The sequence below is a fragment of the Chiroxiphia lanceolata genome, chromosome 17 (assembly GCF_009829145.1).
Source record: "Chiroxiphia lanceolata isolate bChiLan1 chromosome 17, bChiLan1.pri, whole genome shotgun sequence".
In the NCBI taxonomy this organism is placed as follows: Eukaryota; Metazoa; Chordata; class Aves; order Passeriformes; family Pipridae; genus Chiroxiphia; species Chiroxiphia lanceolata.
In genome coordinates, this window is record NC_045653.1 from 7,269,277 (window position 1) to 7,412,280 (window position 143,004).

At 45.0% G+C, this 143,004-nt stretch overlaps 4 protein-coding genes and 1 long non-coding RNA gene across 18 annotated transcripts in view; 3 read left to right on the forward strand and 2 right to left on the reverse strand.

Annotated features, from left to right (window-relative positions):
- The window catches only part of RAE1 (ribonucleic acid export 1), an 8,011-nt gene extending 5,395 nt beyond the window's left edge, over nt 1-2,616 (forward strand). The window contains exon 12 of the mRNA XM_032705102.1: nt 1,284-2,616. Coding sequence (XP_032560993.1) covers nt 1,284-1,370 — 87 coding nt within the window. The 3' untranslated portion in view covers nt 1,371-2,616. The remainder of the gene's footprint in view (nt 1-1,283) is intronic.
- Nucleotides 2,617-15,213: 12,597 nt separating this feature from the next.
- Nucleotides 15,214-29,845, forward strand: RBM38 (RNA binding motif protein 38). The gene is made up of 4 exons (XM_032704959.1): nt 15,214-15,566; nt 16,237-16,360; nt 16,967-17,021; nt 28,545-29,845. Exons 1-4 carry the CDS (start codon nt 15,399-15,401, stop codon nt 28,843-28,845), a joined length of 648 nt encoding a protein of 215 aa, XP_032560850.1. The 5' UTR covers nt 15,214-15,398; the 3' UTR covers nt 28,846-29,845.
- Nucleotides 29,846-29,978: 133 nt separating this feature from the next.
- On the reverse strand, nt 29,979-57,734 carry LOC116795322. Its single transcript, XR_004360021.1, has 3 exons — nt 46,998-57,734; nt 38,379-46,965; nt 29,979-37,058 (listed from the first exon to the last, which is right to left on the reverse strand). It is a non-coding gene; the product is annotated as an uncharacterized LOC116795322 (long non-coding RNA).
- Nucleotides 57,735-57,791: 57 nt separating this feature from the next.
- CTCFL (CCCTC-binding factor like) lies at nt 57,792-102,931 on the reverse strand. 13 transcript variants are annotated; one of them, XR_004360012.1, is made up of 15 exons: nt 98,056-98,531; nt 96,919-97,171; nt 95,141-95,311; nt 94,378-94,511; nt 93,025-93,145; nt 92,022-92,171; nt 91,037-91,197; nt 89,429-89,549; nt 82,284-82,633; nt 80,299-80,409; nt 75,565-75,653; nt 73,065-73,143; nt 63,822-64,019; nt 62,533-62,619; nt 57,792-57,932 (listed from the first exon to the last, which is right to left on the reverse strand). XR_004360012.1 is itself a non-coding variant. In XM_032704955.1 (9 exons), the coding sequence occupies exons 1-9, from the start codon at nt 98,272-98,274 to the stop codon at nt 82,413-82,415; spliced, it is 1,551 nt and encodes a 516-aa protein (XP_032560846.1). In that variant the 5' UTR covers nt 98,275-98,531; the 3' UTR covers nt 80,999-82,412. The 13 variants fall into 13 exon arrangements, 3 of the variants coding, with proteins under 3 accessions (XP_032560846.1, XP_032560848.1, XP_032560849.1); XR_004360014.1 differs by lacking the exons at nt 57,792-57,932; nt 62,533-62,619; nt 63,822-64,019 and adding exons at nt 102,239-102,424; nt 102,830-102,931; XR_004360018.1 differs by lacking the exons at nt 57,792-57,932; nt 62,533-62,619; nt 63,822-64,019; nt 98,056-98,531 and adding exons at nt 102,239-102,424; nt 102,830-102,926.
- Nucleotides 102,932-111,159: 8,228 nt separating this feature from the next.
- On the forward strand, nt 111,160-118,824 carry PCK1 (phosphoenolpyruvate carboxykinase 1). 2 transcript variants are annotated; one of them, XM_032704953.1, is made up of 10 exons: nt 111,160-111,366; nt 111,547-111,822; nt 113,178-113,359; nt 113,978-114,181; nt 114,506-114,693; nt 115,627-115,789; nt 115,916-116,140; nt 116,237-116,368; nt 117,045-117,140; nt 117,742-118,824. In XM_032704953.1, the coding sequence occupies exons 2-10, from the start codon at nt 111,599-111,601 to the stop codon at nt 118,194-118,196; spliced, it is 1,869 nt and encodes a 622-aa protein (XP_032560844.1). In that variant the 5' UTR covers nt 111,160-111,366; nt 111,547-111,598; the 3' UTR covers nt 118,197-118,824. The 2 variants fall into 2 exon arrangements, with proteins under 2 accessions (XP_032560844.1, XP_032560845.1); XM_032704954.1 differs by having other exon boundaries at nt 111,224-111,366; nt 111,611-111,822.
- The last annotated feature ends 24,180 nt before the right edge of the window (nt 118,825-143,004 follow it).

Consider the following 143,004-nt stretch of genomic DNA (forward strand, 5'->3'; position numbering starts at 1 on the left):
TTTAGCTTCAGCTGGACAAGATTGCTAAACGATGCTGTCTTGCAAATGTGGATGAGCAGAATGTAAATTCCATGATTCACAAGTGGCTGTGGTTGCTCACACACATTCTGCCCTGGGCAGTGCCCTGGGGCAGTGTGGCACCCAAACAGGTTCCCACAGATCTCTTTGAAATGCACAGCTCTGCTTCCTGTGCAGGGGAGAAAAAGCTCTGACTGTGGTTATAAACACCCCAGTGTTTGAATGCCACATACTGAATTTTCAATACAACTGAGTTAAGCTTTTTGATGGTGCTTGTTTATGTGTTTCTCTTCCAAACTTAACAATATATATTGAAGAGAATCACAACAAATATGTGGAAAATCAGTACTTCTTAATAGTTTAAGAAGGGAGGGTAGCAAGATTGAAATGTAACTGATTTCCATGGTACTTTGAGGGTAATGTTCCTTGTATTTATGACTGAAATGAATGCAGAAGTCACACAGATTAACTCAATTGCATGCCACAAAAAGCAACATTTTAATTGACTGCATTGTATCTAGTCTTCTGCCCAAAGTAAGATAACTCACCGGTGCCAGGGCAGATGAATTCTTCACTTCTAATGCTTGGGTAGACTGCAGTGGTAGAGATGCACCAGGGTATCTGTAAATCAGTATTAAGTAGTAAAACCAGTAGGTGTTAAGTACTGAACTTCCTTCCCAGAACCATTTCTGTCCATAGCGTTGGTAATTTCCAACTTACATGTTGGACTTCAGTGGCTTTATTAGCGTTTGCTCTCCCTGATTTGGATACTTGGGTCTTGAGCTGGTAATGTGGATGCAAATAGTGTCAATATGCAAAATGACATATTTGCATCTGCAGTTGGGGAAGAGATAATTTTGCAGTTGCCTGTAGAACTTGGGCTTCACTTTGAAAAGGTGTGACCTTGTGTCATTTAAAAGAGAGAAAATATAGAGTGAAGCTGGGTGACCTTTCAAGGTTTAAATAAATCATACTGAGTTTTTGTGCTGCATCTGTAAAGTAGAACTTAGAGATGTGTGGTTATTTTTTTATACTTTTAAAATGGATAAACATCCCTTAAATATTACTTATATGCACAGTTCTTATAATTGCTTGTTATAGTAAGCTCTTTCTAATCCACCAGTGTGGTCCAATATCTGGTCTTAAAGGCTTTCAAATTAAACCTTAATAAACAAAACTAATGGAATATCCATATTCTTACATTTTAAGGTTATGCTGTTATTTCTTGTTTGAAGAGAGTAAATGCAGATTACTTTTCTTTTTAGGGTCATGAATTCTATAATCCACAGAAGAAAAACTACATTTTTCTGCGAAATGCAGCAGAAGAGCTCAAGCCCAGGAATAAGAAGTAGAGTCTGACTTGTGATACTCTACTTGTTGTGTTGTTCCTGCCTCTGCTCTTTTGCCATCTGGGCTCTGTTGCACCATGGTTCAGTTGACTTTGGATCACAAACATTTAGCAGGAACTGTAAAAATTACATTAAATGTAATCTGACTTGCTGGAGAACATTTTTCAAATTAGATACTCTGATGTGTTTAAGAAAGAGAGTCTCGTAATGACATGACTTAACCACTCTCTGTTCCACAGCAATAATGAAATTGCAGCAAAATCAACATCTGGGGTAGATATTCCTGCTTTGAAGTGCAACCCTTTGTATCTATGGATTTATTTTGTTAGTACAACATTAAAATTTGTTAATTATAATAGTTCTGGAGAAGTTGTATAAATACTGTATTTTTTGTAAGTACTTGAAGAATCACCAGTAATTCTTCTCAAAGGAGGCTTGTTTTTTCTTATTAATAATTCAGGGGTTCTTTCATTGCTTTCTGGTTTTTGAAATGGAAGCATTGTCTGCTGTATGCCAGGAAGAAATGCCTTGCAAATTGTTTTCCCTCCTTTTTTCAGATGAGTAGGAAGGTATGTAAGGGGCCAACAGCAGTGACAGAAACTCAAGACAGAAGATGGGCCCAGTGCAAACTTTAGTTTTTTCTAACACTTCAGCAATGGTCACAAACTTTGAGCCACTCATGCTTATTCTAGTTCAGAGGAGAAGTTGCCAGTGGTGCCAAGTGTTAAAATGTTCAGTAGCACAAGCAAACCATTAAAGGTTTTTATTCATGACCAAACCAATGTGTGCAAAATCCTTGTGACCTAAACTGCTTGGAAACTGACACCTTTTAGCATTAATAGTTGGTTGTTCTGCATCTCTCTTAACATGATTTTGTCCTGGAACAGAGTGTTCAGGACTGAAAAAAATAGTCATTTTTGTAGTAACTAGAAAGTAGTGCTGGGGAGCTTCATCCAGATCAAAAATGCTGTGAAACAAAGCAAGTGGGTCTCTTTCTGACTTGAATCTACCACTGTTTACTTTTAACTAGTCAGTTGTATACATGCCAAAGTTTTCTTTTCAGAATTGAATGCTTATTATTCCTGTCTAACTTGTTTATTTGATAATGACTGAATAAAAAGGGGGGGCGCATGTATAGAAATACATGTCATATTGTACAAATTCTCTGTAAAACTGTTATGTTTTATTGCTTATGGTTATGGATTCATGCTGCATTTCAAATAAAATTTTTACTAAATGCTTTTTTATATTCAAAAGTTCTGTTTATAATACCATGGACAGTGTGGTGTGTTCACTTCTAGAAGCAGCTTCTTGTCCTTTTGCTGTAATTCAGAGGCATTTTCTGAAAGTCCACTCCTTTTTCTCCAGCTGGGAATGCATTTTCCAATTGCTGTTTCACTACAAATATGATTCCTGTGGTTTTGGGTGAAGGAGTTGGGAGAACTGGTGTGAAAGGTCTTTTGTTTTGTGAGAATGAATCAAGTTCCTTGGTATTTCAACAGGGATGATCTCTTCTATGTTTTTATTTCTGAAGACAATTTTTTTTTCTTGCTATCTCTACGTATTACATGGGTTTAGATTTCACATTCATGAACTGTTTGTTTTCTTTAAGGTAGGAAAGAGTTCCCAGCACTTGTATCAGTAGCTGGTCATTTCCTCAAACATTTTTTCTGTTTCTGTTGATTTTTTTTTTTCCCTAAGGTTACGATTGTTATGAAGCAATTTTTGGTCGTCAGCACATTTTTCCAGACTTCCCAGTCAAGTGAATGCCACCAAGCAACTGCAGGCTCAAGATTAGGTGGATGTGATCGTGGATGTGCAGAACTCCCACTGGTGTAAACAGGGGAGAATGGAATGTATCGTTGTTTCTTGTTTTAAAGAACCTGGTATTTTTAGTTTAAATACTCAACAGTGTGAATTGAGTGAGAGAAAATAGATTAGTTTAGCAGGTACATTTCTGTGGGAATCCCATGGAGTCGAACCTATGTAAGTGGACACTAAAGCCAGCACTGCTCAGTCTTGTTTTGTAACTTGTTATGTGTTGATATGTTGAGTAGTTATTCTCCTGCTGGACTCAATTTCTTTGTCAGTGAGGCTTCAGAATTATTTAGTCATCACCTGCTGCTTGTTCAGACTGATTTTAGACGGGCATATTTTCCATTATGTTGCCGTGCATATTAGATATGTTCAACTGGGAGGAGAGAGTCAAACTTTGAACTGATTTGTTTTCCATTACCAAAGTTAAGAGAACACATTGGCAATTTACTCCTCCCTGGAATTATTGTGAGGCTGAGTTGTAAAGTACACACAGCTGTGTGCCTTCGAGCATCAAACATAAGTGAGGGCTTATTCACACACTAATAAATGTTAGAGCATTTCTGGAAATGTATTAACTTGCTATTCTGTGGCAGTTACCTGTCAAAAAAACCTGAGTGAAGAATGTAAGATTCCTATTTTCACCAGTTTTTTGAAAGTTTGCTGTCAATGTTGGTGTTTTATTGCACAAAAATAATCTTTGGTATAAAGAGCAATTCCGTTAAGCCTCCCAAAATGGGAATATTTTACAATATTTTTAGATGAGCTTCCACCTGCTACTCTCACGTGTCAGTGGTTTTGCACAGTGGTTTAATGAAGTGTAGTTCAGAAAACTAAGCAATTGCAAAGTTTGTCCGCTAAAGCCTTTCACAAATGAAACCAGACATGTTTGCACAATGGCAGGCAGGCAGAGCGTCTTAATTTACCATCTGTCAGAGGAAATGCAATAGTGAATTGGTGAGTACTCCAGCTTAGCACCTAGGCCAGGAAACAGGTCTGTTTGAGTTGTTTTCCAGAGAGGTATGGATTTGAGATCGAGGTGGGGTTAGGCATATGTGGGACATTTCAATTAAACTATTGCTTAGGCCTGGTTTAATTTAACTGTGAAAAAGTGCTGTTTGCAGATGTGGTGTTTGGACAAATTGTGTCAAACCACTGTCACAAAGTTCACACTGTCTGGCTTTTGAAATGATAGAAACCACTTATTTCTCATTTGCTTTTTCTTCTTTGTTTGTAGAGATGAACCAGGGCAAAGTGAAATGCTGTTATGTTTTTATGTCTCCAGATTGGCTAAGTAAGTGTCATTTGCAGTCTGGGGCGAGGTGAGACTAACTTCTTTCAAAAGTCTTTGATGGAGATTCACTGTGTAAAACATTTCCCTTGGGTTGTTCACCTTTACCAGCCAGGTGAGAATCACCATCTGGTGCTGCAGCACACAATAACGAACGGAACAAATTGGGAACAGAAGCAATTCCCTGCTAACATTCTCTACACCAGCAGTTGCAGAATGCACAAAATGCTCCAGTTCAAAGCCGTTGCTGTAAATCTGCTGCCGTGCCAGGTGATGGCAGTGCTGATGGCTCCCGAGGAAAGCTCTCCCTGCAGCCCCGGTTGCAATGCTTGCCTCCACTGGAGTTCAGCGAGGAGCTGGCAGTGCTGCTGCACGTGTGCTCTAATACAAAGTACAGTTATTTGTCATCTATTTGTTCCCCTTTCCTCACTATCAGGCCCTGAAGGTCCTGTGAACCAAGTCAACCAAACATATTTCTTCTTCCCCTCCCTGCTGGCCTCAAGATTCCTGGGCTCCAGGCCGATTACTCTCTTCCTTGCTGGCCTTGAAGGTCCCAGGCACCCGGCCAGCCCAGGGCTGTTAATGATCCCACCACTGAACAGGGAGGTGTAACAGCACCCAGAGCACTGGCTATAAAGTCATGGAGTTAGAAATCCTAAGTGGAGAATTCGGACTGGTGCTGAACAGTGAGACCCATGACCACCTTGTGGCCACAGTTGCCTCCTCCATCCTCTGCTTCCTCGGGATTGAATGAGTGACTTATTCTATTACATGATTTCCAAGTCTGTATTATGATTGTTGTATTGATACAGCAAACCATGTACTAAGATCCTCCAGCCTGCAGAGGGTCCTGGTGATAAGAAATTATAATTTGTGTTATAAATTGTACTAAATTGATTCTTCTTGTGGAAATCCTGTGACATACTAATCATAAGTTCTATGCTATACTAATCATAATATGGTCTTTAAGAAAGCTTTAACTGTAACTACAATTTAGTGCTGTCTTCACTCTGAAGATCCCTAAAATCCTGTCTGTCCCCTTACTGTCAGGTATAACAGGCTTAACTTAAAAGACAGAAACCACCAGTAGTATTGCGTTGACAGAATGTTGTCTTTGCAACCTCAGGCTGTGAATTGGAGTTGGTAGAATTGTGTATTTCATCCTGTAGCTCACGTTCAAACAGCTTTTGTAATTCCAGGTGTGCTTAGGTTTATACCCAGGCAGTGCAGGGCCCATCCTCCTGCTCTCAGCAACAGCACAGCCATTTCATGGGTGGAAACTGCTGCTGCTCTTCCCTTGCAAGGTCAGAATAAACGGAGCAGCATCAGCTGGCTGGCTGGGATGGTTCCAGCAGGTAGATGCTGGGACTGCTGTTGTGCAGAGTGTTCTGTGTACACATGGAGTAGCCTGTGTTCCCAAGAAACAAGCCCACGAGAATCCAGCTGCTGGAGTGGCACATTGGGTTATCAACTACAAGAATTACGAGTTGAGAGTGGCAGTGACTCGTCTGCACAACCTCAGGTAGGTCCCACTTGACAGAGGTGGGCACAGGTCAGGCTGGTACCTGTGCCAGTTTGATCTCACTCCTTCCTCAAATGCAAAACAAACTTTCATGTGTTTGTACCATTTACCTGAAATGGGGGGGGGGGATGCATCACTAAAAGTAATTCACACTGTTTAGGACTTGGTTGTAAGGTAATATGAGACTGAGGCAGCATCACAAAGGGGACCAAGTGCCTTGGGAACACTTGGGCATTGACGAGCAGTTCCAAATGTTTGTGTTGCATCAGCTCTGCAAATGCTTTTTGTTGCAGCGCATAAAAGATACAATACCTGTCAACATTAGCTTTGTAAAGAGAGACCGTTTTCTTCTGTTGACTAATTATCCAGTGAATATATTCAGTTTGAAGAGACACTTCAATAATTTAGCAGGCATGTGCCGGGTAATATAGGAGCTTTTGTCTTACTTGTGGCATAGATCTTCAACCCTGTGTAACTCAATCTCTGGCTTTATGTATTCAAGGAAGTGTTTGGTATAGCTCCTGTATCAAGTGCCACCGAAAAGCAGGCCTAGATAAAAGATTAAGGTAATACTCTCAACTGTGCATAGGGAAGGTTTACCCTTTACTGCCCAGTGTATCTTTTGCAGGCAATAATTGCTTTCTACGTGTGAGGTGTGGATATCCTGAGATGCAACAATGGGTTTGTTGTAGCAACAGAAAAATGCTGGAAACTGCATGTTAAATACCCCAGTCAGCTAAGTCTCTAATTCTTGATGGTGTATCAACAAATGCTTTGTAGTTTGATACAGAATGCTTTGTGTCATTAATGTTTCTTAAATGCAGATTATTGATTTGCTGGACCAGATAAGGGGAGCGAGGTTCAGTTCCTCTGAATGCTATGAAGCAAAACTCCAGTGATTTTCTTTAACTCCTCCCGAGGTACTTACAGTTATGCCAGAAAGGTTCAAATGTCCTTTTCTGACCCACTGTCAGCTGGTTCAATCACCTTCCTCTGGCAGCCTTCAATAAAAGGAGATATATTTTGTTTAGAATAAGCCATGATTACTGTACTCAGTAAAGTGCACAGATAATTCAGTAGCTCAAACTGTCCTCAAACGACTAAAACTAGAATTCAAATACAATCTTTACAATCTTTTTTTCTTTGGAAGGACAGCTGTCTGCCATGCTCCTGCTGTAACACAGGGTGGGATTTATATGGACTCAGGTATCACTTATTGACAGGTAATTGCCTTCTGCAGATACCTGACTCTTTTCCTTGGAGGTCTCCCTTTCCTATGTAATGTTCATTCTTGGTCTGTTGCAGACACTAGCTGGTTGTTTAAGCATTAATGTTTAATTATGGAACAGTATCTATATAATTATAAAGAACAAATTTTACATCTGTTGAGTGTTGTCAGACTTCGAACATGAGCATGTTGCATTTCAGAAACACATTCACTGGACTGAAACAGCTTTTCACAAAACCACAGAAAGATGGGAGATGTGTATTTAAAGAGAACAGCTTAGCAAAACCTTTTTCATTGAACTCTTCTCCTATAGAGCTTTTGTTCAGCCATAGGCTGCGTGATGCAGTTGGATTGGAGTCATTCTATAGTGCTGACCTGTGTCTTTCTCCATGGCTGAGGTCATCCAGTTCATCATCTGAGCACTTTTCTTTGGTGGTCCTGCCAACAGCAGTAGGGAGACGAGAGAGATGATTGAACTCTCCAAACGATTCTGAACTGGCTTGGCCCAGGGAAATGTTCACCCCTAGTAACCTACTTTCTCTTAGTAGGCCTCCTTACCTTCATGGGTAGTTCTGTCATGATTACCCTTCTGATAAGGAAACAGAAGAATTGTTTTTTCTTCTTGTAGGCTGGTGAAAATGTCCTTTGAGGTAGGACTGACCTTGGCACCCTGAGGCTGGCAAAAGGAAAATCATGCTCTAAGAAGCAGAATGGATTCCTGGTTTAGTACTGATCCATACGCTTCATTCACGAGCTTGACTTGACCTCAAAAATGCAGATCAAGTGATCTGTCAGCCTTTGTGTCCTTCTGAGAATGCATGTAATACATGCCTTCTTTATTGTCTTACCCTGTTCTCTAACTAAAAGCATGATGTGGTTAGGAACTGGTCCGTGTGATTTGCAGGAAATGGGCTGCCTTTGTTTCACTTGTCATGTTCAGCTGATGTTATTGTCCTGTGGCAATGTTGGGGACATCGTGTTGCTGGCAACTGCCTGTTGAGCTGTTGATGCTTTTCCTCATCAGCACTGACTGTGATGCTCCAGTCGATGGGATGTGGGTGTTGGACTGTCGGGAACTTGATGGCATTGCCCAAGTAAGCTTTGACCTTTGCAGTCTGTGATTGTGCTGCACTTCTGTGGCACCATCTTTTTGTGAAAGGCCCATTTTGGGCTTTTTGAGATCATGCAGAAGCTGGAATCATTCAGATTTCAGTCCAGGGAACTGTGGTTTTCTTTTTGAATACCTTTCCAGGCTGCATGGATACACCTTCTGTATCCAGTGCTGATATGTTGGTTTGTTGTCCTGACATTTCAATTGTGTTCATATCCTGTTCAGAGCCACTGATTCAGCAACGAATCTTTGCTGCCTTGTGTTTGAATAGAGTAGACATGGTAACTAGAGGGCTCTAAGAGTTTCTAACGAAACCTTTAAAGAAGGTAAATTACATACAATGCCAGTATTTGTGTGTGTGTGTGTGTGTATGGTATTCTGCACTTGCCCAGGTTCACTGTGGGCATTAAATACCTCCTAAAAGTATCACAACTGGAGGGATGATATCAGAGTCTGTATTAGTAAGGTCTAAAATACAGCAACCTGGAGAAAAGGACCATCAGGTCAAGAAGTGATCCATGGGTGAGACCTGGGTGTGGTCACCTGTGTGAAACTGGATAAAAAGGGCCTGGCTGAGGTCTGACCCAATGCTATCGATGTGTTCCAGCTCTGGAGTCACTTTTCTTTCACTGTTGAGAATGTCTGTTATGTCCACACAACTGTGTTGTACATCCCAGAGCTGAGATATCTTGTTTAATGTTCTTCTGTGTCCTATTCCCTGTCTGGAGTGTGTGGACAGTTCTTGCTCAGTTTGTACCACCAGTGTCACGTGCACTCCCATGAAAAGGTCATGGGATGTGGCCCTGGCAGCTCTGGCACAGATTGTTAGAAGCCTTCTGGCATTTTCTTTTTTTAAATCAGAAAATACCACTTAGTTTTATCATAACATCTCCACAAATATTTGGCAAAAAAAAATGTAATTATTAATGCTGTTTCAAAAGGCCTGAACTGAGCTTCCTTCCTTTAAAGAACATTAAATGATTTCTTGCTCATTTTCAAATGTAGTTTTATGTTTTTCAAAATGCTAACTAAAGTATGAAGTTACAACTGATATTTCCCAATGTACAATATAAAATTGAAATAGCAAAAATATTTGTTTAACTATTTTGAGATGTAAGTTTTGCAGTTTGACTCAAATGGAATGTTTTTTTCTAAAAAAAACCTTTTTAAGGGAGGAAAACCCTTTTGATAATTAAATCCCAGCCTAAGAGAGATGGGACAATATTTCCATTACAGACAGATTTTCTGTGCAGGAATTCAGGAAGGGAACAGTATCTTTATTGGGGGTTGTGTTTAGCAGGTGGTAATAAATGGCTTTATCTCTTTATCTTTCTCTCCCTTCTCCCCATGCTCTGTCTTTCAGATATGGGGATACCTGAGCCTGTTCCTGAAGAGACTCTTCCTCCATGGCATCACCAAAGGCAAACTTGAAAAAATGGGAAGTATTTTGGCCTCCATATTTAATGTCCTTCTATCACCTAATGTGTCATAGCAGGAAAATGTTTGCTGTATCTCTCTTTATCTTGCAGCTTCTGTTGCCCACTGCTTACTGTCAATGGAGGAGTCGTGGTAGAAAATCTGGATAGAAACTTCTGCCCCAGAAACCAACATGAGTTGTTTGCTTTGTCCTGGTACTTTTCTGTTTCTAACCTTTTATCATCCCTTTCCTACCTTCTACTAGGTAAAGAAGAAACTGAGATCAGCTAGTGAAGGGTTTCCTGGATTTGTTACATAATTTAGTTGCAATGTGAAGATCTGCACTTTTCATTAGTTATTCATTAATAGGCCGAAGAGCGTCGTCCCTGTGGTTGCAGGAAAGGCAAGGGTTACCACTGCTCTAGGCCAAGACATTACAATACTGATGATGACAAAACTATTTGGCATAGATGCCAACAATGCCAGAAAACAAGCCACCATCCTAATCAAGGGCAGTATTTTCATTGCTCAGAAAGCCAGCCCAGCTCCCTGCTGTCAGACTGTGACAATCCCCAGCTGGCAGCCCCGGCCAGCTCGGCTGCGTCCCCGGTGCAGTGTCATTCCAGCTCCCCAGAGGGCTTTGCCAAGGCTGGGTAGAGTCTGTACACACACAGCTCCCAGGACTTATATCTGGATAAACAGCACACCATAGATCATGGAGGAGAAATTCCCCAAGAGCAGAGTAACGAGTACCAATAAATGCAGGTTTGACCACTCAAGGTGGGGGCATCGTGGGTTCAACCACTGCGCCCCTGAAGCACCTTCCTTGCTGATCTGGTCTTCCTGGTCCCAGACAGGTGGTTCATTCTTCCCCTCTGACATGCACGACCTGCACATGTGGAAGGAAAAGCGCTCAGCTACTGTGCTGCAGCTGAGCCTCTCCAAGGAACTCATAGGAAATAGTAATGGTGTCAAGGAAAAATGCACAAGCTCTAGTTGGCAGCTGCAGGTGTATGAGCAATGTGATGGCACAGCCTCTTAGTTTCCTTGGCAATATTATGTCTTTACTTTAATCTAGACTTATATCCAAGGCTTGTAGTGCAGCTCTGCCTTTCTGTGGCAAGATCCTCCAAGCAGTCATGAGCTCTGCAATTTCTTCCCTGAGCCTCTTAGTTTTCAGGAATCTTGTAGCTGTTACCATGATTCAGTTTGTGCTTTGTCATGGCACAGACACACAACTTTAATTTTGCCAAGGGATATCAAGTGGGAGGGCAGGAAGGTTTGGAGAAGTATAACTGGACTTCTAATGGCATTTCCTTTTGCCACAATTTTTAAAATATGCTTGTGGTCCAGCAGAGTCGAGGCAGGTGTCCCTTTTGTTGTTCTCACAGTCCCAGAGTTATCAATGTCCATATCCATATGGCATCTTATTATGTTCTTTTAATGCAGGTTACTTGCACATTAAACCAGATCATTCTGTGCCCACTAGAGCTGGTGGTCTGATTGTGTGTAACTAGTTTAGCCAGCAAAAGGAAACAGAGTTCACTCAGTTCTGAAATATTTCAGAAGAGGAAATAGTCCTATTAGAAAATTCCTACAGAAGCAAAAGCCTATTCAAAAAGCAATCCTGATTGGGAACATCCTCTACTCAACTGTTTAGTTAGAAGTAGCCCAAAGAAGGATAATTTTTCAATTCCTGTTGTGGCAGCAGCTCTGGGTTAAGCAATGGTTACGGTGTGTTCAGGGCACCAAAGCAGAAAATCTGAGACCACGGGCCCAGATGCAGAACTTCCTGCTATAACCTAAACCAAATGCCACTGAATGCAGCTTCCCTCAAGATCTCCCAGCACTGCTCCTGTTCACAGCCTAGCTGGTGGCCAGCATCCAGAGTGAGCATTAGTAAAACTAACAAAGCAAACAGTTCCCACAGTAGATCCCTCTCTCTCCAGCTAACTTATTTAACTGTGGAGCTTCGAAGGGGGATGTTTCTTCTGCTGTTGTTGCAACAAGCAGTAAGTGGGTATCCATGGCAAAACTGAAGGGTACTGCCCTACAGCAATGAAGTCTTGGCTAAGCAACTGCAGAGACTGAAAAAGGTCAGAGCTCCACTGTAGCTACATTTTAAAAATAAAGCCCATCAGTCTCCTAAGAAATGAGGGAAGTTCTTCAATGGCTTTCTGATCAGACCTGGGATGTCTCAACCCAACTCTCCCAAAGACATCAGGGAAAGAAAGGGAAATGCTCAGACAAGTATACAAGGAGAGCACCACAGAGCTTCACTACCAAGGGAGGGACAAGAACAGAAAGGACTTTGGGGCTTTGCAGAGGACAAGAAACAGGGAACATTCCCCCTGCTACTCTTTCCCCATCTCTGTCCTGCTCTTGTGCTTTTGAAGGTATAACTTCCTGATGCAATTTGTTTTTACTTCCTTCCTTCAGGCAGGGACTATTTCTACATGGTTTTGTGCCTGGATAGTCTTGCAGTGCCACCTTCTCACTTTCAGTGGAATCCAGGACACTTGGTTTGTTGATCTGTAGCTGCTCCATTCCAATCTCTTGGTTAATGCTGCTGAAGTCCACCAGAAGGAGCCTTTGTGTATCAGTTTTGCATAAGCCTCAAGGAACATATTTACATGCAAGTAAAACCCCAGTGAGTTCTCTTAACTGTGTTAAATTATCATAAAATTAATCTTCCCAATCTGAATGAGAATAGGATGCTCTGGATTTGCAATACAAATCCTATACCTTAAGAATATGGATGGTTGTATACCTGCTGCTAAAGATGACTTTTCTCCCAGCCTCCTCATTGATTGACCAGTATAGTTTTACTTCTTAATAAATACAAAGGACTAAATGTCCCCCCACAATAGCACATATCAGATACATGTTCCCCTTCTTGCTTGCAGTTGGCTCTTGCATTTATGCTAAGCCTTGTCCAGTATTCCTCAAGGCAGATTCACACTTTGAGATATGCCTGTCTCTGAAGGAACTGTCTTTGACCAGAGAAACTCGAAACATTCTCTTCTCAGGTACTCCTATTACTGTAGTAAAAGCAGGAGAAAGGTGTCATCAAACTGGCTCAGCCAAGCTCCTGCAGATTTGATCTGATGGCTGGATTTAATCTGTTGGTGCTCCGGGGAGCATGATGGCTTGTCACAAGAATGTGTGTGTGTGGGAAATATAAAAAAATTAATTTACTCACATAAAGTTATCCCTACTCACTTTCTCTTCTCTTTCCCACTGTGTTTGTGGTAACAGCTCATCAGACCCTGTGTTTGCAATAGCTGTACCATGAGACAGGAGATTTCATTTCCTGTCCTGCTTTCCAGGGTGTGGCAGAACTAAGGCAGCCTCCCCCAGCCACACCAGTGGGACCAGGGGGGTTGTGGTGCTCACCGAGTGCAGGTTTAGCCCTAACTTCTTTCTTGTTCTGTTCTGCCTGTAAGAGAACTCCTTTTCCTGCCTCTAGGGAAGAAGAGGAGCTGGGATCCCTCCTTTGAGAGACGTGGGGCTTATGTTTTCCTCCCTGACCAGTGAAAGCATCAAGAACTGAGATACTGCTGGTTGCTTTTGAGAACTCTGCAAGCCTTGCCCTGCAGAGGAGCCGGAGTCTGTTTGGATGATTTGAATCTTTGCCATCATTTGGAGCAGAATGAAGCTCTGTAAAAGGACAGTGACTGAGTGCCAACTGGGTTGTCATTAGCTCGGGCGGCCCAGGAAGCAGCTGATGTGCAGTTTGCGGTGGAAGTCATGCAGACAGAAGGGGTATGACTCAGTGGTGGAGAGGCCCCAGCCTCTGGCTGGAGTCCGACCCCAAAGGTGTATTCCAGGTTTGCTGTTGGGATGGATCAGGGACAGCTGCGCATAATCCATCACTGCATGAAACACAAAAGCTCCACAGATTTCCATGGGACTGTCCGTTTGCAGAAGGCTGTTAATGTCACAGTGATGTTGGGTGCTGCTGGCCCAGCTCCATCTTTTTTCCCACAGTAATCAGTGGAAATGTGTCCTAGTCTTGAAGTCTGGTGCTTTAGTCCTGAAAAGCTTAATGGCTTTCCTTGGCTTTTTGTTTTCCCCCTCTCTTTTATGAAGCATAGGGTGCTTAGAACTATGGAAGCAATGCAAGAAAAATATTAATGAATAACTACAGAGTGCAGACATTAATGCATTCCTTTCTCTTGAAATAACTGGCTTTTCTCTGTGGGGTCCATAAAAGAAAAACGTCTGCAGAGTTTGAACCCGCTGTATAGAAGCCAAAGTAGATGGTGATTTAGAACTTCACTGGCTTTTTTTGCTAACATGTTACCTCTGCATTTATCATGTGGCAAAAAAATCTCTTTCTCTGTAAAATGATAAACCTAAGGCACAGGGGCAGTTCTTGAGGTTCTGGGAGATGGAAACCATGAATGAACAAGGACTTCTGGGACCCTCTCTCACACCCCAGACTCCAACTGATGTTGGAGGAAATAAAGCATTGCAAGCACTTCACCATCAATGTGTTCTCCAGCGATGGATTCTGAGGTACAAAGTAGCTTTTCAAGTTTTGTTTTCCTGCAGTTATGGATAGAGCGGTACAGGGAGTGAATATGGCGCTGTGCTACAGTAACCATACCCCAAGGTTTGAATCACAGGTCAGGGCTGAAACCTACAGGTCAGGTCAAAGGTAGTGGCACTTCACAGTCTTATATTTCACAGTAGGAGCTGCCTGTCCTTTGAGGGACCAAAATGCAAAACAGGGACAGTGGCGGAGAATCCCTCTGCTGAACACCAACGGGAATGGTGCATCCCTGTCCGCAGAGGCAGGTTGCACAGGTGGATGCTAAAGTGTCCAGAGGAGAAGCAGGAGGCTTAAGAACCTTAAGAAAGATACTTCTGGAGCCCTGTTCGGTGCCCGAACCTCCCCGGTGATTCGATTCAACACCAGCCCTTCCTCCTGCCTTGGCTTCGAGCACGCCGGTGCCACCAAGGCTGCCAGCTGCCGGGTGGCTTTGTCCCCGCGCCCGAACCTGCCGGGGTGAGATCGTTGTGCAATAAGCGCGGGCCGGGGGTGCCGAGCGCCCGCTCTCGGGGCGGTTCCTTTGGCGGGCTCCCCCCGGAGCGCTCCCCTCGCCCGGAGGGGGCCGGGTCTGCTCCCGGGGGGAGCCGCCGGGACTTGTAGTCAGCGCCGGGCACGGGCAGCGGGGCGGCCGCCGGGGCCCCCCCCTCGGTGCGCCCGGGGGTGCTCAGGGCACAGCGGGGCCCGCGGGGGCTGCGGCCGCTCGGCGCGGGGCTCGGCGGGCGCGGCGCGGGGCAGTGCCCGGGGGCAGCGGCGGGGCCGTGAGGGGCCGGGGACCGTGAGGGGCCGGGGCGCTCCCTGCGCGGCGGGGCCGGACTACGCGCCCCGAGCGCCCCTGCGCGGCGGGGGCGGGGCGGGGCGGCGCGGCCCTACAAAGGCGGCGGCGGCGGCGGGGCGGCCGCTACTCACCGGCACCGGCGGGGCGGGCGCGGGGCCGCGCTCCGGCTGCAGGCGCGGCCATGAGGCGGCTGTAGGAGGGCCCCCGGGACCCGCCGCCGCTGCGCTGCCTTCGGCCGCCGCGGGGGGCTCGGCGGGGCGCGGCTCCTGCTCTGGGGGGGTGGATGCCGGCCGGGGCCGGCCGCGCCCGGGCACCATGCACACCGTGCAGAAGGACACCACCTTCACCAAGATCTTCGTCGGGGGGCTGCCCTACCACACCACCGACTCCTCCCTCAGGAAGTACTTCGAGGTCTTCGGGGACATCGAGGAGGCGGTGGTGATCACCGACCGGCAGACGGGCAAATCCCGAGGATACGGCTTCGTAAGTGCCGCTCCCCGGCGGGCCGGGCGGGGCTGCCCCCGCTGTGCCCCGTGCCCGGGGAAGGGGGCTGGCAGCGGAGCCCCGCGCTGGGAACCCCCCTGTGCCGGCGCTGCGGAGCCGCCGCCCGTCCCGTCGCTGCTGCGGAGCGCCCGCTGCTCCCGGGTTGTGCCCGGTGCGGACGGGAACGGGGGGCTCGGCCGGGACGAAGGCCGGGCTGGGGGCTCGGGAGGGAGCCCCTCGTGATGGCCGAGGCCGTGCCGTTCGTTTCAGCACCTCCTCCCCCCGTCCCGCCGCCGTATGTCCGTGCGGGGCTCAGCGCGGCGCTGGGATGCCCCCGGTCCCCGCATCCCTCCCGCAGCTCCCCTGAACTCCTCTTCTCCGGGGCGTTTGGGGAGAGCTCCACCAGCTCCTTAAAAAAGGCACGGAGAGGAGGTGGAACGGCAGGGGAGAACAGCTGGCACCAGCCCAGCGGGGGAACTGGGCGAGGGGGGAGCCCACTTTTTCCATCGGGTCCCAGCAGCCCCTTCCCATCTTGCCATGCAAGCGAGGCTGCTCGGAGGGAGTTTAACTCCTGATTCAAAATAGAACAATAAATAAACTCCACTTAGTGCCTGTTGCTGGAGTGTTTACAAAGCACTGTTGCTACAAACAAGGCTGTGCTTGATTCCAGGTGACCATGGCAGACAGAGCTGCTGCAGAAAGAGCATGCAAAGACCCAAACCCCATCATTGACGGCAGGAAAGCAAATGTGAACCTGGCGTATTTGGGAGCAAAACCAAGGAGTATTCAAACTGGTGAGGCATCCAGGAGGGACCATCTCTATTAGAATAACTTGTAAGACGAGGAAACAAGTTCCTCAGGCTGGATTCATCTGATCTGGTGCACGCTTATCTATCCCTCATAGTTCCGATTGTTGGCTGAGGACACAGCGTAGTCCAGTTACCTCCCTTCTGTATCTTCTTACTTGTACCTGTTGTACTGGTGTTACACACCGAAGTTCATAGAACCGAGTTGAAGCTGTTTTCTTCCATGGCTGATCTGTTTGCCTGTTATTCTCTTCGTTAAATGGGAATTAACTCTAAGACCCATTTCATCATTCCACCCTTTGGTTTAATGAGCACGGTACCCAGTGTGTAAAATAAGGCTTTTTACCCCATTGTCTGTTCCATAACAGCGCGTTCACACTGGTCTTTCATCTGAATTCCCATCTGCTCCTCGTGCATATGACATACGCATGTTAAATTTAACTTGCTTCTAAATGGGGCTCTGAATTTGCTCACATGCATAGCAGATAAAATGCATATACATGTGGTGTAATTATGCCTGCAAGTTACGAATTGAATGGTACAATGGGTGCCATTCATTAATATTTCTTTTCTTCTGAACCTTTTTTTTTTTAGGTTTTACCATAGGTGTGCAGCAGCTACATCCAGCCTTCATTCAGAGACCCTTTGGGTAAGTGGAAATGTTTCTTAACAGTCTGTTTGAAATCAAATTCACGAATCAACTTCCTCATTGTTTAAAATGTGTGAAAAAAGCCTTGGCCGTCAAGAGTGGACAGTTTCAACAGCTGTTGTTAATGTTCGGAGTACTTTATTTCTGGTGGAGATTTCAGAAGTTTTGTGCATTTGTCAGCTTTAATGTAATTCCCAAAGATCCTTCTTTATCCTCAGTAAATCGTAGTCATAATAAACCCAGTGCACTGCTCTCTGCTTTGCCAACTGTAAGAATTCACAAGAATTCAAATAAATGGAAAATAGTTTCTCTATTATAGTACTTAAGGTGTCAAAACAATTAAGCAAATTCTGTTCTCATGTTTCTCAAATAAGATTTTCTGCTTCCTCTGTGCTGTTTCCCACGTAATAACGCTTAGGATACAGTTTTATCCTAGAAAACAAATTGCATTGGAAACAAAGTCTGTTACTTAATGAAAGTAACATTAGGTCAAAAATTGATTTTGGACAGATGTTATACAAGGCTTGAATAGTCTGCAAAAGTGGGCTTTTGTCTGCTGTTTTCAATAGCTTATACCATCCCTACTCGGTTAGAAAAGTCCTCTTTTTATACATCTAATAGGATCTGGCAGCTGCTCGGCAAAAGACAAGTGTGCTTCACGAGAACAATAGTGACTGTCATACTGCCTTCATTTAACTGTTTAATGATTGATGCAGCTCTTTTTTTACACCATTTCAGAAAGTGAATATTGATAGGGGGGTTTTTATTATTATTTTCTAAGAGCATTAAGGAAGTAGGTGCATTTTTTAAAGCTTCTGAGCACTGCTCTGTTGTGGGTTTTTTGTGCCTCTAATATAAATAGATGGGATTTTGGCCTCTGTCAACTGGGATACTTCATCCCTTCCCTGCTCTCTGCTCATTTTTTTTGGGGGGGGTGGTGGTGTTTTGTTTTTTGTTTTCAAGAAAAAGAATCTAACAATAAAACAGAAACTTCCACTCCTCTGCCCTTATGGCTAAAGTTGCCGACTGCCTGGATCATCTCATTCCGATGAGTTTATGGATATAAGAGGACGTGTTGCCACAATAGTGCACACCCAGTGTACGTGTGTTGTGTGTGGTTCAAACATGCCGGTTTTCGTAAGCGGTTGCAGCTCTGTTGGAAAGACTCGAAGAACATCTGTCACGAAATGAAGAGTCTCCTTTTTTTTTTTTTTTTTTTTTGGTGCAAGAACCACAGTAATCTGCATAGACAAGATGCTGCTTTTTAGCAGCTCTCCTTGCATGGGAGGTAAAATAGCTTTCGTAGCCCCCAGCGCAGGCAGCAGCGGTACCTTTGGGGATGTGAACTCGGAGGTTTTCCACATTGCACAGGGGTGCAGGAGAGAAGTTGACAATAAAAGCAGCCTGTGGTGAGTTCTGCCATGCATGCAAATAGAGCAGAGCAAAATGGTGAAGCCCATTAAGCTCCTGGTGTTGGCAGGAGCACCTTGCAGATTATCTGCAGTTCTGTGGGTGCTGTTCCTACCCCACAGCCGCAGCTCTGGAAAACACAGGTTTTTTCTGAATAATTTGCTTTTGGTTTCACATACAGAGGAGTGTGGGATCGACTGATTACGTGCTCTTGGTGATCTAGACAGTTCCTGTTCCGGTTCTTAGGCATTGGCTTCATCATTAAACCAGCAGAGCTGCAGTTAGCACATACAGCACTATAAATTATTTATCAGTTGCCAAGAGACAGGAACCAGGAGAATGGAGGGTTGTAGGCAGGGGATTATATATCATTATTTGCAAGCATCAGTAAACAAGAATTTTGTTGCATTCGGTCACTGCTGCAGCAGAATCACTGGAAATGTGGGTTTGGCAAAATGTGGAGCCATTTACCTGAGCACCACAACTGGGGCTGCTCTGTGGCTTCTGTCAGGTGCTCAGTCAAGCAACAAAGATTGGCTGCCAGTTCCCTCTTTGTTTCATCAGTAGACCTACAGAATTAAGAGCCTGCCAGCCTCCACTCTAACGTTCCCTTGAAGCCACAATTTCCTTGGCCCTCTGTGGAATGTGAGGATAGATGAGGAGTTTATTGGGGTCTGTCTTTGGAAGCTTCACGGAATTGCTGTTGTCTGTTTGCTCTGCTCTGTCTGTTTGCTCTCCCGACCTGTCCCAAACAAAGTGGCTCATCTGCTTTGCCCGTGGTGTGGGATGTTGCCTGGTTCTCCCTCCTGCACTTCCTGTCTCTGCAAAGTGTTTGTGCCCAGGGGTTGGCATATGGTTTCCAAAGGATGATTGTTATGGGGCACAGGGTACTAGGTGTGTGAGCTGGACTTGGCAAGGCAGAAATGAATGAACAACCGTTAACTTCTGGGCAGTTAACTGAGAACCAGGCAGCCAGTCACGTTCAACCATCAAACCACAGAATGCAGGTTTTGGTGAAACCTGAAATGAATGGAAACTATGAAAATTACCCAAACATCAGTGAGGATTATTTATAAACTGAAGGCTTCCCTCCCCAGCCCCAGGCACCCAAATGCAGCTGTAAATATTGCCTGGGCTATGCGGAACAGAAAGAGAAACCATGAGGAGCCTCTCTCATTCCTCCTGCTGTCCTGGCAGGGGAGGCACTCACATGGCAGACAGCACGGAGTCGGTAGTAAATCCTGTTTTGAGAAGGAGTTTTTGGCTTGTTGTAATCGGAGATCTTAACAGTAATGCAAGGCAAAGGATGCGTCTGTGTCAGGGTGACTTGGAGATCTGGCTCCTGAGTTTAGGGAAGCAGCATTAGGCCCGGGGCTCAGCCTGAGGCTTACAGACTGCTCTTTGCTTGGAGGCACCTGGCAGTGCCACAGTGTGTCCCTGCAGCTACCACGCTTAACGTGATCAGGTGATGTGGCAGAGCTGCTTTGTGCTCACCTCTTAGTCCCCCTCCTCTGGGACTCTGATGCTGGAGACAGGTTTGACTGTGCAGGGAATGGGGATTCCCTGGTTCTCTGCTTTGCAGCCATGCTTGCTGCTCTGGACACAGGCAGCATATGGTAGATGCATTCCTGTGGCTGTGCCTCAGCAAAGGAGCTATCTGTGTGGGAGATCTACCAGTGACTGAGTAAGTGACTGAGCTCTTGGAAACATAAAGCTGTCTCTTGTAGCAGGATCCAGCTCTTTCCATATCGGCACATGGGATGTCATTACTCCAGAGACCCCATCCTTGTGTAATTGCTTGTTGTGGTGACCCCCTGCCTCTGGCCCACATTTGGTCTCAGGCAGCATCACAAAGAGTTAAATTGCTTTGAGTTTAAAATTTCATGCATTGGTGCTGCTGAAGTTAGGAAGTGAAGAAAGTCCCTCTTTGTGTCAGCCCACCCTCCTTTGCAGCTGTTTATCCTTAAAATTTCTCTATTGGGTTAAAAATAAAAGGAAGCAAACTTTCATCTTTTCTGTGGTTATGCTTGTGAAGCAGCACACACTGGCTGTGCTCTGCTCAGCCTCTGTCAGCTGGCATCCCCCTGCTCCCACTTCCTACTGCTCACTTATCCAGAGCTGGGTGGCTGCAGGATCCCATCCCAAACCCATCCCGCTCTGCCGGCCACAGGTGGCTCCTGGGGATGGAGCACCTGGCACCTGATGTTATCCTGTGCCAGTAACATGAAAGTTTTGGGGGGATTTCCTAAAAAACTGCTCAAATCCAGTTTCCAAACGGCTTCAGCTGCTAGTGCTTGGGCATGGTGGCTGCTTTTCAGACCAAATGCTTGCCAGGTAGAAAGAGATCCTTTATTTATTTATTTATTTAGTGAGTTTTAAGCATAGGCACATATTTATAAGCAGATCAGATGGCTATGTGAATTAGCTTGGATGTCTGCTTCAAGGTGGCAAGTGCTGGTGTCAGACCCAAGGGCTTGGTGTACCGTTTGTTTTGGGTTTAGGTGCACTTTGCTCATGTCCTGCTTGTAGAACAATACAAAAGGAAAGCTTGGTCTGATACACTTGGCTGTGTAAATGGTGTGCCAGGCTCAGGACAGTAGTAGACCTGTTGCAAGAGACAGACTCCGGGTGAAGGCTCTGAGCCATTCCTGTGCAGTCAGAGTGCAGGTGTGTGATGGAGAGGCTGAGCTGGCTCTAATTTTGTCTTTATGGCACACAGCTCAGGTTGTGCCATCTTCTCTGTGTGATTCCACTGCCTTCAGTGGATCTGCTTGTCATCCTCCCCAGCACAAGAGCAGCCTCCTTAGCAGCAGCGACCCGAGTCCTTTCCCCTTGGTGCAGGAGCTGGGGAGTGGCAGATCCAAAATTCTCCTCTGCTGTGCTGGCTGGTGCCAGTATTCCCAAGATGGCAGATTGATGGACGCATCTGAATTTTCAGAGCAGTCCAGTTTGTACTTGAGCTCGTCTTTCCTCTGTGCAGCTGTTGGCATACTGGTCCCTAACTCATAGTATTAAGCACATGCCCAGTAATTCGAATATGAATGCAGCCCTGGGCATCCTGCCTCCGAGCTGAGGGCACCAGCCAGGGAACCAGACAGTTGTTGTGCTGATAATTTGGTAGCAAGGACACCGGGTCACTTCTAAATATGACTTACGTGAAGAACTTGTTCCCCACAGATGGGAGCAAGCTACATACCAGAGCTAAATATACTGTATGATCACAAAAGATGAAAAGTCATGGACCTCAGAGTTAAAACTGAGTCTCCTGTTTCTCAGTTTCCAAGTGCTGTAAACAGGATTGTGCTGTCCCCTGCAGTTTCCCTGTCACCAGCTTTGAGCATTTCAGCTCTCCCGTGTCAGAGCTGAGCTGCTGCTGGCTCTGCTCTGGCCAAGGTGGCAGAGGCTGGGAAAGCCATGCTGGATCCAGGCTCACACATCCCCCTGTGATTCCAGCTTGCAGGAAGGTGTGGAGGGAGACATCTTACACGTCCTAGGTCAGCAAAGGCACAAACGGCAGCAGAGGTCACAAACTCTTAAAATGGAATTTCTTTCTTGACTGAGAAATTACTTAATTACTTGTTTTATCAGTGTAGGCCTTCTTTTATCAAAAATAGATATCTCATTGCTTCTTCCATAGCTGAAGCATTCTACTTCAAAATACTTCATCTCTTCAAGAAAGGGTTTTTGATAAATCAAATGTGCGGATGGTTTTAATTAAAGGTCAGTGGAAGGGATCATGTGTGTAAAGAAAGAAAGTCTGTTGAAAATGGAAGCAATTGAAAGTAGTCACTGTAGTGTGTATTATGCCAAAACTTGTCAGGTACTTCAGAAGACTGCAGAAATATTTCTGCCATTGATTTTCTCTAAACTGCAGAAGAAAACTGGAGAGAGATCAGTTAAAGGCAGAATTGCTGGGGCTTCCTGGGTTAATCTGTCAGAGCCTCTGTTTTTCCCTAGAATCCCACCAGGTTCCTCACACCAATGCTGAAGGACTCAGGCTCCTGTCGTGCACTGGTGTGAAACAGTCTCTGTTTCTTCTGTTGGTTCATTTCTGGTTTGGCTGTGCTGATAACTCCAAAGGGGAGGGCTTTTTCCTTCTCTGGATAGCTGACTAGTTGCGGATAAACTTCCTTGTGGCTTTTTCCTTGGTGCCAGATGGCTCTTGTTTCGGGCAGATGTTATCTCCTGCTACCTGAGTGTTTTTCAGCCTGCTTCTCCAAAACTATTTTTGGTCTGGCCCAGCATGCCTTTGTTTGGGATTATGGTTCTTTTTTTTTCCTTTTTCCTTTGGGTGTGGGGGAAGCAAGATGCAGAGGATAAAGCTGAAAATTGTTGAGCCTAGCTATAACTCGTGGTGGAGCTCAGCATGTTGATCTCAGACTCTTGGTTGAGCTGAGAAAAAGGATTAGATCTTTGTGAGGTGTACTCCCATCTTTGGTCTGCAGCCTCTTTTTTATTTCTTTTGTTCTTTTTTCCCCACTGATTGTAGTCTAGGACGGTCTGTTGTGACATGTTATTCCTTGGTGATTGCCACTGTTGTGGTGATGTCTAATCCCAGCAGGGAAGTAGGAAATACAGTCATGTACCTCTTTGCACAAGCTGCTGTGTAAGTTTTCTCAGAGGGCCAGAGAAGGATGAGTAGAAGACAGACAGGCAAATTAGTTACAAGATGAGCAGAAATTGTGTTGATTGGTTTGCTATTCTGTGTTTGTGTCGTATTGCAGCAGGTGAGGATAAATACCATGGAGCTTCAGAGTTTATCCTTGTCTGACTTTGAGCTGGCTGGGTTAGCTGGCTGATGAGGCAGAACCCTTGACATTTCAGTGCATCAGCTTTAGTATGGGCATTCCAGGATTTGGAGGTTTGTCAGTGGTTGAAGCCCAGCCTCTGTCAGTGAATGGTGAGGGAAGGTGAAGTGGTCAGGACACAACAAATGACCTGGTTTGCACCAAAGTATTGGTAGATAAACTCTGTGATCTCCTGCTGGAGCCAGAGTCCTTGTTGGCAGCCAGGGCCCCCCACCCTGGCCATGCTCCAGCCTGAGGCCCTTCCTCATCATGTCTGGATTGAGAACAGGATCTGAATTTCTCACATTTCTGCAGCCCGTCACTGTGGCTGAAGCCCACGTGATACCTATTGCCAAGCCTGCCTCGGCTCCACACAGGTTTACTTGAGGTGAGTGCTTGCTGGCTTGGGAGTGTCCTTGAGGAAGGATTTCTTGGAGTGTGAATTACCTCAGGATGTGTGCCTGCATCACCAGCTCCGAGGTGGTGTCGTGGCACTGCTAATGTGTGGGGTGTGCTTCCTGGAGCAGCTTTTAAACTCATGAACCACTTCAAAACATATCTTCTGATCTGTCATCCAGGCTGTGGTTGGAGGTGTAACATCACCAGGGTAGCTTTCACATTGCTGTTGTGGACAGCTGTGGCTGTGCAGTACCACCAGCACCGCCTGCCATCACGTGCTGTGGCAGTGTGGGTGTCCCTGTAGCAGCTAATGGGTCAACTCTAATGGAAATGGAGGCCAAATTCCTGGGGTCAAATGCCAGAATTTGTGCCTTCACTGGCAGACACAAAGGGCTCTGTTTCTTTTATTCTTCAAGGAATAAAAGGCTGGTCGTGGCGGTGGCATTTGTGTCCTGATCTCTGTGAGGCTGCCAAGAGCCCCGTGCCCCTCCTTGTTTCCCAAGTGTTTTTGTGATGCCGTGTCCCTCCTGACAGAGGGCTGCAGCTGTCTCCCACCTCTCCAGAAGTGACAAAACCAGCTCCCAACAGGGCTGGCAGGGATCAAGGGGGTCAGGAACTCCTGCTTGTTGCTCTCCCAAACTCATGCAGCTTGCAGAAGCTGCTCATGGCTCATGCGTAGGAAGTCCTGCATGATGGGAGAGAGCTGACAAAGTGCAGCCGAAGCACATTTTAGGTGTAAATGTGATATAAAATAATCAAATATATGAAGTGACTCTGAGATGAGAGCGGCTGACAAGGGCTCGTTCCTCTTCCTTGTCATTTGGGATGAGGTGTGGAGCACATGGCCATCTGACTTGTCACTTCTTCCTGGCTGCCCACCCCTGCAGAGCCACCCCTGCTCTGCAGCTCATCCTGGCAGCCCTGCAGCTGTGTGGGGAGGAGAACTGGGTGACAGCAGGTTTCAGAAAGCTGATTTTTTTCAGCAGGCGGTGCCTCCCCAGAGCCAAGGGCGCTGGCACCGCAAACCTCACCTGATGCGTTGGGACATCTCCACGCAGGACTGCACCAAAACAGGCTCCTTTTGTTCTGTCCTCCATATTTTGCACAGCAAAAGCAGAATGGAGCCTGCGTCCCCTCTGCCAATGGCTCTGGGACCGTCTCATTTGTTCTGTCTCACCCCTGGCTGCCGGGGCGGCGTGGTGTGGTGCCACCGAGTTCGGAGCGTGGGCTGGTGTGGTGACCACGATGGCCCTCCTGAGTCCTTCCTGTGCCTCTAGGCTTAGGTTTGACCGTGCTCGTTGTGTTGGGTGGCCTTTGCCCATGATTAATTGTCATGCCTTAAGCATCTCGTGCCTCTGCTGTTCACGGGATGACTTTGACGTGTGGTGGCCATGGCTGATCACTTGGTTGATGTTTTATAATCACACCCTGTGTGTTTTTTGATGAAGTTCTCTTCTGGCTGGCAGGGCCCATCGTGGGGGATGGAGGAAAACTGCAGGGAGGGAGGGAAAGGCATCTTAAAACACAGATGTGACTCATCCTGTAGAAATTCAGAGACAAGTTTGCTGATTTCTAGAAAGAGAACTCCAAAACAGCTTGCTGCTTTTTTTTTTTTTCTTCTTATTCCTGAAAGATCAGCTTCAGAAATAATGAAAGGGGGGGGAAATATTTTAAGATTTTCTGTGGATGCTAAATGTAGCCAGCAGAGAACTTCACTGTATTGCACTGGTTTGTTTTGTTTGTAGCTGCAAGTCATCAAAGTGACCTTACCTTGGGTTGTGTGTTTTGTTTTGATCGATGAGTTGCCATCTGTCCACCTAATTCAGAAGTCAAAACTGCATAATATCTTGATTGAAGTTCCTAGCTAAATTATTAAAATTCCACAGACCAAAAGAACCTTCCCTTTTACATTTACATTCTCTTTAGAAGCAGATTCTGGAGCTGCTGAGTGTGATTTTCTAGTGCAGTAAGCTATTGTGTGTGATGTGTACTTGTGTATGCATTGGACTGGGATGTATTTCTGGAAACAGGGTATATGAGTACTTACTGTCTTCCAAACTAATGGTGCTTTTCATTCCAAGTAGCACTGGAGAGCTGGAATTTTTCCTTGCTGAGGGGGGAGAAAGCAGTGCAGGATGTTGTGGATTTGCTGTCTGTGAGCCCATCGTGGAGCTCCGTGCAGGAAAGCAAAGCCAACATGTGGAGTTTCTCAGGGACAAGCTGGGAATGTCCACTCACCCACATCCCCCACATGGGATGTGCCAGCTCTGAAGAGCAGTTGGGTGGCAGCAAGGGACATCAAGGGGTTACCTGTGGAGCTGCTCAAACAGGACGATGCTCAGGCTGGATTGCTCCATGTCTCTCAGACTGTCTTCCTGGTTATTTGGCAGGGGCAGGCTGAATGCCTCTGAGCAGGAAAAGTGCAGGCCCCTCCTCTGCTCCTGCTGGTGGGTGGGTTTTAATGAGTCCTGAGGGTTGTGTATTGGTTTTTTGTTACATTTGTGAAGTGGTTTTAACTTTATCAAGCCCTGGAGTACCAGGAAGCCTGGTAGTGGGACATGATGTGAAGGGAGAGGCAACAGGCAGCCAGAGGATCCATCACCAGTCTGGGATGCAGGCTGTTGTCTGAGCTGCTGATCTGCAAGGGGATAGAGCAGGAGAACAGCATTGCACCTCTGCCTTATTTAAAACAAAATGAAAGAGAACAATTCCCCAGAGATGAGGCAGGAGGAACCTCTGGGTGGGACTAACCCTGCTCCTCAGAAGAGGTGGCTGCTGCTGCCTCATGTGAGTGTGTGACATTAAGTGCCCTTGGGCTGAACTGGTGCATAAGCTCCAGCTCTGACTCAGCTGTGCCAGCCTCAGTTTAGATCAGAGCTGAACAAAAACGGATTCAATGAATTTCTGCTGCCTCATCTCATTCTTGTTACCCACAGGGTGATACTGGGTATGGTGCCTTCGTGGACTGAAGGGCTGTGAGGTCCCTCTCTCTGTGCCAGGGATGGCTCTGGCCTTGGGAGATGGTCTTGCACTTAATGAGCCAAAGGTTGAGGTGCTTCTTGCCATTCTCCATCCTCCCTGGTGCCCTTGTCTAATCGAAGGACCCTTATTTCAGGGGCAGTGTTGCTGTGTGGGGAGAGAACAGTCATTCTCTTGTCATGCAAATGGACTCAAGAAAAAACAAACTGCTTATGGCAGTGGGAAAATGAGAGAAAACTCGGTTCAGATGAGCACTTGTTTGTGAGAAGCCTTTCTCCTGCCTGAGGAGCAGGTTAAACCATCAGGTGCTGGTTGTAAAGCAAATGGGAACAGCCCTGCAAGTGCTGGATAGGAGGGACCAGCCCCAGGTGGATCCCAGCACGTTGGAGGTGGTGGCCAAGACTTAGGATGCTTGGGTGGAACGAAGGTGGTCATGTACAGCCCTGTACCTTCTGAAGAGCCCGTGGGAGGCTTTTAAAAGTGGTTGTGTTTGAAAATGTGCTGTCATACACATCCACACAAAAATCCCCAAAATATCTGAATCTGCATAAGCTCTCTGCAGAGTTTTGCTTGGGGTTCTTTTTTTGTTTACCAAAACGAGTTGGGTTTGGGGGCAGAGTGGCACGAGCTCTCCAGAGGATGGCTTTGGTTTGTGCTGTGGCCTTACGTGGCCAAAGGGACCTTCTCTGCAGGGTGCCCTTTTTGGTGCTTGTGGCTCTGATCTCCCACAGTGGGCCTGTGCCAATAGCTGGTGACAGTCCTCACCCCCCATTTCTTAAACAAGCCCCAGATGTGTCACTCTACACACAGCAGAGCTCTGCTGCAGTGGGCTATGTGGGCAGGGACTGCTCGCACTCTGTAGTCCATGTACAATTCCCCATTTTTGTCTGGTCCATGGCAGTTTGTGTGGATGGACTTAAACCTTCAGGTTTGTGCAGTTTTTGCTCTTGTTTGAGGCCTGACTTGATGTGAGCCCTTTGGAAAAAACAACCCTTTGATTTTGCTGGGTTTTTTTTTCTTTTCCTCCTCATTAGCAGTTTCTAGTACATTAGTGGGCACTCCTGCATTTATCATCTCCAGGATCTTTCCGCCTATGGACTTTAATTGACTGTGGTGTTCTTAAGTCCCTCTCAGCAGCAGCATGGCTGCCTCAGGGCAGGGGCAAAGTGGCTGGGAGAAGCAGTGCTTTAGGACCTGCATGGAAAGGGCAGCAGAGATGTGTCAGCTCATGAGCACAGGAGTGTCACTGCTGGGCCAGGGGCTGCTGGAACGGACACTGCTGGGGAGTGTTGCTGAGGGGAAGAAAACCAGCATTAATATCTCATGTTTTACAACAAACACCCTGTAGCATTGCCCTAAACATCCAGTGTTATGGAAACATGGGCGTAACTGATAACAGCTCCCAAGCTGGAGGGCCCGGGGCTGTGCCAGGGGACGGTGGTCATCCCTCGTGGGACAAGTGGAGAGAAATGGGGTGTCCCTCATGCTGGGAGGTGTCCCACAGGGGCTGTGGGTCCTCACAACCCTACACCCAGGTTGGGGTGGTGGGACTTGGAGAATATGGGAGGCAGCAAGGCTGGCAGGGACAGGCAAGGGTGTGTGAGGGCCAGGTAGATGCAGCAAGCCAGTTGAGCAGGGGCTGTGTCATGGTCATCCAGGAAGGTTATTTTGGGAACCAGCAGCCTGGATAATAGGAGATACAAGCCATGGGGACCAGGGTGTGTGTATTTGTTGCAGTCCATGCTTCACGTTGCACTACTTCCACCCTTGGGGTCTAGGAGTGTTTTGCTTTTCATCCCCCACCCCGAGCAGCACCCCTCGCTCGAGGGCAGCACTGCTGGGCAGCACCGTTTCTGTGGCTGATACACGTGAATTTGGGGGGGAGGAGGGGACGTGCAGGCTGAAGGGAGCCCAGCCCCTCTCTGACTCTGTCCCTTTGCCTCCACAGACTCACGCCTCACTATGTTTACCCCCAAGCTATCATCCAGCCCAGCGTGGTGATCCCTACCCCTGTGCAGTCCATCACGTCTCCCTACATCGACTACACGGCCGCCAGCCAAGCCTATTCCCAGTACACCACAGCTGCCTACGACCAGTACCCCTACGCTGCCTCCCCCGCTGCCGGGTTTGTGGGATATGGCTACACGGGCACAGTGCAGCCCCCCATCACCGCCAGCAACCCCGCAGCACCCGCCACGGCCTTCGTGCAGTACCAGCCCCAGCAGCTGCAGCCTGACCGCATGCAGTGAGGGCCCTGCCTGCGCCTCCTAGGACAATCGTACCCCGTGGAAGGATACGACTAGGACAACAAAAGCAGCAACAACAACAACAACAAAAAAAAACAATAAAAGAAACAAAACCAACAAAAAAAATCACCCCGTCCCTTTATCCCCCTTATGTAGGTGCATATCGATACCTAAGCTATTTATAGTGTTGAGGGCGAACCCAAACCCTTTGCAGTCTGACTGTGCTTATGAAAATGGACTTCTGGTAAGTTTTTTTTTCTTCTTTTTTTTTTTTTTTTTTTCCTTCAATCTGGACAGATACTGTCTCGAAGATGTTCTAAAAGTGACTGAAATGTTTCACAGGAAAACTACAGATTCTTGCACACATCGCGGTCTGCTTCCATCACCTGTGGTCTTCTTTCCACCCCCCTCTTCCCCGTCAGCCCTTCCTTCCTCATCAAACCTGCAATCCTCTTATTTACTGGTGAGGTACAGAGGTACTTGGAGAACATGGAAAAAAAAGCAATCTTATTTTTTGGTTGTACAAAAACTTTGTAATACTCAGAGATGCCTTACAGAAAAAAAAAAGCAAAAGAAAAACTATTTTTTAATATTTATTGCGATTTTATTCGCATGAGCTGTGAATTGCAGACAGAAGAATAGTAGTAAGTATCTGCCTTGTTTAATTCTCATTTTACTAAATTATTGTATGTAGGTAAAAGTTCTTAAGTAATTGCTGAATCACTTCAACATGCAAAAGGGAATATTGGCTTGAAGGAGAGCAGAATATTCCTTTAGTCAACGCACTGTACTATTTTCTTATCGTAATTGTTACTCTGTTAAGATTATCTCAAATTTAGGTATATTTTTAAATGCAAAAAACCAACCAAGAATACTGAACATTTTGTCTACTTTGGTAGATCTTTTGTTACAATGCTGCAACCTATGGAGACATTTACAGTATTTATGTAAAAGAGATTTGGGGCTGTTGGCCAGCGAGTTTTAGAAGAGTGGAGCAAAAGAGAAGAAGGTGTTATGTCACTGAACAAATGGGTAAATGTAACCTTTTTATGCCTGTAATCCAACAGCCAAATAAAGGAAGAGAACAGGCGATGTAAGTTAAGTGCATTTCTACAAAGACAGCAATAAACTATTTTAACTTTTAAAATTACTCAGTGCTCTATGGTACCATGTTTGCTTGGCCGAAGTGCATTAGGGAGTACTTCCCAACGGACCTGATCTGGCTACACTAGGCCTTCACCATGAGTGTGCTGGCGTAGGCCAGGAGTGTGTGTCCTGGGGCAGAAGCCCCTGCTGGCATCCTGACAGGCACTGCCTGGGTGCCACTGTCCCTGCAGCGTGTGCCATGTGCCCTTACTTGCTCTGCCTGTCCCAAGTCACCTCAGGGTTTTTGAGCTCACAGAGCTGTGGGTCCCCAGTGCTGGTATGGGGCACTTTCTCACTCTGTGCAGAGCAGAGGGGGGGAAGTGCTGCTGTCCTGGTGCAGCTCCAGTGGAAGCAGGGACAGCTGGGATCAGATCCCACCCCATAATCCTCAGGACACCACCTTCCTAATTGTTCAGTCTAAGAGTTGTTTTCCAAAGCTGAATTTATCCAAAAGTGAGTGGTCTGCCAAAGCCTTGTTAAGGATGGGTTGCTGAAGGCCTCTCTGATGCTGAGGCAGGTGCAGCAGCAGTGAGACTGGCAGGGTGCTCACATCCCTGAGCCTGCTTTGCCTTAGTAAGGTGGCTGCATTGGACTTTCCCCAACCAACTTGGTTTTCAGATTTTGACAATTACAAAACCTCAAGAATCAGTTTTTAGAAGTAAATAAAATTATTCTATTTGATCGCGCCAGTTATCTGGTTCCTGTCTGTGAAGGTCATGGCAGGACTGGTGCCAGGAAGTGTCATGTCTTTGGCACCAGCATATGCTGCTGTTGAAGGTAATGGTGCCTAAAGCCATCCTAGGGGAAGAGGGTGCCATAGGATGAAAGCAGAGGCAGTTCAGCATTGTTTTTGATCAACCACCCTGGTGAAGTGGAAGGCACACGGTGGGCATGTCTAATGTCATCAGTGGGCCTCAGAGTAAACAGCCCATCTGGATGAATGGAAACAGCTCCTTCCTCCCTTGCTTGTATTGCGTGAGAATGCAGATCCTGATGGGGCTCTGTCCATCCTGCCCGGGGTTTTACTTACAACCATGTGGGTGACATTTATTTCCTTTTTAAGTAATTACTTTCTGGATTTGCTGTGGGGCTGCCAAAGAAGTAAGAGCCGAGCGCCGCATCCAGCGCGGTGCTGGCGGGGAGCTCAGCCTGGCCCGAGACCTGCCTTTGAAGTGCTATTGGGGCTGGAGATTATTCAGCAATTCTTCTTCCTCCCTGTCATAAATCTTTCTGAGGAAGAGGGATGGGAGGATTTTGGAGCTGGATGGAGGTGCTGGGAGCCACTGACGAGCACTTGGCCCCAGCTCAGCAGCGTTGGGGTGCCCGTCCTCAGGCAGTGGTGCCTGGCACTGCTGAACATCACCTTTTGCCTTCACTGGGGACCCACATCTCCCCCAGTCAATAGGGACACACCAAAGCTGCTGAAAATCAATTTGCTGTTGAAAAAACCCATGTTTTTCATATTGAAAAAACCCATGTGCAGTGCAGTCTGAAGTGCAAAGAGTGATGATTTTCCATTTAGCTGTCTAATTTCCTGAACGGTGGCCAAACTGCCAGGAAGCGAGGGCGCAGGCGGCGCTACCAGCACCCAGCCTGCCACTGCCGAATGCCATTCCTGGATCCCGCTCACTTTTTGCTCCGGGCTCATTTCGAGAAACGGCCACATCAAAACAACAGCCCAACCTGCCGCCTTCCTGGGTGCGAGAACCCGACTGCGAAAGTGCGGCCGGGCAGAATAATGAGCTCCGCCGGGGGGGAGAGGGGCTGTGGTGGCAGGTGGTGAGGGAAGGCTGTGGCCCCTAAAAAGGAGCCCAAGCACTTCCTTGTCCTGATGCTAGACTGGGAAAGTGGGAAGAGCTCAAAGGGTCACTGTGCTGACAGTTAGCTGAGTTAAATGCAGCGTATGAGCAGTGGGGTGTGGATGGGAGGTGGTGGCTGCCTGGCTCCTGACTGGTAAAGGTAGCACAAGGCGAGTGCTTAAATCACTTTGAAAATGCTTAAAGGTGTAATTTTTTTCTTTTTTTTTTGTGCATTGCTTGATGGAGCATCCTCTTTCACCTGCACCATGTGCCTGCCTTATGTTGTCCTGGCATGAAAGAAGTTCACCCCAGGCACCTCAGCTCTGCTGCAGCCAGGCAGAAGCCAAGGGATGGCACGAGCTGGGGAGTCACAGTGCTTGTTTTAAGAGCTTTGGTGCAGCAATGTGCAGCCACGGGGATGTGGGGAGGAGTGGCGAGGGCTGGGTGGTTTCGGCAGGGCACCCCCAGCAGCACCATCTGCTTGGCACAGGTTCTGGGAGTGGGACTGGCCTTGTGGGGCCAGACCTTGTCCTGGGCACATCCCCATGGCCATGCTGGTGGCTGACACAGCCTGGGCCACCTCCTGCCAGCTGTGCCCACATGCCCAGTCATTTGCATGACAAATTCAAATATTTTGTATAGGAAACGATCACACCAGAGCTGTCAGGGTGAGCTTTGGCTTTCATGGGCTAAAGGATGTGCAGCCCCTCTGCTGTCATGAGGAAATATCACCATAAATACTGGGGCTGGGGTCCTGGTCACCATCTGGACCAGCCCAGCCACAGTCCAGCATCATCTCCCAGCATCCCCTCCCTTCCCACCCCACAGCAGCGAGCTGAGAGACAGCCCTGTATACCCAGGCTGCCTGAGGAGCTTTGGCTGGTGCCAGACCCTCCCCATCTGCCCACTGTGGGAAGGGGATGGCTGGGGTGAGATTTCTGCCCTTCCCAGGCACTCCCTCTCCCTGGGGTGTCCCCTGTCACAGAGGCACAGCCGAGGGCTCTGCTGCCAGCAGCTGCCTGAACCTGCTCGTGATAAGGAGCAAGGGGTTACCCAGCACTACCCCCGCTGCCCCATGTTATCTGGTGACACCTGGGGAGCCCCAAGGGCTCCCATCAAGTTCTAGAGCTTCAAAGTGGCACCCCCAACCAGTGGCCATCCCCGAGAGGGAGCACTGGGGGCACTGCAGGGCACAATGGGCACTGCCAGCCCCCATGGCCGAACTCCCACAGCCCCAGTACCAAACCTTTACAGCTGAGAGGAAAAGGCTGAGCACAGGATTTATTTGCATAGTAACTGGGCTGCTGTTGGCACTTGCCCTTTAAAATAGAGTTCATAGCAAAATGTTTTTACCCCCTCACATACAGGGAATGCTAACAGCATCCCTTTCTTTTTTTTCTCTCTCTTCTGGCTGAAACTTGTTTTTCCCTCCTTTGTGCCTCTCTGAATCCTGCCAGCATAGAGATTCCCTTGTTCAGAGAGTAAAAAAAGAAGGGGGGGGGGGGGGGGAGAAAAATAGAAAAAGAAAAACTTAAGCCTGGGATTAAAAACCATCACTAAAATAGTTTGAATAACAAAGTCAACTGACTCGCCGGGAGCCCGGTGAATGCCTGTCACGTATCTCCCGGGCAGGGTCATGTGTTTCACTAGATAGTTCCTGGAAAAGCTTCTGCTCAGCCCGATAGACCTGCGGCTGCTGATACAGCTGTGCCCGTGCCGGCCCCTCTCCTGGAGGGCTGCGGGAAACTTCCTGAAGGGGGAGGATAAATTGGGGGAATACAGAAATCCCCCTTGGGTACCAGAGGCATTGGGCCTTCTTGTGACCCGAATAACAAACAGCTGTAAATGGTGATTGAGGCTTCTCCAGCATCAGCTGTCCCAGCACCCACACTCCTGGGCAGAGCCCCCTCCACTCTTACTGATGTCTTTAGCAAGGGAATTTATGCTGGGTTGTTGGGGGTTTTCTTACCTCCACAAATTTTTGCTTAGTTTTAGCTGCACAAATAATCAAAAAGTGGGACCTCGCATGAGGTAAAAGCAGAGGGTTTGTAAATTCCCCCCGGCAAAGCCCCCTCAGCCTTGTCAGACACATTGTGTGGGACCACGCAAGCAGGAGTGTGTTACTGGGGGGATTTGTACCTAAAACCAGAACCAAATAACTGTTGTTTTATCCCTTTGCTGACACCAGCACCACAAACCTGGAAACACAGAGGTGTGACAGGGCACAGCAACAGGGACGATGGCTCAGATAAGGGCACGTGGTGTGCGAGGGCAATTAAAGACTCAGATTTATTATCTGTGTCTGTGCTCAGGAGGCTGATAGTGGTGATGAAGCTGTTGGAGATGGAAAGGTTAGTGATGGAAAGGTTAGAGATGGAGACACAGAGGTGGAGAAGTCAGAGATTGTTGTCAGGAATTGAATCAATGAGACCCCAAAATCCCAGGAGCCACATAAAGCTGGAGGCCGTGGCCTTTTGTAAATCAGCCAGGAATATGTCTTGGTTTGAAAATAGCACTGAGCATCTTATTACATGTTTAACACTCAAAAGATCTTTTAAAATCAGACTCAGCTCACTTGAGTGGCTCCTGTTCAATCTCTACCTCTGGATAAACACAGGGGAGGTCAGCGACAGCCGTTTGCGGTCTCTGGTAGCATCAGCTGCTGTGTTTGCATGAGCTGCTGACATGTGAGCCCGTTAAACAAAGCTTGAGCCGTGCAAAATGAAAGTGAAATGAAATAAATAGATCGTACCATTAGTTTTCCATCAGCTGGCTTTAAAATTAGCAGGTTTTAGACAAAAACACAGTAGAACAAGCCCTCAGGGGAAGAAAAACCATCCAAAACCCACATCCTACCTTATTTTCAACAATGTACACTAGTCTATATTTCATGCCACTTTAGTAAGGTAAACCAATTTGGTTTCCTTTTTCAAGTGAATTTTATGTGTACAAAAACATTTATATTACATACATTATAAATCTGATTAGAAACATGTATCTATGAACAAACAGATTTTTTTTATCAATAGCCATGTGCATTCATATATATGTGTGTGTGAAAGAATACATATGAATGCCTTATTTCAACTGATATTTTAACTTTTATTTCACAAATCCTGGCTGCTGAAGATGCCAGGTGAATTGCAGATTGGCAGATAATTTAAAATGAGGAGCATAACATAACAGCAATGCAACAAAATTTAATGGCTGGTAGCACGAGCTCGCCTGGGGCAAAACCACGTCGTGGACTGAGCTCAGTTTCAGAGGGCTGGGAAAAACAGTAAAAAGATCCTGTAGTGATGTGAGAGCCATGGCTGGAGATGGGCACTCACAGTCCAGGGCATCCCCCATCCTCTTGCCCACTGCTGCCATACACGCTCAGGCACTTTGCCTGTGGGTGTCTGTCTGTCTGTCTGTCTGTCTGTCTTTCTGCATTCCCATATGTTCTCTTCAATCAGCCAACCATGGGCACTTCAGCCTCAGTCTGCTCAGTCCAGAACACAGATATTTTGGGCATCTGCAATCTGGATGAAAGCACCAGGCCTGCCAGCAGCTCTGTATGGGCTTGAATGGAAAAAAATATTAAAAATATCCCATCGAGTTGGGTAAAAGGCTGCTAGGGCACTGCCAGCACCTGCCCCGGCCCCTGTCCCGTGGGCAGGGAGCAGCCCCAGTCCCAGCACTGCTCTGCAGTTGCCAGCCGAGACAGAGCCTGCAGGAAGGAGAATAAATTGAATCCAAATGTTTATACCATTGGCACTGTCTGGGTCATGTGCCTAGTGAAGCTGAAGAGTGCAGGAATATTTTCTTGTAGCTGTCGAATACACTGCTAGAAATGGTTGCTGTGCAGAACATCCCAGTGTGGTGCTGCAGGAGGCTGGGGCTGAGACCTGCTCAGCCCGATGGATGGATGGATGGAGGGATGGAGGGATGGAGGGATGGAGGAATGGGTACACACAGGAGTTGGGCCCATGTTCAGAGATTGGGCCAAGAGCTCTGTGCACAGGCAGTGGGTTTGGGGACAGTTGTGGGGTCTCTGTGCAACTGAGGCACTGCAGATTGTGGGAACAGTGAGGGCCTTGGATTTCCCCTCTCCTCCTATGCACACACGTGCACATGCACACACACAGAGTTAACTCTTTCCATCCTCATCAGACATGCTGAGCTCTGTATGTGCAAGGCCCTGAGCTCCAGCACAGCCCCAGCTCCCATGGGTGTCTGCAGCATGTCCTGGATGCTGTAGGTCAGTGTGCTGAGATGCTTTAAAAAACCCTCACCCCAACCCACCAAGCACAGCCCGAGCCTGTGCCTGCTTAGAGGTCCCAGCATGGTGGTTACAACAGGCTTACTCATTTCTCCAGTGAATAAGACTGAAAGGGGAGCCCCATGGGTGCGGGGCCGGGGGCTGATAAGGAGCAGCTCCCTAATCTCCAGCCCCAGCAGCCCAGAGGACGAGGGTGATAACTCACACGAACCCTCAGCTCGCAGCAGTGGGGGTGCTGCTGTCGGTTTGAGTGTTTGCAGAGTTACACCTCCTCACCTCAGGAGGGCTTGTCTGCGGTGTTCCATCCCAGACCAGCACTCCCTCGCCCTCCCCTGGGAGCCAGTGGGAGCTGGTGGTGGTGGCAATCCCAGGGCACACACCCAGGGCCACTTGCTTGCCTGTGCACGTGATCCCCCATGTTCCTGGGACACAACCATGGGGAAAAGAGACTACAGGAGGCAGCAGCATCATCATCTGATCAATCACCCTGTTTAGAAAGATCCAAAGTTTAGAAATTGGAGGCAGGGAAGGTTCTCAGCTGCCCCATGGTCTGGGTGACACCAGGAAGCCAGGAGCACAGTGAAGTCTAGCACTCCCTTGATTCAGACCTGGGCTGGGATTTTGGCTCAGACACCTGGTTTTTATCTTGGGGAGCCACTGAACGGGCTGTCTGGGTCAGGCCTGTGGCTGTTCCTGCCCATCTCCCATGGCACAGATGGGTGCTGTGCTGGCAGCACCCAGTGCTGCTTCACCACCAGCCCCACATCACTGCCCCAGCTCACAGGGACCAGCCCCACTGTCCCCTCACGGGTCCCCATGTGCCAAACTGCACATGATAAGCTCTGCTCCAAAGCACATTTTTGTCAGAGGGTAGCAAGATAAAAATCTTAAAATAGCTCACCATGACATTCGTCAGGGTCTGTGCCACCGCATTTCCCACATGCCGCCGTCCTCTGTCCTCCCTCCCCAGCTTCAGCCGTGAACATTCCTGGGGGAAGGCTGAGTTCCTGAAATACAAAGCAGGACACGTGCAGAGCTGCTCCTGTCCCGGAGCATCAAGGTCCCTGGGCAACATGGCACTGCGCATGACATGGCACTGAGCATGACATGGCACTGCCAGCACTGTGGGGAAGACTCTGCCTCTGCTTTTGGGGTGCCCACAGTCCCACACGCCCCCTCTGCCGGGCCCCCCATCCCCATCGTTGGCTCGCTGCAGGGAGCACCAAGCCTGCTCAGTCTCTCCGAGCCTTTGGCTCCAACCAAACACCACTTGGCCAAGTCCCCAGCAAGGGAACAAAAGCAGAGAGCCCCAGAGACGGGCCAGGGAGCTGGGGGAGGGCACAGCTCCCTGCACAGCTCCTCTCCAACACTGGAAACCAATGGGGAATAAACATGAACCACCCCCTCACTGCCTTTGCCATTCCCCGCTCCCAGTGCTGCCCAGGGGAAGACTGGGGGAGCTGGTGCCAGCACCTTCTCCTGGAAAGGCCTATTTCAGCTCCAGCTCCTTGCAGGGTGAACCCACTTTTTTAACCCCTCTGGTGCCAACTGGCCAGTGCTATGCCCTGGCCATAGTCCCTGGGCTCTCACAGTGCTGCCAAGCAAGTGGCACACAAAGCTTTAGCCTTTCCCAGTTCTTAGGCACATGCTCCAACTCTCCCTCATTTTGTGTTTAGTTTTGGGCAGCCAATATCACGTCATATTTAAAGGCACAGTTTCAATTCATATCTATCTCGATTTTTTTTTTTTAATGAAAAACAAGATTAAAAATAGTCATCAGAAAAAACAAACGTTCTAATGCCCACACAATTTTTTCCAACAAATGCAAAAATGCCCATGAGAGCAACTGCTTTTAAGTGTTGAAGAATTGCAGTGGAGACTTTGCAGCACAGACACTGCACTAAGGAAATGAAGCATTTTATACAGAGAGGAAAACATGGCCCAGGTGCTGCCACACCATAAACCCCAGCTCCTTCCTGCACCCAGCTCACACCTGGCTGGTGGCAGGTGGCCCTGTTGGGATTACTGGGAAAGTCCTGCTGGCATCACCCGGCCATGCCAAGGAAAATCATGCCATTTGCTCTGCCCTGCAGTCACCACAGAGACACAGTTCCCACCTGCACTTGGGAGATGGTCGTGACTCTCCCCAGTTCAGTGTCACCTTCAGTCTTCGTTGGTCACCGTTCAGGTCCAAGCATGGGCTGTCATGGCACACCAGGCTCATTTTTTTATTCATGATACTAATCTTTTTTCATTTATGAGTAGTAAAAGCAGCTCAGCTCACTCCAATTAACTCATGGCCCTTGAATAAGTATTTTTGCTCCCACCTTGTGGTACAGATGATGGTGGGGGCTTTGTCCAGCCTGCCAAAGGCACATGCTGCCTCCTCTGCCATGCCTCACAGGCTCCCACGGGATGAGTGTCAGCAAGGCAGGATGGTGGCATGAGACGAGGAACTGGCCAGCACAGCAGCTCATCCCCTGCCACAAAAGGTACACATGTGAGTCCAGGGCCTCAGGGAATGGCCAAGTGCCTCTGGTTCCCCTGTGTGTCACAGGAGAGAGCCAGGCTGAGGACAGGTGAGTCCTGAGCTCTCAGGGATGTCACCTGCACCCAGGGACCCTGGGGTGCAAGCTGGCCTGAGCTGAGGAGCCAGCAGAGCCCACATTGACTTGAACTCAACTCTGCGGGCTGAATGGGGCTTTTGGGGGGTTGTTTGGGCTTGTGGAGGGTTTTCCCCAGCCTCTGTGGCCTCGCTGACCTCCCTCAGCAGCACCAGCAAAGCCCGAGGGACCCACATGTTTTGGGGCAGGAGCAGTGCAGCTCAGCAGCTCCCTGACGTGTTTGGGATGGGACTGTGGGGAAGCTCCGTGCAGGAATCAGTGGAGTTGACCCTGCGTGACTTTTGCTGTGTGGAAAAATCCAGGTTTCCCTGTCAGCAGCTGGGTCATGCCAGCACCAGCAGCTGCCCAGCGAGGCAGCCAGGCAGCCCTGTAGGAAGGGGCTTTGTGCCGCACCCCCATTTCACCACAGGGCTGCAGAACCAGCAGGAATCTCTCCAGCACAGGGCAATGGCTTGTCTGAACCCCACACCTTTTCTAAAAGCTGATTCACCCCAGCTTAACCAGCCCCCTGCATGCCAGAGCTCTGCTGCCCGCTGGGCTTTCTCATGGTGTGGGGGCACAGGGATGCTGAGGTCAGAGGAGAGCTTGGCTCAGTGGAAAACCACTCTGGAGAGACACAACCTGCCTGGAAAACAAGTTTTTGCTGCAGCTCCCTGTGGGCAGAGCACAGGCAGTGCTGCTGCCTCGCACAGCCTGTGCTGCAGGAGTACACGGCACAGGTTTAGCCACACTCCCCACGGGAATGGCAGCGTGTGGCATCACCACCCATGTGGGAAAGGCTCAGCTTTGTCCCCTCTGCACCCCTCAATTCTATATAAATGCTGACAGGATTTTCTGAGCAGTGTGAAATGCACATCTGCTCATGCAAAGCCGTGGCCAGTGCTGTGGTCGGGAGCGGGCGGCCGGGGAGCCCAGTGCCAGACAGCCCAGGAACCTCGCACGGGTGCCTTCTCTGCAAGAACCAGGCTGCCAGCCTGAACTTTTGGCCTGAAAGTGCTTCTTACTTCCAAAATAGCCACTCTTGCTCCCCTCCTTGCCCAGAGAGCCAGGGTTGAGCCTCAGCCCTCAGCCTCAGGTAGGCAGCGGGGGGAGCTGTGGGTCACCCAGGGAGAGCCCCCCAGCCCCTGCAGCATCCTGTGCTCGGCAAGCTCACAGAGATAAGGCTGGAGGATGATCAGTTCATGCTGTCATCAAGACGAAATAAAGCCCGGCTGCTTCCAATACCGTTTTTTTCCTTAATTGCTCTGTTTCCATGTGCCTGTGTACACCCTGCTCTTGCCAGGAAAGCCAAGTACTGATCATTGTCAGATGGTTCACACAGAGGTTTCTGTTTTGTTTTGTTTTTGCAAGGATCCAAGATGATGGGGGAGGGAGAGAACTTTTGTCCTCTGCTTAAAATAATTCAAGAGCTTTCCACTGTATACAACCAGGCTCAAGTAGACATTTGCATAACAAATTAGCTTCTCCCCAGTTTCAGCCCTGGGTGACCCCTGCTGCTCTTGCAGGAGGTGGCTCCATCTCCACCTTCATCTTCATGGTTTGCCTCTTGGGAAGGCAGGGCATAAGTTGTAAGTTTTTTGCACTTTTGTCAGTCAAGACTCTGTAAACAGCCTCTGGAACATTTCAGCAGTAAAACATTTGCTTGGTGACCAACAAATAATTCCAGGCATCTTTTATTTTGCTGTAAAAATGCCACAAAGCAGCTGACTAGTGGAGGTTTCCCTCCAAGCTAAAGCCCATTGACAGCAGGACCAAACACCAACTTTTCTGTTATCAGCAGAAATGGCCTCTCTGTGCTGGGTGTTCTCCACACAGCGATGCACAAGCACAAGCCTGAGAGCCTGCTGAGGTGCAGAAAAACCAAGCAAGGCCCCTGGAAGTTTCGCAGCATTTTTGTTTTGCCCCTGAGACAGATTAACACCTTGCTAGTTCAGATGCATAAATTATTCCAGTAGTTCTGCTGTTGCTATTCAAACAGATTTCCTTGCAGAGTGTTCCAGAGAGCACCTGTGGTCGTGGCTGAGGTCATGATTTCCAGCCCAACAAGCAGATAAAACTGCTGAGAGAGCCCGTGGCCAGAGCTGCTTTGTACAGAACCACATTGCCTCAGCCCCTCAGCCCCTCTGCTGAGAAACTGGAGGAATTTTCCAGTTCCCATTTTCCTTCTGGGAGGGAGAAAGTGGGAGAGTAAAGCTTACGTACCTTCTTGTGGCTCTACAAGGCATCAGGAGGGTTTTCATGAGAAACTGAGTGGAAGCAAATGCTATCAGAGTCCAAACAGCCCATCAATTATATCAGAATATCATACTGGGGAGAAGGGGAGCCCCAGCAATCTTGCAATAGCCTTTTTAGACAATGACTGAAAAAATGTTGCAGTTACTCATTTTGAAATGAGTTTCTGTATGGGTTAGATTTTTTTTGCATGACATCACTTTGTGGGTACACAATTAAAAAATAAATCCACAATCAGTCAGAAACCATCATCCCTCTACCCCTGCACTTCTTTTAGAGTAAAGTCTGAAATCTGGCTTTTTATATAATTGGAATTATAGAGCAAGACTCCAGAAGCCTTTGTAACATTAAACATCCACCCTTTGCACAAGGTCCTTGTCCCTTCTGGCAGGCCCTGATATCACTGAGTCCCTTCAGCCTCCACAGGTCCAGGTGGGAAGGTACAAATCCCTCCTCCTGACTGTGCATCCCAGTGGGGGAGACACTGCTCACAACCCCCCAGTCCCCCAGGGCAGGGCTGAGGGCTGAGTCTGGCTGGCAGCAGGAATATGGCTCTGCCTGGAGACCAGCCAGTAAATGCTTAATATAAGGTTTGAGATTCAACCAACCTGAGCTGCTTATTTTCCCAACAGCAAGCTCAAAGTATCACAAAGTACCACAGGGAGGTGCCGGGTAAAATCCAGGAGAAATTCTCCTGAGTAATTTTTCTTGCCTCTGTGGAACTGAGACTTTTTTTGGTGGACCCCAGCAGGCTAGACCCACATGTACCTCTCCTCCATGTGTTCCAGGACTGTTTATCCTCACCTAAAAGAAGTAGAGCCCCAGGCAGGGGGCTCCTGCAATCCATGGTGACTTGGCAGCGCCAGTCTTGGCCCCGAGAACAGGTTTGAATCACAGCTTTTTTGGCCCAGATTTACAGCAAACACCCTGTGTTCTCAGGCTCCCCTCACCCACCTGCTGCCTGATGGCTTTTTCAAACATCAGCCTGAGATGCTGTTCCCTCCACTTGTATCACCTGACCACAAAACCATCCTCCTTTACATGCAACCCCTCCCCTCAATCTCAGCAGCACCTCCACTGGGCACTGGCAAGAGACACCAAAGTGCTTCTTAATGCCCGGGCTGGCAGCCTGCACGCTCCAAGAAGGGCAGGACAGGCCCCCCCAGGCTCACTGTGGCTCACAGTCCAACCTGCCTGGCTGCTTTGGGTTTCATTCAACTTGATCAAAGCCTCAGAGACACCATATGGCCCCCAGGGATGTCCCAGGGGTTTAGTTTGCAGCACCAGAGTTATGGCTGGCAGAGGCAGGGGAGCAGCTCCCCCTGTGCTGTTCCTGAGTGTCCAGGGGTCAAAAATAACTCTGATGGCAACCGGGGTGTCCCCAGCACACATCACTGCCCAAAGTGTGGGGATACGTGGGAGGAAAATACCCAAGAGGATGCTGTGACAATGAGCGGTCACTCGGAGGCCTTGGGAATTGCTCTGGAGCCAAGTAAAACCAAGCACCAAAAAAACTGAGAAGGGCAGCAGGACCGAATTGTCCCCCTGCCTGTTCCCATGCTGGATGGCACAAACAGAAATCCTCAGGGCTGCAAAATGTTCCTTGAAACAGCCTGGAGGGCAGAGAGGAGGGTGGTGCTCTGCAGACCCCCCTGGGAGATGAGCCTGGCACTCGGATCCTCCTGTCCCCAGGGCAGGCACCGGGCAAGGGCTCCAGCAGAGCTTCTGGGAGCCACACCTGGCTTCCCCCAGCACTACCTCACTTCTGTGGTCTATTGAAATAATGGCTCCTGAAGGATGCCAGCTCAGGGTGATTGATCTCCCTTGCCAGCCAGCCGTCCCCTCAGTGGTGTTAGGGAAGGACTCCCATTCAGACATCCCCAGGATACCAAGCTCTGTGTGTGCCACCAGCAAAGCCCAACGCTGTAACAGCAGCTACAGTCATCTGGTGGTGACTTACAGGCAACACCCATAAAGTCCTCACTATACAGGGTGTTCACAGGCAGCCTTTTTCTACAGCACATGAATTAGGACCCTCTGAGCCATTTTCAAAAATAACTGAAGACCCTAAATGTCCCTTGGAAAATGCATTCCTGTTCCTCACAGTGCTGCCCCAGGGCCTGCTGTGTCCTGGTGCAATGGGGCAGAGAAGCTCTGCCTGGGTTTTTGGAGCACCCTGTAGGTTGTAGTTGGAGGGGCAGGTGGGGATGACACTGGTGTCTGCTAGGAAGAGACCATTCCAGAAGCTGCCTTCACTGCCTGCTCTGCTGCTGCATGGGCCCCAGGGATGGAGAGGCCAGTGTAACTCTGCCCTCAAGCTAAAAGAGCCTACAGCTTCCTTCTCTCTACCTCTCATCCCTCCCTGCCTTTCTTCTCCCAGGTGTTTTGACAAGCTCATTTCCAAGAACTGGTCTCATCCTGGCTTAACCGGGTGCAAACATCACCAGGCTTCTTGTCTTGGGGCATCACCTCGAAACAGAGAGCTGAGAACTGGGAAAACTGAGGCAAGTGCAGCCACCAGGAAAACCCTGCAGGCTATTTTCATATTCTTTGGGAAGGACAGAAGGGACCACTGTGCCCAGGACCTTTGGTTTGACCTGATACATTCCATGTGCAGCTCCTTGTCCTCATCAGTGCCCCATCCATGATTTTCAGTGCCATCAGGTGACAAATCCCACAGCACCAGTGCAGGCTCACCACAGGTACCAGTAGCCGTTTAAACGGTCACCAGCTAAAAAGAGAAAAAAAATCAGCAACAAAAGACCCACAAATAGTTGACTCTGTTCCCAGGCAAATAAAAAGAACGGTTTTGGATCATCACTGCTGTCCCTTTGTTTACCGAATGCAGTAACAAAAAAAGGCAAGGAAAGAAAAAAAATATTCCCTGATAGCGACAATTAATTGTGGGCAAAAGCAGGCTGGGACATGCCCGAGGGAAGGAGAGTCAGGCTCCACTCGTATCTGCTGGTGATGGGAAATAAATGTGCCCAAAAGCACTTAAAAAAAAATAAATTGAAAAGACCAGCCCTGATTGCAGCAGTTAGAAGTGATATATTCTTGGCATGGAAACAAAAAGCAAATTCATAGCAGGTTTGGAGCTGATCTTACTGGCTTACATGGGATTTTATACTAAGGTAATTCTATTGTTGGCTGGAGCTACCTGATTTATGCCTGAATAAGGTCCTGATCCTGCAAACATTTACTTATGTACTTTAGTTTTACCTTTGCTCCGAGACACCCTATTAATTTCCCTGCAGTGAGGACAGTGCCTGTCTGCAGAGCTGGGGCCTTTGCAAGAGGAAAATCTGTGTTGTAATGCTTGAAATGAAGAGGAAATCTTGCAGCAAGACATGAACTCCCACAGACACTGCCAGCCCCAGGCATGGACACCCAGGAGCTGAGCAATTGCCTCTGCAGCCCCCCTAACCCACAAGGTTCGGGAGGCAGTGGGGGAACACCCTTAGTACAAACCTGCAACTTCATCGAGCTCTCAGCGAGTCTCTGCAACAAGTCGCACAGAAGGCAGTGCTGTAACACTGAGTTCATTCTGATGCCACCCTCTCCCTCGGGCAGACCCTTCAAACGGGCTGCTAAACATAGCAGAAACCATTTGGACTGGTTGTTTCCACACAAGAGAGTGGTATTTATTGTTTAAAACACCATGTTTGCCCTGTACCCTCCCTATCAGGCAAGGTAAAAGAGAGGGATTCATCCATCAAACACTGTCCTTTGACAATGAAACTGCAGGGTTTGCTTCAAAGTGAGTAGGAGAATAAAAACCTATCTGGGCTGAGAGGAGGAGGACCAGAAGGGAGAAGCCCCGTGCTTACCACAGGAGTGGGGCAGACAGCAGCTTCAGCCCCCCAGTCAGAGAGATGTCCGGCAGAGCTGCTGCTCATGTGCCCATCACATGCTGCTAAAACCAGGCAAATGAAATAAAAAGGGGCTCTGAGTCCTGGAGCAGCTGCTTTCCTCAATGCTGCTGCCAAGCCTCCCCGAGAGCACGGCTATTCCTCGGCGCGGCGGCGAATTAATTTGCTTTACAATGGAGCCGCGGGCTCGGCGGGCAGTTGGGTGTCTGCCGCGGCGGGCACAGCGCTGCACAGCCCGGGGGGAGCGTGGGGAGCCAGGAGAACCACCTGGAGCCAGCCCTGAGGGTGCTCGAGGAGGCTGGAGGGGGTCCCAGAGCAAAGCCCCTTCGGCACGCCAGTCCCAGCCCAGCGATCTCCACCCAGCAAAGCTCAGATGCTGCTTGTGGACCACAGGGTGGGATCTCCCCCCTCCAGACACACCTGGCAAAGGGTGCCAGCAGCAGATACGAGCTGCCAAGCCTTTCATCCCAGTGTCTCTGCGAGTTAACAATAGTGGAGAAGAGCTGTGATGAAGGGCACTGTCTGCACCTCAGGGCCAGACCCGTGCCAGCCTGGGTCAATTAGCGGTTCCTTTGGCTGCTCTAACACAAGTCTGCTGGCTGTGGCCAAGGCTGGGAGCATGGGGCAGTAGTGGGTGCAGCCCCTGCCTTCAGTCCACATACCCCAGTGCTGGCAGGCACTCTGGGGCACTGGGGCTTCTGTAGAGTGAGCTCCAGGACACTGCACAGGGGGAAAAACGTCTGGGCAGCCCCATTGTGTGGTCACAGCAGTGAGGCTGCAGGATGGGGCTGGAGAACACTCCCAAGGGCATCAGTGCACTTCCAGAGCAGCTCCTCTGAAATGGGCTTTGCTTATGCTGTAGCCTGGAGGACTGAATATTGCCTCCCTAGAAAGATTTAAATATACTTAAAATTAGAAGGAGGAAGTGTTAGCAAAAATTTCATACTTTTGGAAGGCAGCCGGTTCGTTAGCATTACTTTAATGAGGCTCTAACCTCACTGTAATGCTTTTATTAATGCTTGTTGCTTGCTGAGTGCCAACGGCTTGGCTCCTCTCCGACAGCCCGGCTGGTCCACAAAGAGAGTGGTTTAGGGGTCCTTTGAAGCAAAACGTGAGCGCATTTACAGCACAGCCAGGACAAACGACAGTTGGTGAGATGAGACAGCCCAAAATTCACCAGATGGTGCCCAGAGCAGGCGATGCAGCGAGAGAGCGAGAGCAGGGTGGGCAGGAGGGGACACAGGAGGGAACAAGCGAAGGGAGAAGACAAAATGTTCGTTATGCCACCGGCCCCACTGACACCATTCCCGTCGGCTGCAGTGGGGTCAGGGTGAGGGCCAGGACAATGAGCAATGACAGGGCATCAAAGCCTCATGTGCTGGAGATTTGGTGACAAGGGAAGACAGGGGGAGCTGCAGGATCCAGGAGGTAGGTCCCAGTAGCTGAGCACTCAGCCTGCTCCCCCCTCTCTACTCCTGCAGATACCTTGTGTGCTTTAAGATCACAGCTGCGTCCAGCCCAGAGCTCACCAGAGACCCTCTTTGGCCAACTGTGAGTCCTTAATCCAAGCAACTTTCAAACACTCATGGCATCCATACCCTAAAAGCCCCAGTGTGACTGTGGAGGGATAACCTGTGCCTTTGAGGTGCCCCCCGCACCACTGTGGAGCTGGTCTGCCTCAGGGAAACCCAGGAGAGGATGGAGTCACTCCTCCAGTCCCTGTGCCCTGCACATGCCCTTGTCCATGCCCCTGTTGGGGACTTTGACCCCCTCAGCCCTGCTCAGCCATTGGAGCCCACCTGCTTGCGGGGTGATGCCCAGACACGCTGGGCACACCTTTCAGATGTGGTTGGGGACAGAAGGACAAGGATTACCCCAGCAGCTGCTGGGACACACTCCCCCACACCTCCTGGGAGGCGAGGTGAGCATACGCCGTATGTTTCTCCTCCTGTTCCTAGAAACACTCTGAATAGAGGGATTAAAAATTACCCACTGCAGCCTGAAACAACAGAGCCAGGGTGCTGGCTGATATTCCAGCACAGCGGAGAACAGGTGGGCTGCTGCTTCCATGATGAGCAGGAATGGGAACAGCTTGTTGGAGAGCCTCACTGTGACTGCCCGTGGGGCCACCCCTCCCAGAGCCACTGCTCAGCCAGAGCCGAGGCATCAAAGGCACTCCCTGCCACCTCCCTGCTCCAGGCTGGCAGCTCCCTGCCACCTCCCTGCTCCAGGCTGGCCAAGAGCCAACGCTGTTTCCCAGCAGCACATCCCAGCCTGCGGCGCGGCACATCCCCATCCACGCGCTCACAGGTGGGTCTGGCCCAGGCTGAGCCAAGGTTTTTCCTGCACACACGAGGTGGGCAAAGCAGCAAAGAGCTGGACTGATGCTGCCTCAGCACGGGCTCACTGGAAAACCCTCCTCACTGCTCAGAGGTGCCTCTGCACCCTGGAACGTGCTGAGAGGGACCCCCTGCCAGTCCTGGAATCACAGCACAGAGCCAAGTCCAACCAGGAGATGGGTCTGGTGTCTCACCGCTGTCCAAGGATGATTTCAGAGACAAACAGCGAATCCTCAGCAAAGTTCAGTGCCACATCATAATCTTGGCTCTTCCTTCAACTGAAATAGACTTGTCCTTTTAGTCAACAAAAAGAGGGAAGATAATCCAGAGAAAAGAGGAGGAAGCCAGTAAGTTGCCAGGGCACAGAGTGATGGGCTGGGATCAGCTGGGTAAAAATAGGGCAGAGCAGGAATGACCAGGGAGAAAAGCTCCTGTTCTCAATATATTCTGCCTAAATGGCAAGGCAAAACCATCAAATTAAAAAGTGACTGAACAAGAAAATTTACAAGATATTTTTTTCTCCATGTAACCTGACAGATTCGAAGCCAAACATGGAAATTTCTCAGGGTGCTGATGTGCATTTTTCATATTAAAGTGTCTCTCAAAACTGGCCTGGTTCTTGTGAAGAAAAAAAAACAGAGAGAGAAAAGGAAGAGGATATTTTCAAGTAAAACTAGGTTTGGGTGCAGACATTTTTAAAGTGACTGCTATAGGCAATTGGGAAATTAGTAAAATAAAAATGTTTAGTCAAATATTTTTGGCCAAAATGTGTGGGGGGGTTTGTTGGTTTTTCTTTTGTTGTTTTTTTTTATTATTTTTTTTAATAAGACTTTGATCCAATGATCTAAATTCATTAGAATTCAGAATAAAGCAGAATCTAGGAACGAAAAGGAACCACAAAACAAAATAGGGCAAAACGGAATGGCAAATGCTGTGCAATTTTCATCTGGAATTTACAGCAGCGTCTAAAGCTCAGTCACACCAGACAGTAAATGCTTGTTCCAAGCACAATAAAATAATCCCAGAATAAATCTTTTTAGTTTCTGCTGGCCCCATCCAAAGCTTTCCCACACTGACAGTGAGACCTTGCAGGTCTGCTGGGGCCCAGGCGTCACTTTGCACACGTGAGCAGTGTCATCCTGGGGCACTGGGGCTGCCAGCCCAAAACACCACATTCTGGTTCCTGTGGTAAAATACGAGAAACTTGATATTTTAAATGGATTTTGTCCAGTTCATAAAGCAGAATCGTGCTGTCCTAGTCCAAAACAGAAAAATATGTTAAAAACTGAGCACAGCTGTAAACAAGATGCACGTTGGCAGGGATCATCACCCTGGCAAGGGATAATTGTTCTCAAGTTCAATCAAGGTAGAAGGTGGGGATTTGGAAGCATTGCATCCATGGCACACTTCCCTGCTTTGTCACATCACACTAAACACCCGATAAAAGCTCCCTTTGAAGAGGAGCCAAGTCTGTCCTTGCTTGGCTACAGAGATACTGCACTGGCTTTGCTGAGCCACCTTCCAGTTGTGCAGAGCATTTGTAAGAGCTAGAAAAAGGGTAGGAGTGAACAAAAATGTTGCAGTTCAAAGAACAGTACAAAAGACAGAGCAGTAATTAATTATTGGGGTTTGCCTCTATTTTTTTGCCAGCAATGGGATAAACAGACCGTTGGTAAAATGTATTATTAAGGGGCCTGCCTACTCTACAGATTTGAATATGTGTCTTTAAATATCCAAATATCACTTGCTATCTCCAAAATCACTAGATTGGTAAGAAAATCAAGAGATTAAAAAAGAAATAGTAGTAACAAAGAGTTTTCTTTTGTGTCTTTCGTTCTGAGGTGTTAGTCTGCCAAGCTAATTTCAATAGAAACTCAGTTAAAAGAAAATAAAAAGGGAAGGTGAGACTTTCCCATGATTATACCAGAAGTTCAGTTTCCCAGGAAAGCGAATCTGTAATGTGATGAGATCACTTCCAGCTGATGAATCCGAAGTCTGTTTTTAGAAGGCTAAAAACAACAACAAAAAAAATAAGATTAAGAAAAAAAGCAGCACCCAAAAGCAGATCACTTGCACATTGGGTATTTGGGCCCAGCCAGAGCATGTGAAGTATGTGCCATCTCCCCTGCTTTCCAGTTAGGGCAAAGTGATATTGGTCTTCCTTAGAGAATTCATACTTGGGCAGAGATGTGAGTGGTGACTGATCTGCTGCCTCTGCCACACAAGGAGCTGCCCAATTTTCTCCTTGTGACAACCCTTCAATTTGTCCTCTGATGTGACCCACACCCCAGCCAAGAGCAGGACTGGCTGGAGGGCAGTCCCACTCCAGGGCTTTCCTCCTGGCAGGCACGGAGGAGTCACTGTCCATCACTCACCAGCCGGGGCACAGGGAAGGCAGGAGCTCACCCCTTTCTGCCTCTCACATTAGCACGGGCTGATGGAGATATCATCTTCCTCCTGCCTCTGCCAGCAGCCCCACCCCAGAGCCCAGTGCTGCACAAACAGCCTCTGCCCACCAGCTCCCTTTCAGCCCGTGCCCAGTTCCTCCAAGCAGGTGTTGTTTGCTCTCACATCACAGCCCTTGTTTGGAGAGGAGGTGACCACAAAAGCTCAGCGTCGTTGCTATTGATTCTCAGCCCTGGTTTTGTTGCAACGATCAAGTGAGTGGCAGCAGGTTGGTCCTTCGACTTATTTTCTGCTGGATGGGGACATCAAATATTTGCTTTCCAAAATATTTGCAGCAGCTCCACTACAATTAACAACATCAACTGAAATGTTCAAAAAGGGTAGGGGAGTGCTCCTGTGCCTTTGCTCTCCCCTGAGCTTTGCTAAGATGATCCAGAAACTCTTGGGCTTCATTGCTTTGCCATGGAGTGCATCTCATGGGCAACACATATGATGGGCTTCCCTTTGGTTTCACTGGAAGATGCCTGCAGGACTGGATCAGAGACTCCTGTTTCCTATTCCATACCTTTGCAGCTCTTAGGGAACAGCTTTCACTAACATGATGCAGAGCAGTTAATGGACTCACTAAACCAACACTATTGCAGCAGAACAACTTAGGCCTTGCATTTCAGGAACAAAACTGCCTGAGGTTATGTGCTAATTACAGACTACTCCTATCATTCTAGTTTACACTGCAGGACACCATCCAAACCACCAACCAGAGGAAGACTGTCTTATCTTCGATGTGAGGAAGCTCCAGCTGTGATTGAGCATGGATGTTGCATTCAAGGTGAATTTAGGTAAGGGCTCCACTTTAAATGGGGAAGCCTGAGCCAAGACCTCCTCTGTATGAGCTACACAGTCTGTTCAGTAGCTGGCATCAGTAGCAGAGTCACCGAGTGAGGTGTCTCCATCCGAGACCTCCAGAAGTGCACTGAATCCCAGATAAGTTTTCCCTCCTTCAAAACACTCACATAATGGCCATATTTCAAGAGCATTGGAATTTTGGAGGCAAAACTCTCCATTGCTGAGATGCGTAAAGGCCTTTTTGCTCTGAGGGACTCACAGTGTCTCCAGACGTGGCAGAGGCAGTGGGAGAGGGGTTTTCTTCCAGGCAGGAATCATTGCTCACTGCTGCAATAGATATTCAAAGCCACAAATCAGCATAAGCTTTGCAAAAGGGAGACACCTACACAAACCACGGGATTGCTTGGGACTGAGTGCTGCATCCATAAACCTGCTACTGAAATGTCATTTACCCACAGGGGGAAACATGAGATGGCAGAGAATGGGTCCACCCAACCAGGCAAGTCTGAGATAGAGACTCTGGTGAGTGGGTGCAAGCCATGGCAGTCTCCTCCCCAGCTCTCACTCCTCTTCATCCCCTCTTCTGGATGACTGACAACAGGCAATCATTTAGGAGGGGATTTTAACTCAGTGCAATCGATCACTGAGAGGATCAGACCCACAGAGCTTGCAGGGTGTGACTCAGTGCTAAGTGCCTTTTATTCTGCAATCTTCTAGGCAGAGACTATGCTTTTGGCTTCATGTAGTCTGCAGTTTCTCTCTTTTCCTTCTTCGTTTTTTTTTTTTTTTTTGCCCCTTGTAAAGACTTTGCTATGTCAGAATCTGTCAAACAACTCCTTGTGCCATGTTTTCACAAGAATCCTACTTGCTGGCCACTGCCAAGCTCCCTTTTAAACAATACTCAGTGAAGCATTGCACTGCCTGTGCTCTGCTCTCTCATGCCATATTTAGACAAAAGCCAGGGAATTCCCTGCCCTCCATGAGGGCTTGAATGAGCGCGTTCTTCTCCCACCTCAACTAAAAATCTATGTGCTCTCATCAGCCAGGCCTTCTACCCAGCTTTATTTTTAATTTATTTCACACTTTGATTATCTACCTAAAAGTCAGAAGGGGGGGGGGAAGGAAAATGTAAAGAAAAAAATTAAACAAGTAAATGTGACCAAAGACACATTCTTAGTCCCACTTGGTGCATTCCCAAAGAGGCCAAAACCCAGCAGCAGTGGAAACAAAACACCCAAGCCCCACACTGACACACGTGGTAACAAAACACCCAAACCCCACACCACCCACCACCCGACTGCACAGCTGACAACAGCTGGATCATGGCCACAGGTGGCCTTTGATGCTTTGGCCCAGGGTAGGCAAACAGCAAAGCTACAGCTGATATTGATGCAGATTTGACAAGGGGGGGTTCTGGCAATGCAGGAGGACCCAGAGCCACCTGAGTCACTGGGGCATCAGATTCCCGTGGAGCAAAGGAAACCCCCCCATCAGCAGGACACAGGGCAGGGTGTGCAGAGCCAGAGCAGGGAGCTCTGTGATTGCTGCACACACAGCCCTGCACGTTCCCATTCACACTGGCAAAAGCTGGAGTGTGAGGGCTCTTTCCTGACGCTGCAGAAGTCAATGGGGCTGCAGATCCTTCTGGAGCGGCTATTGAAATGCCACATTCCAGAGCACTGTGCTAATCGCTTTCAGCCAGCCCTCCAGCATCACTCCACTCACTGATGTTTAAATTCTTTGCCATACTTTTGTCCGCAGCCCATGGGCCCCCCAGATTTTCTGACATGTGGCTCTTCTGCTCACTGCCAAGTCTGCTGGGAGAGGATGTCAGCCTCACAGGACCAAAACAGATGCTGTCCATGCACTAAGTCTGTTGGAAAAGCTTCAGATAAAGGCTCGTCTGCCCTCCTACCCTGCTCCACAACACTAAAAAATATTCATTATATCTGCCCCACGAACCTACCTCGGAGAAAATTTGAATCCTGAAATTGAGAGTCAGAGCATTGTTGAGTAGAGTGCACATGGCCTGAAACATGGGATGAAATACTCTGAAAAACAAGGTAGAATTTGCACTACATTTTTGTTTTCATATATATACATACATATAAAATCTACCACAGCTATCTCAAATATATCCATAATGCTGGTAGTGATGATGGTGACCTTACTGCAGACTGGATGCAGACAGGCACCTTTTAACTGCTGTCATTTAATTCAGTTCAGTGTGCCTTGAGCTGACATCATAACTGAGGCATCACTCAAGCCTTGACTAGCCCAGTGCTCCTGGTGTTATTGCTGCTGCTGGGAGCATTCTGGGGACAGTGAGAGAGGAAAGAAATGATATGGACAGAGCTATAGTGTTATGAAATGCACCCTTAGGATCATACGTTCAAAAGCACTCAGTTCCCATTTAGGAACCTAAATGAAGTTGGCAGGATTTCAGAAGTGCTCAGCATCCATCAGCTCCTACTGAGAACATGCTGAGCTCTTCTTAAAATTGTCAGAGAAAAACAATTCAAAGATAAGAGCCAGCTTGTGGCTTACAACTAACATCATTTTATGGGTCTTCTGAGGAGTTTGGCAAGAGCAAGAATAGCTGCTTTCACAGATATTGTATATGAATCCACAACTCGAAGCATGGGGTCAGCTCTATAAGCAGTCACCTCACTGGCTGCCTCTTGCAAGAGCTCTGAACCCCAAGGAGAATTTTCCACTTTGTGTCAGAATGATTCCTTCATAGCTCTTAATAAGTGGGAGTTTGCACCTGATCATGCCAGGAGCAACGACATCAGCGGAGATGAGAAGGACCAGTTTGAGTACCTAACAGCTCAGAACATAACCCACAGTGCTGCAGGCAGGACAACTGTGAAAACATCTGGAGAAGTGTACTAATTTAGTCTTAACTTGTATTAGTTTTTGACATTTAATTAGTAGCAGAACTAAATGTCAGTTGGTACCTTTTGTCTTTGAACGCCCAAGAGCTCTTTGCTCTGAGTGAGAAAGATGCTTTCTCCCAGGGGTGACACAAACAGTTTGCCTCACATAGTCATGGCTGGGCCAACACCATGGGAACCTTCAACAGACTGGAAGATCTGTCAAATCTCTCCAAACACTTCCAGAGGCATCAATCCAGCAAAGAACTTAATCACTGCAGCAGTATCACTTGCCCTCCTGGAACCACTGATCTATTTAAAAGAGAGGCTGTGAATTCAAATCCTGCTCACAGCTCCTCCAGCCCTTGAACCAGCTGAACCTTGGGACCAAACAAAAAAAAAAACCCAAAGGACAGCAGGTTGTGTCAGGCTTCAGCTCACCCAGGGATACATTACGATTCTTGAAGGGGGCTAAGAACAAATTCTTCTTATCAAGATCCTCTTTTTCACAGTGTCCTTCATCTTACATTGAGATTCCAGAAGTTATCTTCCAGGTAGGAGTAGCTTGCTTATCCTTACTTTCCAGGTATTTCAAGGGTTACAATGCCTGTCTGCCCCTTAGCTTGTTATGTTGCTGGATCTAATTCCACAGAAAAACTCCAGAGATTCTTCTGGGAACAGCAGGAGCCGAAGGATCTGATGAATCTTGCTACAAATAGGTCCCTTGACTCACCTTGGTCTGGGAGGTGGGGCTGTAATTCAATCTGCTTTCCTAGATGAGGGTGCTACACCTCAGTCAGAGCTGCCATAGGACACTACCACTCACAGGATTAGGACAATACAACTTTTTTTTTTTTCTCTTTTAGCTTAGGAGAAGTTTTGTGTTTTTTCAGGTCAAAATCCCATCTACTGAAGGTGGAGGCAAATGTATTGATTCCAGAGAAGCCCCTGCTCCTAGCCCAGCTCAAAGACTTCGAAGAGAGATTAAACATTGTGCAATCAAGCACTGCCAGACTTTACAAACTCTGGCCATGTTGATTTGCTTCCTGACATCTCGACATGAAGGCAGAACAACAGAAAAAAGCATAGCACTATTTTCCATTCTGACTAAAACAAGTAGTCCAAAATATGCATAAATTTAATTTGTCACTCCTCAAACATAACGATTCATTATGATTCATTACTCCTAAGTATTCGAGCTCATTTTCTACAGCTAATTAACCTTGTAGGCAACACTTCACTCAACAGAGGATCACTTTATTCCCACAGGGAAGGCTGCACTCTCTGCTGCCTTCTACAGAACATGCTTGCCAAGGTTTGGTCAAGGGGCCCTGCTGCCCTTTCTCTCCTGAATTTGCTGAACAGGGACAGCCTGAGAAGACTCATTTAGAAAGAAATGGAGAATTCTCCCTGTCAGTGAGCAGCATGTGCCCAACCCAAACACAGTCTCTTTGGGAGCCAGTTGACCATTACTGCAGCCACTGGAGGTTAACAAATACTCATCCTCTGCACAGCTGAGCTTTGCTCAACTAGGCAGGAGAGAGGAGGGTGAGAAGGAAGATAAAGACATTAACACCCCTGGAGCAGTGAGAGGAATGGTGAATAGTGCAGCTCCCTGGGATGATGCCCTGTCCTAGGGAAGCCAGTGGCTCGCACAATTGTGCGGAGTTTGGACAAGACCTTTAAGTCTTTCTCTTGGTCCCTTTTATCCCCCGCTCAGATTTAAACATCCTCTCAACTTCTCATGTATATTTAGACCAAAGAAAAACACCATTAAAATGCCAAGGAGGCTTTCATGACAATAGTTTTGTTATATTAAACCAGCTCCAATTCTAAACTCTGCTTCTGTGAAATTACTCATTGGACAGAACACTTTAATCCTGAATTACTAATTAAGTGCTGCTGTCACTGTCAGATGATTGCTGTTTTCACAGGTCAACCACAGCAGGAAGGGGAATTTTAACAAAACATTGCCTGACCCCAGGGATTTACAGGCAGCTGCTTCTGCATTAGGCACCATGGTATAAAGTCACACATTCTTCATTATAGAAGTCTTCATAAAGTACCAGTGACAAGACCTGAGCACTGCTGCTGCTTTTGAAACACTAAATGCCATTTCACTGCTCCCATGGATGTAGGACAGCGCAGCCCGAGCGTCACCCAGTGAAACCCAAGAGCTGTGTCCATTTTTAGAACCAGCCTGCCTGAAGATATGTTGCATTATCTGGGCAACACGTAAGGGAACAAGATGAACTGCAGCTCCCCCAGCCACTTATTTACCTCCTGTTTAAACAGAGCCTCTGCAGCCGCTCCGCTCCCCTCCCGTGCACCCACTTACTCGGCACCTCGTGCAGGGCTGCCACTCTATTTTTAAAGGCCTGCTGCTGGCTTTCATCTGAAGCTGCCTGATTTATTTTTTTTTTTAGCTCCTGTACTCTTTAAACCTATTTAAAACATGTTGGTAGATAAAAGTAGTGAGGGGACATATAGCAAATGCATCATGGTTAGCATTGCAAGAGGAGATTAAGGCAAGAGATACAACCCAAACAGAATAAAAAAACATCTTAAACTCAATGATTAGGGCCAAACAGCAGCTGTCCTTGCTAAGAGAAGCATCTCCCATGTACTCAAAGGGGGGTTATTTGAAGACTTTAGGGTTTGTTCTGGCAGCAAACATGCTGGGGTGCTCACAGTGAGGAGGAACAGCGACTGACAGCTGTGAGGAGTCCTGTTAGTGCATGTGGTCCCTGCAAGGCATTTTGAAATTGTCCAGGGTTTGCCAGGGGGTTAAAGGCTCTGCTGGTTCCAGTTCTGAGCCAACACGAGCAGCAGTGCAGTCAGTGGACTTCCACAGTCACACAGGTGGAGGAAATACTGGTAGGGGAGTGTCCAGCACTGTTCTCTGTGCAGGAAGGTGGAAGGGTGCCAGAAACACATGGCATGAAAATCCACTGTCCCCCCCCCATAGCTGCAGTTGTGCCCAAACCAGGATGCACTTAACACCCTTGAACAAGGAGACTGGCTTCAACCTTGAGCCTAAAACCCCCAGCAACTCTCAGCAGTAGCTAGAATGACACTGTTGGGGCCATGAACACTGACAAGCCACTAGATGTAAATAGGGATGATGGTTGACTACACTGATACATTACCAACAACATTGAAAACCACTTCCAAAACTTCACATTTTCGTAGCTTGGAGATTTTTTACCCCATGCCTTTGATCTCCAGTTTTCTTGGCTAATATTCAGATGCCAGGCTCTGTCACCACTCTAGAGCTGCCCTGAGCACCCTGCGGATGCTCCTGAAATTCCTGACACACACACCTGCCTCTGCTGCACTGTGCAGGCTGAGCTCAGCTCCATTTCACATTCAGGACATCTCTGAGAACTGGTTGAAATGAGGACTCAGTAACGCTTCCATCAGATGCTGATGGGCCTTTTTGTGCCAGGAAAATGGATGTGTGCAACAACAGCAAAAGTGCCTGGAAGTATCCCAAAGCCTGAGTGAAATGGGGGAATGTTGAGTGGCATCAAACAAAAGGAGAAGTGATTTAATCTCCACAGATGGGGAGAGGGGAGCAGTGTCAGGAAAAGCAGGAGAATGAGATTAGCTGGGCAATAAAACAAAAATGAGCAAGAGGTGGAGCGAACTGTGCTGAGATAAGAGGAGGTGGATTACAGGGCTGGCAGATGGAAGGGGAGTAGGCAGCCAAACAGTGAACAAAAAACAGGTAATAAATCTGGAAAAATTGTCATCAACAATGTTAAATACCATTTCCAACCCATTTTCTCCAAGGAGGTAAGTGGTTATGGCAGGGGGATGTACAATGTACAGTGAAACCCTGTGCCATCCCCTCAGGGTGCAGTGACCCTACCCTGTGACCTTCAACCCTGGCCACTGCAAATGGCCACCAAGGTGTGTTTGGTTGGACTCTAAACTCTTGCAAGACAGCCAGAATGCTTTCTGACACATGGATAAAGCACTCCTTTAATACAAGAGGTGAAAGAAATTGCTTCTTTCTGGAGGGTCTGACCATCCATTTGACTCAGGCTAATTCAGGAAAGCGACACATCGTCTGCTTTGCTGCTAAGAGGAGCATTTCCTCAAGCCTTGCTGGAGCACATTAGGCTGGGTATCTCAGTTCCGGATGATAAGGCAGCTTTTATCAAGAAACCCTCATTAATGCAGTTCAACTGGCAATAGGTGATTGATAACAAGCAGACATTTGACCGCTATTTAAGTCATTAAGCCCTTGACCACCGAGTTTTTGAGGATAATCTCTAGAATATCTTTGGCTGTGTCATTTTAGAAAAGCCATGCTGCAGCTTTCCAAATCTGTCATTCCCCCATGAATCCCTCAACCTTCCCATCACCACAGGTGGATCAGTGCCTGCTGGCAATATCTATCTCAGTTCTCCCTATCTCAGGAGGATACTTGAAATCATTTATTTGTCACTGTACTTTGAGTCTGGGAGAGAAACAATATTATCTGGGTACTTAAGAAAAAAAAAAAAGGAAAATTAATGGACAAAGATAAGTAATTACCTTGTGAGTCTCAGACTTCTTTCGGGTAGGGACAGCTTTTTGCTCTGCACTGGTGCCGTGCCTGGTCCAGCAGGGTTTGTGTCACAGTGCTATTGCAAGGCAAAGGAACAGCAGTGATGGCTTATATGTCATTGCAAACATCTATGTGGAATAATAAATACCTGGTTTGAGTTCACAAATTCCCACCCAAATGTGGGGCACGGTCAGATTAACCCCATTGCTGCTGAGCTGGGTTACGTCTGCCCCTTCCTGATTCCCAAAATGGATACCTCCTTTAACTCTGCCCCTCAAGCTTATTTAATGTCTCTATAACCTTCAGCACAACCAGGACAGGAGATAAGCAGCACAGGGGTGTAGTTTGGGGAGAGGGATGGGATCAAGGGGAAGGCAGGGAAAGCCTTGGTCAGGAGATCATCCAAGAGCCTTCTTGAAAATCCCTGTTCATTCTAACTATCAGGAATAACAAGCATTTCTACCATGCTAAAATGAGTGCATTTAAGAGTGTTTGCTTTCCTAGGAAAGCACTGTGATTAGGCAGTTCTTGGATAGACTGTGGGAGTTAAGTGCAGGAAATTCAATACTCTGTTATATACCAGAGGTCAGGCTAAGGGTCCCTTCAGATCTCAACCATGAATTTAGCAAACTATTACCAAAAAAGCCCCTCCAAAACCCCCTCCAGTCTTCCATTCAGCTTCTAGAAAACTCTTAAACAACAAGATCTCATTGTTGAAAATTAGCAAAGAGGCCAAAACCATCCGGACTCTACATCTGGCTCCAGTTTTTATGGCACTCATGCTCCCTGCCCAGCCCCAGGCAGCCAGGGAGGCTCTGGAAACAGCATTCCCTGAAGACACCCAGAGCTGTAGCCAAAGGGCCCAGGGATCCCTACTCCACAGGCACTTGCTCCTCATCTGACCTCAGAAGCTGCTGTATTTCACACACTGTTCCTCCCTCACCCAAGCTGGGAGGTGGGACAGCTCATCCTGCTGGAAACTATAACTGAAAACATTGTATAAACACAAACCCTTTTGCTGGGAGGGGAGGAGCAGTCCCCATCCAGCACAGAGAAAAGGGGCTTGAATGAATGTTCGGGCTGAAAGTGGCCCAGGAGGGCAGCCTGGGACAGCAGCTCCAGAGGGGAGGTTTTATGGGAGGACATCAGCACACAGCACCAGGCACAGAGTGCCCAGTGCTCTCTGAGCTGCCCAAATCCAGCCCATGAGGCTGCATAAGCTGTAGCTGAAATCAGTTGTGTCAGGTCCTAGCACCAGGTGTTAGGAGGAGGTGATTTCCACCGCGGGATTAGCAGCACGATATACAGCACATACTCACTGCAAAACTATGATCATATCAAAGCTCCATCTGTACTCAGGCTGGGGCTCGGAGCTATTAATGACTGCTGGGGGAGAGCTAACAATTTTTTCTTACTACCACTTAAATAAGCTTCCTATACCTTGAAAACTAATCATTCTTTTTTCTTTAATGATGTGTATATACATACCATTTTTTTAATATTGATAATATATACCCATGTAGGGAGAGGGACAGTTGCACAGATTTTAACAAAGAGAATATTTAAAGTTCTGTGTTTATACTTTTCTCTAGAGGAGCTCAACTGTTCTCTGCTTGGATGCAAAGACACATACTTGCACTCTAGGTATTTTTGGTCAGAAGGAAAAGATAAATAGATAGTGTATTTCAAATGTCACACTTTCAGCTGGCCTTATCTAACTTTGGTCAAGAATTTAAAGCTTTGCACTGGACGCTAGCACATTTTAAGCTTGAGCTGTAACTCTCTTCTCCTGACAAGAATTTGCTGCTAACCGAGCCTATCTATGACATGGGAACCAACAGGCTGAAGCTGAAACCAAGGCTGTCAAACTCACTTCACTTATTAGTTATGAAATGGGAAAAACCAGTAATCTGTGGTGTCACATGGAAACATGAGTGCAGCGGTGACACAGCCCTTCATACGGTGTGAGCACTAAAACCAGAGTATAGATTATTTGGAAAGTAATAAACATCAATCTCATGATTCTATTCTGGGCTGGTTCTATGACAAAAAAGGCAACCCCCCCCCCCAACCTAAACCATCAAAACAAAAGCTGACAGCCCAAGGCAGTTTGCAGTCCTGTCCCACCAACCATCCTAGGAGGGCATCCATGCCCAGGACACACATGACTCCCCTGAGCCTCCCACCCCCAAGGTCAGCACAGATGCTCGGAATGGCTCTTTCTAATCTTCAGCACATCAAACCTTATTAGTTGATTTTATTAAATCTCTCTCCAAACATCTCTGAAGTAACACTTGGTGTTGCTGTATCCCAAAATAGCCGCTCAGTATGAGCTTTTGGCAGCCAGCACAGAGGCTGGATGAGACCCTGGAGAGTCGGATTAAGAAGGAAACTCACAGCCTAACCTGTTTGTCCTTGTGACTGGCACAGCCTCTTTCCAGCCCCAAACTGCCCCCAGACCTCTTTTACCTTAGGAACTCTTCAAGCATCCCTGCTCCTCTGGCTGCCTTGAGCTCCAAACTTGGCACAGGACAAAATCCTGCTCAAAAATAACTCCAGTCGTAGAAGATCTGCACTGGCACCCAAACTGTACAGCTGCAGGAACCCTCCACCACTGTGCAGCCCTCATGACTCTTGCTGTTCAACAGGCCTTATTTCTGCTGTCTGAGAGGTGAGATATCCATGAGACATAGGCCCCCTGCCACTGTTAATTATTAAAAGCATTTATCACTGAATCTATAGCGATGGGCGGGTGGCAAATCTTTCGCGAGCCGTAAAATTTCCATGCAAGAACTTCTCAGGGGAAAGAGCTGGAGGAAATCATTTTAAATGTATATGAATTTTAAATGTAATATGAATTCTTATCAGTGCCTGTTTTGACACAGTTTTAACCTCTGACTACAGAGGTTTACAATTTAAAAGACATCTGGTAACTGACGATTTTGCAAGGTAGACAATTTAAAAGACATCTGGCAAAGGATGATTTTTCAAAGCTAGATGTCCATTGCATACATTCAAATGAGCTTGAAAAAAAGCACAGGCACATCTGGTGTCATGAATCAGAGCTCAGAAAAATCCACATTCTCTGTTGCAATGTTGCTGGTTCTGGTGAAGTTGCAGGTGAGTGAAAGCAGCACAGACCTTACCCGGTGGCTGGAGGGACCAGATAGGCAGGTGCCCTCATGGGCTCAGCGATCTGGAGCTGGACTGAGAGAACTTTTGCCAGTTCTTCAGCTGCATTCCAGGCTTATGATGCCTCCTGCCTTCCCAAGGGACACCCTCTATTTCTTAATTCCATGCCAATTCTTTTGGGGTGTGCAGTGGCCACTGGGTTGGTAAACCTGTAGCCACTGTATTGCTCACTGCTGAGAAGACCAACAGCAACAGCAACAGGCCCAGGATATCCAAAACACCCTCTCTGCCTGCACTGTGTTAGTGGTTCTGCAGAACAGAGTACAGAGGGAACCACGGTGCTTTCAGTTACCATTTAATTTCAGCTGGATATGAGCAATGTGGTAACACAAATGAGTGGCTGTTCATCCACCAGCACAGCCCCCAAGCTTCTGTGTAGCCTCCCTCCAGGTCTAGGGGTCTTTCTGCTGCTTCCCATCAGATCTATAAGCAATGGTGGTCCTGTGATACAGCAGGTCTGTGGCTTGGTCCTCAACCCATCCTTCCTCCTTTCCTTATCCCAAATATCACCTTTCCTCACCCATCCCTAGAATTATTTACATCTTTTCCATAGAAGAAAAATGATCAGATTCAGCCCTGAGTCAAAAGATCCTCATTTGGTCCTGGATGTGTTGAGAGCATGGGTCACACACCAGAGCTGGAGGACAGAAAATCCTGGCTGTGTAAGTACCAGGGAATTCTGCCAAAAAGACCAGGGATTTTTTTCTGTAGTTGGCCCTTGGAGAATGCTTTCTTTGACATGCACACACAAAAAAGTATATAGAAAAAATCCTGTCTTGCAAGCTTATGAAAGCATGGCCATGTGCCACGGAGGCTAATGGGCTCCCCACTAATGCCCCCCATCATACAACTCAAATGCCTGGAACATACTCTAAGAAGTCCTCAGCCCCTCTTGTCTTTTTTTTAAATTTATTTTGGTTTGTTTTAAATAAAGTCATTAGACCCTTGAAAAAGCAGCCATTACAAACTATGGAAGGAGTCTTCCAAAGTGCTGAGCAGCCCCTCACAAAACCAGAAGGAGAGTTTTCCACAGAAAGTTTTCCATGTTATCCTTGCCACTGAGAGGGCAAAACTCTGCCTTTGATGGTGTGGGAAAAAGGTCCAGTCTCAACTGAGCAAGGTATGAGTTCCCTCTTCCCTCCCATCCCTCCCTATTCACCAGGGTCTATTCTTCTTCTGTTGCATTTGATGTGAATTCTCTGGCTCCAGCAAGGGGAGGCTCAGCCCACAGTTTCCCAGCTGTCACTGTTCTCCAGGGTTCTTGCTATTTGGAGATTTTCCTGCAGCCAGGCTGGCTTAATTCCAACAACTAGGAATGAGCTTCCCAAGACATCCCCCCCCCCTTATCGCTCACTGCCTTAAACAAGCTTGACCTTTTGATTGATTTGAACTTTGGACAGCATTAAAACACTTGTTCTAGCAGATGAGGCCAGTCCCTCAGCTTTCTGCTGTGTGTAATGGGGCAGTTAATGCTACAGCAGTTTTAAATCATGGCACATTCCCAACTGTGAGGACAGAGAAAGAAACAAAGCTCACCAGAGGTTGTCCCCTGACATCAGGCTGGGCCAGGCTTGTGTTTCACAGCTTCAGCTTTCAACTCCTGCCTCATGATTACTTCTTCTACTGCAGATTGCAAAGAAAAAGAAAGCTTTCAAATACTCTAGAAAAAGTTCTTATCCCTTGATCTTCCTCTCCTCTCTATCATCCCCTCCTGATTTCCTGAAGCCATCCACGCAAAATCCCTGGAAACGCCTCCTGCAAAGCATGGTTGTGTCACTGGTGACCTTGAGCAGAGGCTTCTAATAACCAACAATGACAAACAAAAGGAGTAAGAAAACATTTCTATGGCATTTAAAATAGACTTGGAAGGAAAGATATTTTGCCTAAACAAATAAATATTCCTCAAGCTGCCACAGGCCAGAATTTGTAACATCACGCTATATGTCAGACTTGGAAAATAAAAAAGCCCAACTGGAAATGGATTACAAAGAGCAAGTTGAAAGAAATGCAAAAACCAACCACACGGGGAAAACCACATTGGAGTGAACCCAAATCTTTTCATCATTCTAGAAGTATTTTATGTTAACGTGAAGAGGAATTTATTCTTTTATTCATGCAGGATTTTTTTCTCTGCCATCTATTCAGGACCCAATACAGACAAATAAAAGCACTGTCAGTGACTTCATTGCTCTCAGTTTTATATAAAGGGGTTGGACACACACTAATGGGCATTTCTTGGAGCCCTGTGACAAACGGGAGTAATGATGGGCCACTTTTTTTCCTGCTTGTAGAAGAATGCTCATGAGTTTAAAAGATCTAATAATGTTTGCTTATTTACAGTTACAGTTCTAAAAACTACAAAAGGAAATCTTAGTTGTAGTAGTGAAATTTACAGATAAACCTCAGCACTGAGAAACAGTTTTTCTTCAGTGGTTTGTGCTCACAAGCCTCCCCCATGTTGATCATTGTGACATTGCTGTGAGAGGTCATGGCTGTGAATGTGAACTGATCTCTCAGATTGTCAGGACATATCCAAAGGGAAAGACCCTGGATTTGACCACTTCTAAGGATGGTGTGACCACCACCTAAATAGATGGGCTCATCCATCATCCTCTGTCAAGTAAAACTCTTTTCCTGGTCTATAGATTGATCTTTAGATGCGATGAATTCCAGTTAAGGTGCATGGAAATTTGGAATAAGTTCATCATAGCACACCACTGTGGCTAATTTCCTAATTATTAATTTCCTGTATTGCCCCAAAGGCCTGCAACTGCCATACTCCTTTGCTTCCTGCCAACCTTAGTAAAGAATCCAGCGTTACTTACCCAAAACATGTCATTTCTTCAGGGAAATAGGACTAAACCCCAAGTCTGAGGGGTCTGATGGTCAGGATGCACCAGTGGTCATCTGGAGCAGAGCCAGTGATGCTGTGCCCCTCCAGCCAGGGCTGGGCCACAGCACTGTGCTCTCTGCACCCAGTATCCCAAAGTACTCGCAGGAAGGACACAGCCCTGCAACACTGACTGCATGGGAATACAAAGGGAGGGAGAACAAGAACATTGCTTTTCAGACCTCATCATTTAACACTGACACACAGAAAATCCCCCAGACCCTTGCAGGACCCAGCAGAGAGAGAAGAAAACAAATAACATTTTCTTAATTTAATTTTAAAAATAAGCACACAAATATGAGTGCCCATAAATTTTACATAGCAACATTCCGTCCTTTGGATCTCCCCAATCCACTCCCATTTGGAAAGTTAAACAAAGCTAGTTATCTTGTAAAATATTAATTAAAGTAAGCATTGTATTGGGTCCCATGAATCATTTTGTGTTCAATATTTGCAGTGTCACCATGGTGAGGAGCTGCACCTAGTGACAGTGCATTACTTATAAAGACTAGTGAGCTCAGCTATTGCTACTGGCTTCCCAAACTATAAACCTGTCATCTGGACTATGACAGCTCAGAGATCATAAAATGAGGCTTCAAAGTCAGTCTATCTATAAAATGCACATTGACTGAGATCAAATTGAAGATGGGGCCTTTCACAGAAACCTGAGGCAATAACCTAATGGGATATAATATGAAGTGTGAAAGCTTTAGTGGTTACAAGAGCAAAAAAAGGAAAGTAATTTGAAAGCTCACTAACATGCCCTCTAACAGATTCTGTACAGCCCAGTTTCAAGGCATATCTCTAAATCACTGGGAAAAGTTTCTTCTTGGAAAGGGCTTTGCAGCACGCGCTCCTACACTCCCAGAGATCCGGTGGCCACTCACAAATATTCAAAGCAGTGTCTCATGTCTGGCAAATATGGAACTGGTTTTATTTTTAGCAAGTTTGGATCCAAGGACTGTCTTTGTGTGAGTGAGTACTGGGAGCTGATCCATTGACACCCAGCCTCTGCCACCTGGTAGCCAAAGTGTTTTGTACAAAGTGCCTCACATGGCCGCTCGGACACTCGTCTGAGTATTTCTATATTAAATCAGTCACAGAAAGAACAATTTAAAACTGTTGAGCAAAACATCTGGACCAGACACTGCTAAGGCTGTTGTTTTATCAGGCTGCCTCTCCAGGGCTGGTGTTGGGAGGAGGTTTTTGGTACCCTCCCATGCTCCATCTGGGCTGCAGTAATGAGACCGAGCCATTCCCTGGCACGAAGCATCTGACCAAACAAACCACACAGCAAAGCAAACCTAGGTCCCTCCTCCTCCCCTGCTCTCAGCCCACTGATTATCTCAGATCATCAGTGTTTTGGATGACCGAATAAACAGGATTATCCTCTCCCAGTGCCTGTTAAGTCAAAACTGTATGGCGATCCTATTAGTGGATCGCAATGGTGTGAGGATATCCAAGCAGGAGATTAGCTTTTGCTTGCTCTGTGGAGCTGAAAACAGCACCGGGAAATTTTTAATCTCCATGAAGGGGACACTAGAGCTCACAGAAAGAAAAATCAAATTCATCTTTATTATCCTTCCCAATCAGCTGCCTAGCTCAAAAAAAAAATAAAAAAAATTAAAAAAATTATCCCGATGGACAAAGTCATAACCTTCTTTCACTGATATGGCACCGGATTTGGGATGCCAATGAAAAACATCTTACATGCATAGCCTTTTTTCCCAAACTGATCCCAGAATGCTTTACAAGCACTGCATGCAAATGGCACGTGGGATTAGCAGCACTTTACAGTGGTCTGCCTCTGTTCCCAGTGAGGTTAACGGGAACAGAAGTGGGGCTTGCCGTTGAGTAAAATGTGAACCAGGCTGGAACACGGCCAGGACACTGAGATCAAGGCTCACATTCATTTGGAAGCTGCTGCCACAATGGCCCTATTGATCAGGACTTTGGGTTTACGTCTTGTCCAAAACAATGTACCAAGCTACAATAGGACATGAAATGATGCCATTTAAAACCTGTTGGTAATTCACCACTATTTATTTTTCAAGCACTCAAAGATAAAAATATTGAAAGAATGAGCAACGGGGGAAACTCCCATATCTGAATCAAAATCTTCTTACATAAACTATCTAGATTTTAACACAGGGCAGCATGCAAGAAAAGCCAGCCAGCTCCCAACCCTCTCAATACACGCATGCAGAAAAATAAATTCCTTCAAAAGAAGCTTTGAAGAGCATAATTAGGCATGAAAGTAACCATATATTAAATTATACATCTAGTAAAAAAGAGTCATTAGCCCAACAAATGGGCTGTTAATGATTTCAGGTTTGCCTAAGGCCACAAGCTAACAAACTAGTGATGCTGCTGTTGAAAGCTGCAGCCTGGTGCCACAGTGCTTGGTCATGGATAAGGGACTGCAGAAAAATGAAAATCAATGGAAAAAAAATCACAATATTTTGGACATAGAAACTATCAAAGCTTCAGATGGATGAAAGCTCTGCTCTCAGGCACCGTGAACTCCATCCCTTATCCAGACTCATTTCCACTGTGTGCTGGGATTGCAAAACATGGGACTTCCCACTTCCAAGGAGAACCAAACAGAGCAGCCAGAACAGCCCCTTCCTAGGCAAGAAAAACTCTCCATGATGTGTTCTGGCAAAGACCACGCCCAGGGGAGCCACATGAGGAGTGTCTCCCTGTCTATTTGAAAGTCACTGCCAGTCCCTGCTCAGGACACCTCCCTGCCGTTCCTGACCTTGGGAGCTGCTACCTCTCTCCTCTGAGGCCACACTTCGGTGATCCTGGCAGCCATTTATATGGAAAGTAATCCCATAAAAGTGTGCTTGACAGCTTCCTTCACACATTTCTTAGCAACTGGTAATAAAAGGAAAAAAACAACGGGCCATTTGGTCAGCCAGCTCTCTCCAAAACACTCATACTTACTTTCCGCCTCACAGTTTGAAGAGCTGAGGATGTGGGAACCAAAACTTGCACAAAATAGTCCATTCCAAGGCTAGAAACAGCAGAAGTAGAGAGGAGGGTGCCCACCCACTGTTGTCAGGATGACAGGAGCGCTTATATATGAAATGAAAACACAAGCATGTGCACAAACCTCACCTCCACACTAGAAAAGGGACGTTTGTCAATGCAATGTAATACAAATAAAACACTTCTTCACTGACACACAGTGCACTGGGCCCAAAGAACTAGATAAATGAAACATTTTTCAAAGGATGTAATTACTCAGTAGTTTGAAGCAGAGAAAAGAAAAATTAAGGAAAAATTGTTCATCTCTCAGCCAGCATTTTCGCCAGCAAGCTCAAAGCCCTTCAATCCGGCTTTATCACAGGCAAGGGACAATGCCAGAGCTCCCAAAACTTTGCAAGAAGAAATGCCCATCCATGTACATATTGCAATTCACAGAATAGTCCAAACTTGGAAAGAGACCCTGGAGACTGAGCCAGAATTCTGCTGGGTGCAGAATCCCCACCACACATCGTTTCTGGGGTGGCCAGGGATGCTCCAAGAGCCCAGCACGGCATTGCCAGGGCTGCCCAACAGCCACCCTGGGAGGGCTCAGCTGCTCCTCCCCTCGGTGCTGAGTTATCTGCCTCTCTCCCCTCTGACTTCTCCTCACCACTTGCATCCTGTGGTGAAATGTGAAAGTGTGGAAACTGCATTTCTCCAGAGGGGCCCCGAGCTGTGTTTTGCCATTTGCTGCCCGGAGAGTTGCTAATGGTTTGATCTGACACAAAGTTCTCACTCTTAAAGTAAATAGTATAAACACAGCACCCTCCAGGAAGGCCTAAAAGCAAAATGAGAGATTTGTTTGATTTAAGGAAGCCTTTCCTCAAATATTTTTTAATGCTTTTTAATAGTTAGATGACTTTTTTTTTTTTACATAAAAAGACAAAGTATTTTCCTTCTTAAGTGTAATTAAGGTCTAAGATTTATATCTCCACATAAGAAAAAAAAAAAAAAGAATTGGATCCTGTTTCAGTAGAGACCCTGGCAAAAACTCCCACTGGCTGTAGCTACCAACAGAACAAGGCCTGTGTACAAACTTCAGATGTCAGTTTTTCTGGAAACTATTTACCAAATACTGTAAAGAGTTCACAAATATTTTCTTAATTTCTACTTTCCTTACAGTAATATTTGCAGCACAACTTCAGACATGTTGTTGAACGTTTTTTTTGAAATCTACATTACCCTGGCATATAAGTTACATGCATGGTTCCTAACTTTTCATATAAATGCTCTATTTTTTCATATCATTATTACAAAAAGCACATAGCTTGATTGCAGCAGCAGTTACATAGACTTCAGATTAAATATAGCAGTCATTGACTTACCCTGAGATTCAGACACTTCTGAAAATAAGCTTTTTGGCACCCACTAAGGAACACACTGAACATCTCCTTTAGTTACAAGCCCTCAAAATAAAAAAGACTCACAAAGTTCTTACATGTATCTCTAAGAATTTGATCTGAGATCTTATTTAACACTCCTTATAAATATTCAGGGCTGGTCCAGCTCTTGCTGAAGTCAGAATCAGTGCAATCAGTGGGGGCATCTCAGTGCACAACTGGACAAGAAAGATAATTAAATATAAGAATTTAATTATTCCTTTTAACAGCCCCACCTGTCCTTGTGGGCTTGTACAAGAGAGGTCATTTACAGAGCACCTACACGAGATCCTGAATGCCAAAACTTCTGCAGCACACAGCCCTGCCCTTCAGCCACAGTTCTTAATATTTAAAATGACCTTTCCAAATCTGTTTTGTTTTTAATATATTAAAAAAATCTTTCCCACTGAAGTGGGCAGATTTTCCAGTGAACTCCACCACTTAACCCAGCAGCATTTTACTATTTCGAGATTAGAGCATGAGTTTCAAAATTTGTCCTGAACAACAAATATCTGCATGAAGTTATGATGACGTTGTACTGAGCCTAAGAGTCATCCTGGAATAGCAAACAATCCAAGCAACAATATTTGGCTCTGGACAGAAGTTTTCCCAGGAGTTCAGGAGTAATTGCCTCTCGTCCACTAAGGTTACAAGTAATTCTGTCTGGGCTCCTGTGTGTGGCTCCTGAGGCCCACATGCTGTGTAATCTGTCAAAACTGAATATTCTGTCATGAATAGCTTGTATTATACCTTTTCTAATACTTTTTAGTTCCAAAGATGACCTTCTGAAGGGGGCTAATCCTAAAACAGTTTTACCTTCTGTGCAAATGCAAATAGACTTTGTGAGGTCTCCAGCATTTACCCTCACAAGGAACTACAAGAGATTTCCATTATCTTTTATCAAAACCATTTTGGTTTGCTATTAAAAAAAAAGTCCAGCAGGAGTGTTTTATTACCACAGCTGACCACAAGATGGAAATCCTTTTCCATAAGATGCCTCCTGATTAGGAAAAATACTAATTTAAAAAAAACCCCACAAACGAGTCTTTTTCCAGGAAAGTGTTCTCAAGGAAGCAAAACAGGTTTCTCATCACATCAACAACCTGTTTGGAAGGCTTCATCAAGCCTTTTGCTGAGAAGGTTTCCCTTTACCAAGAAGGGCAGTTTCACTCAGAAGTCATTCTGATGGAAATCCCTTGCTGGCTCTAGTCCTTGTGCCAGCAGCTCAGATACACCAAGCACAGAAAGGCACCATCGACATGTGTTCATTGTTAAATTTGGAAACGTGAAGGATAAAGTAAACTCTTTCCTCATACCATTACAGGTTATTTTTAGAGTTTAAAAGCCCTCTGAGGAACAGTTCCAGCCACCTAAAGCCTGGGATGGCAGGACTCAGGGAGCTACGCTGTACCCGGCACAACCAAAACCACTGGTCTGGGATCTAAATGCTAAATGTCATTTATTTTTCTTATTGCTTACTTACAAAAATGTGCAGAGACTTGCACTGGGATGCCACTGGGCTTAAACAGAGCCAAAAGGCCATTCCTGTCCCCAGGGGCAGGGTTAATGAAGAGGGTGGTGGGTCCTTTTCCCACCTCCAAAGCACCGTGGCATCTCCTGCAGCTCCGGAGCAGGGGGCTGGGGGTGCTGCTGCAGGACTCTCACTCAGTGCTGCATCCAGCCAACTTGCTTTTGAACAAACTACTGCTATGAAAGAGATAAAAGAATAGCTTCCATGTTTTCCATTATCTGATCATGTTTTCCACTCTAAATCTAACGGAGACAGCAAGCAGGGAGCTACGCTTGGGAGGCAGACAACACATTTGCATCTGTTTTGCTGATTACAGTAGTTGCACATTTTACTTTAAACATCAATGGGTTGCAACTGCTATTCAAATGATATGGAAATTGCTACTTTATACTGAAACGTCCCTTAAGCAACAAAAGAAAGGATTAGCACAGGGCTTTTTTTCTTTTCTCTTCTTCTTTTCATTTTAATAAAACACAGTGGCAGTGGAAAACTCTTTGATGGTTCATGAACAACACCTGTATCTTTTAATATTTTATTCATACTAAGCTAGAGAATATTTGAATCCTTTTGTGTAACTATTATGACAACAATTTCTAACAAATATCCTTCTTTATCTGAGACACTGAATTAACTTCATTTTCACAACTCTTCTTCCCCAAACAAATACAGACACACACAAGATATATGAATAATTGTTCAAGGTAATTAAGGTACCATTACCAATTTATGATTATTTTCAGATTTAGATGAAGGTAAGAAAATGCCTTAATGGAGTCTGTCTTGTTTCCACATACCCAAAACCAATTTCTTATATGGTCATCCTCCCTCAAGATTGAATCCTACCCATTTCTAGCAGGATATAGGAGAGTCAGTGCAAATGAGAATCAGACCACAGTCAAATCACGATGGGAATTTTTCCCAATGAAGCTCTCATAAGTAGAATCACTTGCATTTCAACAGTTTGTAGGATTGATCTTTCAATCCCTGCTCAGCTCTGCACTTTTTATGCAATCCTAAAACAGCAACCTTTTAGGGAATTTTAATGGTAAACTTCATTCTGGGCAGAAGAAGTAAGGGATATATAAAGACACCTTATTAGCCTCCCCAAGATCAATTTCTTTTACAGAAGACCAATTAACAACACTTTTCACATTTGGGATGTTACTGCAAGTTACTGATATGGCAGAGAAACGTGAGCAAATGGGTCTCACTGACCTCTGACATAACTTACAGGGACCTCCAAAGGAAGAGTTGCAAGAGGACCCTCATCCTTGTCCACTGACTGCTGTCACAGAATCTTCATCATGACCATTTTGCACTTTAATCTGAACTCTGTCTCAGGAGAGCTAAAGAGAAACAGCAGAGAAAAGTAAAAGGATGTTACCAACAAAATATTTTTAAAAATAATCCCATGCAGACACGTTGACAGCATTAATTTGTAAAACAGTCTGTCTAAAAAAACTGACTCACAGTGTTTCTATTCTGATGTCAAAGCTTTGAGGCTTCAGGGTGCTGAGAGGTGGGAAATTATCAAGTTTTGACCAAATCAGATACATTCTTAGTCTCGGAATTACTTAATTATTTTAAAACTAAAGCACTGAGCTCAGTCTGTGGGGTTTTGTGTTCCTTAAGTATCTAGAACAGACCCGGTGAGAAACTTCCAATTCTCCATAGGCAGGTTCAGAAGAGACATGTGAGCAAACACAGCAACTCCTTTCTTTCAATAACAATTTTCAGCACATCACCCACGACAGACAGCAATGCCCCATCTAGAACTGCATCATGCAGGGCACAAATCCTGCTCTTACCCACGTGCCCCTGCAATCCCACTACCTTCAGTACTTTTTTTCTCTCACAAGTGTAAAAAGGACAACATTACTTTCAAACATTTACCCTGCGTTGATCACACTAAAACCACCACAACAGGGCCAGCTACAATATATTCACACAGGAGCTCCGATAACCACACTTGCACTTTTGGTTTTGTTAGTCCCACATGAATATTTATGCACTCTTCCATGATAAGTCCCCGGCTTTGCACGGGGCACAGGTTGTCAGCAGCTGAAAGCCATTAGCATCTGACAGCTGCTAAAAAAGCTTGTTGGAAACAAATAGGTGGTGCCGGGCATTGTGGAGCCGGCAGGTGATCACGGCACAATTACAAACTGCAGCTTCTTTGGCAGCTGCACGGACAAGGAGGGCCCTTCGTGCACTGCTCAGACCTGCCTGGCAGAGGGGAGATTTAATTATCATCGCTACATAATGGGCAGTTTGTGGGAGACAGAGACCTGATAGGAACAGATAGTGGGCAAACACAGGGCACAGCTCGCAGCCGACGAGGTAATTACAGTCCAAATAAGAGTGTAGGCGCTGGCTGGGAGCAGCAGATGTTGCTGTCCATCAGCATCTCCACACACAACATATGTTCGAATGGTACTTGAAAACAAGGCAGCAGAACGTTATTTGCAGAGCTACAGGATGCTTGAGGTGGGGTGGGGTGTATGTGTGATCAGGGAGGAAAATTGGGTTCTCACAAGGAAAATCCAGGGAATCAGGTAGAAGACATCCAGCACACAGGGCAGGGACTGCATGGAGGGACCAGGGAGGAAGATATTCCTTAGCCTTCAACCCACCAACACCCTCCCCTCCAAAACCTGCTTCGTGGAGTTGATTCTCAGGGAGGGAGAGTGGAGGATGAGCCAATAAATTGTAACTGTGCTCAGAGGAAGAGAAACGAAAGCTGTGCCCCGGGCAGTCAGAGCCCATGATTTTCTACCTCAAGTGGGCAGCCATGGGAAGGTGGACAAAGTTCTCCTCACATTTAACCCCTCAGGTGGAACAGTTTGCACACACGGCAGGTAAAAGATGCTGCTCAGTTTTTGTTCCAGTCACGGCATCTTGCTTTCTCAAAAACAAAATAAAGGCATGTGTTGGGGTGGTCAAATGCAACAGAAGAGAGGTACAGTGCAAGACTGCCTTTCTGAGATGCTGGAAATGCTTGTCTTCCTACCCCACTAATGAACACAATTATTCCACTGAAGGCTATTTCGTAAGTTCTTTTTTAAAAAAAATTATGTAAAAGCAGGAAATGTCAACATGTGCACATTACTTTTTTTCAAACCATTTTCTTGGCAACTACTCGATCTGTTCTACCTCATTCTTTCTTCCAAAAGAGAATTAATGCTCATCTTCACAAACTTTACATTTAAAGAAGTTCTGAAATGGCTTTACCTACACAGCATCACCTTCCAGACTTGTGACGCTGTTGCTTTCACCACACTTCATTCTTCCAGCATTCTTTTTTGCTTCTAAACCTGTGTTAATAATTAGCATTGTAAACAAATTTATGCACCAGTTTTCAAAAAAAAAAAAAAAAGGCCACAGTCAATAGCAACATAAATTTGGGTTGTAAATTGCCACGCAACACTGTCACATAAACAATGATGTACCTGTACAGCTTCAGTGCTTTTGATGCACAGCCAGATTCAGATCTTTTCAACATTTTCTTCTTAAAGATAAATTACAGAACAAACCGAGTGAGCTCGAGTGAGGTGGCCTTGATGGGAATGGTGTCCAGGTGTCAGGGTTTCTTTGTTTGATGTCCCTACAGCCTTTCAGATATTGCAGCCTTTCCTCTGGAGACATATAAAGCCTCAGAGGGTTTTTTCATAAAAGCATCATTCCTGGATGATGTCCACCTGAAGAGAGAATCATGTCTTTTGATTTTGAAGGGATAGCAGAAAAGATGACTCTGTGTGAATGTTACATGTTGGGAGCTACTTTTCAGTTTTACTCAATCTGGCCTTGCTCTCCCAGCAGATTTTTTCCCATGTTCTGTGTACATTATTGCTATTATAATCACAATCATGGTGAATGTTTGTGCAAATGATTAGCTCTGAATCTTCTCGGTGCTTTATACGTCTCTCTTACTATTTTTAATTTTGCTTGTATTTTTGGAAATGGCGAGCATGAAAACATGCCCACTTCCCTGGAAGCAGATGCACAATATGGCTCTAATTCACAAACCTCAAAGCTAATAAGAACAGCAAACATTTATTGCTCGAATCACCAGTGAAGAACTGACCCCGGTTATCCAGTCCCAGGGCTCACAAAATGCTCATCGCTGCATGTTTGTGCAATGTATTTTTAAAGCCTACACTGTCTAAAATATGCACAATTAATATTAACAAAGACCTGTCGTTCTCAGTGCGAGTGGCTGGAACAAGTGCTGCCTTCTGTCTGATGTGCAATGACCTTTTGAAGTATTTTTAGGCACTGTCCTATAAGCAATGCGTCTTGCACAAATTACTTCTGCCCAGATATAAAGCAACAGTAACCATGAGAAGGAGAGAGTAACATGGAGTGAATCTGAGTTTTCTAAAATTGGGAGAAAAAGAAAAGTACCAGGTTTTATGAGAGGATTTATAAACTGAATAATTTTCTCTCTTATTTAATCCTGACAAACAGGATCATGGGCCATGGATAAGAACATTTATAATGGACTGAGGTGTTGTGTGATTCTTCCATTTTTGAGTAAAGGAAGAAGACTGCAGCAATCACTTCCTTGTAAGAAACAGAATTAATAGAATCCACTATGTATTTAATTAAGAAGTGTTTGTGTCTTCAGGGAGGACAAAGATTAATTTAGGTAACTACTAAAAATTTTCAACCTTCATAACTTTAAGCTAAAAATTAAATTTAGAAGAAACCTGTGTGGAGAAATAGCACTCTGTGTTTGAAGTCACTGCCTCTGAGCCACAGGAGAAGTCAGACTGCACAATATTCTGTGGTATATAAGCGGCCCACATAGTTATATATCAATATATATCAAAAATGAAACAGTCTAGGAAATTTCATGCAGGATTAGGACAAGATCAGCGAAATAAATAAAATAGAAAAATACAAAATCAGACATTTTCACACCTCAAAATTTTTGTCCAAGTTGGAAAGGGAATGCAGAGTGAGATTCAGGAAGCCTAGCAACTACTAAACATGTGCAAAATGCACATCCAAAACACCTTCTGCAATCTATTTCTGTGAAAAAGTGCACAGAAAATATTGAGCTACCAACTGGTGCTATTCATGGGCGGGAGGAGAAGCCACCAAACACACCAACCTTCTTCCAGCAGTGACCAACAGCAAATCTGGAGAGAGGAGCATTTCAGGTGAGGTAAACACAACATGAATCTACCTGGAACACCTGCTCTGTGCTCTGATCAGCACTGCTGGCACTTCCTGAGCCCACTACTAACATTTACAGCAGGGCAATGGCAGTAATCCTTAAAAATTAAATTTCAGGCAGCAGGAAGGTACAGTACAGGCATTACATACACACATATGTAACTACATCTATAGAGTGCACAGAAAGTGTATTCAGAGACTGTGAATGTTCAGTGTTCATTACATGAAAAACAAACCAAAACAACCCCCCCCTGCACCTCTCTGACCATGCAAACACCACAATATGTTTCAAAAATGGGGTCTTGTTTTTAATCCATAGGTTTTTCAAGTACGAGCTGGGGAAGAAAACACCATCAGGTGCATTTTATCCACTAACAAAAGCAAATGGTTTTGTCTGTGTGGTCGCCCCACAGATAAAAATCTAATGGCTGTGTTCAGCCATTCTGTAGCAAATGAAGAGCTACTGGGAAGGCTTTTATCAGCAGATCATATGAGAAACCCAACCAGTGTCAAAATTTAGAGCAGAGAAACAAGATTAAGGGTCTTGCTCCTACCTGCTTACAGTTAGAAAAGTCAAGTATCAGAGAGTAATCCTCATCCAAAAGAAGAAACACATTCTAAGTTGTTTTTTTTGTCAAGATTTCTGAAAAAAAAAAAAAAAGAAAAAAAAAAAAGATGGTGTGGGAAATAAAACTCAATCTAGAATTACTCCTGATGCAGGAAAAAACCCAGGGTGTGACTGCATAAAGGATCACCCACTTTAGGTGACACTGCCAGCCAATTTCCTTCCCTGTTACATCACCACTAGGTTCCTTATTAAGCTCATGTCTTTAAAATTCACCCACAAAGGCCCCATGGCATCAAAATAGCTTGGTTTACTAACATCAAACTATGAGGAAATTAAAAAAAATAAAATTTCCCATTAAATCAGATTAAAAGGTGTAATCTGTAGAAGTTTTTCATTTAAGACTTGGATAATAAATTCTTCTGGTGTAATGGTGCCACCAGCAGATAATAGTTAGAACTGGTTTTAGTTGTAAAACCTAGACAGGAGTACAAATATCTCTGTATAGGTTATTTAAGCTTCCAAGAATGAATCCTTTAACTTCAATATTTTGATAAGAATATGAAGCTAAAAATTGGTTCTAAATGTGAATTATTGGTAGATAAAATTTCGGATTCCTAATGCTCTGTGTAAGTTTCTTATGTGTTCCTCCATGATTTATAAAGACAGGGAAGTGTTTGGGACAGCGTGGGGGTTTTCCCACAGTAGGAACCGGTGATTTTTCATGCCTGAGCAACTGACAAACACTGGAACAGGAACAACAACATTAAACTCTGATAACTGAATTACTGGAACTCTTCAGTTTTGTCTATGGGAACACTGATCTGATAAACACTGAATATCTCAGTGGAGCAACTCCTTTTGTCCATGGAGATCCAGGACTCTTGCTCCTTCTGTTGCAGAGGGAGAACTGAGAGCACATATTTCTCCAGCCACTGCAGTGCTGACATTCCCAATGTTACTGTCACCTTTCTACCTATAGCACCTTCTTTACATTGGTCATTCTCATTCATATTTACTTAGCAGGTTTAGGAATTTGGAATATAGTTACAGTGGGAAGAAGTCCTTGCCATGCAGGTATGGATTTCCTTTCAGAAAAAGAACTGGGAGTGAGATCACAGTGGCAGCAGTGTCACTGAACTAAACTCAACTGCCCTGAGAAGAGTCACTCCAGACTGAAACACAAATAGAGTAACACGAGAATCAGACCAGCTCTCAGCAAGATCATTTAACACAAGTCTTCCATCGGCTGATTTACAGATATGGAATACAAGAATATTTGTAGGAAACACACATATTCTGCAATTCTTTACAGCCACAGCCTCTCCCTGTGTTGCTCTCAAGTTTAATGGAGCTAATCTGGAGTGCTCCCGGCAGCCCTGCAGGGCCCCCAGCACTCAAACCCACAGCTGAAAGTCACTGTCCCCCGTTGTGCATTCACACTATTGCACCTGCATATTTTATTTCACACACAAAAGGTCAAAAGCTTGCCAGCAGGCTGCCTGCCTTCTCAGACACACAATGCGTGCAGAAAAATAACTCCAAGGAGCTGCTTGCTGTAATTTCCTGCAATTTAAGACTATTTATTTTTAAAACTTTTGCTGCCAACCTCCCCATCTGACTGTCACACTCTTGCTGAATTTTACCATCAGAACATAGTAATTTATTAGAGATCAAATCCAACCGGTTATTTGACTGTCTTGGTTTTAAATACTACTCAGCCTTTTTAGGCTTTTTAGCTCTGGATCCTTCGGGCTCTCTATAATTAATGTTCCTTTAGCAGAGGCAGTGAGGGGACTGGTTGTGCACAGTTAACCCTTTGCTGAGACCAACACAAAACCACAGCAAGGGGCTGTGTTGGCAAAGAGGTCGCCACGAAGGTTCCGCTGAATTCATTCTACTTTTTTTGCACTTGGAAATTAATCTTTCATACAAGTGGGCTGAGTATAGCCACCACCTACCCACATGATTAGAAACTGGTCTGTGCCTGCCAATGTTAATTAACAGAGGGGGGGGGATCACACCCACACATATGGCATTTTGGGAAAGACTGGAACTCCCATAAAGCTTTTGTGGCAGCTGAAGGGATTTGAGATGGGAGAAGGGGAATGATCAAGGATAAGGCTGAATATTTGCAGTGTCAGGTATGTATATGGGGGCTGTAATGGTAGCACAGAAGGAAACACATGCATGAGAACCAGGGATAAGCCAGCATGGAGTATTTGAGAAAGACAGTGTGCTGGTAGGTGATCATTTCACCTGAGAGAGCACCAGAAGAGAAGAATAAGGATGCCCAGCATTAGGCACACTGATTTTCCCCCCAAATTTGACCCAAAAAAATGAAGCTTTACTGATACTAAGAAAGTGATGCATTAGGGTCTGAATCTACTTCACTAGGGAGCTGCTCTGTGGGAAAGGACCAGGCTGTCCTGGTGGCCAACAAGCTCAATATGAGTGACCAGTGAGCTGCTGTGGCAGAGAGACAACAGGATGCTGGGCGGCATCAAGAGGAGCATCACCAGCAGAGATAAAGAACTTATTATCCCACTCGATTCAGCACTTGTCAGACCTCACCTGGAACACTGTTCAGTAGTTTTGGTCCCTGCTATACAAAAAAAATGTGGAAAGGCTGAAGAGGGGCCAGAGAAGGGCCACAAAGATGATCAAAGAACTGGGAAGTTGCCATGTGAGGAAAGGCTGAAAGCACTGGGTTTGCTCAGCCTTGAGAAAAGAAGGTGTAGGGAGACCTCCTCGCCACGTTCCACTATTTAAGGGGTAGCTACAGAGAAGATGGAAACTCCCTTTTTACAAGGAGTCACATGGAAAAGACAAGTGGTAATGGGTACAAATTACTGCTGGGGAGATTCTGCTTGGACACAAGAGGGAAATTTTTCACAATGAGGACAATTAGCCGTTGGAACAATCTCCCAGGGATGGATTCCCCAAAGTTGGACATGTTTAAAATTCAGCTGGACAGGGTGCTGGGCCATCTTGTCAAGACTGTGCTTTTGTCTAGGAAGGTTGGACCAGATGATCCTTGAGGACCTTTCCAACCCGGTATTCTATGGCTCTATGAAAAATATTTATGAGAAAATATTGAATTTATTCCTACACTGAAAGATGATCTCCTGTGCTCTTTAGGTCAATATTATCATAGCCCAGAGAAGGTCAAATAGCAGATATTTGGCAAGAAGTAAAAACCATTGCACAGTAAAAGTAAGCCAATAATGAACATATTTTCCTTTAAATTTTAACATCTTGTTATCGTACTTTTTTTCTCCAGCAACGTGACCTATGCCATGAATAGCAAAAAAATATAACCTAGCATAGGAAAACAACAATATTAATCAAGGTCAACTCTCAGATATATATTGTTGCTAGTGAGTATTCCATAGTTAGGAGGGCTGAATTTGACCTCAGAACATTCCAATGATCCGCTGCAAAACAAAATCACAGAAAAATTACTATATCTGATATTTATTTATTAAAAATTCTAACTGCAATTGGAATTCTGAAGAGGCTGCCCTAAGAAAGCTTCGTCCTTTCTGGGTGAACTATTTAAGGCAGTATCCTTGACTGAACTTCCAGCATTTTAGCTAATTTGACCATGTTTGTCTTCCACTCAAAGCACTCCCAGCAAAAATAGCTGCCAGAGCTCCTGTGCAGCAGTTGTCTCAAGAACTCTGTTTTTTGCAGTTCTCTTATGCTGTATTTTAAGCAGATCTTTTCCCAAGTCTCTTATCAAATAGCTTTTAGTAGTGACAGATATGTTTGGTGTAAGCCTGTTAGTTTCCCACGAGCAGGAGCTTTTGGAGAGACTTTCAAGAGCATATTTGAATTAAAGAAACTAAATTAATCATAAATAAATATCAAGACCTATGGTGGGCACGAATAAGTGACAAAAGGCATAAATAAGACAACCATAATATCAGACCGTTATTGAACAAATACAAAAAAGGTACAATTCTATTCTGAACTAGATGTTTGTTATTTCAAAGGAATTTCAACCAAAGTAATCAGGGAATCATTCCATTTTACAGATTGCATGCATATTCTACTGTACTAAATGGAGTCTGAAACCTACAAACAATTTGTACTCATCTAATTATAAATGTACTAATCTATGTTGGCACAATTTTTCTTATGACTATGTTACTACCTACTTATTTCTTAGCAGTAAAGACAAGTTTATATTAATACTTGCATGAGAGTTATGTGATGTAAATCACTATGTCTGATACCACAGCCTTTATCAGCGTGGAAAGTCTCAGCAATTTCACTGAATATAAAAGAAACTTGACTGAATAAACTGTAACAGGAGAGCAAAGTTTTATTATTATAGTATCTACACTGGTGTGTACTTTAGGGATGGGGACTTGTCTTCCCTATCACACTTGCTTGGAGTTGGTACAGAAAAATCCAGGAAGGAGGAAATAACAGCAGATTGAAAAAGACCAAAGTAGTTTCCAGAAAATGTTATTCTCCCCTTGCCTTTGTCTAAATGTTGGTATAAAGGAACATGCCCCAACATGCAAACCAGCCCCAGAGAGTATCGGAGAGGAACAAGCCTTTGTTTAGAGCAACACCAGGTTACCCTGCACTTCTTCATTCTGTCAGCTTCTGGTAACCATAGAAAACTGATACAGGACACACAGAGCCTGAATGGTGAATGAAAATGTCTGTTAACAAACAGGATCATGTGTAATGCTGGCTGCTCACTCACCTCCTCACTAATGGCTGGGGAATCACAATCCTTTATGGAGTTTTGACAGAAAACGAACACTGTAACTTCTTTCAAAAACAAATATTTTGCTTCCAATCCCTTGGACCTCTACTAAAAAAAAAAAAAAAAAAAAAGGAAGAAAAATTCCCCTATGGGCAAAGAAACAGTCTGTTAAAATAGGAAGTGTTCTGTGGTATAGACAACATTCAAACACAGTTGTTTGAGGTAAAAAACCACAACATAATCTTTATATTTGAGTTAGTTCCTGCCATTCCCACTCCCTACTGAGCACAGCCTCTGTTTGATGTTTCTGATTCTTTATATAATTAAACTCTAAGAGCCAAGGGCTGTCTGATTGATAATGGTGTTACTTATTTTCCCAGTTTTCAATCAGCAATGCAACCACAAAGCTTTTGGATTTTAGTTCTGCTCAGTAAGAAGCATGAGGTTGGCTTGGTTTCGTAACATTACAAAGAAACATGAAATGATGTCATTATTTTTGTACCTTTTGTAAGGCATGAATATAAGCTTGGAACAGAAAGTTTATCTACACTGCAAAGAACAGGCTGCTTTCAATGATCAATACTGTTTACAATTTCTTTCTAAACGCACAGTCATAAAAAATTGAGTCATATTCAAAAGAAAAGGACATTCTTAACAGCTAAGCATCATGGTAAATGTAAATAAATATACTTATGTGCCCAGTTTGTGCTGATTCCCAGGCTAGATGAGTGTCCCAGGGAGCGTGGGCTAGAAGGGAACAAATTTCATCACTTCCTCACTTCCTTGCTAATGGTCTCTATATCATGCAGCACAAGGACTTACGTAAATTACTTCTTAATTAAGCAAGAGTACACATGTATTTAGGGAAGATATATTTCCTCAAGTCGGAGCACTTAAAAAACAACAAAAAAAATCAGTTTCTAAAAATAAGGATTTGATCGTGAATGTCATTATCGCAAAATCTTAGAGGGAATTTTTCTGGTTTTGTAAACAGCCACAGAACAGCCTGAGTTCTGAAAATTAAAAATTGATCAATGATTTCAGTGGACATCACACGAAACAGCTTTGCCTACACCCATTAAATAGCGGGTAGTTGCTTTCACAGCCAGTGCACTCACAGGCTGGAGCACACAAGGTTTTGTTCACCTGGAAACACCACTGGGTACCACAGCACCACCCAACCCTGCACAGACCGAGCCACTGATGCTTCTGAAAGTTATATTTACACTTTATCGCATTTTGAGACGGATAAATAACCTCAAACTCCTTATGTTTTTTAGGAAATCCAAATGGTTTCACCTTCCTCTCATCTACAAGTTTAAGAAATTAGGGCCCCAATATCTGAAATTGCTACCTAGCTGTTATAAGGCTCTTAATTTTGAGTTTTACATCAGAATAGTCGAGTTTTAATTTAACAGCAAGTACTGATAATCCGAGAAATTTTACATCCTTTCATTGCTTCTGATTCCCCACTATGAATTCTCATCCTAATATTTTAGCATTGCTGATTTCTGGGCCTTGTGAAGGGGTGGAATAAAGAGCTAATTTTGTGGCAGGCCTGCTGCTTGTGTCTGTTACTGTTCACTCTCCATCAGAAAAGCTTTTTGTATTAAGTTGTAAAGAAGTCACTGGACAAACATAAAAAAATGAATCAATCACTGTAAGAAAAAGATTCACTTTCAAGTTAAATATTATGAATTATGTATATTCATTCATTCATGCTGCTTATTGATATTTGTTGTGAAGTAACAACAGCTTGTGTATTCATCAAAGGATTTAACACTAAATGGCAATTTTATGTTTAAATCACAATTACTCCTCTGTTTCAGAATGGGGCTATTTCCTATTCATCTGCCAACAGGAGAAAACATGGCTGGATTAAGAAAAAAAAAAATCAAGAGAACTTTCTTCATTTATATCTCATGAAAGAACTTTCCTGATTTAAAGCACAGGATGAAGTTCACTTCCAAGTATATATTTACCAACAGAGTCACTGCCTGATGCTTTGTGACGGGAGCTGCATCCTCAGGGTGCAATTACAGCAATTATCTGGATGGATCTTCTCATCAGTGACCTTTGACTCATCTCCTACAAACTGTCAGTCTTCATCATCAAATGGGGAAAGCAGAGTATTGTTTCGACTCAATCAGCTGCTCCTGAGAAGGAGAAACCCCCACATTAGGGCAGCCTGGCTGCCCACAGTGACCTCCTGCAGCCAGGCTGCATCTGCCAGGCGAGGGGAGCCCGGCAGGAACAGCAGGTCCCTCCTGGGCTGTTCTCCTGGCAGGATGGAGCCAGCAGCACCTCCACACGCTCCTGCATTCCTGGGGCACTGCAAGAGAAGCAGAAATAAATCTTTTTCGGATTCAAAGTGCTGGGTATTCTCCTCTTCTCTTCTTTGTTGGTTTTGTGTCAGCTTTTGGAAGTTTGCCCCAAAACCCTCTGTCTCACTTCGCATTCAGCTGGAATGAAGTCACTGAACCAACTGAATTGACTATAAAATTACACCTATGCAAAGATGGAGCAAAGTCTTACCTTAACACTATTATGACATTCATTATCACACAATTTTTACTGAAGTAAAACTCCTGCATAAGTTTTGTCAGAGGGCATGGCCAGGAGGGTACAGCCCATGTGAAATTAAACTATTTAAATTCACAATCAGTAATGCTAAATGATGAAGGGATAAATGACTCAGTTCAAACAGTAAGACATTTAAAATGGAATTGGAAAATACCAACTATAAACAGTTTTATAACTTTCACTTTGCAGTGAAACAACTGATGACTGACTGTAACAGAAAAACGAAATATCACTTTTGCCTTAAAGGGAGAAGAGCTTAATTCTCTCAGCATACAGTTCTTCCAGAAAAAGGATGGCAGTTCCAAGGCTTAATTTTAATGACCATTAGCTGCTACCTACCATTTAATTAGTTGATAATAAAAGCAAGGCTCTTTCTTATCAAAGCAATCAACAATGTCACTCCTTTGCATTCCTCCCATCAGCTGCAAATGTTGTTATATGGACAGGGCAGGGATAAAACCAACAACAGACAATCTGGGAAAAAACCTCCAAAGTGAAAAATAAACAAAATCATTTACAGAGGTAACTCAGTCAATTACCAAAGGAGAAAGAAACTAAATTCTTCATTGTCAAGTGTCAATTCAAAGTGAAAACAGATTGAACCAAAACTGTCCAAAAATGCTTTACCATTTTGAAACACTCACACCCCCCAATGCCAGACAGAGCCCAGCTGTTTCTGTGACTAACATCAAACAATAGCTGGGCTGTTTAAAAGCTCAGCAACAGGGAAAGATGTTTGCCTGAAGACATACTGTATTAATGTAAATTGCTTTCAAATGCACGTTCAGTTTCTTAAACAAAACAAAAAGTAGATATAAAACTGTGCGAGTGGAAGTTACTGTTAGAGCCATATATAACCCTGTCAGCCATAATTCAGTCATCCATTGGGGACCACATGGAGGGAGCTTGCATTCAGGGGGAAGGACAGCAAAAAGGGCCTCTTTTTCTGTAAAAGGAAAGTGATATTCATTTTACTCTTCCTACTTCAGAAAGGTCTTAAGACTATGGAGCCTGTGTCTCCTCTATGAACCTTCCAATTGCCATCAGACAAACCCCTCTGCATTTCCTCCTTATGGGGTGCTCTACACTCATGCCCATGGCTGTTAGTCATCCTGCCAGAGTGCCTTCATATCATCTTAAGCACTGACCTTTAAGAAATTATAAATGTTATTTCAGCTTTAATATTCTGATTCTAGTGTCTCTGGAAGTGATTAACAGCACTGGCTTTATGTCTTCAGGTCCTTGCCTATTTGCTCACCACCTTCTGCTAATGTAACTTAATCATTACACGCTGCAACACCCCAGGTTTCTATTTCTAGTTCAGTGAAATTAAACTAGTAATAAGCAGCAGCATACTGTATCATCAGCAGGCTTCATTGCTCCTGAAGGCAAAAGGATTAAATCAGAGATTAATTTTGTTCTGTGTATCATCTTTCTCATCTGTACAATGGGGACAACACAGCTATAGTTGAGAGAAAGTGAGGCTTCCTCACAACAACAATTACATTCCCATCTGTTAATTTTTTGTCAGTTATCTTTGCAGTATAGTTGTGAGATTGTTAAATAACCAAATTTGTGTAGCTAACAAAAAAGTGATCATGGCAAAGATCTTCAGTAGATGTGCCGACAGACAGCAGACATGTTTGCCTAATCCAGACTTGGTAATCAGCAAAAAGATTTGAAAGACAGGAAAAAGATTATTTTGGATACAAAGGAGAGGATGGCAGGAACGCTACGATGACAGTTCAAGAACATTTCTTGGAACATTCACAAAAATGGAAATCAGCTGGAAATCCACCATTTCCTCATCTACTCTACCAGAATAATGCTTAGATGATGAGTAAAGACCATCTCATGGTAAAATCTTACATCACAGCATGAAAGGACCCAGTGTTGTGGTGATGCTGACTGTGCACTGTTCCCACACTGTTGTGTCAACACTTCACTTGGAGAACACATAAAAGAATTCTACTGGGTTTGACAAGTGCACCCTTTTTATCAAAGGGCCAGATCACTCCTCATGGCCTGCGTGCACACTTCACCTCACCTTAAAGGACTTCTAAAATTTGTCTAACAAATCTGTTGCTTGTTAAAGGCCATAAAACCTCTTTAGGTAAGGATTTCTTAGATAAGCAGTTGAAATTATCAATAAACAATAACTTTACTGATACATTAAAATCTTTTATCAGTACCAGAAAATATATTAGCATGCCCCTAATGTATATTAATTGCATGTTAACTGCACCTGCCTTGCACTGGTGGTACACACCTGCCAAGTCAGCCAAGTAAAGGAAAGCTGAAGGCAAACACAGCAAAGGCACGTGCAGGGATGAAGGAGTGTCACAGCCAATGGACGTGGAGGGACTGGCCATCCAGCTGAGCCTGTGCCAGCCCCAGTGGGGACAAATTCCCATGCCAGGAGCAACAAGGCAGCCCCATCCCACCCCAGCCAGGATTCACAGAATATGCTGACTTGGAAGGGACCCACAAGGATCATCGAGTCCAACCCTTAACCCTGCACAGGCCCATCCCCAAGAGTCACACCCCGTGCCTGAGAGTGTCACCCAAACCCTCCTTGAGCTCTGTCAGCCTTGGTGCTGTGCCCACTGCCCTGGGGAGCCTGGTCAGTGCCCGACCACCCTCTGGGGGAAGAACCCTTTCCCGATATCCAACCTAAACCTCCCCTGACACACGTCCAGGCCATTCCCTGGGTCCTGTCCCTGGTCCCTACAGAGCAGAGCTCAGTCTTGCCCTTCCTCTGCCCCTCTTGAAGAAGTTGTAACTGCAGTGAGGTCTCCTCTCAGTCTCCTCCAGCTGAACACACCAAGTGCCCTCAGCTGCTCCTCACACGGCTTCCCCATCTCCATTTCTCTCCTTTGGATGCTCTCTAACAGCTCCAGCAGAACCCAGGTGTGTACATCCCACCCTCTTTCCCGGCAGGGACGACCACACTTTGTAGTGACACTAGGACTCGTTAGCAACAAAGAGCTCTTTTTATATCGCCTTGCCACGCACGGAGTGGCCCCGGACCGTGACGGAGTGACCGAGGCAGCGATTCCCGGCCCGGCCGTGACCCCCCACTGCCCCCTGCGGGCACCGCCGGGAAGGGCCGCTCCCCAAATCCTGCCCGCAGGAACATCCACGGCCTCGGCTCCTCTTCCCCACCTCCTCGGGGGACAGTTTCACCTCGCAGGGGAAACCTGGAAAGCAAGCTTCCTCTTCTTTCCCATATAACTCAATTATCTGAGAACGCTGTTAGAGAATACTATAGAATACTTCAGTCTTATCTGTTTCATGACATGAATAATTCCGGTATATTTAGCAACTCCTCCAAAATTACTAAATTAAAATATTTAAAAAATTGGAATCTGTTCAGAATATGTATTACTTTAAAAGATATTAATACATGCATACTGGTCTAAATATATAATTAAATCTTTGTAAGACACCAATCTGAATAATGACAAAAATATTTGTATTTGCATAGTTATGCAAATACTTAATCATGAAGAACAATCACTGCTGTTATAAAGCATGAGACCACTAGGAATGAACTCCTGAAGAGGTCAAACCATTCCTTCTTGATTCCCAAAAGGATGCATTTCCAGCTTCTAACTGAAAAAATAATTTTGCAAGTTCAGATATAAATACATCTTTTATTACTACATTCATATTCCACTTCATGTAGTCTGATTCTTATATGTCGGTACAGAATGTGCCAGCTTTGTTATTAACAACTATTAAATGAATAATATATATTCATAAAATTCATCAAGTAATTTAAACAACTCTGCTGCTTAGATTTTATAACATCAATGGAAACAGCACAACAAGAATAAAGTGAACAATATTATTTAATCAATTATCATGGACAAAAGTATTCTTAAGTCCTGTTAAGAACAAATGAGCTTACTAAAACTTTACCATTGTGAAAACAGAAACAAATCAATAAATATGTATCGTTATAACTCAAATAACTGTAATGGAAAAACAAAGCCAGTGACAAATTTTGATGAATTCAAGCACTCTGACTTCTCAGTGTTTGCCAAAACACTACAAAACTGAACGAGGTTTCTGTCACCTAAATGGTAATTCCTGTCCATGTATTTTTTCACAGAAATGCTTTTTCACAAAATTGTGTTTTAGCATCATGAATTCTATTAGAAACTAAAGTGTCTGCAGAAAGGAGGTTTAGTAAATGTTCCTTGCATTAAAAAATCACTGCCTTTCATGTGCTCACCCCAGCAAAGCACAAACCATCTGAAGTTCATGCAGCTCCCAGTGCTATAGAGCTACTGAGGCAGAACTTTGCCTCAGATCAATCTGCAATTCTGTGAGTGAGGCTGGAGAAAAATGAAATGCAAGGTGAAACAAACCTATCCATTTCTTAATAAATTACTCTGAAAATAGCTATATTTTTTCTCATTCTGTTATCACATTTATGTAATAAACCAGGCAAAGGTTCCCTATAATTTTCACACTTTGGCAGTGGTATTTAGGCTACACAGCAGAAATTGCAGCAAGAAGAAATATGAGCACAGAGAGGCTTCAACAGCTTTCAACCAGCACCTTTTCTAACTTCCTAACTGGAGGTAGTTCCACACTTTGAAATGGTCAGTTACAACCACTGAGAACAAGCAAGATCAGTCTGTTTGTGAGTTATTTGTCCATCATGTTGAGAATCCATTTCACAAATTGCTTCTGTTTTGTCTTCTCTCAGAGCTGCTGTTTCCATCCCATCTAAAACAGGAACAATCTCACTGGCACAATGTTCATTTTTCACAGTAGAGACATCTTGGAATGATTTCAGGGCAACTTTGAGAAAAAAAAAATTTAAATATTGTGATGATTAACCTGAAAGACAAGTAAATCTTTCAATAAATTTAACAAATATGCAGTTTAATTTAGTGGAGAAAATACTGCCAATATATACTAACATCTTTTACACTTTATTTGGGGAATGAATCTATCTTAGGTTAAATATTACATTACAAGCCACATTACTGAGTATGGTCTCATCAGAGGAAAACTAAGCATTATTTAACTGGAAATTTAATTATCATATGCATCCTTTTTCTTTTTTATTATTAAGAGCAAATCATTGACAACACCAGTCTCACAAGTTGTCTTTTGTAAAGCCACACATAGGATCCCACAGGCCCCTTCAAGTTGTGCAGGAAGTGGACACTGATATATAAAAACTTGCAAACATCAACTTTGGGGAAAAACCTTCTGAAACAGCACAGAAATTTCTAATATTTGTGTGAGTCAATTTATGAACTGAGTATTTGCATGAAAAACATCTAAAAATACATTATCATAGCTCTAGAAAAATCAAGCTTTCAGATGAAGATATTTGCAAGATACTAAAAAGAAGCTGTTCCCATGTAGGAAAACATTAATAACAGCAAAATCTAATTACTGCAAAAACATAAACACTGCAGCTGTAACACTTTTCTCTAACCATACCATTACAGCCTCACCAGTGAAAACAGAAGTGTCAATGCTAATGTAAACTCAGCTGCTGATATATATTCATCAGATTCAGAAAAGCTCCAACATTTCTTCTCCTCACTATGTCAGATTTTCTCTCAGTGTCACTGGCCACGAATCAGTGCAGATACAACCTGATATATGAAAAGGTAAGGTTTTGGGACACCTAGGCTAAAGATGTATCTGCATTCTTGTCTCTTACTCCACAAAAATCACCTGAGGAATCCTATCAAGGAGACTATTATGGCTTTCAAACACCATCTGGGAAGCACAGGGGCAAATGACGGGATATTCTGCTCAGGCAAAGCTACTTTTTGGCCATGGTGGCCCTGAAGGTGACCTTGGAAACACACAACCAGCTCTCACCCTGCAACAGTGCAGAGACTGAAGTGACAGAATAAACACTCAGTGCTCCAGAGCTACCCACAAAGAGCAGCACTGAGTAATTATGGGTGATTTTCTGACTGCACAGACGAGCTTCATAAATGGGCCTGCTCATTTTTGTAGTGTAAGAGAGGCCATTTAAATCAGAAACATTTTATTATTATTTGATCACTACCTCATCCAAGTATGACAAAAAGGTGGTGAACAATTTCTTTACTAAGATGTACTGGACCTTTTGTGGTTAACAGGCAATCTGAGCCCTGAAAGTAAAAAGTTTTTAATCCGGTCTGTATTAAAGCAGTGCATTATAAATCATGAGCTCTCAAGAAATCTCACTAGGGCTCAGCTCAAGGATGGGTCTCATTCTCCTTTATAAAGGCAAAGGGAAATTGCAAAAGGGAAAAGAAAACCATATATGTAAGCACTGCTAAGGAGGGAGTTTAGGAACTCGTTTGAAGCAGGGGAACAGCCCAGAATGGGCACCTGAGCAATGATCCAATACAGATGACGAGAATTTCTGACACACAAAAAACCCTATTCTGAAGTATTCTTCCACTGTTAACTTCACTATGAAACAGTAATTAAACAGCAGGGAAGACTCACTGCCTTAGCCTTTTAGTCTGGAATCTAATTTACATGATTAAATTCTAACTTACTTGCTGATTACCTTCTGACTTAACACGCTTGGGGTTCTCATGGATTTTATTTTTCTCCTTGCTTCTTTTTCTGGGTGCAGCAGTTTCTGCCCTCCCCAATCCACAATTTTCAGCATGCTTACGCATATTTTTCTGTCAGCATAATGAAGAATAAATATATGAATCAGATATTAATCTATGTAAGCAACTTAACACACACAAAACAAATACGGCTCTGACAGACAAATTTTGGAATGCTAAGTGGAAGACTGACTTAGTTAACAACATTCATAAAACTCCTGAAGATTTTCCAGAACATGTATTAAAATTCTACTTTAAAGGAATGTTGCCATTTGGTGGGTATAAAATAAAATTTATCATTTTCTGGTTCCTGGATAAGCAATAAAGTTTTACATATAAAATCTGTATGTGGGAAAAAGGTTACACTTACTTTAAAGTGTGCACAGTTAACTCAAAATGAGAACTATGTTCTCATTGCATATGGTTTTGAAGTGGGCAGGGACACCTTCCACTAGCCCAGGTTGCTCCAAGCCCTGTCCAACCTGGCCTTGAACACTTCCAGGGATGGGGCAGCCACAGCTTCTCTGGGCAGCCTGTGCCAGGGCCTCACTACCCTCACAGTAAAGATTTTATTTTCTAATATCCAATCTAAATCTACTCCCTGTCAGTTTAAGGCCATTCCCCCTTGTCCTGTCACTACATGCTCTTGTAAATAGTCCCTTGTGCCAACACAATCTGCAATACTTTCTAAAGTAACAACTCCACTGAGATCCCTTAAAGGAAGTATCTTACCCTGCCCTTATCTATCTTTGCCCTTACCACATTTAGGGCATTCATAAACTGTAGGCTTAACACTACAGTCCTGATGCTTCCAAAAGGGAAGAGTGAGAAGCTGCTTCCATCAACAGCTTGTGCTGCAGCACGAGCAAGTGAAGGGCTTCTCACCAGTATGGGTTTGTTTATGTGCAATTCAGCACAAAAATATCCGTAACATTACTACCCAGCTCTGTGACACATGTACAAACAACTCTCACAGGCACCAGAAAAGTGTTAGAGTGTTGCACAGACTCCTTATTTATCCTCCACTGTGAGCAGATGCTGAAGAACACACTGGGAATACTGCTCCCCTGTGGAGAAGGTCAGAGGTTTTCCTCCTAACTTTATTAAGGATTGCTGAGAAAATAACCAGACCAGAGTAATGATACATTCCAACATATCAAGGCCAAAGCTATCCTAAATATCCTAAATGTACTCTTTAAAATACAACTTTCAGTTCAGACTGAATTCATTCTGTGTCACTGCTGAAAATCACATTTCAGGCTCAAATACTGTATTTTGTTCTTATCAGGACATCACTGAAAGTGATTGCTCTTACTTGATACTTCTAAGCAGTTCACGTACAAAAGATTTATCAAGAATACTTTTCTTGATAAGAAGATTTCATTTTCACTGTTTATTTGTGAGCAATTTATCCTGGAAATAAATATAACCACACTATTTTAGTCAGACCGCAGGCACAAAAGCTTTTATTCTCTTCAGGTGAATGTAACCCCAAAGCCAACCCCACCTTGCCAAACCACCAAGTGAGTAAGCAGTATTTTCTCAGGGCATTTAAATACCTGATTACACGTGTAGCTGCACTGAGCACATCTGAATCCTTTTCCTCCTCTGTGAGTCTTCTTGTGCTGAAGAAAAGCGTAGCGTTCGTGAAAAACTGCCTCACAGGCACTGCACTTCATGGCCTCCTCCACGTAGGAGTGAAGATTTCGCAAGTGGACACCTGAACAGTTATCCAAAACAACTCAGTTTAACAGCAGGCTTTTGATTTCCCCAATTTTGACTGAAAGGTGGACTGTTTACATCCCTGAGTAACGCAAACACGAAAGAACCTTCAGTGCTCTCTCCAGTTAAAACAGCCAAATCAGTTTAAGACAACTAAAGTTGCAGCAAGGTGGTGTAACTTTCCACAGAAATCAATCCTGCTGATTTCAATGAAAATTGCTTAACAAACCACTTTTAAAAATTCCAGTAACCCCCTGCATTAGTCTGTACTCAACAATTCATTGAAAAATGTTACCCAAAGTAGTATTTACAATATCAAAGTGAACACTGCAAAAATACATGAAGAAACTGTATATATGTAAATAATAATTCCACTTCTACCTTCAAATATTTACCATATTTCGGTTGGATCTTTATTTGAAAACTTAAATAGATTCTAAAGGCATTTTGTATGTCTAACTATTTCTTTAATATAACCTTTTCATATATTTCTGGAAACTTAAAATTTTATATGGGTTTTGTAGTTACTGGTCAGCTCTGCTGCCTCAAACATTTCTTACTGAAAGACAGAAGGTCACAGTGCCACAGGTATTGAGCAAAAGAAAAAGCTGAATCTTTGCTACTTTGCATTTTAAACAAATTAAAACATCAACCACAAGGTGTCACCACATCTCCTCGCAGGAGGAACTTACCTGTAAAACACAAATACATTTTCCACAGAAATATTTTGTGATCGCGTGAAGTCAAATACAACATATTTGGTGAAATTTTACCTTTACTTATCTCTACGTTTCATTTTCAGTTTTTTCCCTTTAAACTCACCCAAATCACTTTTTCGGGAAATAAGGGTACTGCAGTGTGGACACTGGTGTTTTGGGACATTTTCTCCGTGCTTCTGTAACATATGGATTTTCATGGTACCGCTCTGAGTGAATCTGGCCCGGCAAACACAACATTCATAGCGTTTTTCTCCTATTAAAAAGATATCAAAATAACATGTGCTTAGAAGGTCTAGTCATTTGATACAAGTGCAAATTCCCACAGACCTCAACATGTTCTAATAGCAACAGTCTCCAGACCAACCAAAAGTTACTATTAGTTGACAATGCACAAATGGCTAAATAAGTTTCCAGAAGTTTAGGTAACCAATTACAACATTAAATTTGGACTTCCAGAATCTACAAGTCAAAAATTGTCTCAAGATATGAACCAATGAAGGAAAAGTGGGGATATTGGGAAGATTTGATTCAAACCACACTGTCACACTCTGAAACAAACTAAAACATCAACTATAACACACATTATATATCATAACTGAGCTAAGTTAAACCCTGAAATACAGGATAGGTACCAACTGCCTTCTCAGAAGACTTGCACATTACAGAGCTGTGACTGGAACACACTGCTTTCAATGTTTAAGCAATTGAATCCTTTTGACCAAATTAGTCGCTACCAGTCTGGGGCCACAGAAATGTCCATGTTTTGAACAGGCATTTAAAAATCTCCCATCAGATGCACTCCATATAAAATCAAATAATTGAGAAATAAAAGTGACAACTTGATCCACAGAAAACAACAGTACATAAAGGAAATATTTTTCTAATATAAAAGCAGTTCAGGAAGAGCAGCAAGACTAACTAATAGCACTGTACAGCTAGATCTCCAATAGCCAAATCCAGAAATTTAAAGAGAACATGTTTTTCACAAGTTTTTACTCAAAATCACAAATTAAAAAAGGACTAATTTAGAGTCTGAAATTAGATCATTCTAACCCTATGAATGCTAAGGGCCTAAGGCCATAGACTTGATCATTGCAGAGTCCTACCTGTATGAGTTAACATGTGCCTTTTCAGTTTGTAGGCATCTTTGCTGGCATAACTGCAAAGGTCACAGGGATAGGGACGCTCTCCTGTGTGGGAACGAATGTGTCGTCTCATTTTGCTGGCCTAACATAAAAATCAGAGATTTGCTAAAGCAACACCTACATTAGAGACATAATCGATTAAAATATAAGCAATTTTACATAATACACCCATTGCAATTTAAAATATTGCATTAATCCCAAAATTAGCACTCTCACATCCATATTCCTCCCCTCCCCGTTTTTCCTGCACAATCAGCTTGCTGTGGTTTTAGGCAACACTTTACTCTTTTCCCAGATGGTCTTATTTCCATGTTTAGTGTCCACATTAGAAGAAATTTTATAGTAAGAACAGAAAAGCTAGCATTTTATAAAGAGGATACCTACTACTCTCACACTACTTGGACACACCAAACATGAAATTCTTTGAAAATACTCAGGAAAATAAATGAAAGACCAAACTCATTAACCAAAGTCTATTCACCTTCAAGTCCCAGTGCTGCAAAGTTTATTTCATTCTACTTTGTTCTACTGTTCTGATCTGTTCTACATAAATATCGTAGGTATGCAAATGGGAGTTACCAAATGTTCAATTCCTCCATTTATAAACATATTTAAGGAATTCACTGACAGATCCATTCAAATCTACAACACTATTCAAATACAATTAAATGACTGCCAACCTTTGCTATACAAAAGTCAAACAATTTGCATGGCAGTACTAAAGAGCTCCTTCCACTTTCCTCATTCAGGTAAAGCTCACAGGAATGAGAGCTCTGGAAGAGCAATGAGTGCTGAATAGTTCCTTATTGAAACAAGGGAAAGAATAGAATAATTTAAAATAAACTGTCAGGGTTTTTAAAGATGCAAGCTATCCAAAATCTATTTAATAAGGTAAGGTGCATGGAATAAAGTTAAGGCTTGCTTACACCTTCAGATCTGGACACAGCACATAAAAAATTCAGATGGTGAATATCCACTAAACTGTGACAGTGATTCAATCAGAGGTGACTGTGATTCAATCACAGGTGCATTTCTGAAAGCCTGTTTTTAACAAGTGAACCCCTAAGCAGACTTTCTGTTTTTTATTTCTTGATTAAGAAAATTTCAGTTCTGAAAAGAAAACCAAACATCATCAAGTATATAAACATAACACATGACCTTTATTCTAGACATCAGCTAGTATTGCCCCACAGTCTATACAATGAAGTGTAAAGGAAGAGGACCAAATTCACACAAACACATTGTCTGGCAGCAGTTTCAGCATAATAAAAATGTTCTCAAACTAGTTCTAAAAAGCTAAGTGATTGTACTTACTTCTACACTGGAGTATTCACATATTGTGCACTTGAAAGGTTTTTCTAAGGTGTGTTTGTACCGCCTGTGTCGTGAAAGCTCACCCCTGGTCACAAATGCTGTATCACAGTCACTGCATTTATAGGGTTTGGTCCCTGCAAGAACACACCATTAGAATTTTATTTAACACTAATATTCACAATTTTTTAATAGAACCTTTCCTGATCTGATTTTTTATATACAATAAATCATAGAATAGTTTGGGTTGGAAGGAACCTCAAAGACCATCTTGTACCAAATCCCCTCCACTAGATCAGGTTGCTCAATGCCCCACCCAACCTGACTTTGAACATTTCCAGGGTTGGGGCATCCACAGGTTCTCTGAACAATGTGCTCCAGTGCCTCACCCTTCTCACAGTAAAGAATTTCTTCAATATATATGTACAATATAAGTTTATAATAAACACAATTTATCACTTTGCTTCATATGTTTATACAGCAAAATGAAAACATCACAGAACATTCTACTATGCATATAGGAATCAGGCACAACTGAAGTCATACTCACTTGCCAAAAATTTTTAGAATGGTATTTAATAAAATAAACAAACACGTACACAGAGAGTTACTAACAACAGACAATGTCTTTTCAGCATGGAACACCAAACAAAATCAGAGAAACTTCTGAGTACAAAACGATCACAGCTCTAAGGCAAAGTCATTTGCCTGTTAATTCAGTTTTGCAGACAGAGTGTAAAATGAAGTATTTTCAAGCATTAGACACCTGTATGTGTGTTCACATGGTTGTGCAGGAGAGTTGCTGTACGAAAAGCCTTCGGGCAGAGGTGACACAAGTAACGTTTCTCATCAGAATGGGTTTTCAAGTGACGCTTCAGATTTGACAGTCTGGCTGAGGTGAAGGAACAGAAACAACAGCTGAAACCTTCTTTTTCTCCTGTTGGAACAGAGACACATTTAGACTGTACAAGCCATAAAATAATGACTTTACATTTTCAAAAAACAGCACCAATTTCAGAGTCCCTCTACTTTAGGTAAAAATACTTCGTATTTCTATATCAAAGGACTTTGTTAAGACTTGAGTGATTTGCCCTAAAAATAGTGCTATATGTTAGTGATACAGTTTAGAATCTAATCTCAGGAAACCTAACTCCTAACCTAGCTCTCACCTCCAAGACAGGATGAGACTTCTTCTCTCAATATCATCATTAAGACATGGTTCATCAAGGCACTTACAACCTGTGCAACACACTTCTTGAGGACAACTGTGTAATTAGTACTAAGGAAGCTTATTCAAAGATTTGGAAATGGCAGCTTAAGCTATTCTCAGCTTTCTGGTAGTCCTGAATCTGTAAAGTGTATATAAAAAAATCATGATGTAAAAGCCTCTTTAGAATTACTAGTTGAATTTGAGGGGGGGGGGGGGGAAGAATCAATTGCTTGAAGAAGTCATAGAATAAAGTTCATGGCACAACAGAAATTAATTTCTTTTGAGAGTAACAAGTTAAGATTAAATGTGCAACACTTTCAGTTACGAAGAAGATCTGAAACTGTGAAATGGCAAATACGTCATATTTGAGGAGTCTTTCCAGAACAGTTGTCTCAGCTCCCAAGTGCACTCTCTGTAATGTTTTTCATGCTGAGACCAAAATGCATTTTAGACAATGCTTTATACCACACAGAGATGTGCAGATGACACTTCAGTAACAGCAAACAAAACCACTTTATTGTCACTTATTCACTGTGGATTCATGCCCACACAAAAGAACATTGTTAGCTTTGTTAAAGCTGCTCAAATGTGCTTCCTATAAGGGCCGTAAATAAAACATGGGACATTAACAATTTGTACAATTTCCATAAACAACCTCAGCCAAGATACCTTAACATCCAGATGCTACAACACACACGTTTACAGACTCAACATCACTGATGTCATCCAACTTTTCCAGCACACACACACAGTTTCTAGGGAAACAGATGCTTATCTTTTCCCTTCCAAGTCAGTCCTTAACTTCTGCAATGTACTTTCACATTTCTAAAATCTTAAATCAGCCATTTTCTGTCACTTTTATTTAGGTCCTGGGAAAGGCTTTGCTGACAGGTATTGTTTGATACTTGCCGACCACCCTCTGCCAGCAACGTGGAACAATTCTAAGCTCATCCATAAACCCTCAAAAAAGCTCATTTTCAAGCTGAATGAATTAAGAGACTAAATAAATTACTAGGTTTATTCAAAGGCATTTATACAATATTAACTTTGAAATCTCCCTGGAGGTTTCACATACCACATACTGTTCAAAAGACCATTAATTTCTAAATGCCATCCAAAATGTCCCCCTGACATCAGCCTGAACAAGATCTTCTAACGCTTAAGGCTGAAAGGTATTTTTTTTCTTCTTCCAAGTTTCCACAGAATGTTAAGACTAAACCTAACCTAAATTCAACAATTACCACTGTATTTAATATAAAATTTCAGCCTCGCTTCAAAATCTCACCCAACATACATGATCTAAAAATGAACTACAAACATTGTTAACGTTTTACCTTTTTTCTGATGTGGTGCACAAGCCTGAAATTTTAGGTTCTTGGAATCTTTTACAACCGATTGTTCTGATGCAGTTGCATATTCCTGCTCTTTACTTTCATTACACAACTCTGACAAATTTTCACTGGCTTTGCAGCTTTGGTTCTTTTTTTCCCCAACTGTGGAAAAAGGTTTCTTTCCTTCCCCCTCTTCAGATGGGCTCTGCTGCTGGCTGTTATTTTCAAAGGCAATGGCATCCTTATCTCTGTCAATCTAATTTAAAAAAGAAAATGTTTTACAACTTTCTCAATCAACGACAGTCACTAGTGGCAAATCAACTGAGCAGTCAACAAAAGACAAGCTACTAATTCATCTTGATTTTCAGGCTTAAATGTGATGGACAAAACTGCAACAAAAAATTTGCATTTAGCATACAAGAGCTTAACTGGGAAGTGAAAAATTACTAAAATTGAGCCCTACGTCTTCAAAATTTTATGTAAAATTTCAGAGTGTCATGTAAAGATTACACTACTGAGAACACAAACCCCTGTATCTTAATTTTTCAAAAAGATTTTAAATTTCACTTCAGTACATTTACCTTTTAAAAGAAAACAAGAAGTATGCTCTCAGTTTTTTGACTTCTGCAGCCTAATTGTAATGCTTTCTTTGTCATAAGGCAATTACAGGGTTGTGATATGTCTTGCATTAGCTAAATTAAATATGACCTACCTCAGAACTTATCTAGTGCTGCATGAATTTTAAAAGAATAAAAATAATATTTTATTATAAAACCAACAGTTGGAACAGAATAAATAGCAGTGTTTGCATGTCCTTTTAATAAAATTAATTTCAAACGAAACCATATTACACACCCAGCTTTAACAACTACACTGCAGTATTGAACTAACTGAATTATAGAGAAGGGAAACTGTGTAATGCTACTTAAGAGATCGAGGCTGTCAAACCAAATAGTACCAAACTGGTGCACTGAATTAAAAACTTGTCTGAATTTCAACAAGTTAGTTATCTAGTCTAAAGTTTTAGTTTGTCTTTTAAAAAATGGGATGAGATTATAAAAAGCTGTACAAAGGACTGGATACTTAGAACCGGATCGGCGTGATAGTAGGAGCTAATAGGTAACATATCTTCACTTGTACCTCCATCCGGAGCATATCTACTGGTTTCTCAGTTGCCTTGCTTTCTGAACTCTTTTCTTGCCCTTCTTCTTGCAGAACATGAACCTGTGCCAGCTCTAGGTCATAGAACACGCAGATCCCTTCCCGCAGGGTGAGAGCCATGCCCTGGGACACGCTGTGCACCACGGCCTGTCCCTGCGCCTGCCCCGGCAGCACCACTGCCCCGGCCAGCGCTGCCATGGGCAGGGGCCTGCCGGGCTCCCTCCTCCTCCTCCTCCTCTGCCCTCACACGCTCCGTGAGCAGGGCCCGTGTTTTTCACTCTCCCCCTCCTGAGGAGACAGGCACCGCTCTGGGGGACCGGAGCCCCCGCCCGCACTCGGGTCACTGCCACCGCTGCGCTCCTTCGCTCGGCTTTGCCCGGCCCCACCACGCTCTTCTGTGCTGCCGTCCGTGGTTTCCCCGCAGCCCTTAAGGCCTCGCACGGTGCTGAGCGAACCTGTTCGAAAGGCGACGTTAAACACGAGGCCAAACCGCGGGCGTTCGGGACAAGCCGCCGCCCTGCCCCGCACAGCAGCCCCCGCACGCTGCCCGCCCCGCTCCCCGCTTCTCGCAGCCTCCAGCCGGCTCTCGCCCCTCAGCCTCTGCCGTTCCTCGTCCGGAGGAGAGGAGCTCCCCTGCCACAAGGCACCTCACGGCCGCGGGCGGTCCCCCCTCCCACCCTCCGCCCTCCACAGCGGAGAAGGGGCTCAGCGGCCCGTTGAGCACCTCGGCGTGGCGGCCCTGCCCTCCCTGCGCCGCTCCCTCCGCTGCAGGAGGAAGCCCACCCGTGGGCAGCTGCTCCTGTTGGAGACAGCTGGTTCTCACCTCTAATTCTTCAGGAGGCACAAAGCCCTAAAGTGGGTGAACCGGCAGAGCTTTGCCCGTCTGTGCATGAGGTGCCCAGTGCTCAGCAAAGAGCCCATCCCCTCATAGTGAGAGCACAGCAGGGCCTGTAGGAGCAGCTGCCATTTTGCCACCCTCGAGCTCTAAATGAAGATCTCTCCGTCTTAATTGCAGGCCCTTAACCTCCTGCTCCCACTTGGCTGGAGACCACGGGGCTGAGCTCAGCTGGTTTCCCCACTTGCAAAATCTCTGGAGTACTTCCCATGTTTCCCTGACGGAAACCCTTCAGCCGGGTGCCGTGGAGCTGAGTGGTGCTGAAGGGCTGCCTGACGCTGCTGCGGCGGCAGCTCCCACCCGGGAGCTGAAGTGTTGTACAAAACTGACTCAAGTGGGCTTGCAGAGCCAGTGGAGCGATATATAAGCATCATTACACTGTACTTTAGGCCAGGATTGGGTATTCAATGAGAGCAAGTTCAAAAGAGTTCTCCAAAGGCGTTGTAAAAATGTCTTTGAGGTAAACTTGTGCGATTTGAGAGACTTAACATTGAATCTTGCGTACCCTTCTAGACTAGTGATTTCCAACCATCAAGTGTTTTATAAGGCCCACTTACTATGAATACTCTATTACAGTGCAAAGGACAGATTTGGAGCTTTACCTCTAAATATTAGCTCAGTGTGTTGCAGGTACACACATTGTAGTACATTACAAAGGGACTGCAGCCCAGTGTGGTCCAGATCCTGTTAAACTGAATTACTGAACACTAGTCAAAGCCCACTGATGGCATTTCTTGCCTGTGGAAGTAACACAGTAAAACTGGCATTTGTGAAATATCCATAGAACAAAAGCAACATACCCCACTGGCCTTTCAAGCTGTACCCTCAGATGAGGTGGGGTCATGCCCAAAGCCATTATATTTTGTGTTTCTGAGCACAGTTAACACCACTAGGTACCCAGGAACCACCCATTCCCTTTTCCATGGAATTTTTCAGGGTTATTATTGCTATTTCTGTGTGGTGGGTGCCTGGGATAGCAGGGCTATATAGCACCATTGGAAAAGCCGGTGAGTCTGATTCCCACAAAGGATGTAGCTGTGAAAAGTACTTTAGTGGGCCCACTGTAATTAGTTGTAAGAATGAAAAATTAAACTCTTCACATCTTGAAAAAGCATGATTTTAGATCATTAGACCTTATCCTCAGAGAGAGCAACTGAAAATCCCATAAATATCCTTGACAACTACTACTCCTATCCACTGCAGAATCTTAAATGCAAAAATAATATCAAATTTTTTACATTTAACATCCGCAAGTTAGTCATAACTATTCTGCTACTTGTAGTCAACAAAATTCCAAAGCAATTATTTGAGGTTGAATATGTGTTGCAGCAATGTAGGGCTGATATTTTAGTTAGACACCACATTATTCATCATCCACAAATCTCTGGGCTCTCAGAACTAAAGAACACGATGCAGAGTAAATAATATATTCTCATAATTATGCCGCCAGTAACTGTGGCCAGAGACTTTACTTCTTACACATTTCTGAATCTTTTCAAGTTGCTACATATATTGTGCAATTATTATAGTTGAAGGGTACTGTAGGAAAAAAGTTGTTATAATAATACACCCCTCTTCAGGTCATTTTAATGAGGTTTTCTGCACTTCAACAGTCATCAGCTTCCAAGAGCTGTCCTGCCTTGCACTTCTGCATTATTAATACCAGCACCATCCGTGCAGCTACACTAAAGGTCTGTCATTATTTCCATTATTAACTGATATTTTCAGGGGTTTATAACTCAAACACAGAATAGCCCTTCAGTTCATTTTTTTTTTTAATTTAAAGGAATCACTTGGATCAGCAAGCTGCAAATTCAACCAGTTTTTGATTAGGTTTTGACACACTAGAGGTTAACAGCTCCATAATGGCCATTATGGCCTGTTGTGTGTACAGTCTCCAGTTACCACTGCTGCTGCATTGTCTATCTCTAGCTGCAATCAAGCTTCTACCCACTCCTCTGGGAGTCTGGTTCTTTCTAACACATCAACAGTCTGCCTGAAAAATCTATCATGAAAAGAATAGAGAGCCATTTTATTTTTAAAGTCATAATTATGCTTTGGGGGGTAAACATTCAGTATGAATTATTGTTTGTTAGGAGTAGTTTATAAGGAATATAAGGAATTTAATGTAGGCACATTTTCTTGTGCTAAAGTAATGTTACATAAAGGAACAAAATTCAGCCACAAAATTGCAGATAAATTGCTGATAAGAATCTACCAGTGCATGAAAATGAATACATGGACAACTGAAATCCTCAATCAGCAGAGTAAATTCTACCCTTGACTGCACTAAGGAAACACAGCGAACTTTGTTCTGATCTGTGGTTTTCTACCCAAGTATAAACAGTGTAGCTGATTTTTGAAAAGAGTAAAATATTGGGTTATCTGTTCAAATTGTCAGTCTTAAATCTGAATAACCCCTTTTATAATGTTTAGGATGTTTAATGCTTGTTAGGCGGAGCTTTTTTAAATGCTCCATTAGCATGTACGTGAAGCATATTTGACCTTGAAGGTAGTTCTAAGTTCCCTTTCCTTGCTGTATTTTAGAAAATCACTTTGGATGACTGCAGAGGCTGTTTAATAAGCCTCTACCGTGATGCTTTGCACCTCTATCACAGGTTCTAAATTGCAGTGCTCTGATGCCAATGGAAGGATTGCCATCAATTTAACTGGGTTTGGAATTAGGCCCAGAATAGATAACTACGATAAGAAATGACGGTGTGATTTATTTACACATTCTTGACCTGTCCACAAAATGCAGAGTAAATCAAGACTGCTGTAGTGCATTTGGAAGAGAAAAGGAAAAAAATAAAAAGGAAAAAAAAGAGGGAGACCAAAGCAAAAAAAAACCCTGAAACAAATAGGCCCCAGTTTAACCTCCAATGCTCATAATTGTTTCATTTGTGATACTCTGTCTTGTGGTTGAGAACTCCATTCCTCTGCAGAACATGACTCCTGTTAGTCTATGAGAAAACCCAGTCTTTGTTGTGACTTATTTTGACAGCTTTAATATCATTTTCCACCTGGCATCTGGAAAGTTTTCCATTTTCACTTTCCTCCAATGTCTCACTTTTGTTTCCAAGTCTGTGTCGCGTTCGCACCGCACCTGTCAGAGTGGTGGCTGTGCCTTAACACCGCTCTGCAAACACACACGCCTTTGCTTTGCTCTTGCACCAGGGACAATCGCTACCTTCATCACCTGTTTTGCAGTGAGATATTGCCCCTCTTAATAATGACAGCAGGAGATAACCTCTTTCACACCCTCACCTGTTTCAGGGAAAGCGAGTTTACTTTTATCATCTTCTAATTCATCTGGCTCCTTTAAACACTGTTCAGTTCTCGAAGCTGTAGTCATGAAATGGTTGAAATATTTTCTGGTGCTGTTGTCAACTTGTGCCTTCAGTGTCCCACTTTCACAGAGATGAAGCATTTCTTCAGAGACCACCAAATATCCTAATTAAAAAAAAACAACACAGCGTTTCAACTAATGAGTGAGATTAAAAAAAGAAAGATGCTATTCTAAGCAACTGAAAGTTGTAGATTCAGAATTAACTCAGTGCTTCAGTGCTGGCCTGGGAGATTCTCAGGAGAAAATATACAATCTGATCACTTGAAAAGAGGGATAGTATTAAAATATTTTAGATTTTTTCCCCCCCCTTTTTTTTGTTTGTTTTGTTCTGTTTGTTTATTTGACTGGTTTTTTGTTTTGCTTCCCATACCTCTGATTCTGAGATGGGAGCTGCAGCTTATTCTAGAAGACATCATTTAAGATTCAGATCTGACTTGGATTTCTTGTTTGCCCCAAAAAACACAACTCTCTGCTCCCCATCTCTACAATCCTATAAAAGTTACTCAGACCTCAGACCGAGGAACATCAGAACATGCAGTCTACTGGTTTCCTTATTGCCCAAAGCAAAGGGAAGATGGGAGCATAGCAAAGCAAAGACAGATGGAAATCATCGTGAAGGGTATTGATTGGCTGGTGTCTAGGCAGGCTATAAATTACCACTTAGTGCAAAGAGGAGGGTGAGGAGGGCACAGAGCTCTCCAGGGCACAGTGCTGAGACTGTTCATGAACAATCAGCTAAATATGGGCTGTGCCCAAGGCATGGGGAAGGCCAGGCTTTGCTCTCCCTCTGATGCTCACCTTGACTTTGAGAAGACAAATCATCTCTTTAAACAGCAGTGATTCTTGTAGCAGAACCAAACCAACTTCTGTTAAGTTAAAAGTCTTAATGCTTTCACGTGTTGTCTATGTGCTTAAAATCCTGCTCCAGACTGTAAATTATTATAATTATATAGCATGACAAAAAAAAAAAAAAAAAACCAAGACAAAATAGTGTACAGATGTGGGATATATAAAAGGGGAAGTATTTAACATAAGCTTACTGGAGCTGAAAGTACCAAGGATGATTGATTGTTCAGACACAAGCCAGGGAAGTGGTCTAAAAATTATTAACCATAATTGTAATTTGTCTATTAACTGTTTCATCTAACATTATGATATATTTAGAAACAATCATGCCATCCAGTAATGCACCGTTTGCTGCTTGTGGCAAACAGCAGAGCTGCGTGCCTGGGTCTGTTTGGAAGAAGGATGTTTATTGGGAAGGACATTACTTCTTCCATTTCAAAAGAAATTAGTGTGGTTATACAGTTAAGTACACCTCAGTGATTTCCACTGTTTTTACAGAATACTCTTTAATCTAAGATATAGCAAAGAAAGTTTTAAAGACAACTCCTCTTGGTCAGTTATTAAAGGTTTCTGTTGCTGTTTGTGCAAGGGTCGAAGAGTCAAAAGCTTAAAAAGGCAGAAAGTTTTCCTCTTGTTTTGACTAAACTGGGGGAAACGTGCTAGAGTTGTGCAGAATTTGATTGCCAAACACAAAGAGAAAATACACAGTGAGAAACGATAGTAAAGGTTTAACCCAGCTGATGTAAGAAACAAACTCCAAGGATGCCCATGTTTCCTTCTTTTATCGCATTGTTAATCTTTAATCAGAAAAACAGTTCAGAGAACAGCTCTGTGCACAGCTGAACAGACACCAAACATTGGAAGTTAATTGGATCATGGAGAATGGGACTCTTGAATCATTGCCCTAATGAATCTATGAGTAAGATATACAACCCAAAGGAGTTCAAATTCTGCTTCCACGTGGAAATGCAGCAAGTAGACATTAAACCTTGCAGAATCAGCAGTAAGGAGGCAGTTAGTGGGTTCAGAAGAGCAGTGTGTTCAGAACAGTGGGTTCCCATGCACTTTTTTCCCAGCTCAGATAACAAATTGTCTTGGGTGCTGAACTTTCAAGGAGTCCAAATCAAGATTCTTAATTGAAAAATCTGAAGAAATCAAGAAAATGTAAGGGCATATTTAAAGATGTATATTAGTCTCACTTCACTGAACAGTGGGTGATTTAGTCATTGATATTTATCAGCAGAGATACCTTAAATCTTAGTCTTCTGCACTGCTATAATGTCAAATCATCACTTAAAGACCCCATGCCTCTCCATCAGGAACTGGTAACAGAAACATGGTATAGCAGGTTTTACATATTTTCCTGTAGTAAGAATCCAAGTCATCCTTATAGTCCTTGCAGTCTTTTTAAACAGCAGGATGAGGCGGTGCCTAGAAAGCAAACGAGAATAGCTAAGTGACAGTTTTGTGAATCATGGTTATTGTTCTGTTCAGAGCTGCCTCTACAAACAAAGTCTCTTGATCTGTCATTCATAGCCTTCTTTTGTTTAAGATCTCCTGGTCAGAGCCCATTCGTGCTTCACCCAAAATAACAAGGCCTTAGTGCCGTTGCAGAGCAAATACCTGAACTCTACAAGGTTAACAAGTGGGTGTTTTTTAAAATTTTATTTGAAGAATGCAAGTTGGTTGCTATTAATTTGTACATACTAGTTTAAGCTTACGTATAAGAAGCTGCTCTTTACATAAACAGCATTCATATGCTTATGTATCATTCTGAGTCAGTAAATTTGGAGACAGTTACAGTTGGTCAGTCAACAGACACATGTACAGCAGTCAGAATTCTGTCTTCCTAAAAGCATAAGAAAAAAGTGTGATCTCCAGGGTCCAGCTGAACCCTTGATTTCTTTACTGAATGTTGTTTGTAGCAATAATCATAATTGTGGCACTTGTCTCATAGGAACCATTTACAGTGACCAAGCAAAAGTGCTTTTGAAAAAAATCACGTTGTTGTCCACCAGTGTTGCCTTATTCCTATTAGAATAGGAATACACTGTGTGTAAGTGTACAGTGTGTAGGACTGCACCTGACCTGTTAACACTTAGATAAGAGTTTTCCAGTAAACACAGGCTCTGATGCAGGGATTATTAGTTTTTTTGCAATGTTGATTTTCCTCCAGCTGCCAGGTTCAAGAACCAAAAGGTATGTAGGTCTTGACATAGGCACATTTGCCCTCTGACCTTTTGATGTAGTTTGGCTTTCATTTCTGCACAATCAGCTTTCCTATCCTGTTTGGCTTCCAGTGTTATATGATGCTTGAAATATTAATCAAAGATATTTTCTTGGGGAATAAGGTCTAGAAAAATGTCACTTGAAACAGAAAACACAGTTCAGCCTGAGTTGCTGCTTTTGTGTTCCTGTTAAAGGAGAAAACAGGTTACAGTATATGTTTTTAATTTCAAATAAGACTATACTATTTGTATTACAGTAACCTAGAGAGGACCCAGCAGGGACTATCTGGGATAGACATAAAAATAAGAAGAGATAATGATCATGTCTAATTAGGTTTTAAATTCCTCTAACCAGGAACTACCAACCAAACTAGGAGAATGCATAAGAACAGGGAGAAATCAGCATTATCACCTCCCAGCCCCCTTCCATAGAGATGATAAAGGCTTAGGGATGTATAGTTACCTGTCTAAAGTCAAACAGGAAATCCATGGCAGAGGAAGAAACAGAACCTAAACCTTAGAGTCTGCACCAGGGCTTACTGGTTAAAGCCATCCTTCTTTAAGGAAGTCAGCTCATGAAGGACATACAGAACTGTGACCAGGGGGACAGTCTGCATGTAACAAGGGACAAAAACATTGAGAGAGAACAAAGGAAAATGAAGGCATTTAAAGAAAGGAAAAAAAGCTCATTGCACAGGTAGAGCTGGGTAGCCCTGAAATGACAACTGCCAACAGAGTCCTGCTAGCAAGCAAAGGATCACAGAAAAAAATGAACAGCATGCAAGAGGAAGGAGCAAGAGGTTGTCTTATCCTAGAAAAAAATAAACAAACTTAGATTATAAAAGGTGCTCCTTAGGCCTGAGGAGGTGAAGTCTCTGTAAGGGCAGAGTTAGCAGAACTCTAGTTATCCACAGGAAGACAGAAGCTCTTGAAGAAGAGGTGCTTGAACCTGGGTGCAAGGATTTGTTGGTTACCCCTTCCCCAGGTGGGAAGGAGGGAGCCCCTGACAGCTGCAAACACACATCTCTGTGGTAAACAGATTTCACCTCAGCAAGGGTCACCGTTTTTATTTGCAAACTGCATCTCGGAGCCATCTGGGCTTTGTGTGACTGAGCACAGCAGATGCTGCACAGGTGAAGGGAAACACAAACCTTATGCTGACTGTTTTCCACAGTGTTCAGTATGGTTTGTCCCTTTCTCTCCTAGCTGTGGTTCTGCTGTTCATCCAGCCGAAAAATTGCAGGAACTGTGCAAAAATCATAATTATGTTCTGGCTACTGTAAAGTCAGTCAAAGTCTTGGTGGGCCCAAATTCTCTGTGTGACTGTTAGACTTTCTGCAGTAGATGAGAAGAGCTCCCAAGTTGACAGGATTACACATAGCTGGCCACTGGTCAGGTGCCAGTGGCTACAGAGCTCATTACTCACATATTCACACTGATAGGGGTTTTATGAAAGAAAGGACAGTATTCCTTACTGGCAATGTTTGGAAGTGTCAAGGTACCTCTCTAACCAAGACTCCAGTTTTTATTTCTTACAGGAGAAAATGGAAGAGAAACCCCACCTCCTCTGGTGACTATAACAGTGTCTCAGAGCCTGTAAAAGTGAGCTTAAAAATAAAGTAATAATAATAATAACAACAACAATAATAACTATTTTATCTGCCAAAAAAGAAGAATAACAAGCAAGAAACCAGTGTGTCCATGGTATAATGTCAGCATTGTCATGTACTACCAGGACTTTCTCTAAAATACAGCTCAGGATTGAGCACTTGAGCTGATACTAAACTAAGCATCAAAGGTTGGTGACTTTCTTCAGAGACCTTAAACATGCACCAATGCATGTTCCTGGCTGCCAAAATTTACTTACATTTGTTTGAGAAATATTAGCATGACTGTGGTCAAGCTGAAAATGCTGGACAGGCAGCAGTCTAATCAGGATAAATCTGGGTATTCTTTTCTGGTTTTCCATTCCTCTGCTCTCAGAACAAGGCACTTAACTTTGAACACAGGCAAAAAAGTTACGCCACCTTATGTAGTGAGCCACAAACATTATTATATCTCACAGTCTGCCCCAGACAAATACTGTATCATTTGGTGTTGGAAAGGAGGAGGTAAGAAGGAAAGTGCTGTGCTCCCGGTTTGCTGCTACCTGTTGTGCCTGCTCCCAGAGGCTCAGTCTCAAGGTTCACACAGCACACGAGGAGAGGAATGTGCAGCACGTGTGGCCAGAGCCCCCAGACCTCCTGCAGATGGGTCAGTGCCGAAGAACTGCCTGCAAGGAAAGGGGCTGTGAGGCAGAAATATTGCACGGGGCTGCACGGAGCCTGGGATAAACACTTGGCTCGGTCACAGATTCTTTTGCAAGTGCAGGCAATTTGCCTGGTTCACATTTTCCTCTGGAAGCTGAGAGAACAGTCCCTGCCCTGGTCTCTGTGAGCTGTTTACTTGCAAGGGCTGCCCTTGGATCTGGGCTCTGTGGCACTCAGTCCAGCAGCAATTGCAGTGTGCTCACAGCAGGAAATAACAATCCAGAGGCAACGCTCTGCCCTTGGTAGAGCAGCTCAGAGAATCTTTAAAAAAAAGCTACAATTTTATAACAAAATACCCGAGTGACAAACGCTTTGGAGGTGATAGCATGTAGGATAATTAGCAATGGGAGGGGAGTAGAATTTCTGAGTATTATTATATGCCATTAACAACTTTCAGAGCTCATTGAGTGCTTTGTTGCACCTTGGTTTGTAGTGATGAGTTAAGCTTTCTAATGATGTTTTTTCTGAGCATCTAAGAACTTTTACATTTATTGCATTGACTTCCAGTAAGTCTATAAATCTAAGTGCTCAAAACCTCTATTTTGAACAGCCTGAATAGTGTCCATCAAAGCAAACATTCTAAAAACCCTCCTTTCAAGGCACTTGTTGAACACTATCATCTTGAAATGTCAGATTCACATGCATTTAAATGATTTGACAGCTTCCAAGAAGGCACCTGATGAGCATCACATTCAAGTGTCAAGAAGCACAGAGAAAAAGTGCCAAAAAAAGTTAAATCTGAAGAAATTGTATCAGCTATTAGATGAGCATTATAATGCAGTTACTACTAAAAAAGATTTCTCGTTTAAATGGAAAATAAACTTCACATTCTAGAAAATTTTTTTAAAGGCTTTACATTGCCCCAGACCACCTCCCATGTTTTTTACTAGTGAGATCTTCCAGAAACTGAATCCAGGCAGCAGACACACACTGGTACTGGGTGAACACCTCAAAGCCACTGTAACTGAGCCATTGGAGGTGCTACTTCTAGGTTTGGGGTTTTTTGTGGGAGACACTGTGTGTTATGAAAATTCACTATCTTCTGTTAAAACCTTTATGCCTTCTGTTGGCTGTCTAAAAGCTGAATCTCTAAATGAGAAGACTCTTGAAAAAAATCTTGGCCCTGATTTGCATATGCTCCAGTTATTTCATTGCACCAAATACTGTGTGTGTTTTATATAGGGGCTGAGGCTTACTGTGTGTTTGTGATGTGCTTTGAGATCCTCTGATGGGAGGTGTTACCTAAAATACAAGCAATTTGATGCTGAAGTGTCTAGAATTCCCAGTGGACATCTGCACTCGAGCCCTGCTGCCATCACAAATGAAAAACATTTGGAATCCTTAATGTGATTTTTAATGGACATATGTTCATAACACGGTGCCACCAATTTGGCATATTTAGTGTCTCCTCAAGAGAAGCCCACAGTTTGTATAGCAAGATTGTGGGAGGTTAGGATTGCAGTGTGAGAAAATTTGCACAACACCTGCCTGACTGTAATTTAATTGGCAGAAATTAATGCTCTGGGTTTGGGGATTTTTTCCTGCTTTCGGAACCAAAGAGACTGATCCTGCTGTATTGCACTGTTGTATTTAAGCTTTTATTCTGACTTTACTTGTGCTGCAATATGATAATTTTCTGATCCACTGTCTTCCTGACCACTGAGCATTGCTGGTTTACTCTCAGTTGTTATTTCTATGTACACTGACTTACCTGGCCAGCAGGAAGCACTCAGTAATTGTGTACTTCACTGAAAAAGGTCTCTACTTAGTATTACTGAAGATTATATCCCATTTTATTTTTAGTTAAGTACTTAATGATATGTTTTAAAAGGACAATATTTGGCTGAAATATTTCTGATCAGCTCCATCAGCGACACATATGTGGACTCTGAAGACAAACACCAGCACTGTTATTATTAAATTGTTTTTGGGTTTTACCTTTGCTTAGAGCAGAGCCCTATCTGGAAGAGTCTTTAGCACCTCTTATCTCACCGGATTTTTGTTTTCCTTTTGGAATGTTTGGCCTTGCAGTGCATCAAGGACAGCCCCTCTTACCTCACTGTTTTCTTCCCTTGTTCACAAAACATAATAAAAGGCTTTGCAAGAGAGATAGATGATGCGGTCCCGGGAGGGGCGTTCCTGCAGGGGAAGGTTCAGTTCGGCAGTATTTTAGGCTTGCAGGGCAGGAGGCTGAGCTACAATCGTGATCCCTGCTGCTCTGCCAGCCTGGCATTTCAGGGCTGGCAAGTCCCTGCTGGCTGCTTCAACGAGAGCCTTGCTGGAAACATCTGACTGACAGCCCTGAGCAGCATTGTGAACACCCTGTATGTAGGATACTCACATCAATTGTGTTGCTTTAAAGAACTCCCAGAAACCTACCTGGGGTTCCCAGATTTCCTGTTCTGCGAACCACTGCTGACAATATTTTGCTTTCATGGTCAAAGACCCATCAATACAAAAAAAAGACAGGAAGATCAGCCTTTCTTTGTGGGCACGATGGTCTAAAATGGGATAGAGGAAGCTAAAGACAGGCAGGCAGAAAGAGAGGTAAGAGCTCTGTGTCTCAGGCCACACTAACCCTAAGAATTATAAGAGTATAGTGGCTGTTGGTATCATATACTGCCAGAACTGATATAGATATGGACTTGTGTCTGTGTATGTACACATGCATACAGTGCATTGCACACACAGAACACAGTGTGTGTTCCATGCCCCATTTCTGAGCAGTTTTATGCCTTTTCTTTGAGTACTAATTCAAGGATGTGTTAATATTTTATGACCTCGCCCCCACAGAACTCCCAGTAAAATAACACATAATATTTGAAAGAGGAGGTTAATTATTGAGGAAGTCACTGCTCTTCCTCTTCTGAGCTTGTAGCAATAGAAAATAATTGTTTAGTTTGCAAGAGCCTAAAGCAAGGCGTAAGCAAAAACTTCCTCTCTCACACTGAAGGAAACCCAACATTTAGATTTATATTGGGATTTTTTTTTTTTTAGAATTTCATGGACAAAAATAAGACCTCTGGGCCTTGTGTATGTAGTGGCTATTCAGACCTGTCAGTGCACACTGTTGAACTTTATACATGGATCAGGCAATGTTGCCAAGGTGAGTAAACACTCCTTGGACGAGCCTCCACTTCACAGCCAACTAGTGAGCATCTGCCTGCAAAATGTGCCAACTGCACTTTGCCTCCGTGCGTGACCTTTGTGTTCCTGGTTCCAGAAACTCTTTGTACCCAACCTTTCCCACACGCCGAGGAGTTATGACGTTTTTGATTTGAAAGTCCAACTGGGCCAAAGTTTGGTTAAACTGCTAAATTTTGTAACTGCTTCAAAACAGCAAACCCAGGGGCTAAGAACCTCCGCTTCCAGCATTCATTAATCAAGTCTGTTAAATGATTACCTCGTCAGGGCTGCTTTGTTGACAACTCTGCATGGTGACAATGTCAGTGGCACTGTCCCAAGACACATCCAGTGGTGATGTAACGGACAAGCCTCCCTCACCTCAACTAGTGGGATGGACACTACCACAAAGAATATTTAAGGAAGGAGGATGCGCCCTTGGAAAGCAGCGGTTGCAAGAGCTCTCCAAGGCAAGCAACACGGCTCAACTGAAAGGGACAGCAAATCCTCTCTGACATCCAACTGTACCCTGCATAGACAGTAAGTAGAATGGCCTCTATTTTTTGCAGCTTGAAATTCCCAATTAGTCAGATTCCCTATCTTGATTTTAAAGCACAATCAACTCCATTACGAATTCTACCTTTGTGTTAAACCTGGTTATGAAGGTTTTGTGACACTGGTTAGAGCATGTGCTAACACACCCAATATATTTGATTTTAGATTGTGATCAGTGTGATCAAAGCTGTCAACAAGATCCACTACAGCTTCAATAATGCCCCCACAGCTGAAAGCTGAGATGAACGTCATGCCCAAGGTTGTCCAGGGGGATTTGGAGAGCCTGTCTCCAGAAGCAAGGGATTTCATTGAAACTAATGCCAAGCTGTGCCAGCCTGAGAACATCCATATCTGCGATGGCTCGGAGGAAGAAAACAAAAAAATTCTGGACATCATGGTAAAACAAGGCATGATCAAGAAGTTGAGCAAGTATGAGAACTGGTAAGTAGCCTCATCTCAGAATTGTAAAATGCATTTCCCATCCTGTTTACTTTAAAAACTCCTTATAACTCTTCAGTATTTGCCTTCCATGAACATTTTGGCACTGTAGCTTACATTGGTGTAAAATTAGGAAAAGCAAATTTTTTCCTCCAAAAATTAACATAAAGCATATTATTCAATTGGACTATCAACTGTACATTGTCTCTATTGATTAGTTACATCAGGGAACTGAAATAATGTCATGAGAATTATGTAACTAATCATTAGCAATGGCTAAATATTATTTAGCGAATCTTCTTTTGAAGAATTCTACTACTTTAGTCAATTAGTTTATTCATCACATACTTTTTTGCGGCATTCAAATAGGTCTGTGGGTGTTCAAATATTATTCAGTACAGGCATTATTCATATCATGCCGATGAGCTTTGACTCTAATGTATTCAGCAAATACTTTTTTCAAATATTTCATCATTTCTCCCAGCTAACTGAACATGAAAGGAGAATATTAACAACAAGTACGTACTCAGGAATTACATGCCGATCAAGGGATCTTCGTGGAAGAAATCTGCAAAGACTTTTTAATAACTAAGTGCAGGAATTTGGCAATCTGTTTGCAGACTATTTGGGAGAGAAAAGGGCAAGATTCACCAGATAAATTATTCATTGTTAATTATATGCTTAGCTGTAGTGATGATGGTTATGACAGCCCAACTAGAACATTTTTATACTCGTGGAAAATTTCGATGCACAAAGGTGAAAATGTAAGACAATCCTCTCTATTGTAAATAGAGGGCAAATATTCTTTAGAGGGGAAAAAGAATCTCCTTTAATAAACTCCTTCACTTTTAATCATCATGCTTATATTCAGTATTTCCTTTGTGATGCCTCTAACTTAAAGGACTACGCCAACCCACTAAGCAGGATTCTGATCCCACTGGCACTTACACCAACACTTAAAGTACTTTGCTTGGCATCCACTGAGGTTGAGGCATCATTTTGTGGTCCCCATACAAAATAACTTCACACTGATGAGAATGAGAATTAAGTGAGATTAACTTTTCCCTGAAAGTTAGCAACGGAGAGTAAGGCTGAGATGAGAGGCAAAGGAGGATTAACATGTAACCAGAATTTCCTAGGCCATATAATTTGTTATTCCTACTGGAAAGTCTTAAAACAATATGTATGAGAGGATGCATCTGACTGATTTTTGAGATTGGCTGTTATACTGGCTCTGTTACTTTCGGTTTTGCCTTACAAAGCATTGTACCCTTTTGTCCTAAACTGGTCCCGTGGAAGGGTAAAAAGTGTTACATCAACAATTAAAGTCTAATTTCCTGGGTTTTGGTGAATTGCAGCTGGTTGGCTCTCACTGATCCAAGAGATGTGGCAAGAATTGAGAGCAAAACTGTCATCATCACTCAGGAACAGAGAGATACCACTCCGATACCTAAAACTGGAACCAGCCAGCTGGGTCGCTGGATGTCTGAGGAAGATTTTGAGAAAGCCTTCAACACCAGGTTCCCAGGCTGCATGCAAGGTGGGCAAGAAAAAGATGAATAACTCTGAATTTCTAGGATTGCAGAGACACAACTATTATTAGTTACTGTAATCTTTAAAGAATTATTTTAGCTGAATATTTATATTTAGGTTTATACCCCCCGTAATCACCATGTTGGTTTCATGCACATCTTTATCATAGACCCAAATACCTGGGCAAGGATAGTCCTCTGTCTCTTTCCAGTATTCTTTTCTTCCCTAAAGAGGGGCAGAGTAAGGTATGAAAATTTGGCTGACTTTATTCAAGAAGTCACACAGCAATTAAGCAGCAGATAGGAAGTGAGATGAGAATGAGGGACCCCCCATCCCCAGCAATAATTTCAGGTTCAGCAGTTTACACCAGCAGAGAACTTGGCCTCCACCCACCTTTACTCCTGGCTAGACAATCTGCCTGAACTGCTGCTTTCAGCATGTAAGATAAAAAGTCTTGCTACACAATTAGACAAACAGAAAGCTACAGCTCTTTAAACATTGTCAGAAGTACTCACAAGACAAACACCTTTTAAAGGAGTGAGAGACAACCTCCATGTTAATGAAGATTATTACAGAAGTTCCTTGTTTTGCTCTTTGCCACATCTTGCTACTCCTCATTTTCCAGGACGTACGATGTACGTCATCCCCTTCAGCATGGGGCCTATTGGGTCTCCTCTGTCCAAGATTGGGATCGAGCTGACAGATTCACCCTATGTGGTGGCCAGCATGAGGATCATGACACGGATGGGAACAGATGTTTTGAAAGCCCTGGGCAATGGGGAGTTTGTGAAATGCCTTCACTCGGTTGGATGTCCTCTACCACTGAAAGGTAAGAGCCATTAAAAACTGTCACTCCTGGAAATTCCCAAGGTGTGTTTTAGAGCTGACTGCATGTCCTCGGCACATGGGAGACCCTCACTATCAAACAAGATCAGGCTGATTTGCACAGCAGCACTAGGTTCAAAATTCAATTAAAGGAGTCAAAGCTCACTGAGAGTTTCATGGAAAGGAGATTATTATCTATGGTAGTTACCAGGGATTTCCTTTGAAGCATCTGGTATGGGTTGCTGTCAGAGGCCCAATGCTGATGAAACAACAGTATGATCAGGCATGGAAATTGCTGCATTCATGAGTAAAACATTCTGTTCTGCAGAACCATTAATCAACAACTGGCCGTGCAACCCGGAGTTAACGCTGATTGCTCATCTCCCGGATCGCAGGGAGATCGTTTCGTTTGGCAGCGGCTACGGAGGAAACTCCTTACTGGGCAAGAAATGCTTTGCTCTCCGGATCGCCAGCAGGCTCGCCAAAGAGGAGGGCTGGCTCGCTGAGCACATGCTGGTAAGAGCCACTAAATCACGTATGGTTGAACAGCCCTTAAGCCCAAAATTAGCTCCACACAAACACATCACATCTCGCTGTGAAATTAGTCTCATCTGGATAGTCCTGTAACGTTAGATATGAGTCTATCGCATGCCAGGCTGATGAGGAATAGAAAACTGCTTGCCAGGCCAAGTACTAGACATTTTAAAACAGTACCTGTAATATAAACCAAGAAAGATTTGGAACTTCTGACAGTGGCTACTTTTGGGTAGACACATGTACTTGAGCAGAGCCTAATCGTTATCACTGGGCATCCACAAGTCTAATAGCAAAAGATATATGCAAGTTTTCAAAATTGTCTTTCATTTTGTAAATGGTCTATGTGCTCAAAACCCTGCAAATATCAGATTTTCTAAATGAGTTCTGCCATGTACCCTTCCTGCCTTTACTTTCTGCTGTCATTTAAACATTCTACTACTGCAAAATGCCACAGAAAAAAAGAATTTCCAAATTTACAAAAGAACAATCTCAGAAAAAATATCTGTGGACTCTGAGAAGAGCAGAAGTATCTGTGCACAAAGTGCACACTTCACTCTACTTGGGCAGCCAAAAGAATACTGCCTGGTTTTCATCTGTCTCTGCAGAGAAACACAGCTATTTGTGGTCTGTGTATCTTTAATCAGCAAAATAAAGATAAATGTTTGAGGTATATACGTGCCTAACATCTTTTAAAAAGTATAAGAACTCCTTACAGATACTCTAACGGCAAGAAGACTGATTTAAAAAAAGCAGCTTGAGTTATTTATCAACTATATTATGTGGTGCTTCTTCTGTGGGAACAAATTTGTGTAATTAAATATTTTATCATTACCACTTGCTGGGAGACAACTTTCAAAATGAAAAGTGCAAGAAAAAAGACCATGTTTAACAGTTGCATTAATTTTTCAACAGATCCTGGGAATTACCAATCCAGAAGGTAAAAAGAAGTATTTTGCTGCAGCATTCCCTAGTGCATGTGGAAAAACTAACTTGGCCATGATGAACCCAAGCCTGCCGGGGTGGAAAATCGAGTGTGTGGGTGATGATATTGCCTGGATGAAATTTGATGAGCAAGGTATGGAAATCTGGAATGTTTTACAGCCCAGTACAGGTTGCTTTTGGGTGCAGTAAGACATGCTACAAAACTCCGGATAAGATTAAATCAGTATGATTTACTTATATTTTGTCATTTAACTTCCAGGCAACTTGAGGGCAATCAATCCAGAAAATGGCTTTTTTGGTGTCGCCCCTGGAACCTCAGTCAAAACAAACCCCAACGCTATCAAAACCATATTCAAGAACACCATCTTTACCAATGTAGCAGAAACCAGTGATGGAGGTGTCTACTGGGAAGGCATTGACGAGCCATTGCCACCTGGAGTAACAGTGACTTCATGGAAAAACAAGGATTGGACCCCAGATAACGGTAACCTGGCCCTCATCACAGTCTCTCTTGGCTTTCTCTGCTGAATTCAAGTTAATTCTGCCATTATGACCTTCGTATTTATTGTATTCTGTGCAGGGGAACCTTGTGCTCATCCCAACTCGAGGTTCTGCTCTCCAGCCAAGCAGTGCCCCATCATGGACCCTGCATGGGAATCACCTGAAGGTGTGCCCATCGAAGGCATCATCTTTGGAGGCCGCAGACCTGCTGGTAAGAGATGCAGCAGCCACATTTCAAAGCTGAAGTGCTGACCACAGAAGGGTTGAGGTGCAACTGGACATAGACACAGCTTTTGTCCAACTCCTCCATGTTAGCCTTTGGCACATATGCTTCCAGCCACTGATATTTCAGTGTCTGAGTTGTTTGTTGTTAACACAAAATAGTTAATAATAATAATAAAGGGCTGGAGAGAGATCAGGACCCACAACCTGGGTAATAGACACATAGCAAATTGCTATACTGGTCCCAGTTTGCTTATGGTTTAACTAGTTCAGATAGGAGATGGTTAGAGAAATGAACCAGTTTTAGATGGTTTACAGAAAAGGAAGTAAAATAACTTGTTCTGTTAAAGATCACCTGAAGTTGGAAAAGAAATAGAAGTAATGCTAGGTCTGAGTCTAATATCATGACCACAGGACCAGATTCTATTTCCACTAAAATCTGCTGGAGGTTCTGATGTCCCAGATATCGCACACTGAGCAACTAAACATTGAAAACATTGATATAAACTTTTCTGTAGGAGAGCAGGAAATGAACTGATTAAAAAAACAGGAAAAAATAGAATACATTATCCAGTAACGTGCATTCAGCAGTATCTCAGGTAGCAAAACCTGTTGTAAAAATGTTTCTGGACTTCTAATTACTGAAGTGATTTTGCTCTTTACAGGTGTGCCTCTTGTATATGAGGCCTTTAACTGGAAGCATGGAGTATTTGTAGGAGCATCTATGAGATCTGAAGCAACAGCAGCTGCTGAGCACAAAGGTAAATCAAAATTTAATCTGCCTACCTGTATTAAAAGCAGTGCCCTCTGGAGTGCCTGCTCTGTTCTCCCCCCCTTTCTCTTTCACATTTCAGTCTTGGCAGCTAATTTTGCAGCCTGTGCATTTTCACAATAGAAAATATTTGTGCTGGAATTAAAAGCCAAATTCTCTGTAAAAGTGAAATTAAGCAAAATAATCCTTTAGGTGGCAAGCATACAGGACAGGATACAGGCACAGGGTTGCCAGAAGCCTTGATAGAGAGTTCTTGTTACAGTCTGGGATAAATAAACTTAAATTTTCTCTTCTGCTAGAGCTCAACATAAATACACGAATGATGAAAGCCAGCTCTTGAGGATCTTCATTTAAGCTGCTTGACCTGAGATTTGAGAAATTTAATTTCCACTGATTACAAAAATTAATTTAATTTGTACCCTTTTTTGTACATCAAGGATAATGCCTGTATTGTTTCTTAAAGCTCTCTGGTTCAGTGCAGGAGGGTGGTGAAGGGACTGTGGGTATTAAACCCTGGGATGATCTGACTCTGTGCTTTAGAAGGAATGTGCTATTTATTCCCTTACGTTCTCCATTTGTGTGTTGAACAGGCAAAATCATTATGCACGATCCATTTGCCATGAGGCCTTTCTTTGGCTACAACTTTGGCAAGTACTTGGCCCACTGGCTGAGCATGGCACAGCGTCCAGCTGCAAAACTACCAAGGATCTTTCATGTCAACTGGTTCCGGAAAGACAGCCAAGGGAAATTCCTGTGGCCTGGCTTCGGAGAGAATTCCCGTGTGCTGGAGTGGATGTTCAACAGAATTGAAGGGAAGGCCTCTGCCAAACCAACTGCCATAGGTTACATCCCTACTGACAGTGCTTTGAACTTGAAGGGTTTGAAAGATGTCAACTTGACCGAACTGTTTGATATCTCAAAGGAGTTCTGGGAAAAGGAGGTAGAAGAAATCAAACAATACTTTGAAGTGCAAGTTAATGCTGACCTTCCCTATGAAATAGAAAGGGAATTGCTTGCCTTAGAGATGAGGATAAAACAGCTGTAAGCTGATCAAAGCTACAATTATTTATCAATTCGCACACAGTAAGACAGGGCGAACACATTTTACCAAATCACCAAGAAGCATAACAGCACACTGATGGGCAGGGGGTTATAATGAAAGTAGGTCATAGCTTAGTTAGAATATAGGTACAGACATTCTAGAAGTAACTCCAGACCTAATGATTTATAACTGCATCGGTTGTTGTGAATAGGTGAGCAGCTGTGGGAATGGATGTGCACAGGGTCTTCAAACCCCTGATCTGTCACTTACATGCACATAGAGCCATGATGTGTGTAAATTATTTGCCTGGTTCTGCAGATACAATCCAAACCCATGCAGCCTTCAAGCTGTAGCACATTGTTTCCATCATAGAATCCTCAGGAGTCTCAGACTCTACAGGAAAGAAAGAAAAAATTAGATGCTGTATATATGTATTGCCTAAACATATTTCATGGCTTAAATATTTTTTAGAAAAATGAAGTTGTAACTTCTATCAGAGTGAAAGATGACTTTATATTACTAATGCATATTTAAGATATTGCTATTATATATTACTCATGTTCCTGTGATTTCCAGATGTTTTGAATGGCTTGTTCTTAAACTATAAAATAAATGTTTATACAAAATATGATCTCATTTCCAGTATTCTTGTTCTTTATAAACTACATGCATATAAATTGAACCTCCTGTAAATACCTCAGCACAGGGAGAAGTTCACATGTGGAAATTAGATGTTGACTAGAGTTGATCTGCTGCTCCTAAGCCAACTAGTTTAAGCCACATGCTGTCTTTGCAACTTTAATTTAAGCCAAAGGAATGATCCAGAAATTATGATACCAGCTGTGAGCAGTCATCCAGCTGGTGACGTACTCTCCATAACTGGGCATTGTTAGTTAGTTCAGGCATTTATAAAATAAACCACCCTCTAGGAAAGCCCCATAATAGGACCTTGCTCATTTGTTAAAGTCATGGGATTTGTCTCTGTTCCACAGCACCTTGGCTTTTGCAAGAGTAACTAGTGCAGCTGTTGAAGTAAAGACAGTTTGGGAAGAGTTTTCTGGATTTGTTGAGACGCCTAAAGCCTTAGAGCTCAATGAAAATCAGGGTAGGAGCCTGTGCTGGCTTCCTTGTAGATCCAAGACACTAAAACCATCCCATATTCTCCCAATTAAAGGTGTCATTTATGTGCTTCCCACATCCCTGGCAGGTATCCTGCTTTTTCACTTTGAATGCTTGATCTCCCAAAACATAAGGCAAATATTTGCTTAGCAAAAAGAAAATCACTTACATTGTGTAATAAGCCTTTTTACAGCCCCTACTTCCTTGCAAAGCAAACAGTACCAAGGCTGGTCAACAGATGCCCTTCAAGGTTTGCTAGGAGAGGTCACATAGTCTGAAAAGGCTGTAACTACCTCCTGACTCTGTGTTTAAGACTGAACACAAATATTATCAATTCTGAAGTGAATAATTCAGTGCAAGTCAATAAGTAGGACACACAAAGAGCAGACAAGAGAAAACTCTGAGAGAAGTGGAGGAGAGTGGAGCGGCCTCTGTAGAGATGATCATCAGTTGTGTTCAAAAACCACATCTGCATGGATCTGGGTCTCCTACAGGGTCATCTTTAGCATTTATACTCTTGAGAGGGTGCCAAATTAAAAGAAAATTAAGATGGAAGACAGTAAATAAGTCAGAAGAAATGAGCAAAGGGAGACTGGAACACGCACTCCTCAGATTCAAGGACTACTATCAAGTGTATAAAATAAAGTTGTTAATGAAGTAATTCTATAAAAAACTGAGGAAAAGCTTGGGCCGTTCCCAACTCGTATGACAGTATTGGACTGGTATTTGGGTAAGTCTAAGGAAGAACAAGGAGATCTAAGAAAATTATCATGCTAATATCAGAGAGTTTTGGCCAGTTACAGTCTCAGAGTTTCCTATAGGCCTCAGGAAAGGATCCCTGAGCAGTGCAAACGTGTTCCAAGCACAATTTGAAATGCTGCCCAGGGGATGTACAGAAGCTCAGGGCTTTCCAGAGCTCTCTAAGCAGCTCCAGGGTGCTGTTCTGCCTTCTCCAACACACCCAGGCTCTGACGACTGTTCCAAAGAAACGACTTGTACTTCCTGCCAGGGGAATCTGTGCCAGAGGCCCAAGCCCAGCAGGCATATGGACATGGGAAAACCAAGTGACACTTGTCCCATAAAATGCTGCTCCATGAGGAGAAAGGAACCATCAAGGTGATCATACAGCACACATCCAGCAAGACTTCATAAGGTGCCAACTGTCTTGAGAACATCAGACCCAGCCCAAAACACTGGATTTCATATTTGTACTAAACCATTGCTGTCTCCTCCTCACCCCAAGAGACTGGGGAACTTTCCTTTTCTTGAGCACCCCTGCCCCTGGGTTTTCCTCTGTGTATTCTTTCCAACTCGTGGACAGTGCCTGTCACGAGCTCTTCTGGCAAAAATATTTAAACCATTTGTGGTTCTCCCACTCTGCACATTTTAACCACATGCACCTTTTCAAACATTGCTCAGAGACTGACGGGGATGCAAATCATTCCGGAAACCAGAAAATGGGGGGAAAAAACCTGCTGTACTGTTAAAAATGAGAACGAGAAAATGACTTTTTTTGTGTGAGTCATTCAACAGCTCCTTTGTATGTAAATATATCCTCAACCCATCAGCATCTATGGGGAGTACAATTTACATTTTAAATGATCAAAATGTTTAGTATTGGCAGAGAAAATGTTTAAAAAGAGAGAAGGCAGTGGTTTAAAATTTAGAAACTTAGTCAACTGTGCCAGATTATGATCTCAACCTCTCTCCCTCCAACAAATACTATGCTCCATAAAAACAAAATGCTTTTAAATTGAAATTTGGAAGTTCCCCTGATTTTCAAAAGAAAGAGGGGAAGGCAACAAATGCAATAAATTTCAACAAATTAGTAGAGAAATATAAAACTTGGCCTATTAAATGTGATTCAGGGAAGGGAAGCACAGGCAAGACTAACACATGAAGTGCACGGAGCCATAACATTTGCAACAGCTGTGTTATGAAATGCACTTGGTATTCTGGGAAGCGAGAAACAAAATACTTTGTTAAAACACTTGTGGATGTACCAGTGGCTGAAAAGAAGAGAGACAAAATTAAAATCACAGTTTAACCATTAATGATATTGAGGATACAATCTCTGGTACCTTGTTTATGCCATGATTCACTGAACAAGACAACACTGTGATGGATGCACCACATCCAAGGAAGGCTGTGCTCAACTCCCTTAGATTTAGCACATTCCCTCAGGCAAAAAATCTGGCCTCAGTGCCAAGTACTCCTATTAGCACAGATAAATTAGCACAGAGCTCAGATCTAGACCTTGGTCCTATCCTTGCACAGGTTGAGAAGCTTCCAAGCCTGATACCAACCTTTGTACTCATTTCTCATGTTTCAAGGTCAAGTTTTGACTGTGTTTTGTCTTGTTCCTTCAAATCCCTTTCTCAGATGTCAGTCTCAGCAGTAATTAGCTTGAGTATATAAGATATCCACACACCTGTATTCTGTCAACATGATGAAGGTTAAGCCAAATAAATAAATAAAACTGGAAAGCAACATCCAGCTTGCTGCAGAACTCTTGTTGGAGTAAAGTGAGACCCAACCTCAAACCTCTCACAGTTTTGTCATGATAGGGCTATTTTCTGGAAAAGAAGTAAAATTCAGAGAAATAGCATTTGTGCTATGGGAAATGCTGTTTTCCAAAAACCTTGGCTACCATAGTAACATGATTTATTTCATACTTGCGGCAATATAGTCAGTCAGCTCCCTAACTGAAAGACAATTATCATAACTAGAGATGTACCTGGCTGGAAGACTATGGAAATGCTGCTTATGGATAGCAAAGCAAAGCGCTCCAAATTCCAAATTAGTAACCATTAGTGGTGATCACGGAGGACATTTCTGGCAGTGGTTTAACCTCAGTGCTACAAAAGGGCAAGTTGGTCAAATGGGTGTTGGCAAACCCCACTCACCGAGATTCCAAACCATGTCCTGCCCCATCTGTGAGTCCATATGCAAAACAGCAAGGTGGGAAAAGTGAGAAAGGAAAAAAAAAAATTGCTGTTGTATGCCTTTACTGCATTCTGCAGCCACCAGGGATATAACTTTACCAGAGAAGGATTTTGTGAGCAAATTGCAGAAATCCACATATATTATTATTCAAAATTCAGGCTGTGTCTGATTCTTGCAAACACAAGTGTTGTTATGGTGCCTTTGCTGTAAGAGGCCATGCAAAGACCTCTGAGCTGTCCCCACCCAGCATGAAGGGCTTTATGCTGCCCTCATTGCCATCAGTGACATTGGTCACCTTGGAATTCATTTTGCTCCTCCTCACATGGGTATTACTGGACTTGCTGTGGCTTTTCTCCAGCCTGAGCTTGGCCAGATATAGGTTCTGAAATTATTTGCCTTCAGCTTTCCTTCAAGCCCATAAGCTTCTAGCAGAACTATTTCTAACACACATCCCAGAAATGTTCTTTGTGTCTTCTTTGGACATGTCAGATACTAGCCATTGAAAAAGAGAAAAACATCTGTTTTAATCCTCCCAAAGGAACATATCAAAGTTTTTTTACTGTTATTTACGCAGCCTCAAGGGCTTTTATTCAGCTAAAAAAAAATCCCATGCTGCATTTCATTTTTTTGGTTGTTGTTCTTTTTTTTGAACCAAGCAACTAGTTTTTGCTCTTTTTCTTGTAAAGCATCACAACACCATTTCCCAGGTTGAGATGGCCAAGGAATGGTCCTTCCCAGAAATTTGATCCTGATAAACAGCTGTTCTCCAGAACAAACTAAGCTCATCCTCCACGGAAAATAGCTTCTGGGCTCACAGTAAATAGATCCTACCCCTGCTTTGTATAGATTTGAGGGCTTTAAACTAATCTGAACTCTTCCTCCTTCTCAACTCATCAGTGAAATCCTAGCAAGGGGCTGGCACCACGGAGGAGGCTGGCACAGCACCGGCGTGTGCGCACAAATGCCGTCTCAGCTATGAATGTGAGGAGCACAACAAACCCTCCTCTTACCCACCGGAAACCATCACTATATTTGTCTTCCTGAACAGATGAGAAACTTCCCGTGGTGTTCTGGAGCTCCAGATCCTGAGAGCAGCTATGAATAGCGGCTTTAAATTTAACTGAGGCTGGAAAGGGAGTGAAACCTAAAGCTACAGGATGATGCCAGTTCAGCTGGCTGGGAAGCCAACAGAGCCTGGCTTGCAAGGGGCATGGAGATAAATTCCCACCCACGGGGTGAACATCACCACCAGTATCTAGTAACGCTGCAGAAATGGGGTGAGTTTGTATGATCTGGCACCACTGAGTGGTACAACTCCCCCCGGAGTCATTCCTGCTGGCAGAAACCAGAAGGGTGGCAAGATCCAAGTGAAGCTTCTGGAGGTGGCAGTGTATTGCACTGACCTTCACTGGGCAATTTGACTCCCTTGTTCCTCTTCCTGCAGCTCACACAAGTATGCCCAGGCTAAGGCAAGAGTGCCTGAACTTTTGCTCCCCCTCAGTCACTGGATTGCCTTGATGCTAAATAGCAACTCCATGAAGAGCCATGTGAATGTGACAGTGGAGCTGGGTGGCAGAGCTCTCACTGGCTTTAGTGATGACAAAAAGAATCTGTGGGGTTTTTGATGGGGTTTAGTTTTGTACTTTTGGTCTGGTTTTGCCTTCAAAGGGACACTACCAACAGTTATTTGAGGCTCCAGAGGTAGCCAGTAGAACAAAAAACAGACCCGTCCAACTATAAATTTAACTAGGAGAGTTGTTGGGAAAGGGAGGGGGAGGCTGTTTGAGAGCTGCAGGTGGACTCATGGTCTTAGAATACAAAAACAATGGCCTTCTGACACTAGTAAGTAGAAACAGGCCTCAGATTCCATGGAGTTTTCTTGGTCTTTATTCCATAAAGACAGAAATCTGGCTCTGTTTCATCATAGTTATCTACACTCCAGCACCCTTCCACCCTTGAAAGAGATTAGTAGTGATAATGCATCTGCTACCTGCCCCAGCAATAACAGATCTATGTGGAGAAGATTACAAGAAATTGTTTGGACTTCTGCCCAGTCCTAGAAGTCCCACCAACCATTTCCAAAAGTCCCATCAGTTTTTATGGCTTGTCTCTCAAGAAGGCTGCTGAAACCTACACGAAGGAGAGACTTTAAAAAGATTTTTGCAGACATTTATTTCTGGCCAAATTATGATTGCTTGGAGGAAAAAGAAGCCACCATACAAATCTTGTTAGAGACTTCAGCAGGAACTCACAAACCCATGCAGAACAGAGATAAGCTAAAAAAAGCAATAGCATCCAGGAAGGGAAGACAGACCAGCCAGCCAAATGCAACTCTAATTCCAACCCGTGACAGACCCCTGGGGCAGCTCCAAAGCCACTTAGCACAAGCGTGGAGCTGGGCCAGGAGGAGTCGCTGGCACCAGAAGAGCAGCTTTAGCAAGTCCAGACTGATTTGCTGAGCGGGACAGACTGGGACAGGCTTGGTACCCCCAGTCCCACAAACACACCGCTCCCCACCTCCGAAACTTCCAAGTGAGACAGTTCCACAGGCAGAGTGATCCCTGAGCTCCCGCACTGCAGAGCACGCGCCGTGTGCGTGCAGGGGGAGGCCGAGTCACAGCACATCTGTTAGCGGCACAAAAACACGCTGGCACTGCTCACTGCGGCTTGGCAGGGGAACCTGGATCAGCCGTCTGCAGTCCAAGGTCTAAAGGGCAACCTGCCTTCTGAGACGCCTGTGGCTTCAAGGAATTGTGTCCTGGAGCGGATTCAGTGCCTCGGCAGCACGCAGCCCGCACCGGGCCCCCGACACAAACACTCTGTGCCACACAGGAGGAGAATCTCCCAGGGAAAGCAGGGGAAAAAAACCAACACCCACACACAGGGCATCTCCAGGGTCTAAAGGCTAATCCCTGTCCCTCCAGTGGACCTCACCAGATGAACTACTCCACCAGGACAGGCGGAGTACATGGCACACCAGCACAGGATTACCAGGCACTGGGAGTATTTACTACAGCCACGACTGGAAAGTGCTTTTATTTCAGCGATACAGTGCACAGAGCTGCCAGGAAGGTGACTGCACTGATTAGTCTTGTACAGGGCTGTGGGACTGCTGACAACTGTCTGGCCTGGGGGTCCCCAAGCAGCACTGCTCAGTGCTGTAGGAGGAAGGTAAAGGAGGGGGACCAGATGGTTTCTAGCAATGACAGCTAGAAAACTCCCTGCAGGCTGTGTCAAACTGCTGCTGTATCTCCAAACAAGCAGCTCTCACATATAGCTACACCCTTAGACAGTAGAAGGTGGAAGCTTCTGTTCCAGTTGCTGGAGAGCAGCTCCCAACCTCCTGGTCCAGGTGAATGTGTTTGCTGGATGCTGTCCCTGCTGCAGACACAGCAGGAAAGCCAGAGAGGGCATCAGTTCCCAAGACATTTGTAATGGTGCTGGGTTTTTTGAACTATGAATTTGAACAGAAACCACGTTGCACCCTAAATGTCACCGCTAGGCAGAAGGAAAGTCATGAATCTTCAGCAATCTTCCCAACATCATGCTTTTAAAGCATAAACTGAATATACATTGGAAGAAACACTACAACTGTGACTGCCTTGGTGAAGCCATTAACAAATGCAGTGTAACATGTCCAAGTGCAGTCAGCCCTGTCTGGGGGCTGCCAGGTCTTTCTCCCATCCTTCTTCTCCCCCTGTTGCTCTGCTTATTGTTTGCTTCATTGTTAATCCCACCTAATTTAAAAATAGGAAATTGATTTCTTATGTATCCATTACAAACCAAATCATTTCTTTATTACAGCAAGGATCGTATTTCATAAGCAAGTCATGGAAAATTAAAACCATGTCTGTTGCTTTGATGAAATAATGGAGAAAAGCGCTGGAGGGGAAGGCACAGACAGCTGGGGGCTGTCATGCAACCAGTGGTGCAAGTTAACTCTTTGCTGGCACCCAGGGCTCCCACTGCTGCCAGTTCTCCTCCCCCAATCTTCTGCTCACAGTGCTAAGTACTCCCTTATCACTAAACCTCCAAAGCACCTAAGAGCAGGAGTGCAACCCCTCTGCACGAAGTAGGTCAATGATTTTGGTGGCTGGAGGTTGTGTTGTTAACAGAAGGTTTGCAGCCTGCCTGTGTGCAGAACTGGATCCCTCCTGATACTGACATCACTGAAATTCGGGGCCTGCTGCTGTGGCACAGTGAACACGACACAGGGACACACAATATCCCCCTCAACGTTAGCCTAGGAGTCCTTGTAGCATAAATATTTCCAGATCTTGAGCGTATTAGACCACTGTGCTTTGCTGCTGGGAAGGGGGATTTAAACTGAAGGGGAACCACATTTGCCTGGAGAAATACTCAGCATACATTGCCCACGGGTTATGTCAGTACAGCAGGCACCAGATCAACAACTAGTTAGCAGTGTACTGTGACTTGGGGTAGGTTATAAATTAAAACAAAATCCAGTGTGTGCATTGCTGAGTATTTACAGACTGTTCTATGAACCTCCCTGTGGAGCAGACAGGACATGGGTCCTCTGAAAAGTAATCCAGATAAGTACTGCATCTCAAGGACATTGCAACACCCAACCCAAAGTTCATTGGCTACTTCATTAACATGTTGATCTCTAGGAATTACAGCCAGAAACACCATCTGCAATTTCCCCATCAGAAGCAAAAAACAAGAGTGAGCTATTACTGCAGAATTCTTTTTATAATTTCTATGGATACATCTATAGATGATACAAGTGCCATTTCTGAAGACAAAGAGTAAGCAAAGCTGTCACAACAGATCACAAGCAGACAGGCTCCATGAGAATGAAGGGTATAGCAGAAGAGATTGTTGCACAGCAGTAATTCATGTCTAGCCTGTTTATCCCTCTGAGCAAGAAACTATTTGCTTTCACTTCTTTGGGATATGAGTCTCCCATTTTGGAAAAAAAGACCCCATTTTACATTATCTTGCAAGTCTGTGTTACTCTCAAAGCCTGCCATAGAATCATCAAGCTCGGATAAGACCTTTAAAATCATGAAGTCCCCATGGCTGAGGGACTTGCTGATCTTCCTGGAAGTTAGGGACAGACAGATTAACATACTAAAGTAATTCTTATACCAGGTAAGAGGATTGGAAACACACCTCACCTGATCCTACCCCAGCTCTGGGAGGAGCCCAGCCAGACAGCAGCAGGTATTTACCAGTTCACTGCAAAGAGCTTCCTAACAAGTGAGCCAAAGAAAGTCCTCTTAAAACTCTTTATGGTCCTTTTGTGCTGATGATTCTCAGAATGGAAAAACAAGTTTTGTAACTCAGTGGAAGGGAAGGAAACGGGCTCCTTCCAGGAACATCCTGCATCGTCCCTCTAGACCCACTCCCAAAGGGCCTGTCTGAAGTTGTGCCACTGGGACACACTGTGCCCCTTTCTGCTAAATTTTGTATTGCCTGCTACTATGTTCTTCCAACTTATTTATGCAATAAAGAGCCCAAGAAACATCTGTGTAAAGTACTGTAAGTTACCTCCAAGCAGCTCCAAGATCAGCTAAAATGGCCAAAGCTCTCAACACCTGTAAAATTCTCCTACATAAGAGGCATTTCAGTTCCCTATTATGGGAGATGCTGTACACTTGCTTTCTGGCCTGCCATGCTGCTCCTTCATCCAACTTTGCCAGGCACCCAGTCCTCTGTTGTTTCTACTGGCATTTTAATGATTATCAAATACATTATAGAATTATTTTCAAGATGTTTATTCTTTGGAAATTATCCCCCAGGAGTTCTAACAAGTATTTGTTTGGATGGTGCATTTGATAAGACAGTCAGCAAAAAAATTCAGAAATACAGAAACATTCATTTGCACTTGCCCAGCAGAGCCATCTCACCACACTGATATTTTAATGGAACCACTGGCTGTTTTCATTAGCTGTGTTTGCACTGTGACAGCAACAATAACTCCCAGACAGAAGTCGAGACAAGACGTAGTAATTAGGTCAAACCTTCAGGATAGAGCTGTCATCACAAACATAAATGTAAGTTACTCTTCCACTGCCCAACCTCTGCAATATGTGCAATTCTCTGGGTTGTCTAAACATGATAAAGAATGGGAAAAAATGAGGGTCATTCTGTCTTTTGCTCTTCTTCACAATTACCCTGTGTTTAATTGATCTTGATTAATTATTTAAGGTAAATGGAGCTTCCCTGACCTAATGGCAACATGTAAACTGATTAACTTTACAAAGCCAGCAAAATGATCTGCACAGTGAGATCAGCTCTTGTAATCTATTATTTAAGCCAAGTTATCCTGTGTCACTGCCAATGATGTGCTGCCAGACACAAGACAGTGACCGTGAAGGTGTGATGTGAGTCCCCCTGGGATGAGGGTTAGACTCTCTCCCCCAGCCCCTTAGCACCAGTGGGAAGAGGAATATGAGGAAGAGGAGAAACTTTCCTGTGCTGTGGTATATAACGTCCTGGGGCTGCCTCCATATGGGCCTGGGGGAAGGAAAGGAAGATAACCACTTGCCAAGTGGGATGAGGAGGGAAGGCAGAGAAGATAACCACCTGCTGGATGGGATGAGGGCTGGGAGCACATGGGGAGCTCAAGGGAGACAGCAGAGCAGCATCAAGGAATGAGGCACCTTCTAAGGCAGGTTTGAGCAGCCCAGCAGGACCTGTGTGCTCACAGATCCAGGCACTGCTGCCTGCACAGCCCAGCCTGGGAGGCAAATGCAAACTGGCCCTTTGTCTGGCTTTAGTTTGGGAGGCCCGTGTGTAATGTCACCAGGGGTTACAGGGCAAAAAATATTTATTTTGTGCGGATAATGCCTATCTTCTTTAGAAATCAAACCCAGATAACAGCTTTCCAAGAGATCCTGCTTAGATCTGCGTGTGAACATTCCAACGGGAGCAGCAGTGCTCCATCCAGGCTGATAAGCAATCTGGTAAAATCAATTCCTTATATAACTTAGTAACTTACATCAGAAGAAAGTGATTTGTTTAGAGATCTACAGTATCCCCCATCTCTTCTGGCCAATTGCTAAGGCAGGTACACAGATAAATGAGAAGAAAACACTCGTCACTGCTTTGGCTTCAGGGGAGAAGCAGATAAGGCTGATAAGGCAGTAAGTGAAATTCTTCTTCAGGCTCCCATATTTAGGTGAAGGCTGCTCAGCTACAGCAGAAATTCTGCTTTGGTTGGTTAAAATAGCAGCAACTTCAAGCACAAATAGGACCATAACCTTCCTTTTCCATCAAAAGCTCCTTGTCCAGAGAACTTATGGTCAAAACAGACAAGACAGAGCAGCTGGGAAGGAAAAGAGGCACTCAAAGAACAGGGCTTGGAGGTGCAGGGACAGGTGGGAGACCCAGCAGGAGGTAGATCCATAGACACAATCCAAGACCATCACCCCCAGGGAAGCAGCCTCCCTCCAGGCTGGGACTGTGTAAGGGTGAGTGTGTAGTTAGCATACAAAACACAGATGTGAGAGAGGTGTGGACACCAGAAGCCAGCCCACAGGCCAGCACCACCAGTGAGGTCCCCATCACTGCAGGTTGAAGGAGACAACACCCATCGAAACCGTCCCATGCTGCTGCCATCAGCCAGGAGGAAAAATTCAGAAACAGGAACATCCCCAGCCTGCAGGATGGACTAATCCCTGTCAGCTGTGCACAGAAACCCCAAATCTTTCAGTCAATGAGAACTTCCTTAATGGTCTCACCATACCACCACAGGCTTTGAAACTATCTCCCTCCTTTTCAAATAGAGATTCATGAAGTCTCATGAACCATATAAAAAAAAAATTTATATATATATGTATAGGCTTTCTGCCAAATTGGTGATACTTCAGCGGTTTTTTTCCCCACCCCAGTTTCTCTTACAACCCATCAGTTCTTTCCCTGTATTTATTTCTACTCAGTTTTCTACCTCTGGGACCAGAGCAAGCCATCAAACCTGGATTAAACATGCCACAAAAGAATTCAAGCCTTGACATGGCCAAAATATTGGTTTCCAATGAAACAAAACAAAAGACTAGGGTGAAGTAACTATTTCAGCAGCTTGTACAGCCATGTAAATAGATGTTGCCAAGGGAGACTGAAGGGAGATAAGATCCACCACCCCTCCCAAGCTCACAGAGGAAATGTTCAGATCCAAACCCCATTTCCCAGCAGCAGTCACCACTCTGACTTCAGCTGGAATGGTGGATATGTCACATTTTAAAAAGCAAATGTTTTAAAAAAGGACAGAAAAGTTCAGACTTCCCCAGCTGGGCACCAGGAAGGCATTTCCTCTCGGGGCAGGTTTCATTTCCGAGCCGTGGGACATCTGCAGCCTCCTACCCGTGAGGAAGGGACTGAGCAGACCCCAGGACTGACCCGGGCCAGCACTGTTTGTTTTTACGGAAAAATATGTATTTCTTTGGGAAAATGCACATCTCAGTAGCAACCCCCAGACCTACCAGGCTGCCTCGCTCCAACTACTCCAGAGGTGGAACCCAGGCAGGGTGGGCTGGCGAGGCTGGAAGAGCAGAGCCCCTCGTCCTGCGGTGCCAGGGACGTGCCAAGGGGCCATGGGCTGCCCCTGGAGAGGTTCAGGGTCAACATCAGGAAAGGTTCTCCTGGAGGGTTGGTGCAAGGCAGTGAGGCTGCCTGAAAGGCCAAGGAGGCTCTGTCCTTTGAGATTTCCAGACCAAGACATAGCTGAGCCAAACCAACCCTGGCAACAGCTCAGAGACCAGACCAGAGCCCTCCTGAGGTCCCTCTTACCCAGCACTTCCATGAACAGGGTGGGAATCAGTGCAAAAGGAGCCAAGTACAAGACTGACTACAAAATATGCTGAGCAAGTACAGAGAAGAGGCAGCTCTAAAATAAGTGAATTTATCCCTGTGTGATAATTAACACTGAGCCTGATAAAGCCTAACTGTGCATTTGTTTTAATTAAGAGAAGGGGCCACTGGGCAGCTCCCCCATGGGCCCCTCCATCCCAGAGACACCCACAGCAGGCACAAACACTCAGGAATGCAGCTCCAGCTCACCTGCTGGCATAACATGTTTGTTGTCCCATGTGCTGGATTCCTGCCTGCAGCTGACTGTCCAGGCTGGACTTTGGTCCAGGAACATTTCACCTGCACAGACCCAGCGCTGCAACCCCCAGGGTAAACACTCATCTCAGAGGGCAACACCCCCCCCATTTGTTAAGTAAACCGACAGACACATCGACTTTATTTGTATTCAGGGTTTTTTATCAAATTAGCAGGGCAGACTGCGTCAGTTTTGCGGAAATCAAAAGGATTGTGCTGGCCTGGGGGGCTTTGCTGTGTGAGGAGGGGGCTGGTGGAGCAGTTGTGGGGAGGCTGGAGGTAAAAAGCAGCACACCAGGGTCGTGGGCTCCCACTCCCCCCAAAGAAAAGTCAGTTGATTTCAGTGGTGGTCTGGGTTTGGAGCGGGCTGGGAAGAAGGGAAGAGGCAGGGCTGGCTCAGGCTGTCGTTAGCAGGGACAGGCAGCCCAGCTGAAAGCCTGGTTTTGTTCTTGAAAAGAACCAAACCTGCAAAGCCTGCAAGCATGTGTTAATCTGTGCACTGAAGACACATAGAGAAATACTTCCTAGCCCACCACATCCTTCCCAGGGATGTTGCCTATGGGCAGAGGGGTGGTACAGACCTCAGGGAGAGCAGCCCCAAAGGAGACCTGACCCAAATGCCTGCACGCCCTGCCATGGATGTGTTTGGTGATGCACAAGAGCGTGCAGGATTTCAGGAAGGCCAGAAAGAGATACATGTTTCTAGCAGAGACCAAAACACCCTCTGCTCCAGGCCAGCAATGCAGGGCTGGGATCAGAACAGCCAGGTAAAGGCACCAGCTCCCTTGCACACTGATTCCCTTCTCCCAGTTACCCCAGGCTGCACTGCCCATACGACATATCCTCTGCCCAAGCCAGCTCTCCAGTGCCAAGGAAATCAGCCCTTGAGATCCAGGCTGCTCCCTCCCACAGTGCCTCTTTAACCCCAGCCATGGGTGAGTGTGACACAGACCTTGTCCCACATAGAGCAGCACAAAGTCCCTTCACAGGAGGCTGGGTGCCCACCCAGCTGGGACAGACAGCTGCAGAAGCAGAGGGCAGGCTGCCTTAGGTCACTTGATCTCAGCTCTACGTGAAAGAAAGCAGGATTTGGGGGTTCTGTAATTAGCTGGTTTGTTGGTTTGCTTTAAAGGTACATCTCGTTTCAAGGGGTGTTTGAGGCAACCACTGAAGGGAAGTTCAACACAGTGCAAGAAGTCCCCCAGTGAACACACAGATGTGCACCAGTTCAGGAGGGACCATGCTGCTGGGACTTCAACTGAACTGCAGTCCCAGGCCACAAACATGCATTCAGCACAGACTGCATTAGCCTAAACCTCCCTCACTGGAGGCTGAGCTCCCCCAGCACACATGCTGAGGGCCAACAGGCCAGTTTCTGTGGCTCAGCTGACGTGATCACTAAGCTGCAGTGCCTTCCCCATGGATTGGAGCCCTTTCTAGAATCTATGTTTAAGCCCAGTAACCTCAAATGATCCAGCAGAGAGGTGCCTCACATCTGGATCCCTGCCAAAGAGTTTAATGCAAGCCTGAACAAACTTCACCTCCAAGGTGAAGCTGCCACAATCTGCATTCATTCCAGCCAGGGATCTCCTCCCACCCAGGCACCCTCCCAAGATAAAGCTTCTGTCTCAGCTAGCACCAATAGATCCAGTTCAGCACATATTGTCTGATTGTTTATATAATATGGTGCTTATCTTTTGCTGTACAAGCAAAAAAAGCAGGGCAAAATAACACATCTCTGTATTCCACTCCTATCTTAAAAGGACAAAGTAACCAGAAGTTTCTGTGCATTAAAAAAAAAAAAAAAAAAGAAAAAGAAAAAAACAATCAAGATACTCTGGACTGACACAAGTTATACAAACAGGTCTCCGGGTCAGCTTGCCACTGGAGGAATGCTGTGTGTGTTAGAGTACTAATTCCCTTTACAAAATGACTCTTACAACCACCCTCATTTGTCTTAACAGAGCAGTGAAGTAATTGCTGTGGTACTGAAGGATAAGGGGTCTCTGCTGCCCACTCAGGGCTGCACCAGGCTCTGGAGGTCACTGAGCCAGACACACTCCTGGCCCTGTCACAGCAGCCAGTGCCACCCCATCAGCAGCACAGGGGAAGCATTTCTGCAGCTCATGTATTAATTGGATGTGTGCACATATTTAACAAGAAGCCCTTTTTTGTTCCTGCAGACATCTTTCCCAGTGAAGCTGTGAGCTGTTTTCCACAGGAAGCTTTTCCAGCAGAAATATCCAGGGGGAAGTATCTTCACTGACCCTTTTGCAAACTGAGGCAGAGAGGAACCACTCTCACTCTGCATCCCAGGGGCCTGGCTGGCTGGGGGATGGTCCAAACCCTTCTACCAGGTCAAATCCCCCAGGCAAGCACAGCAGAAGATCCCAAAGGATGAGACTCACATGCATGCACAGGAGCAGAGCATCCAGAGGGCAGGAAGGAACCACAGGAAAAAATCAGATAAGCGAGACTTAAGCCCTGCTGCTCATCATTCCTACCACCCTACAACAGGCTCACCCAAAGACTCCCCATCTTGAGCCAGCCCCCAACACCCATCTCTTACCTCTATGCAGTAAAGAGGGCACCTCCTTTCTGCCCCCTACACAACTTCCCCAGCCAGAGCTCCTGGCCCTGCTCCTTATCCCGGGGCCTGCCCACCCTCCAGGTGCCCCTCATTTCCCATTGACCCCACCTGCCTGGCTCTGCCCCCACTCCTCCCAGCTGCTGGGGAAGTGAGGGAGCAGTTGGATATCCTGACAGTAATGGGGATGGAGAAGGGAACAGGGAGGTTGCCCTTCACTTAGAGGCTCAGCATGTTAGAAGAGGAGGGTAGTTGAGGGGTATGAACAGCCACAGGACACGTTGCCATGCACTCCCAAATCCTGCTTGGATAACTTCAGCCATCCTTATTCTCACCCAGCCTGGCCGTGGATGTTCCCATACTTGTTCCCCATCCTACTCTTATCCCTGGCTACGGGAAATCAGGTTGAGCTATCCCGTGCAGCCGAGAGCCGAGCCCCTTTCCCTCGGACAGCGCTGCCAAGAGGCTCCTTCGCTCGCCACCTCGTGGTGGCAGCAGGCAGCCTGCCACGTCCTGCATCCCGCATCCCCACATCCCACCTGCCCGTATTCCCACCTCCCATCTCCCCGCGTCCCCCCATTCCCTGCAAGGGCCCAGAGTGCTCTGGAGATGGGGCAGGAGCTGTGTCACGGTGTGGGGACCCGCAGCACCACCGGCACTGGGCGCTGGTCTGGTCCCCCAGACTTGTCCCAAAGCAAGTGCAACTTGGCCCCACTGGTGTCAGTGGGTTTACACCTGTGTAACCCGGGCACAGATTTAACCCTGTGTCTGCAGGTCTTCTCTGCAGAGTCGCTCACACTCAGGGTTCAGTCCTAGCCCAGGAATTTCCCCCGACTCCCACAAGAGATGCACCAGGGGATTAACACAACAGGGATGATGATATGTTGGCCATACAGAGATTTCATGTTCCCAGTCTCATAAAAGATCGTCAAAGTTTGGCTCCTCACACCCGGTCTGGGCTGCCCACCCTGGGGCACCCCAGAACCTCTGTAGGTGTTACAGGTCAGGCACCCCTACAAGCGCTGGGGAGTGGGAAGGATGTGCCAGGAGAACCCCCCCAAATGGGACCACCAGGGCAGCAGGTGGGGCAGCTTTGCACTGGCACAGCTTTGCAGGACCTGGCAGCATGGCTGTGAATCTCCAAAGACAAAGATCCTGCCTCAAACCTTTTTTTTAGCAGTTTTTTTTCTGTGGAGCCAATGCAGGACCCAGCACAGTCCCTTCATCCCATGCAGTCCCGGGTTGGCAGCTGAGCTCTGCCACGGTGACACCCTGCATGGCTGCAGGGCCACCCTGCACCACCCCTGTGCACACACTCAAATTCCAGCCTCAGCAAAATGGTTTCCATTAAACCTACAAAGGGAAATTTGCCCCAGAAAGAGCAGATGCCTGGAAAATCTCTTTCTGGACACCAAGTGATGGTTTCTACATGGTTTACACATTCTACAATGTGCCCCCTCAGGCAGGGTCCTCCAGGACCTGCTGTGCCACCCCAGCCCCTCCTCCAGCATCCCTCACCCTTCCCACCCCTCCAGCACTCCCAGTCCCCCACTAGACTTACCCTTTTTCTGGTTTTCCCCTCTAATTTGGGATGAACAGCACAAAAGGAGCAATTTTGCTCCCCACTCCCTTTCCATCCTCCCTCCTCCCCTGTCTGGCAGGTCTGTGTTATTATTAAGACACTTGAGATTATGGTTGTCTGAAAGTCGAAGAATGACAGGAAAGAACCAGATGCCATACACTGATAAATTACAAGGGCATTATGCAGAGGCAGCTGTACCCTATAAAAGCCGGGTTTTTATACCACACCATGATTTTCCATGTGGCATCGTATGGTTCCAGCATCTGGGCGTCACCGTCGATGTCTCCCATATATTTTGCTGAGCACTGTCATTATGATAATGAAGAAATTGCAGCAGACGTTAATTGTGGTTCCTACTGGCTACTGTGAGAACTTGAAGGCATCAGGGCAGGCTGGCAGGTCCTCCCTCATCTCACAGGGTGTTTCTTCACTGTGCTGGCAGCAGTTAAGAGGGGTCTGGATGGTTCTGGGTGCTGTGACCAGCACCCAAGTCCTGCTGTCCCAGATCAGGACTGGCTGGCGCTGGTCACCATGCTGAGATGAAGTTAGCACTTCTTTGCACAGTTCCCACTGCAGAGATTTGTAAATCACTCCCCCTGCTTGGTTTTCTCATCAGTGTTAGCAGAGAGTGGCCATGGGCTGTGTGCTAAAGGATGGATGGCAACAATATGTCCCAAAGTGCTCATGGTATTGCTGGGGCTTCAACAGGGACCGGGAACATTCATCGCTTCAGTGAGCAATTGCCTCTGTACTTCATGAATCCCTTTGCAGGACTGGCCTCACCTGAAGATGCTCACCAAGACCTGCCTTGCCATGGCTGTGGTTTCAGGGCATCGTGGTGATTGCTCAGAGCAGGTGGGATTTTGGTGCCATAACCACACTGCAGGTGACACCAGTGGCATATCACAGGGCAACTACAAGGAGCACAAGGACAGGAAGATTTGAGCCTCTGGGTTGTCCCCCCATTGCTCAGCTCTCTCCACACTGTGGCTGGCAAAGCTGTTCTACAGGTGGTCCAGCCCTGAGCGTGGGGACATGGGGCACTGAGACAACCCCCCACACCCTGGGGTGATTCACAGTCATATCTGACAGCTGCCTCTGGGTCATGGTTTCGATGCTGCAGGAATCCACCACAGGTATGTCCTCGCTGGAGGCAGCGGGATGAGGATGGGCAGAATTGCTGCCCTGTGAGTCACTCTGGGAATCCTCTGTCACACACAAAACCTTCCTGCTTTCTTGGTTCAGCCTTCCTGCATTGTTGCTCTGCTGCCCTGCAGAACAGGGTCTTGTGTCAGTGATGTGACAGACAGTGGGGAGCAGGGGCAGGGCTATCATGGGCTCTGGTGCCATCTCCCCTTTGCTCTGGTGAACAAGGGCAATGAAAGCCTTGTGCTCACTGAAAAAAGCTGGAGCAAGGCAGGGGAAGGAGGCAGCTCTGCACCCCAGAGCCAGTGGGTTGGATCAGAATAACCTAAAACTCTTCTCCCAGAACTTCACCAAAGCTTTTATGAATTTCCAAAGCCCATAAAATCAGGTGCCTCTACTTTCCCCTTTTCGACTCCTGCCAGACACACATTTCTTTTCAAACAGCTCTGTAAAGTCACAGGTGGGACTGATGCTCTGCCAGGGCATTGATGGTCAGACCAGCAGGAGCAAAGCTTGGGAAATCCACATGTTTTTCCCTTCCAGCTCTCTGCTGAGAAGCAGGAGCTGGCAGCAGTGTGTGCCTCTTGCATGGGCCCCAGAGTGGCCCAGGGCTCCTCCGGCACCCTTGGGATGTCACTGTCAGCTGGGAGAGCTGGTCTGTCTTAGGCAGCTGCAGAGCTGAGCTGGGAAATGAGCTCATTCTGTCCTCATCACTGGCCCTGGCCCACGGCTCCATAAACCATCCCTCAGGGCAGCCCTGGGGCAGGGGGAGTTCCCCACAGCACCCTCCACTTTGCTTGTGCCTGGAAAGACCTTTGCTTGAAGGCAACAACCTGTTGCACCGACATGGCATTAAACATCTCCCTCTCCAAGGGCAGCACTGGCAGGAGTAGCACTGACTGCCTTTTATTTTTTTATTTTTTTCCGATGGGCAGCAGAAAATATGATGAATAAATGTGTATGGCTGCAGCTTCAATGGAAAACTCCTTTGGGTGCCTGTGCCTGGTTGGCGAGCTGTCCCGTGGGATGCAGCATGCCAGACTTTTAACATAAACATGAAATTAAACGTGATCCAAGAGGTACAGTGGGATTCTCAGGAAAAGGACAGAGGAATGTCCTGTGCTAAAGCTGTGGCACTGCCAGAAAACGAGGGGAGGGAAGCATCATGGAGCTCGAGCGAGAGGGCACTTTGTTCACTAGGCTCAAAAGCATTTGATATTGCCCTGAAACAAAAAAGCATTTGTTAGGATCAAACAGCATTTTGTGCCAGCTACTGTTCACCCTCCAGCTACCAGGAAAGAAGAAAAGAAATAAGATGACCACCAGGCATTAAACCCATGCAGAGCTGGAGCAGGACCTGCGGGGACCCTGCCTGGGGGGTGGCACTGGCTCAGCAGTGCTGGGCATTAGCTCACTGCTCAGGTATGGCTCAGCCTCGGACCTTCCCGGCTGCCGCAGCCACAATTAGCAGCGATGCTCCGGCAGCTGCTCTGGGAGCGTCCTTGGGTGGGATCGGGACTCAGCAACGCAGGGTCTGACCCTCTAGTCCTGCCCTGCCCCACAGGCGGAGCCTTCGGGAAGTGCCACGGGGTGGTCCCTGGTGACAGCACAGCTCCTGCCTCTGGGTTGGATACAGCCACATCCCAGGGAGGGTCGCCATGGAACTTTCTCTGAAGTTTCCTTTTTGCTCTTTGCTTTAGGTCTCAGTGGGCTCTCCCCAGAAACCCCCCATTCACCAGCACTGCGGGGTTAGAAATGGGCAATTCTATGGATGTTCAGCTTTAGAATCTCACCCACACACCTTAAAACAAGTAAGGCAGTTCCTTACCTGGTGTCCCTGTCCCCAGAGAGGAACCCTGGCTGGAAGAGGGGCAACGTGCCACCCTTGGAGCTCCCAGAGCAGCAGCTGTGGGGTCACCCTGGCCCCAGCACGGCCTGAGTGTCCCTGCATGGTTTGGAGTGCACAGCAGCCCCATGGCATGGGCTCCTGCATTAGCCATGGGCACAGAGGGGTGTCACAGGCTGCCCTGCACGGGCTGGCACTGTTGGATGTGGGAGCTCAAGCCATGCCAGGCCAGTAGCCCTGCACAGGGGCTCGATGCCTGGTGGTGACAGGAGCTGGCCCCATTCCCCACGGGGAAGGCACATCCTGCGGACCCCGACGGAGACCCCGCCATGGAAGCGCATTGGCACAGGCTCCTCCTCATCTTCTGATTCCTGGCACAGATGTCTTCAGTGGAAAGCACAGGCCTGGGGGACACAGGGGAGATTTTCCTGCAGGGGAAAAAAAAAACCCCAAAAAACCAAAAAACCAAAAAAAAAAAAAAAAAGGAAGACAGAGAGGGAGGCTGCCCGTGGCAGCTCACTGCTGCCTGGCACCTGTGTCCCAGGGCAGGCGTCCAAGCGCGCCGGGAGCAGGCGCGGTGCCATCGCGGCAGATGGGCACGGAGGCAGCCCCGAGCCCTGATCCTGCCGCAGCCGGGGGGGGGGCGGCTGTTTAGGGCAAATTTCCCAGCTGAGAATGTCAAAACAGCTGCCAGTCTGGAGTTTATACACCTATAATTAAGGGGGTATGTGATTTCTAATCCAGCTCAAACGGAGCTGGATTAATTGGCAGACCTAAAAATAGCATCCGTGACCATGTAAGGCAAGCTTTTGTGTGCGGTTTAAATTAGGAAAGTGGGCTCTGGCTGTTTGGAGTGAGCTGGGAGAGATAGAGGCATCCTTCTGCCTCCAGACAGCCTGCGAGGGCCTGATCCTGCTGAGGGATGGGAGGAGGCTGCAGGAGACCTAGCTACCCAAAAGCAACAGCCTGGAGTCAGGGGAAGGAGCCAAGGCAGCACCCTCATCCTGGGGAGATGTGTCCTGGAGTGGTGGGAGACCACTCCCCTGGGAGTGACCCTTAGCAACCTCAGCTGGAGCTCCTCTGCTTCGCCTCCTTGCACACCCAAGACCCAACTACTCACCATTTTACCCTGTCACATCACTTATAGGAGTCCACAGCAAGTTTGCTCACTCTGTTTATGATGCCCAGAGGTTTTACTTGGTGGAAAGGCGCTTCCTGAATTACTGGAGCCCCCAGGAGACTCCTTCACATTCCCACACTGGCCTGGGCCAGCTTTGCACCAACACAGACAGGAGCAGAACCCCCGTTGACTTGTGCTCAGTGATCCACTCCCCTTCTCGAACACTCCTCTACCCACAGCCAGACTGCAAGGTTAAATTGCTTTTAATTTTTGTTTAATTATCTGCAGTGGCACAAATAACTAACAGCATTGATCTGAACTTGGCACACAAAGGCAGGTTCCAAATGGCAAAGCATATTATGAGATCGAATTATTAAACGTAGCTAATGAGCAAAATAATGATGTGGTGCCAAGCTATAAAAGGTTAGACTTTAAAGTTGTCACAGTTCATGAGCAAGAAAGATTTAATCACATTCTTAATCAAATATTTATATGATAATGTGTTTTAATCAAAATAATAGCAATTAATTTGGAAAGGAATATATTGTGCACTTCCTGTTCGTGCTTTATGGAGGGTTTTTTTGCAGTGAGGTTACAGAGCACATATTTCCTTACTCAATAATCCCAGCTGGAAGGTATTCCAGCTGTCTGTGCTGGGGACATGCTGGTGGGGTAACAAAATGCAGAAGCAACTCAAGACTTGTGGGTGCCCTTCTCAGAGCCTTGTGCCCTCCTGGGTGCTGGGTCCTGCTCTGTCCCACCGTGGGACTTGACAAAGGACAGGCAGCAGGACCACGCTGGCACTGCCAGTGAGCCAGGGCCCCTTGCTATGTCTTTGAAGGGTTTGCTCTGCACAAATGATTTAGCTGCTACCTCTTTCCCTCTGAATCCTGCCAAATCTCCTAACTCCCCTTGGCAGCTGATACTATTGCAATGATTTCCAGCTGTGCAAGAAGCAGCTTAAAATGGCTGCTGTGCTGGAGCACGGATCCTCTCCTTCCCCACGTCCCCTTCTGGGCAGGGTGGCAAGGGGACACACGGTCAAAACTCACCTCTTCTGTCCGTTCTCCAGGGCCCTGCTGCCCCTCCTGCCCTGCTTGGCAGAGCTCAGGTCTGCAGTTGGATGCTGAGCACTGAGATCCAGTGAGTTTTGCTCTGGGCTTTCAGTCTGGTGTGTTAAAAATGAAAAAATGCACAGTTTAAAGCAGCAACAACAGGGTTTGATTCTGAGTGCTGCAAAGAGTGAAGGTGGCTGTCCCCTCCACCACTGCTGAGATATCACATGTGAATGCCATAGGAAGGGCCATGGGGGCTCAAGAGGTTGGACATGTGTAAACCTGACTGTTTAAAGAAAAATCTAAGACTTTGCCCAAAAATGGAACTTGTTTGGAATTTAAAATAGCCTGGAGGACCGTTTCCAGCAGGTGTTCAACAGACAACACCACAAGAACATATCTCCTCTGAAGGAGCCCATCGAAGTCCTTCCAGTCAGCTGAGGAAGCACAATCCTGGTATTTCCTTTAATGGAGCCTCCAAACCAGCAGCACTCACTAAATGCGGGGAAGGAGCTTCAAAAAGCACCATGCCAAGCAAAACAGAGCCTACTGAAAAGGAGCATCCCCCACCCCAAAACCCCAATAAGGATATTCCATTACTCTGTGCGTGGCTCCAAGGAAGCTCTGGAGGAGGAGGAATGAGACAAGGGCTGTCAGGACAGCAGTGACCTCCCAGCCCACTCATGCGGATCAGCCACGAGCCACCAGCACAAGCCTCTCCTGTCCTGTGGTGTCCACAGGTAGGAGCACATGGAGAAGACTGTGCAGGAGGTACTACTGGAAGGGGATGCTGCAGCACCATTCAGGGACCAGCCCTTGCAAGGACACACCAATCCTGGAGCCACAGGGCTGCTGGGAATTCAATCAAAACCACCGGGACAGTGTCGAAACACCGGCCCTGCCGCGGGGCCCTTGGCACACACCTCTGCCTGTGCTTTCCCTCCTCCTCCACTCAGCCCTGTGCCAGGTGGATGTCTCTGCACTTCTCCCTCTTTGACTTTTTAACACTTCATCAGAAGCTGGACTTTTTTTTTTTCAAGTGCTAAGTTTGCTGTTTCTGTTGGAGTCGAGATGAAAAGCTTTCACTGAACCACCTTTGATTGGAATCACTTCTGTTGCCTTCGGTTTGGCCAGATGTTTCTTAATTACTTATCTGTCAAAACTTTTTTTTTTTGCCTTTTTTTTTAATGCACAGACATTTCCTCTAAGTGAGAAAGAGTGTAAGGTTCTCATTTAGTGTCTTTGCCCGAGTGAAATAAGCCAGGCTAAGCTTCATCATCAAGGCTGGATTTTATGCTTGAACATGCAATTTAACATCAAAAGCTTGATCTTTTTTATTATTCAGTGCAGCCTTTTTAGACCAACTTCAGCAAGAGCCAAATGGCACATCCTAACCTGGGATTTAAAACTTTTATTTTTAAAGCTAGATCTGAGTCATACAGCTTTCTCCTGAGCTTGAGATGGTTTCGTGTAATAACTCAGGGCCAGAATCTGCCACGATTACTCATGTCAGTGAAGGCTTCTTTACATGAATAGACTTATTGAACTGGTGCTACTTGGGGTGAGCAATGGTTACAGAATCAGGTCTGATCCTTCTCCCATCAAACAAATATTCTTGCTGCTTTGAGTCAGTTGCTGGGTCATGCAAAGATGTCCTGTCGTTGTCCAGCAGTTACTCTGGAGGTAGAAAGATGAAGGAGGAAACCTTGAAGACTTGACTTCCCCAAACTGCCCAGGCCTGCCCAGCAGGGAGCTGTGATCTGATCCAGCAAGGCACATGTCGTTATGCCTCAGTCACTCGAGACATTTGACATCGATTTGTTGTTTGGCTGCTGTCAGAAATCCTTTACGTTGGGTGAACATCCCAGGGACCCCGATGTTACTGCAGAAAGGAAGGGGAAAACCAGCAGAACTGAGCCTGAACGACTCCACGGGTGCTTTAAAGGCTTTGTTCTCTCCCTCTCCATGAAGAGAAGACAAAAATCCAGTGCCTCTCAAAGTGTCCGTGGATAATATACCGATACACCAGAAGGGGACTGAATTAACCAAAAATAAATCCATATAACAATTTTTCAAAAGCTTTAGCTGTCTTCAAAGCCAAGTAGCATTCTTTAATGAAAGCAGGATCAAGCCAGAAAAGCTTTAAGAGTTTAAAGTTATTTGATAGCTAGTTATTTTCCTTCAAAAGAGACTAAGTAAACCTCTGCCTGTAGCCTTCATCACTCCACAAGAAGTGCTTTGTCAGGGTATTTGTGACAAATTAATTATAGCGATAGAAAATCTCAGTAGAAATGAATATTCAAAAAAAAATTTTTTTTTTATTCTGTTGACTTCAGGGAAT

Excerpts from the sequence above, each read along its gene's own strand:
- CTCFL (XM_032704955.1), bottom strand. The coding sequence starts at position 98,274 with ATGGCAGCGCTGGCCGGGGCAGTGGTGCTGCCGGGGCAGGCGCAGGGA. Across the intron at positions 95,312-96,918 it reads TGCACCACATCAGAAAAAAG|GAGAAAAAGAAGGTTTCAGC; the intron begins GTAAAACGTTAA and ends CTGTTCCAACAG. Across the intron at positions 93,146-94,377 it reads GTGAATACTCCAGTGTAGAA|GCCAGCAAAATGAGACGACA; the intron begins GTAAGTACAATC and ends TTTTTATGTTAG.
- RBM38 (XM_032704959.1), top strand. The coding sequence starts at position 15,399 with ATGCACACCGTGCAGAAGGACACCACCTTCACCAAGATCTTCGTCGGG. Across the intron at positions 15,567-16,236 it reads AATCCCGAGGATACGGCTTC|GTGACCATGGCAGACAGAGC; the intron begins GTAAGTGCCGCT and ends GCTTGATTCCAG. Across the intron at positions 17,022-28,544 it reads TTCATTCAGAGACCCTTTGG|ACTCACGCCTCACTATGTTT; the intron begins GTAAGTGGAAAT and ends TTGCCTCCACAG.
- PCK1 (XM_032704953.1), top strand. The coding sequence starts at position 111,599 with ATGCCCCCACAGCTGAAAGCTGAGATGAACGTCATGCCCAAGGTTGTC. Across the intron at positions 116,369-117,044 it reads TGGAGGCCGCAGACCTGCTG|GTGTGCCTCTTGTATATGAG; the intron begins GTAAGAGATGCA and ends TGCTCTTTACAG. Across the intron at positions 117,141-117,741 it reads AGCAGCTGCTGAGCACAAAG|GCAAAATCATTATGCACGAT; the intron begins GTAAATCAAAAT and ends TGTGTTGAACAG.